At 44.2% G+C, this 117578-nt stretch overlaps 15 protein-coding genes across 41 annotated transcripts; 10 read left to right on the top strand and 5 right to left on the bottom strand.

Moving 5' to 3' along the window:
- Positions 1-1593: 1593 nt before the first annotated feature.
- LOC139609819 (uncharacterized) lies at positions 1594-3955 on the bottom strand. 4 transcript variants are annotated; one of them, XM_071464802.1, is made up of 4 exons: positions 3527-3955; positions 2926-2990; positions 2709-2821; positions 1594-2524 (listed from the first exon to the last, which is right to left on the bottom strand). In XM_071464802.1, exons 1-4 carry the CDS (start codon positions 3549-3551, stop codon positions 1807-1809), a joined length of 921 nt encoding a protein of 306 aa, XP_071320903.1. In that variant the 5' UTR covers positions 3552-3955; the 3' UTR covers positions 1594-1806. The 4 variants fall into 4 exon arrangements, with proteins under 4 accessions (XP_071320903.1, XP_071320906.1, XP_071320905.1 ...); XM_071464805.1 differs by lacking the exon at positions 3527-3955 and adding an exon at positions 3186-3343 and having other exon boundaries at positions 1596-2524; XM_071464804.1 differs by lacking the exon at positions 3527-3955 and adding an exon at positions 3213-3339 and having other exon boundaries at positions 1596-2524.
- A 3552-nt stretch (positions 3956-7507) lies between these two features.
- Positions 7508-16542, top strand: abcb6a (ATP binding cassette subfamily B member 6 (LAN blood group) a). 4 transcript variants are annotated; one of them, XM_071464286.1, is made up of 20 exons: positions 7508-7644; positions 8313-8836; positions 9856-9996; positions 10104-10293; positions 10848-10940; positions 11106-11298; positions 11499-11620; positions 11739-11848; positions 11935-12000; positions 12413-12538; positions 12681-12757; positions 12936-12999; positions 13084-13169; positions 13295-13352; positions 13435-13539; positions 14140-14314; positions 14417-14529; positions 14724-14818; positions 14945-15013; positions 15113-16542. In XM_071464286.1, exons 2-20 carry the CDS (start codon positions 8321-8323, stop codon positions 15270-15272), a joined length of 2559 nt encoding a protein of 852 aa, XP_071320387.1. In that variant the 5' UTR covers positions 7508-7644; positions 8313-8320; the 3' UTR covers positions 15273-16542. The 4 variants fall into 4 exon arrangements, with proteins under 4 accessions (XP_071320387.1, XP_071320389.1, XP_071320388.1 ...); XM_071464288.1 differs by having other exon boundaries at positions 7538-7648; XM_071464287.1 differs by having other exon boundaries at positions 7549-7805.
- Positions 16543-16748: 206 nt separating this feature from the next.
- On the top strand, positions 16749-21139 carry cnppd1 (cyclin Pas1/PHO80 domain containing 1). Its single transcript, XM_071464289.1, has 8 exons — positions 16749-16982; positions 17473-17575; positions 17832-17913; positions 18041-18161; positions 18330-18458; positions 18552-18613; positions 18744-18861; positions 19041-21139. The coding sequence occupies exons 1-8, from the start codon at positions 16920-16922 to the stop codon at positions 19668-19670; spliced, it is 1308 nt and encodes a 435-aa protein (XP_071320390.1). The 5' UTR covers positions 16749-16919; the 3' UTR covers positions 19671-21139.
- A 142-nt stretch (positions 21140-21281) lies between these two features.
- Positions 21282-24808, top strand: prkag3a (protein kinase, AMP-activated, gamma 3a non-catalytic subunit). Of its 6 annotated transcripts, none has more exons than XM_071464296.1 (13): positions 21282-21779; positions 21925-21964; positions 22124-22224; positions 22347-22428; positions 22512-22570; positions 22882-22927; positions 23048-23102; positions 23205-23331; positions 23436-23601; positions 23695-23732; positions 23864-24010; positions 24101-24302; positions 24578-24808. In XM_071464296.1, exons 1-12 carry the CDS (start codon positions 21762-21764, stop codon positions 24215-24217), a joined length of 996 nt encoding a protein of 331 aa, XP_071320397.1. In that variant the 5' UTR covers positions 21282-21761; the 3' UTR covers positions 24218-24302; positions 24578-24808. The 6 variants fall into 6 exon arrangements, with proteins under 6 accessions (XP_071320397.1, XP_071320393.1, XP_071320391.1 ...); XM_071464295.1 differs by having other exon boundaries at positions 21414-21779; positions 22882-22942; XM_071464292.1 differs by having other exon boundaries at positions 22882-23102; positions 24101-24194.
- An 818-nt stretch (positions 24809-25626) lies between these two features.
- retreg2 (reticulophagy regulator family member 2) lies at positions 25627-32495 on the top strand. Its single transcript, XM_071464085.1, has 9 exons — positions 25627-25952; positions 26507-26610; positions 26872-26902; positions 27295-27424; positions 27743-27827; positions 28103-28240; positions 28570-28658; positions 29036-29171; positions 29462-32495. Exons 1-9 carry the CDS (start codon positions 25699-25701, stop codon positions 30259-30261), a joined length of 1767 nt encoding a protein of 588 aa, XP_071320186.1. The 5' UTR covers positions 25627-25698; the 3' UTR covers positions 30262-32495.
- mdh1b (malate dehydrogenase 1B, NAD (soluble)) lies at positions 31930-35250 on the bottom strand. Of its 4 annotated transcripts, none has more exons than XM_071464090.1 (10): positions 35162-35250; positions 34968-35080; positions 34758-34892; positions 34528-34670; positions 34254-34422; positions 33819-34176; positions 33590-33731; positions 33032-33207; positions 32747-32846; positions 31930-32614 (listed from the first exon to the last, which is right to left on the bottom strand). In XM_071464090.1, exons 1-10 carry the CDS (start codon positions 35181-35183, stop codon positions 32575-32577), a joined length of 1398 nt encoding a protein of 465 aa, XP_071320191.1. In that variant the 5' UTR covers positions 35184-35250; the 3' UTR covers positions 31930-32574. The 4 variants fall into 4 exon arrangements, with proteins under 4 accessions (XP_071320191.1, XP_071320187.1, XP_071320189.1 ...); XM_071464086.1 differs by having other exon boundaries at positions 32743-32882; positions 35162-35249; XM_071464088.1 differs by having other exon boundaries at positions 32747-32882; positions 35162-35249.
- A 162-nt stretch (positions 35251-35412) lies between these two features.
- On the top strand, positions 35413-41351 carry fastkd2 (FAST kinase domains 2). Of its 4 annotated transcripts, none has more exons than XM_071464084.1 (12): positions 35413-35606; positions 35935-36588; positions 36691-36794; positions 36906-37014; positions 37113-37236; positions 37454-37593; positions 37826-37998; positions 38144-38307; positions 38483-38653; positions 38864-38960; positions 40303-40417; positions 40826-41351. In XM_071464084.1, the coding sequence occupies exons 2-12, from the start codon at positions 35959-35961 to the stop codon at positions 40946-40948; spliced, it is 1950 nt and encodes a 649-aa protein (XP_071320185.1). In that variant the 5' UTR covers positions 35413-35606; positions 35935-35958; the 3' UTR covers positions 40949-41351. The 4 variants fall into 4 exon arrangements, with proteins under 4 accessions (XP_071320185.1, XP_071320184.1, XP_071320182.1 ...); XM_071464083.1 differs by having other exon boundaries at positions 35414-35606; positions 35938-36588; positions 38420-38653; XM_071464081.1 differs by having other exon boundaries at positions 35414-35606; positions 38420-38653.
- Positions 41352-42052: 701 nt separating this feature from the next.
- On the bottom strand, positions 42053-45072 carry LOC139609465 (T-cell-specific surface glycoprotein CD28). The gene is made up of 4 exons (XM_071464091.1): positions 44741-45072; positions 43286-43609; positions 43063-43193; positions 42053-42399 (listed from the first exon to the last, which is right to left on the bottom strand). Exons 1-4 carry the CDS (start codon positions 44823-44825, stop codon positions 42286-42288), a joined length of 654 nt encoding a protein of 217 aa, XP_071320192.1. The 5' UTR covers positions 44826-45072; the 3' UTR covers positions 42053-42285.
- Positions 45073-46748: 1676 nt separating this feature from the next.
- Positions 46749-85342, top strand: raph1b (Ras association (RalGDS/AF-6) and pleckstrin homology domains 1b). Of its 6 annotated transcripts, none has more exons than XM_071464167.1 (18): positions 46750-47033; positions 58335-58418; positions 69219-69338; positions 69745-69850; positions 69989-70183; positions 70384-70811; positions 71578-71664; positions 72256-72330; positions 76092-76169; positions 77559-77718; positions 78082-78203; positions 78550-78615; positions 78713-78856; positions 79389-79499; positions 79939-80037; positions 80142-80262; positions 80479-80615; positions 80705-85342. In XM_071464167.1, exons 3-18 carry the CDS (start codon positions 69219-69221, stop codon positions 83276-83278), a joined length of 4623 nt encoding a protein of 1540 aa, XP_071320268.1. In that variant the 5' UTR covers positions 46750-47033; positions 58335-58418; the 3' UTR covers positions 83279-85342. The 6 variants fall into 6 exon arrangements, with proteins under 6 accessions (XP_071320269.1, XP_071320268.1, XP_071320273.1 ...); XM_071464169.1 differs by having other exon boundaries at positions 46751-47033; positions 80708-85342; XM_071464168.1 differs by lacking the exon at positions 58335-58418 and having other exon boundaries at positions 46749-47033.
- A 344-nt stretch (positions 85343-85686) lies between these two features.
- On the bottom strand, positions 85687-87570 carry spp2 (secreted phosphoprotein 2). 2 transcript variants are annotated; one of them, XM_071464191.1, is made up of 6 exons: positions 87410-87570; positions 87199-87326; positions 86986-87108; positions 86348-86455; positions 86058-86106; positions 85687-85916 (listed from the first exon to the last, which is right to left on the bottom strand). In XM_071464191.1, exons 1-6 carry the CDS (start codon positions 87492-87494, stop codon positions 85912-85914), a joined length of 498 nt encoding a protein of 165 aa, XP_071320292.1. In that variant the 5' UTR covers positions 87495-87570; the 3' UTR covers positions 85687-85911. The 2 variants fall into 2 exon arrangements, with proteins under 2 accessions (XP_071320292.1, XP_071320291.1); XM_071464190.1 differs by having other exon boundaries at positions 85687-85881.
- Positions 87571-88908: 1338 nt separating this feature from the next.
- Positions 88909-92586, bottom strand: alg11 (ALG11 alpha-1,2-mannosyltransferase). Its single transcript, XM_071464185.1, has 5 exons — positions 92300-92586; positions 91536-91757; positions 90911-91282; positions 90050-90615; positions 88909-89950 (listed from the first exon to the last, which is right to left on the bottom strand). The coding sequence occupies exons 1-5, from the start codon at positions 92344-92346 to the stop codon at positions 89667-89669; spliced, it is 1491 nt and encodes a 496-aa protein (XP_071320286.1). The 5' UTR covers positions 92347-92586; the 3' UTR covers positions 88909-89666.
- A 92-nt stretch (positions 92587-92678) lies between these two features.
- cpb2 (carboxypeptidase B2 (plasma)) lies at positions 92679-96151 on the top strand. Its single transcript, XM_071464186.1, has 11 exons — positions 92679-92828; positions 93140-93215; positions 93307-93431; positions 93531-93639; positions 93731-93832; positions 93951-94055; positions 94161-94271; positions 94376-94481; positions 94817-95019; positions 95336-95420; positions 95498-96151. The coding sequence occupies exons 1-11, from the start codon at positions 92749-92751 to the stop codon at positions 95710-95712; spliced, it is 1317 nt and encodes a 438-aa protein (XP_071320287.1). The 5' UTR covers positions 92679-92748; the 3' UTR covers positions 95713-96151.
- Positions 96152-96803: 652 nt separating this feature from the next.
- zc3h13 (zinc finger CCCH-type containing 13) lies at positions 96804-108209 on the top strand. 2 transcript variants are annotated; one of them, XM_071464166.1, is made up of 20 exons: positions 96804-96989; positions 97689-97862; positions 98135-98238; positions 98403-98517; positions 98780-98891; positions 99031-99197; positions 99360-99508; positions 99680-99880; positions 99982-100149; positions 100364-100707; positions 100886-101380; positions 101530-101778; positions 101914-102436; positions 102727-102839; positions 103364-104614; positions 104719-105405; positions 105493-105636; positions 105868-106068; positions 106319-106482; positions 106618-108209. In XM_071464166.1, exons 2-20 carry the CDS (start codon positions 97698-97700, stop codon positions 106816-106818), a joined length of 5553 nt encoding a protein of 1850 aa, XP_071320267.1. In that variant the 5' UTR covers positions 96804-96989; positions 97689-97697; the 3' UTR covers positions 106819-108209. The 2 variants fall into 2 exon arrangements, with proteins under 2 accessions (XP_071320267.1, XP_071320266.1); XM_071464165.1 differs by having other exon boundaries at positions 102727-102923.
- A 797-nt stretch (positions 108210-109006) lies between these two features.
- On the top strand, positions 109007-111368 carry rpl31 (ribosomal protein L31). The gene is made up of 5 exons (XM_071464192.1): positions 109007-109136; positions 109663-109766; positions 110061-110186; positions 111097-111209; positions 111297-111368. The coding sequence occupies exons 2-5, from the start codon at positions 109663-109665 to the stop codon at positions 111326-111328; spliced, it is 375 nt and encodes a 124-aa protein (XP_071320293.1). The 5' UTR covers positions 109007-109136; the 3' UTR covers positions 111329-111368.
- Positions 111369-112076: 708 nt separating this feature from the next.
- On the top strand, positions 112077-115685 carry chst10 (carbohydrate sulfotransferase 10). Of its 3 annotated transcripts, none has more exons than XM_071464188.1 (6): positions 112077-112205; positions 112619-112755; positions 112838-112944; positions 113079-113325; positions 113486-113591; positions 113921-114497. In XM_071464188.1, exons 2-6 carry the CDS (start codon positions 112650-112652, stop codon positions 114471-114473), a joined length of 1119 nt encoding a protein of 372 aa, XP_071320289.1. In that variant the 5' UTR covers positions 112077-112205; positions 112619-112649; the 3' UTR covers positions 114474-114497. The 3 variants fall into 3 exon arrangements, with proteins under 3 accessions (XP_071320289.1, XP_071320290.1, XP_071320288.1); XM_071464189.1 differs by having other exon boundaries at positions 112091-112195; positions 112612-112755; positions 113079-113304; positions 113921-115685; XM_071464187.1 differs by having other exon boundaries at positions 112196-112331; positions 112612-112755.
- The last annotated feature ends 1893 nt before the right edge of the window (positions 115686-117578 follow it).

Raw genomic sequence — 117578 nt, 5'->3', positions numbered from 1 at the left:
TCCTACCTATCGGCCTAGTTGCGTGACAGCGTCTGGCGTTGGAAGGGCAGCCTTTGACACAAAACACACACACCACCACTGGCATTGTGATGTGTCTGAGAACATCAGTTCTTCATCAGCGAGAAGATGCTTCCAGTATTCCCACGACCCCCAGCCAAATAAATAACCCGCCCCCGCTTGACACCAGTGAGAGTCCTTGTCTCCAGATGCTCTGCCTGCCTTGCATCTCCCCGCAAGGCCTCCTCTTCCCCTTCCTCCCCTCCCTTCCCCTTCCATAACCACACTACAGCCTGCAGGAGGGCAACACTACCTGCATACAATCAGCACATGCATGTACTGTACACACACACACACACACAGACCAACACATGGCCGTGATGGATGGCCTTCCCCTCTCAGTAATGCACAAAAGCATTATCTGTCACCCTCTAGCCCAGAGGAAAGAGATGCTCCTTTAAAACTGACTCTGCTCCCTGGCAGCGTCTCCGTGTGCAAGCCACGAGGAAGTCAGAGAGGCTGCGGGAGCTACCCATGCAGGAAGGTGCCCCCTCCTCATCTTCATCTGTCTTAGGTGGGAGATCGTTTGAGGGGAAGCGCTTCCATTTCAGTTAATACTTCTCATACTCTAGTATTCAAAGTCGTTCAGGATAAATCATGCTAAGTGTGCATTTCTGTCACACTGAAGGGGCTTTGTGCATGTTGGGAAAGATAGATTTAGAATAATTTTTGCACATCCTGCATGTTTCCTAACTTCACCATGTTTTCATGCATATGCATATATGTTTCAACTGAACATGGTCCAGTGTTGTGTTAGCTCCTGTATAGTGTGTGTGTGTGTGTGTGTGTGTGTCTGCCTGACTGGTCTTGTTTCTTGTTTAACTGCTCCTCCTGCCCGATCAGTGGCACCTGACAGAGCGGCAACAGGCCCCTCCTCCAGGTTATGCTGTGCAGTGTTTGAAGATGCAACAAGCATATCACCTGAAAAGAGGACATCATAATGTAGTTTGGGGTAAGTTAGTAATCATTAACACAACTTTTAAATCTGATGGATGGCTTCTTGTCACCATGCTTTGTTTGGTTAGAGGGGGAGGCAGTTGCTGTTTTGAGCCACTCGAAATTAAGTGCAAAGCTTGTGCTTTTGTTGAGCTTTGTCGCTAGATTTCCTCTTTTTTTGAGCTTGTGAATTCCTTTTAGAGATGATTTAGAGGCTGGTAAACCACCGAGTTGTTCAGAAGACATGTTTTTTTGTTGTTTATAGCTGTTTGTGGCAAGTCAGTTGTGAGTTTTTGGGTAGCTGGAGTGTGGTTAAATGCTACTTTGTCCGGCAGAGGTAGGTAGATTTTCCAAAGGCTGTACTCAGGTAGAAATGCTGTTACTTTACCAAGTAGAAGTAAAATTAGATTGACTTGGATTATGAAAATATCGACTGAAATAATCTGACAACCTCATTTAAAACCGCATTTGCAAGAGAAAGAGAAGAGCATGTTTAAATGATAGTGCTCATTGCAAAGAGTGAAAATGGGAATGGTGGAAAACTTGTCTGGTTTCATCGCATATGATGAGCCATAATGATGAGGATGACCTTATTCCTCAGCTTCGTCTTTCACAGTTCAACCTGGCCTCAATATATCGTCTTAAGTAGATTTGTAGTAGTTGACCAATTCATGTCTACAATTGACCCTTTTTTACACCTTTAGAGGATTTAAATTTACCTTTAACCATTAAAATATGAGCCATATTTTAGCTTTCACACTTTTTATTCACGAATATATTTGGAGACGAGAAAATAAAACAAGCAAATAAAACTCATATATCATCATCACCAAGAGAAGGAAAAACAATAAGAGATAAATCAGGGTATTTCTTTTCTGCAAGGTCTGGAATTTCAGCAGGTGGAGGACTTGGAGGTAGAGGAACCTCATGAGCCATCACACTGAGAGGCTGGGACCTCAAAGAGGGCTCTTCATCATCCAGAGAAGGAAACCTAATGTTTGTCAAATCTGGATACCTCTTCTCATTTACAGGTGGAGGAGTTGGAGGTAGAGAAACTTCATGAGGTGACAGTTTAGGAGACTTGGACATCAAACAGGCTACTTCATCATCCAGAGAAGGAAACGCAATGTTTTTCAAATCTGGGTACTTCTTCTCGTCAGTGTGCCCCACGTCCAACACACCGTCAACAGGTGGAGGACTCGGTGGCAGTGGAATATCAGCCAGCATGCACAGGGGCATCAAATCTGGGTGCTTCTTCTCATTTAAGTGGTTCACGTGATGTGCAGCATCAGCAGGTGGAGGGCTCGGAGGCAGTGGAACCTCACAAGCCATCACACTGAGAGGCTGGGCCACTTCATCATCCAGAGAAGGAAACCCAGTGTTTTCCAGATCTGAGGACCTCTTCTCCTGAGTTTCTCCCTCGGCCAACACAGTGTCAGCGGGTGGAGGACTCGGAGGCAGTGGAACCTCCTCTGCAGTAAAGAACGCACTGTAGTAGTATTCCCTCGGTGGAGGTGTTGTAGTGCACACTCTGCAACAATAGGTGTCAGCAGTTGATTTTGGCGGTTTGATATGACTCACTATTAGACTGACCATTCAATGCTTTTTCAATGTAATTGAAATTAAATGTAATAATGTTAAGTCCCAGCACAATAAAACACCTTATATATTTTAACTTATATTTGAAGTTATTTGAAGTCAAGTGCGAGACTTACCTGTCACCTTTGTCATAAGGAGCTGCACTACAGTGCATCTTACTGACATGTGAGCCATAGGTTCTTTGCAGTTGTGGGGGCTCTACACAACAGTTAATATAATGGCTGTTTACCTAAGAAAAGGGTCATATTATTGTTAGTTCATTAAGAGCATCAATTAAGAGCATTGTCAAATGCATAATTTAAAAAAACTGAGATGGATAAAATAGTAATTTACCATAATCTGGGCCTTTTTTTGGCGTTGGTCAGACCCAAGGTCCATGGTGGATTTGGTTTGACAGTCTGTGTAACATTACAGGAGGTCAGAAAAGTAACAGTTTTAAACTCCTCAAACTACAATGTTAAAACATTTATGTAGATATGTACAGTCCATATGAATTACCTTGTAGATATCAGATATCAATTAAGTCTTAGCAAAGGTTTCACATCTTATGTGAATCTTAAGATCTTAACATCTTAAGATCTGCCAAGCCTTACTGTGACAACTTTTTGTGTAGCTCTGACCTCGCAGCAATGTTCTTCAAATACTTCTTGGTTTTGTAAAAATGATTAATGCTGTCAATGAAGTTTGCGAGAGTTGTTGTGTCTGTTCGGGCTGCAATATTGGAATAACCTCTATGATATAGCCCACTGGAACAACCTCAGGACTTCCAGAATGAACTGCACTCCAGAATGCAGTGATGTTCTGTTTTCATTATGTTTTGTTTCAGTTTTCATGTTGAAGTTTATCTGGTTTTATCCCTAAAATTACTCATCCTGTGTCTAACTCCTTGTGATATAGATATAAAACAGCTCCTGTCTACAGTAGCGTACATTACCTCTTGTTAGTGGGGCTGAGTCCATGATCTTTAGATGTATCCAACAAGCATTTGTATTTATTTCTCACTCATTGAGAGCAGCAATTCAGTTTACTAGTTTTTATCTACAGGCCCATGATGTCCAGCAGCAGTCATGGCTGTGATGGAGCCACTGCAGTTCACTCTTGAGTTGTTGATTTTGGCAGAAGTTGTATCAAAGTATGTGAAGGTCAAACACATCAACCTCATGACATTTGCAGCCGGCCGTTGGACGGCACATGGAGCTCACTTAGCTTCTGCTTATTTTTATATGGCTGCAGTTTATAAGTGGCTTTTTCTGCATTACTGTTGAACTGCCTTGAATATTTGTGACATTGTTTTTTAAGGCAGGGCTTTTTTTTTTTTTTATAAATCTCTAAATTAAGGGGATTAAACTGTGAAACTATTTTGCATCAAGTCTATGAGTTTACACAAAGTGTCCTTCTCACAGGAATGTTCCAACATCTACATTCATCTTCACACCTCAACTAGTTCATTTTTATTCCTTGTAGGAGTTGGGTGCAGGAGAAAGGTGCTGTGGTTACCAATCCATAAAGCACAGATTTGTTCTGTATGGATACACTATGGTCTGGTGCAGCAGATCAACCACCCTAAGGTGCTTGCTTTCAAGTTCATATTTCTTTTTAGAAGAAGAATACCCTTCTTCTGAAGAATACACAATAACCCACCTTTATTCATTGATGTACTGTTAACCTGCATATCACTTGACTCAGGTGTTGCCATGGTGTGGGGCTGCCCCTAGTGGTCAAAGCACAGTATTGTAAGATATTTATATTTATTGCTCTTGTTCAAGGTGTGTGTGTTTCCATGTGTCATGTCCAGAAGAAACATGCTGCTAGTTTTCCAGCCCATGGTGCCGAAAGTGTGTAGATTAGGTTAGTTTGGAGCCCTGCAACCTCTCAAACAATTCCTCCCTGCTTCAGCCTATCTGCTTCTGTATCTGTGACAGATTCAACCACACACTGACGACAATGGGCAGTCAGTCTGGTTTCTCTATCCTGTGTTATCTTGCACACACACAGACACACACTCTCTCACTCCCTCTCTTCTCCGTCTCTCCCCCTTCACTCTCACCTCACCTTCTGGCTTCCAAGCCTCGCTCTCCCCTTTGCCTCACTATCTTACTACATAGAGGAGTGTGGTGAGGGTGCAGTTCAGCAGCAGTGGAGGGAACCCCTTTGTGTTTGTCAAGAGCAGTTTGACAGCAGATCTTATCCCCTGCGCTGTTCTCTTCGCAGCAGGAAAAAGTGGCTGAACTACTCTCAGTGGGCTGCCAGGGTCAGACAGTTCAAGCTCAAACTCAGAGATACAATGTCAAGCTCAGCAGGCCAAGTGGAAAGTCTTTCCATGTGGAAAGCTCTTTCAAACATCTCTTAGGCCGGAGATGATCGACCGTGTGCTGAGAAGCTGGTCACCTGTTTAAACGGCTTGGGTTACATTCTCGTTCTTTATTATCCCTTCACATAATGAATGTGGGTTTGCGTGTACCCTAACTCAGCACAAAAACTGTAGGTGGTCCATTCACTCAAGTACCACAATGATGAAACAGGTTGAAAACCACCGCAGTGGAGCAGCAGAAGAGTCTAGACCACATGTCTAAAACATGAACTTGGTGCACATTTCCCTTCAGGAGATTCTGTTTGTGTTTTAACCGTGGGTTGCTTCCGGCAGATAAGCTCGTCTCTTCGAAAAAATTACAATAGCGGTGAGGGTGAAGCTGTGGCATGAATACAGATGTCAAAATCATTCGACATATGCCTGTATGTAACGTCGCATCATTCTTTCATATATCTAAATAACACAAGAGCTACCTTGATTTATCCTCACCGAAAAATATGATTAAATGTTGCAGCCGTGTTGCATCCTGGATGTGAATGTCCCTCTGAAAATGTGGCTTATTAGTCTCTATTTGGAAGGGAAATGGAAGCTGCAGTGCTGTTTGCAAAGGTAGATGCTCGCAAGCCTATAGTCTCTACATGGACAGCCTGTCTGCACCCTTGGTTCCCATCCTACCACACAATAAATCATGGGTGATTTGTGAGTATTAAAGGTAGCAAAGGTCATCTGCCAGTGAGCTTGTGGTAAGAACTGAATTCACAAAGCCCAATCCTTCAGTGAATGTTACATTCAACAGAACCCAAAGCCATATTGATCGCCCTTAGTACTAATGAGATTGGACGTAGCATTCCTAATACCACCAATATTCTTTTCTCACTAAATCAACGGATTAGATTGGCATACACATCCATCTTATCCCCGCCTGTTGCCGTCCATATGTGTCAGGCAGCTTCAACTGAACAAAGACCTATAAAGGAGAACGAGAGAAAAGGTGGATTGAATACATGAAAAGACACACCTAAAGCACTTAAAGGGCTCCAGCAGAGTCTGTACGCTGAGGTAGAGACACCCACAAAAGGGGAGAGAGATGAGGGTTGTGATGGACAGGCCATCACATCCACTGGGGGACAAAAGAGCGGGGTGACAAGCAGCCAATGGACAGACGGTCCATTTCCACTCGCACAAAAGAACCAGGGAGATGAAGCAGATTAGCAGCTCTTTATGCCCATTGTGAAGGCTCTAAATGATAAGATTTACCCCTTTTTCCATCTCAGCCTGTGTCCCATGTGTGTGCATGTGCGTGTGTGTGTAAGCTCACACAAGACATCACAAGCTCTTTTGCTCCGTCTTTTCTTTGTTTCTTTCACACACTCCATCAGGATGTACTTCCCCCTTTTTTCTTCTTTCACCTGCAGGTACATATCCACACATACACTTCTTCTGAAGAGTCTTTTCTTTATCCTCATTCGAAGGACAGATGCGACAGCTGGCTTTTGAGTCACTTCCCTTCTTTCTACTAAACCCTGAATTTACAGTTTGATGGGAAAAGCTCTAAACTTAAATCCCCCCATCACTGAAAGACGATGTTCTTTTTATGTCCCTTTGATTTGAAAATTACTCTTTTCAGTGGAAGAGGCACACATGGGTTATGTTGCTATAATGTCATTAATCACTCATTCACTAGCCTTAATATAGCAGTAAAATGGTACCCTGCTAGCAGTTAATAACATGCCAGGCATTGTTATTATATTCTATCACCTGGATTATTTTTTTCCTCACCACCTGTGTTTATGGTCATTGGGGGTTTTATGAACTATTGTTCAAGCCTGATGCTGTTGTTTTGTGGTTTCCTCTGGTTATACCTTTGTATTTAGTGCCATCTACTGATCATCTTCTGGCATTGCAGGCTTGTATGGGTCCAGATTTGATTCAAAGATTTCATACAAACAGTTGTATAGAATCTCTAATTTATATGACATTGGAGGTGTCATTCATAAATGTAGCAGTGCTTATGTTTGGTTAATGATGTACATGTCATTTAAAGTGACAATGAGTGAGACAGGTAACAGAAAGTGAATTGAACATTACCATTACATTACTGTTTATTAATTGCATTTAGTCTCCAGTCCTGTAATATAACCAGTTAGTACAATGCTAATGATGCACTTGTAATTTACTCGAGTATTTCCATTTTATGTTACTTTCAAGAAAATATCCTTTTATCCTCTCTTTTCCTCATTCATTTGCCATATATGGCTACAATTTACCTTTCAGAATAAAAGCCTAATCAAAAGCATCTGATCAGAAATTAAATTATGAAGCATTTTTACTGTTAATGCATCAGTAAAGATATTCAAATATGAGATGACTCATTATATTCAGTACATTTTGCTGGTAATTACTTCTGAATGCAGAACTTTTTGTTGTAATGTCGTATTTTCATACTGCGCTATTGCTACTCTATCTTAACTATAAAATCTTAATACTTTTCCCACCACTGTTAATTTCCTCTTTATATTTAGGTCTATTCGGCTTAGACACATAGGTTAGATTGTGTCCATGTTGCTCTCTTTCTGCCTCCATAACTCAGTTTCCGGTGTCACCCTCCAGGCGGCGCTGACGCTCAGGCCGTGCAGTCGAACACTGTTGCGTAAAACGTCGATTGCCGAGTCATGGATTAGCTGTTGTTTAACAGGAGCTACAAGGACAAGCGCTTCAGCAGCATGAGCACAGACGCCTAAGTGTGTATGGCTTTTACTTTACTAGCCAGTCGCGGTGTAAACTGTTGTTTGTGTTAAAGCTGGTAATAGCCGGCCAAGCTATCTAGCAACTAATAGCTCTTATTAGCTTACTTGCTAGCTTCTCTGGAGTAACCTCTGTATCTGACAAGTGGAGTGTTCAGGTACGGGTGAAGTTGCCCGGCAAAAATACGGTAATGATACAACGAACAATAGCGTGTTATTTTATGTCTATAGCCTCTGTAATATATATATGTTAACAGTGTTACATTTCCTTTGCTTGTTATCCAGTGTTGTTCAATGTGCATGATGTTGGAGCGGGTATACACTTAATTTGTCATTCGCATTAAGTGCTTTTGCCCACCATATTTGACACACTTTCTGGTAATGGGTCGTATGGTGGTCATTTATAACCAGCAACTAAAGCAGGTGCAATAGTGAACCATGACTCAGCTCCTAAATGTCATTTAAGTTCACAGCCAAATATAACAGAGCCAAGCAGACAGCCAAGTGTGTGTAAGGTGTGAAAGAGGGGGGACTCTTGTTTTGTTTGTATGATATTTTAAGTTATAAGCCTCTGTTTCAAGCCTTCTGGGCCTTTAAGCTGTTTAGTCTTTCACTTAATCAGTGGTTGTTTTGCATCTCTAATGAAATCATTTGTCTCTCCCTAGCTGCAGCCATGGTGTTTATGCAAAGCTACTGCGAAGCCAATTCCTCCATCTCCCACACCTGGGTGGATGAAGGCATCTCCCCTTGCTTCTACTTCACGCTGGTTCCCACCATCCTGCTCACCATCGCCTTCTTTCTCGGCACCATTCACTGCATATGCTACCAGAAATATGGCACGACAATGGAACCCAAGTTCATCCCACGCTCCCGCCTCTACGGTTTCCAGCAGGCCATCTCCGTCCTTCTCCTCGTCCAGTTTCTGAGTGGGATAGTGTGGCGCGCTGCCAGTGGAGGAGAGCTCCCAGGCTATGTGGTGCTGTATGGCTGCTTCTCTGCGCTGGGCTGGGTCTGGGGCATAGCCCTGCTCAGGGTGGAGAGACGTAGGGTCCTGCTTATGGACCGGACGAGGGGGCACAGCACGGTCCTCCTGCTGTTCTGGGCTGTGGCTTTCTCAGCTGAGAACTTGGCCTTCATCTCCTGGTATAGTCCTCACTGGTGGTGGGGGCTGGAGAACAATGAACAGCAGGTGAGAGAAGATCAGTTTTTTTTTAGCTGTCATTTTCAAAACAAAATAAGTCAGACTCAAGAATGTAGGGCATGTTGTGGTGTCTCTGGTTTAAGACTATTTTCAGGCAGGGTTTGGCCAAGATATTGTTTACTACATACTGCATTCAGATCCTCTGATATGCTTTACTGTACCAGCATGCAACTTGTGTATAGCAGTTTATCTCCATTCCTATCTATTCAGGGTTAAGTTGAATTAACTTAGTTTCTTTAATGTCGAGCAAAGAATGTGCTGATGGCACCTGTTTTTTATTCTGCATAATGATAAAACTCCTCTCACTGTCCTCTCTGTTAGTATTTTATGATATCAACAATATGTGCCTTAATAGTCAAGCAGGCCAAAGGGTAGTTATTTATTAAAGTTAGGTGTGTCTTATGAGTCACTCCACTCAAAACTATGCAGCCTGTCATGTTGCAGGTGAAACAAAGCACCCACCCTGCCACCAAGGCATGACAAGGTTGCATGCAAAAAGTGAAAACACTAGAAGAAATGAGCACAAGACTAGAGGTTTTTTTGCTGAGTCACTGCCAGGTCGTAGTTTCAGATCCTTATTGCTGCAGTGTTATCCAATCAAATCATGAGGGAAAATCTTGCCCCTCCCACACTGTGTCAGTTGCAGGAGGTTCAACTTTGTGTTTGTAAGCATGACTTGACATTTGCTCACTTTTGACTTTTAAAGGGTTCTTTTATATGATCTGCCCTTCATTTAAAGTGTTGCTCGTAAAATGCAGTAGTACTCCTCAGACTGTTTATTCTGTTGTCTCCGCCTTTGTAAGAGTAACCTAAGATAAATATTAGTATAACTGATAACAGTAACTTACATGATCACACAGCAATGTAAGTTACTCACAGGCTTAGAGGACGCAGCAAATGCAGTTATGAAGTTCTTAATTCTCTCATGCACAACTGTCTTATGACCATTGAATTGTGCGATGTGGTATCCATATTGATCTGTTTTAAATTGTCTATGAACCCCTCAGGTGCAGTTTGCCCTGTGGCTAATACGCTACATTGGTACCGGGCTGCTTTTCTTCATTGGTCTCAAAGCTCCAGGGTTGCCACGGAGACCATACATGCTTCTGATAAATGAAGATGAGCGGGATGTAGAGAACAGTGGACAGGTAGTGACAAACAAACGGCACTTCCAAACACGCTTCTGGTTGAACTCACTTTATTAAAACCTGTGGCAGCTGTGTTTGGTGCTTTATGTTTTTTTTCTCTATCTCAGAGCCTGTTGGGCAGAACAGAAGAGAACCAGTCCACCTGGCAGGGTTTCAGAAAGAAGGTCCGTCTGCTTGTTCCCTACATGTGGCCCCGAGGCAACGTGTTCCTCCAGCTGCTGGTCGTCTTCTGTTTAGGGCTGCTAGGAGTAGAGAGGGCTATTAATGTCTTTGTACCCATTTTCTACAAGAATATAGGTGAGTGAAATACATTTTTTTATCTTGCCCAGAAGAGTTCATTTATTTCAGAGCTGCTTCTCAAGTTAAATGTTTCTGGGAGTCCTTTAAAAAGAGTGCTTGCTCTCAATTGACTTCCCTGTATAAATAAAGGTTTGAGTGAATTCAATGAATGAATAAAATGACCTGTTTCTGCCTGAGCCAAACTAATGGTGTTTTTTATTTATTCACTTTGAAACTCCGGCCTGAAAAGCCTCAGGAGCCATGTAAAAACATGCCAAAATATGATGTTGAATATACACCCAGTGGCTTGTTGACAGACTCATCAACATCACTGTTCCTCAGGATGTTTGATGCGATGAAATTGAGACAACTTTCTCCTGATATCTTTGAGCTTCCAGAGGGCCAGAGATAGGAATATAAAATATATAATATGAAATACTCTGGTGTCAAAGAACGCCTTCAGAATTTTACTTGCCATGTTTATCATTTTGTTTATCTCCTTGTCTTTGAGGCAAATACTGGATCTTGTGGCTTTTTTCTAATTTACCTTTATGTCTTTGTCCCTCTCTCAGTGAATGATCTGACTGGTGGCAGCAGCTGGCACACTGTGGCCACCACAGTGTGTATTTATGTCCTGCTTAAGTTTCTGCAGGGTGGAGGGGCAGGTAAGACTGGATGGATAATGTAGTGAGTCCTCTCTGTAGTGTCACTGAAAGGTATACAAATGCTCCCAAAGTGATACTGCACAGTGATTCTCTGCCTCAAATCACACGTCACACGAGTAGTAAGGTTTGTCAGTCACTGTCGCCCGTATCCTTGCCTCCTCGCAGGTGCCTCAGGGTTTGTCAGCAACATGCGCTCCTTCCTGTGGATCCGTGTGCAGCAGTTCACCAACCGTGTGGTTCAGGTGCGTCTGTTTGCGCATTTGCACTCCCTCTCCCTGCGCTGGCACCTGGGCCGCAAAACCGGCGATGTGCTGAGAAGCATCGACCGCGGCACATCCTCCATTAACAGCTTGCTCAGGTAAGAGGGCACAGGAAGCAACGCAGGATTATAAATATTGAAAAAAATGGTTGAAATAATGTGCAAACTAAAATAGCTTCTGTCTGGAAATTTTAGATATGTGTGGGAGGACCACTTTTTCTTGGACCCATGTTTTCTCATTTTATTCTCCTGTTTAAATTGATAAAGAAAATTAATTCAGCTGTCCCTTTTTTCCACAGCTACATAGTCTTCAGCATCTTCCCAACTATTGCTGACATTGTCATCTCTATCATCTATTTCATCACATATTTCAATGCCTGGTTTGGCCTCATCATCTTCATCTGCATGGCCCTGTACCTCAGTAAGTAGCACACGCTGAACCATAGGTGTCCAATGTGGTTAATGATAAACACAAAACATTCAGTTGAGTTGAACATAATACCAAATAAAACATTCAAACACTCCTGTGTATCCACCAGCTTTGACCATCATCATCACTGAATGGAGGACCAAGTTCAGACGAGACATGAATCAGCAGGACAACAATGCCAAGTCCAAGGCCGTGGACTCCCTGTTAAACTTTGAGACGGTACGTCAAACCTTTTGTCGTCCAGCTGCCTTTGTTTCATTGAGACGTTAAAATAATTCCAGATTAAATTTTGTCTGCTTTTATAGGTGAAATACTACAATGCAGAGAACTATGAGGTCAGCCGGTTTGAGGATACCATCTTAAAATATCAGGTAAGTCAGAGTTATCATAAATGAATAACAATTAAGTACAAGTAATTAACCTAAAAGTGCCCTCAACTTCCTGTCCTAACTTCAGTTTAGCAGAATATTAAACACTGTTTAAACACATTGCTGTGCTCAGTTGGACAGAAGTCAAATAAACCTCGAAATCCAGGATGAAGGAAATAAAATTATCCTTAGTAGGTTTAGTTTCAAAGCAAAGAAAAGAAGAAAAAGACAAATGTCAGTGACCTGCATCAAGTAGATCATGAAGACATGAACAGAGATTAATTCAACAGCATGGTATCTGCATTTACACAAGGAGCAGTGATTTCAGTTGTTGTATATATCCAACATTAAAATCCAGCCTTTATCCAGCCCATCCAGGCCTGTATCTGATGGTTCTTGTCTCCTCCTGCTGTAGGTGTCAGAGTGGAAGACCCAGGCGTCCTTGGCCTTCCTCAACCAAACTCAGAATGGGATCATCGGAGCAGGGTTGCTGGCCGGCTCCCTGCTCTGTGCCTACTTTGTTACTGAAGGAAAGTTTCAGGTACCGCTCATACTGTACATTCTACTATATTCTCTGTCTCTACTCGAACCAGCCCTTGTAAACTGAATACTTTTTAAGATGTTGTCTCAAAATAGGTTAAAATGTATTGTGTGTATCCATGAAAAAAATCTTGTCCTCCAAGGTTGGAGATTTTGTTCTCTTCGGCACCTACATCATCCAGCTCTACACCCCCCTCAACTGGTTTGGAACCTACTACAGGTAAGAAGAGGCACAGTAAGGACACATCTGCATTAAAGGCTCTTAATTGTCTTTCAGTAAGAATTTGAGAATGAATGGAAATCACTGCTGAATGAACAGTTCTTCAAATGTATACTTTGGCCTGAATTGTATGATTTTGTTTCAACACAATCACTTCTTCTTCTTTTTTTTGCTGCAGAATGATCCAGAATTCTTTCATTGACATGGAGAACATGTTCAAACTTTTTGAAGAGGAGGAAGAGGTACATGTGAAACTGACACGTCTGTGTTTTCCCTTTCAGTCCTGTAATATGATCAGCTTTTTTAAAAAATGTTTCCCTCTGCAGGTGAAAGATGAAGTAAATGCAGGGAACCTCCTCTACAAACTGGGAAGGGTGGAGTTTGAGAATGTTTACTTCAGCTACACAAATGGGTTGGTTAACATTTGTTTGGTAAAACTTGATAATGTGTCAAGTTGTTAACTGTGTGTGAGCCAAACTATGGATACAAATTAGAGTTTTACAAGACTAAGTACTTACATTTTTAACTGTTTTACAGCAAGGAGATTCTCAAGGACGTTTCCTTCACTGTACTGCCAGGACAAACAGTCGCCCTGGTAAGTCTGAGGAAGGGATTCCAGTCTTCTTTTTATGCTGTGTTAAGATCGTATCATCATTATTTTCTGCTAATCTCCCCAGGTTGGACCGTCAGGGTCTGGGAAGAGCACCATCATTCGACTGCTCTTCCGTTTCTATAACGTTCAGGGAGGCTGCATTCTCATTGATGGCCAAGATATATCAAAAGTGAGTGTTTGGCACCAGAGTGAACAGATGCAAGTAGCTGAGTATGCAGTAAAAGAACACAGCTAAATATTTATTAGCACAGTGTTTGTATATAACATTAACATATGTAAAACAGCACAATCAAAGGCATTATCTGTGCAGTAAATATTACCTTTGTGTAGCTTATGATGTTTGTAACTGAACTCTTTGGTAGGTTAAGCAACAATATGAACTATGGCCACAGAAATTACATTCAAGTTGAGACAGTGCCTCCACGAAATCCATTAATTAGATGTAATATTTGAAGCTTCACAATGTGAGCACACATCAGTGACACAGGATGACTCATTATAGTGCCACCAGAGCAAAACAGCAAGTTCCTTTATGCATTAGAAGCCACTGTACATCACTTTATGTGCAAATGAAGTCATGAAAGTGCTATAAGCATAAATTAGCCCCTGGTTATTTTGCTCTTGAGTTTACCAAGAGCAATGAAAGCACAAGTTACAAGTTATTATTATTATTACAAGTTGCCCTTTATTAGAGCTGTGTGCAACCGTGTGTGTTTACACAGGCACACTGCGGACTAGTAATTACTTTGCTGTCACTGTCTTTCCTCAGGTGAAGCAGACATCTCTGCGAGCTCATATCGGTGTGGTTCCCCAGGACACTGTGCTTTTCAACGACAACATCCGAGATAATATTCGCTATGGTCGCATCACTGCTAGTGACCAGGAGGTAGAGGAGGCTGCTATAGCTGCTGATATCCATGATAAAATCATGGCCTTCCCTGAAGGTAAGTTTTTGTTAATCTTTTGTTTTAAGTGATGCTTCAAGTATATTTTGGTTTATCTAAGAGTAGAACAACTGTAACTGTACCTGATTTGTTCCCTGGCAGGTTATGATACGCAGGTGGGTGAAAGAGGGCTGAAGCTGAGTGGAGGGGAGAAGCAGAGGGTGGCCATTGCCAGGACTATCCTCAAAGCACCTCAGATCATCCTGTTGGATGAGGTGAGACCACAAAAAGGAGCAACAAACTCTGAGTTGACAAGCAGATGGAAACTGAACCAGTTGCTGCTCGGCTTTTACTTAAATGAAGGAGCTTTCAGACATGCATTGCATAACTTGTTTCACTGTTATTCAACATTGTTTGGCTAAAGCTAAGCTGTTTTTATAGAGTTTTAACAGATAGTGTCTCTCTGCAGGCCACATCTGCGCTGGACACACAAACAGAACGCAACATCCAGGCCTCTCTGGCTAAAGTCTGTGCCAATCGTACAACAATTGTTGTAGCTCACAGGTAAAAGATCCATGTTTTATTGTGCTTTTTCTCCTGTAAGTGTGTTCCTGTGTGTAAAAAAAAAAAAAAAAAATCAGTACTTTTATCTGATGAGTTGTGTGGATCCCTTTTTTTTCCATATAAAAGGTTGTCTACCATCATCGGAGCAGACCAGATTCTTGTGATAAATGATGGCCGGATAGCTGAGCGGGGACGGTAAGTGTGCCTTATTGATCTGTCATTCTGAATGACATACTGACAACCTCAGTTCCTCACTGAGCTGTACGTGACTCACCTTCTTCCTCTCCATCCAAGACATGAGGAATTGCTACAAAAGGGAGGCATGTATGCGGACATGTGGATGAACCAACAGCAGGCCCAGGACTCAGATTCCTCATCAGACACAGAAGCCAAAGATCGCAAGTCTGAGAAACTGCAGCCACCATCCACCTCTTCAGACCACCACAGCCACTGAATGTATTTTTTTTTGTTGTGTTTTAAGCGAGAACTCTACATTTTAAATCCAGTTTTGTTTGTTTTTTTATTTGTAAAAAGTTGATAGATTATTTTAATGTGATGGAATGCTGAAATAGATGACAGTGTTATTTATTTGTAGACTTTACCAACTGAATGTGCAATGGCAGGGGGGGGAAGGTGCCTTAACAAAACTGAGGAGGCAGAAAAACAGTGGAAGTGTTCAAGTGTATCAAAAGACATTTGTTTTTAAACCCCAAGGTATTAGTTGGGATTATGCCGAAAGTTTTGTAGGAACAGGAGAAAAAAAGTCAAATTATTACCACATAATTTAAAAAAAAAACAGATGTAGATACTTATTTCAAACCATAATAAGTTTATTGCAAGGTTAAAGAATTAATAGTAATGCATGTTATATTGTGACTCCATCAGGTGGCACCCTCAGTGTTAGTCTCATCTTATTTTGAGGATATTTTTATTTTTAGAAGCACTCCCACCACCTATTTAATATTTGTCTTTTGTTTTTTTATATCAAACTTTTGCTGGTTTGTGCTGTCTAAGTTATGTAAAGATACAAAAGGGAGAGTTATAGGAAAGATGGGAGGAAAAACACTAGTCAATTATATGTCGATGACAGTTGGTCAGTAAACAAGCCGTCAGGGATTTTATTCAGCTTTGTTTTATTTTTTGAAGTTTGTGGTAGTTGATTTCTGACCTCTGCTGTTATTTAAAGTGATATATATTTTTTTTATGTGTAAGCCTCTGTGTACTTTTGATCACTAAGATAAAGTGCGACGTTGTTGATCAGCTGCATCATTGTGTTGTTTAAATTTGGATTAATGATTACACAAGAAGTTAAGGTAAAATCTGGTATATATATTTTTTTTCTGACTGGCTCATTTGCATATAAAATTGTACAATCCATGCCTGTCTGTTGCATTTGATGACAATAGACATTTCTCATGCCAGTCATTTTGACCTGGTATAAGATGTAATGGAGCAAAGTTATCAGGTACATCTATGCTTACGTTGTATTAACAAGTCAAAATATCTGGCATGAAAAAGATAGACCATCAAACTCAATGGCCAATGAGCAATAAAACCCACTACAGTTCTCACTTAATGTAATATATGAGTACATACAATCATATACAGTATTTCACAATATGATTTGGTGTTCTACATCTACCTCATAAAGGTATTGTTCATAATTATTGCGTTTTGTAGTTCAGTTTTGTGTTGTACTTATGAATAATAAAAGGTTTGGGGGGTTTTTTTGCATTTCTGTGTAAAATCATAAGACATTCAAACATGATCCAAGGTTTGGCAGGGTGCCAGCATGTGAGACAAGTTATCAATAAAAAAAAAAAAAAGTAAACCTACACAGATAACATACATACATCATAACTATAATGCATCCTTTGGCCAGTAGGAGCTCTGAACTGTTGTGTAACTGCTCCACAGTGCGCCCCCGCCCAGTCTCAGCATCTGTGTCTGTCTGGAAAGAGCCAAGCTGCCGGAGGCTCCAGTCGTCACTGGCTGTCCCCGGTCAGGGCGTGTAGCTAGCTGAGCAGGCGGGGGCCAGGCCGAGCCGAGCCGAGCGGTCGTCTTTATTTCAATATCGACTAATGTTTAATCGGTAGAAGATATGGATTTCGACGCTTTATTCAACGAAAAGACATTTCAGTTTTCGGACTTCCAGGAGTTCACGGTACGTTGTCGAGTTGCGCTGGGTCAGCAAACTGCGGAAGCGGTGGCTCGGCGCATTAGCTAGCGTTAGCCGACGTTTATGACAGCGAGATTAGTTATCGCAGTGTGGCTGTTTAACGACTAAGAAAGTTGGTTGTGTCGCCATGCTAAATGACTTTGACTAATATTAAATCATTTGTTTGTTTAAAAATCGAAAGGGCTAGCTCCTGTAGCTAACGCTGTTAGTTAGATGCAATTACTTTACGCTCACTTTCTGTTGACCAGCTATGGGCCTAGCATTAGCTTAGCTAATGTCCTGTACAGTTGTTTTAAACGAATGTGCTGGTTCACTCATTTGTAAATTTGCATGTAAATAAAATGAGTGCAGAGCATATTGCGTTGTTTGCAAAAAAAAAAAGGTTAAGATCTGCTTTTCAACCTAACTTGGCTGATTTAACCTAGTTCCCCAAAACCGCAGCTGGAGTAACGCAGCTCATGTTACTGTTTTACAGTTTCTGCCTGGACACCAGAAGTTGACTGAACGAGTGAGAAAGCGACTGTACTATGGCCTGGACAAAGATGTTTCTTTAGACGCCCTCTCATGCCCTGTTACAGGTGAGTTGAATATTAGCTTTTAAACTTTGCTAGCACAAACAGCTGAGCTCCTCTCTGACGCACCAGCATCAGAAATGCACTTCTTTTTTTTTCTGACTTGCACAGAAAGGGGGAAGGGGAATTTTTGTGTTTGTAAAACTTTTTTTGGTAGAGGTTCAAAGTTGACATACATGAACATAAGTAATGTTTATATTCAAACCAATAGTTGCAACCATAGGAGAGTCCACTTTGATCTTTTTACTTTCTGCTTTTCCAGATATTGCTGTCGAAATCTTCCAGAAGTCTGCCCCAAGCCCGATACGAAAGCTCCAGAAGAAGTATGCAGCCCATGTTGCCAGGTTTGTACTGTGTATTGTTTATACATGTATACGTGTTTACATTTCAGCATAGCCTGTGCAATGTAGCAGGAACTAAACACAGCACTTCCATTTCTGCTTTCAAGCTAATTTGTTTTTTTTGCTTCAGGGAGGCTTGCATCTCTCCATGTGCCATGATGCTGGCTCTAGTTTACATAGAAAGGCTCCGACATAGAAACCCTGAATACCTCCAAAAGATCTCCTCCTCTGACCTGTTCCTGATCTCTATGGTATGTGTTTCAAGTTCTGAAGTCGTTCTGAATGTGTCAGTGTTAATAATAACATGTTCGCTGCTCTTTTCAGAACGGGGTTTTGTTATACTGCTGTTTTCTGCAATTAATGAACTGAGTAAAAAGATATTGCATTGACAAAAGCACCGATCTCTCACTGTGAATTAGATGGTTGCCAGCAAGTACCTGTATGACGAAGGAGAGGAAGAAGAAGTTTTCAACGATGAGTGGGGAGCAGCTGGGAAGCTGGATGTCCAAACTGTCAATAACCTGGAGATGAACTTCTTGAATGCCATTGTAAGTGGCGGCGTGTGCGTCCGCATGTAGTGTTTTCCTGCATAAGTCTATGGTTCAAGTTCTTTGTCCCAACCAATGTGTCATCTCTTTTAGGAGTGGAGCCTCTTCACAGAGCCAAATGACTTCTTCGATATACTAAGTCATCTGGAAACCAAGTAGGTCGTCCACTTCACCACTGAAATACAGTTTTTAAGTGTAAAAAGCCATTTTTTTCAGTGTTGTAGAACACTTTGTGCCACCAGTTTGTGAAAGGGAAATTTCTGACTCTGGCCTCTGTGTCCTCAGCATTGCAGAGCGGCAGGGGATGAAACGCGGCTGGTTCACCTACACTGACCTCTGCGTGTTGCTAGAGCAATCAGCATGGAGTCAAGCCCTCACAGCCATCTACCAGCACTTTACTAAGGTGAGAGGGGGATTTGATTTGAAGGCAGCTGCGAGGATATTTATGTGTGGGTGACATCTCATGATGGGAACCTCAGGCACATTTTTAAAAATGTCCTTTTGTTTTTGCCCTTCATTTATAACTTCAGTCAAAACAGTGCGGGGGATTGATCCTAAGCTTTGATCTCATTTCATTTTCAGGTATCATGTATGCTCGGCTTGGTCTATCTGACCAGTGTGGCTGGCCTCATTGCCACCAGCGCTGTACTGCACCAGCTCAGTCTCTCCAGGGGTGGCCAGTCCCCACTTGGACCTGCAGCAGAGACTAGCCCAACCCACCTTCCTACCTCCAACCTAAACCCAGAAGCTCCTGCAGCAGCCCAGCACCCCCCCTGTTGCGTTCTGGCCAACAAGAGTCTGAATCGTCAGACGAATGCACTGGGAATAGGCCACATACAAAGTCCCCCATCGGCCTCCTCACAGACATCAGTATTGTGTCTCTGGGGCTCCCTCCTTGCCTCAATGGGTCACATACATCCTGAATCAAAGTCTGAGATGGAAGCACCTCAAACCTGGTCTGCTGCCTCCTTCCTCTGTCCTGGTTGTCTTGCAGCCCTCCCTCCTCCTCAGTGTGGGCTTAAAAACACCTCAGCACCCTTCATTCGTGGTTCCCCTGATAACCATCTGCACCATGCACCGGGGCCGGCCTCTAGCCTGCTTGGAGCCACTGAACCAAGTCTGAACTCTGGCCTGGGGGTGTTTCCCCCTGTGCAGCTGGGACCCTGCCATCCACAGTCAATGAAAGCCCAAGCTCTGCTCATGCCCGGCTAGAGACCTGCAAACGCCACTGCTGTCAGCCTGTTTATTAGACTCTGGAAATCAAACCAGCATCGTTTTCATGGCTCATCAACTGCTTTAAGTCATGTTCTGTTTCTTTTTTCCAGATCTAGAATACAGGTATTAAGACGAGTAATTAGGCACATGTCAGAGGGAGAGTTTGATAGCACAGGGTGAAGGTTCACTACTGCACTTATAGTTCACTACTGCAGAATAAATTTGCCATGAGTGAAATGCCATAGTTTTCAGTTAACGCTCTGCAGCTTGTTTTTACTGCAGACAAGGAATTTGAGGATAATTTTATGTTTTTCTTGGCTTCAACCAAACTGTTTCCAACCCACATCTATCGTCGTTTGGAAGTTCAGACCTGTTAGATGGCGATGTAGGTTCTTTGTGATTGGTTTGTTTTGAGTTAATGAAAGTGTGTGGAGGTTACACAGCATATCTGAAAGGGGAAAGTATTACAGTAAGTTCTTTTTTTCTTTTTTGATAGGGCGTTGCGAAAAGAAGGGACAAAGTCAGTTTACTTTGTATACTAAATTTTGGCTTATCTAGATGTGCTTGGTGTTACCATATCTTTGTCATGTGTGCATACAGGTTAACACCAGACATTGGTCATACACAAGCTGCAAGCACTGATTTTGTACAAAAGATTTGTTTTTTGTAGAGTTGCGAAACAAAATTGTCTCCTGTCCTTGTCAAAGAAAAGAAAGAGACACTTTGAACACACTGTGTCTTTACACCTTAGTGGAACCGTCGCTCCTCACACAGTGATCAGTAACATCATCTCCTCTTATTCTGGTCATTTACATCTATTTTTTTTTTTTTTTTTCCCGTCTCTTGTTCGTTCTATAGTAATAATATTCACCAAAATTTTATGTTGGATGTCACATAACCATGAAGATATTTTCCTACAACAGGGTAATGTTGAGCCAAATATAAGAGATTAAATCTACAAGTGTCTCATTCTCTAAGGGGAAGAAGGTCTGTATAAAAAAAAAAAAAGATGGGAGCCTGGGGTTCTTACTCAGTTTCTAGTTGGTTTCGGGTTGGTGTTTTTGAAGTGAACATTTTAGTACAACATGTAACATGTTAAAGGGTAACAGCAGTTTTCTTTTCTTTTTTTTATTTTGTTGATGTGGTCTGGAATTTGCACATCTGGCTCCATTTGAATGGCAACAGGATATTTCACTCCATGATCACCACATTGTGAAGCTCATCTTTTAAACACCAGAGACTTGATTATTTTTATGCACACAGTTACACATGGGTCCCCAGGACGTTTACTTTGTAATTGAACCTTTTAACAAGTTGCTCTTAGCATTTGAATTTGATACACTTTGAATCACAAAGTCCTTTAATTTTGTAAATGCTGTAAAATGCAAACATTGTTAAAAAAAAAAAAAAATCTGTAGAAAAAAGGACAATAGCTAATAAAGAATGCATTTCTTTGTGGCATTTAATTATCGTCTGTGTCGTTAACGGTGTGAAGTCCACTGTCACAAGTTGACAGCCAACAGTACACTTTATATGATTGGACTCAGAGGTCTTTACTGTATGCAGCCTTGACATTTACTCTACATAGACTGAGAGTTTGTTCTGCTTTATTTCTGACATAGCAGGTGAACTTGTACCCTCCTTAAAGGCCTTGAAAAATCGATAGATTGATTGATAGATTCTTTATTTTTCCCCAAGGGGAAATTCAAATCATCTGAGCCATATTAGAAAAAAAAATAATTTAACTTGTGCTAGAAATGCTCTATCTTGCATTTGCTCCACCCCTCTGCAGCCTATAAATACTGGCATATTAATGTTATTTGAAATGGCCATAAGCACAGATTAAGAATGCATCTTTTAGAATAAGATTGCATGATTCACAGAGACGGGAAACAAGTGTCCCTCCCCCCCTGGGCCAGCCAGCTTCTTTCCCCCTCCCCTGCACCCCTGGCCAAACACATACCACTGGAGAGCTCCTAATATAGACCCAACTGCTTTGTAGGAAAGGGTAAAGAACTGAGCGGAGCCACCAGCAGTCTTGAGTTTGCTGCTTTGAAAACAACTTTTTCATGGACACACAACAGAGTTATGGAGCCTCCTTCACAGGTAGAATGTCACTTTGGAATAAATATAAGAGAGGGAAACGTGTCTGTGAAGTTAAAGCTATTATTGGAACCAAGGAAATGAGTAGCCTTGTGGATTTCAAGCTATTCTGACAGTGTCATGTGGAGTTTTGATCGCTCTGTTGCAGGTGTCATTCCCAGAAAAGAAGAAGGAAATAGAGAAACGAGGTAACGGCTATGCATGTGTCTTTGGATCTCTGCAAATGTGTGTATGTGGATTTGTAGGTTTTTGCGCACACATGCAATAACAGGGCGTGAACATATCAATCTCTATATCTGCTCTCTACTCAGACAATGTGAGCTGTTAATCTATATGATTCCCTCTAGAGGCTGACGCCACAGTCTACATGAATTTCATGAAGAGTCACTGCTGCTATGAAGCCATTCCAACCAGCTCTAAGCTGGTCATATTTGATACCACACTACAAGTAAGACTGCAGCTGTGCAACCGCAGCATAGACTAGCTCATATGTCCAGCACTGAAACGTGAAGAGGCTTTGGTTGTTTGCTTGAGAATCTCACTCCCAAGCTGTGAATTTATCTTACTTAGGTGAAAAAGGCCTTTTTTGCACTGGTGGCAAATGGCTTGAGGGCTGCACCTCTGTGGGACAGCAAGTTGCAGAGATTTGTGGGTAAGACTTAGTCGTTGTATTCGTATTAACTATTAGTTGCTGTAAATTATAATAATGGGAACATAAATCCCTTTCTGTCGCAGGTATGCTGACTATTACAGATTTCATCAACATCCTCCATTGCTATTACAAGTCTCCTATGGTGAGCATGACTACACCACACTTTAAAGTCATACACACTCAGTTGAGTTTCATTTTTCGTGCACTTCGTTTCCCGCTATTTTTTTATTATTTGACACCACATCTCCATATCATAAGCCGCAGACAGTCATAAATGAAGGTTACGTAATAAGCATGGTTGGAATATTTGAGACACGAGCTCCGAAATGTTGGCAGCACAGCACGATGCGTATCTCCCACACTTGACAGAGGGTTTTTGCAGTGTTCGATTTGACCTGTCCTCAACCTAGAGTTAAATGACTCATTACTTGACATTGTGGTTTCTCTCTAAAGGTTCAGATGTATGAGCTGGAGAGCCACAAGATTGAGACGTGGAGAGGTGATTCATTGCAAAGTAAATATGCAACACGGATCAATGGTATTATCTCTGTGCACACATCTCAGCGAATTTCCATTAGTGCTCTCTCTTCTTCTTCTTCTTCTTCTTCTTCTTCTTCAGATGTCTATTTACAGTATTCCAATCACTTCCTCATTAGTATTTCTCCAGAGGCCAGGTGAGTGCACATAACACACTTAGGTTTCACTCTGATACTATTTTAGCTCTAAACCCTGCCGGGTAATAAATTCCTGTTGTCTCCTCTACTCTGTCCTCTCAGCCTCTTTGATGCCATCTATTCCTTACTCAAGTATAAGATCCACAGGCTACCCGTCATCGACCCAGCGTCTGGAAATGTCCTGCATATCCTCACCCACAAAAGAATCCTCAAGTTCCTCCATATATTTGTGAGCAAGCTTTAATTCAGATATTAAATGTGGGGTGTTTTTGTTATAATCTTGCCATGTAAAAAGAAAAGGTTTCTCCTCCTGTGCTGTTTGGATGTTTCCAGGGGAAAAAAGTCCCCAAGCCCGCGTTCACTCGGAAGCAGATCCAGGAGCTCGGGATTGGAACTTTCAGGAACATTGCCACTGTTCAGCAGACAGCATCACTTTATGATGCCCTCTCCATATTTGTGGAGAGGCGGGTGTCTGCACTGCCGGTGGTGGACAGACAAGGTATCGTCTTTGAGCATTTTAAGATTATATATCACAGAGCCGTATTTATTACCACCGATGAATATTACAGCATCCAACAATATGTTTTCTCAGGCAAAGTGGTGGCGCTCTACTCCAGATTTGATGTGATTGTAAGTCCCACACAGTAATGTTATGTCCCGTGCTGTTTTTGGTTTAACGATCGCCAATGATGAAGTGCCCTGTGCAGCATTATTTGCTGACATATGCTCAGAAACTGGGGTGTGTGCTTTCTCCTCGGCAGAATCTAGCAGCCCAGAAGACTTACAACAATCTGGACATGACTATGCAGGAAGCCATTCGCAGGCGCACGTGCTTTGCTGAGGGAGTAATCAAGTGCTATCCTGATGAAACCCTAGAGACTATTATAGACCGCATTGTCAAGGCTGAGGTAGGTCTGTTCTTCGAAAGGATTTTGGTCTAATTGGATTTCTTATAAAATCCTATCAGATCAGAGAAATACATTCCCTCTTTATTCCAGGTCCATCGGCTGGTCCTGGTGGACAGGGCAGATGTGGTGAAGGGCATCATCTCTCTGTCTGACCTGCTGCAGGCCATGGTCTTAACCCCTGCAGGTATTGACGCCCTTTTGTCCTAACACAGAGGGGCAGAGGGGCAGAGGGGGTCCCCTTCACTCCTTTACCGCCTGTGTAGACATGAGTCCTGGCCATGTACCCAGGCAGGTAGGCTCTGGAGCCTCTCTCCCACCTCCCAACAACCGCCTGCCACCCTGTTGTCTGGTTACCCAGCACTCAGAAGCTTTGCCCCCCTCCCCCCCTCCCGCTGAGAAAACCCGCTGCTGCTTTCACATTAGCTCCACTGTTATGTGCTTTCACTTACACAACCCCAGCTGTGTGACTGATGCTTTGCAAGCAACGATCACCTGCATTTTCTGAGGATTCTCGTGACGGTTGCTGAGTGGAGTGACAGTACAGTAGCTTTTGTTTATGTCTTTCAGAAATCGCCACAAAATGAGAGCTCACAAGAGGAGGAAAAAATCCTGCCTGCGCTTTTGTTTACATTATGATCTGTGTTAAAATCAAGTAACAATAATGGACAGTTAGCTGACCTTAATATTGTGACGAATCTCTGTAGGTCTCCAGCACCATATTGGCTGCATTTGATCAAATTGATCAATATATGTTTACTCAATACAATAAATTTCTGTATTAAACATTTGTATCAGAAATTGCTGGTGTGTGGTTTTTTTTCCAATGTACATGTGGAGAAATACAATATGTGGAATAGGGCTGAAATTGCTGAAACTGTTCTTATATAGGACAGTTTACAAAATAAAACTAATAATAGGAACTATGCAGATATATGATATATAAAGAGCACACATTCATTACTGAAGGGTGTCACCTTTATGCAACCTCACTGCAGCAGCATCTCTAACCACACGGTGGTACGCTTGGGCTTTAGGCTTTCACCCCATCCTCCCTATACAGTAAACAAGGAAACACGTCACTATATTTTTTTCTCATCCGTGACGGGCCTTGTGATCCGTCCGCCCATCTGTGTAATTGGTACATCAAGTTGTCAGTAATTATCAAGCATAAGGCCGGAAATCAATAGTGTCTTCAAAGTAAATTAAGCTTAGGTTGTATTAAATATGAAACCTGTAAAAAGAAAAATTTATAGCTTTTATATGAGTGTTTAAACTTTGAATATGAACATGTTTTGTAACCTGCCTCTATTTAATTAACCTGGAATATATGCAAACCATTATGCTATAAAATAACCTTTTGATGAAACATTTTTGCCTTTCACATTCATATTGGTGCTCTGTGAACTTCTTGGTTCATATGCAATAACAATTGTGTTTGTTTGCGTTTCAGTAGTCGTTTTATAACTATGATTCAAATTTTCAAAACTTGCATTTTCATTCACCAAGTAAATTTTCTCCATTCATCATTCTCGCTTTGTGCTCGCTGCTACGTAGCCGAGCTGTTTTTTTTATTTTTTATTTTGAAGGTCACAACCGGAAGCTTTAATTTTTGAGGTCTGTGAAACTTGACGCTGATATTTCCGTACACCCCGTGATCTCCAAAACAACATAACAAAGTGGGGGAAAACATGGCGAGCGGAGAGGAGGCCAGAAGACGCCCCTCGGTAACCTCCTCTTCGGTCGGCCTGGAGGCTCTGTTCCCCGCCGGGACATCGGAGCACGTCTGCGGGGACGGAAACCCGGAGCTTGTCCGCCTGCGGGAGCGTCTTCAGGGTTGGCTATCGCAGTATGAGACCCTGCTGCTGTGGGTGCAGAGGCTGCTGGTCTGGGAGAGGCCGTTGTACAGCATCTCTGTCGCCTTGACACTCAACACATTATTCTGGTAACCGCAACTGGGTTCAATCACGCCTGTCGCCTCTCTGACAAGTCGATAAGGCTGCATTGAAGTTCATCGTTAGCTAGCTGGCTAACGTCAGCGCGGATATAACGAGTGAATGTCAAGACAAGTTAGCTAATCCCATGTCTTTAGCCTAATGCTAACGCATCCTGCAAGCCAGTTTAAACTTAATTGTGAACACGGATATTTGGGCGTCATTCATTAAACAGTATCAGGAAATGCATACATGCGCTGACGAAATAGAAAAGCGGTGTTATTTTGAGTAGTTACACCTGTTAGCTTTTGTTAAGCTTAATCCTAACAAACACTCATGTCATGCTGAGTGGCCCAGGCCCTGTTAACCAGCTGTCAGTGACAGCTTACTACTTTCTCCTGTCTCATATTATACAAGGCCAACGAAAAGAGGTACTGTGTAAATGTATTTATGAAGTCTAATGTGTAAAATTAGCTTACTGGCATTATAAGTGTGTTTATGATACTTGTATGTCAGTGTGTTGAACATAAGCCAAATGTTAGGCTGTTTATATGTGTCTCCACAGGCTCCTGTCCTCCACCTCCCTGCGGCCCCTGTTCCTACTGAGTGTGTCCCTGCTGGGACTGATGCTACTGGAGAGATGGAAGCCCAAGTTGCCTGTCATCACTAGTAAGCCCACGCCTTTATGTCATTTTAATCTGGTCCTCAAGTTGTATCACTTATTACCTAAGGAAATATTCACTGTGGTAAAATACATATATTTTTAACATGCCAATACTCACAAGCGCAAACCTTTGAACATTTGTGAAAGATCGTGTTCACCCTTCGAGGTTCTGTGGTAATCTTGAAAAAAATGCTTTTTATCTGCCTAACACAGTACACGTTTTGCTCATGATCTCCTGCTAATTGCGTGTTTTTCCTCTATGGCAGTTCAACATGCAGAGGCTGAACCTGTACAAAGGTGTGTAGTGTGTGTACCTGACAAACGCAGTACCTATAATAGTTTTTTCTGACGTTGCTCATGTGTCGCCTGAATATAATCCAAAATAAGAGCTTTTGTTAAATTGCAACACTGTGAACTCTGTCTTCATGTTTGACATTTTCCTCACGTGTGACATCATATCACTGTAGCTAATTTTAGGCTACCAGTCTAGTTTTGTCTGTTGTGTTTGTAGTCATCTGTGTGTGTCTCCCTCCCTCCACTGTCATAACATGAACATGGAATCCTACCCTACCTCTCTGAGCCATTGAAGTACAACCTCAAGCACTTTAAGTATAGATTTTTGTTCTTTACAAGTGTTGATTTTGCCACCCTCTCCCTGTGTTTGTGTGTGTATTCTTGTTTGCATACAGTGAAACGATGAGCGGGGAGCAGCGTCTGCTCAGCATTCCTGAGCTCAGCCACCACCTGGCTGAGAGCTACCTGACCTGCTGTCTGTACCTGCAGGAGATGCTGCAGTACAAACGACAGAACCACGGCAAGGTACAGACTGTTAAAAAAAAAAAAAACCGCATCTCATTCCTCACTGTCTTGAGTCATTGACAGAGAGACAGAGCTGCATGTGAAAGCAAACATTGCCAACAGTATAGCTGAAAAACCCTTTAAGTTTTGGGAATCCTCAAGGCGTGATACTAACTGCTGGTGCTGCATTTGCAAGAATTCATTTCTCCTCCATCGTACACAAACGCGTAAACACACCACACACCTACAGCGATGACACTTTCTCACTTCCTCCTCTTGTATCCCTTGCAGCCCTGAAGGCGTGGTAGCCTAATTTCTCTCTTTTGTTCTGTTTCTCAGTTCTGTGTGATGATGTGCAGCGGCTGCTTTGTACTTGCTATGGTTGGACATTATGTACCAGGAATCATGATCTCCTATATTATAGGTGAGTCTCTTCGTGCTTAAGTGCCACAAAGAGTACTGTTTTACTAAGCCCTTAATTTGCATGTTTATTTAATAGGTCATGCTTTTGTTTTAATATCCTGTAATGTTGTATCTCTTCATCATCCATGGATCAGATAACTGGTTTCTTATTACAAAATCTGCCATTTTACATAATATAAACCCTGTGTCGATTTGCAGCATCTGGTTTTGATACTTGTGAAGAGTAGAGACCGTATTTTAAAATTGTGAGTGTTTTTTTTCTGTGCGCCTGCTCAGTCCTGAGCGTGCTGCTGTGGCCGCTGGTGGTGTACCACGAGCTGATCCAGAGGATGTACACGGGCTTGGAGCCAATCCTGATGAAACTGGACTACAGCATGAAGGGAGATACTGAACACCGCAAGCACGACAAGAGGAGTGAGTGCTGCTGTGAACCTCTGCAGATCACCTTTCTTTTTCCTCAGACTGAACCTCAGACACAAACCACTGCAAACACTGAAAGAATAATAGCCATTGTAACACCACCTGTTACATAACTGTGTAAATGGGACCGTGCCGGCTTTCAAGGAAGTGTGATTACAAGTTTCTCTGCTTGCATTCGTTCCTCGATCCCATATCTCTCATACAGGATTTCACGCTCGCTATCTTGTAGCTCATGTTAAGATGTGGTACAAAAGTGAGTGCCATTCCTTTTCTTTTTTTTTTTAAACAATTTCTTTTAGTCATAAGTGTGTTTTCTTTAACAGAGGTGAAGAAGGAGTTGGAGGAGGGTGACGAGCCGAGAGCCGAAACAGAGAGTGAGAGCGAGGAGGAGCTGTCTTGTTTTGCCCCAACGGTACAGACGCACACCTGTAAACACGACCCATGTTACAGAGCCACATAGAGTAGACTTATGAGAGAGTGAGGATGGGCTTTTGTTTTTAGAAGGAGATCTGAAGTATTGTGTAATAAATGTATATTTCAAGTATGACCACATTCCATTTGTGCAACTGTAGGACAGCCATAGTTTATTGATGTCTGGTATTCAGTCATTATGCTGTGTCCGTGGAATGAATTAAGAGCCAGTGTAATAATATCCATGTAAACTGTTGTAATGATGAACTCTTGATGATAAAGTCTGTTTTATATTCACCCTGAATATGTGAAGAAAGATGATGTTGCCTTCGTGTTTTAGCAGTGATGTGATTATAACACTGTGGTTTTCTTGCTTAGGTGGACGTGAAGACTACAGCTCTGGCGATGGCCATCACAGACTCAGAGTTGTCAGATGAGGAGGCATCCATCTTGGAGAGTGGAGGGTTCTCAGTGTCCAGAGCCACCACTCCTCAACTCACTGACGTCTCGGAAGGTAAAGGATCGCTCACATCAGTGACACGCTTCAGTTTATACCGAGTTTTCCTTTGGAGGAAGGTCAAAGGTTTGGGTCAGTTCAGCCCTGGGGCTAGTGGTTATTTATCTTTATCTTTGATTCAGTGGAGGTCATGGAAGTTCTGCTGATGTGAGCTCACTGTGTTGTGCAGCCACAGTAATCAAACCAGTCTGCCAGCTGAAAACTGTGCAGTTTTTGTTTTCAGTGTTCTTAATTACATGGCTTACATTACATTAATTTTTTGGTGTCTTGTCTCTTCCTGGACCCAGATTTGGACCAGCAGAGTTTACACAGCGACCCAGAGGAGTCCTACCTTCGGGATCTCCCTGAGTTCCCTTCAGTCGAGGAGTTCCCGTCCATCGAGCACAACCTGCTCCACTTTCCTCTGCAAGGTCCCAGCCAGGTTGGCGGAGCCCAGGCTGGTGCTCAGTCAGAGGGAGAACCACTGAGCCCTGCCAGCCTCCTTATCCAGCACCTAGCGTCCCCGCTCCACTTTGTGAACACACACTTCAACGGACACGGACGACCACCAGGGGGTGAGGAGGGCTTGTTTCCTGTGCCAGGCGCAGGGGAGGAAGCAAGGAGGCAGGGAGGAGAGGAGAAGGAAGCAGCAGTAACCCAGGGTGCACAGCGGTCCTTGGAGGCCCTGAGCGAGGAGATAGTGAGCACGGCCATTTCCACTGTGGTGCAGAACACTCTGTCAGCCCTGCTGCGCTCTAGCGAGGCCAGCGAGGACCCCTCACTGGCTGAGTTCCTTCCCACTGAAACCCCACCGGGCGCTCTGGAGACCTCCACCCAACCCACCGACACCACTGCTAACACTACAGTCACTACAAGAGGGGCGCTGGGTGCTGATGAGGAACTGGATGAGGCCATTACGCCAGAAAGCGGCGCTGGCACGGAAATGCCTGACGACACACTAGTTCCGACTGAGGAAGAGGACTTTGAGCTTCTGGACCAAAGTGAACTGGAGCAGGTGGACGAGGGGCTGGACCTCAGCTCTGACAGACAGCTGGTGGAAGGAGCTCCAGACACACCTCCGTCTCCTCAACATCAACCACAGTCATAGCTTCCCTGTTGCCTCCCCCCTGCCCCCACCTCCGACTGTTTTGTTTTTATTTGTATGTTAGAACTACATTATATCCATACATACTGCTATAAAACATTTATCAGAGAGTTTAACGCTGTTGGTTGTTGATAGTGTGGCAGACGGTTGAGATTACTCGGTCCATTCTGTTTTCATGTTCTCATATTACAGGGTCTGTTCAGCCTTGGTGCCTGAGTTGTTTCTAGTCCAGGACCATCACGTGATCGGGATCACCAGCTACTATCACATGGCATTCATGACATAGGTTTGATCTCTACGCTTAAATACAAGAACAAGAGCAGAAATCATCAATAATGCATTTACAGTAGAGTTTGTTGTGTTGATACGCTGAGGGTATCATGCAAAGTGAGCGCCGGCTCAAGGCAGAGCTCGGGTTAATAGTTATAGAGAAATCATTATTGCCAGGGGCTGCTTAGCATTCTTTTGGATGGTTTATCTAGCATTGAAATTTGCTTGGTAATTTAGCAAGCAAATTTCTCAACACTGTTCAAGTTCAGTCTCACGTCACAATAATAATGCCTCTATTTTCTACCTTGGCTAAGAGCTGAACCCTTCCACCTTGTTTTCGTTCAGAAGCAGATGTTTATCTAGATGGCGCTATGAAGAGTTGGAATGTTGGATTATATAACTATTAATATATACGATAAATTATTTAATTTAATTGTCAGTTGATGAAACTTTATCGATGAGCTGAGAGGGAGTCTGAAAGTAAATTGTATCCCCTCAGATGCCCATAATGATTGTATGATAAGCCTTTTATTGATGGCACCATGAACGTCCAGGTTTAAAAAATAGTTCCTTATTCCCAGAGTTGGATTTAGTCAAACAAAAGTATTATCTTTCACTTTATCCGCACCTCTCTACAGTTTTGACAGTAGCATTCAGTCATTAGTGGTATTTCACTTGTTGCCTGGAAATGGAAACTTAATCTTTGACATTGTTGGATGTTGACCAGTAGTAGATCTTTACCCATACACATAAGTGACTTTGATGTGGCAAGATAAAAGAATAGTCCCTGAATTTCCTCTGTGTGATTGATGCCTCGTTTTATTTTATAGTTGTGAATACAATTTAATTTCATACATCCACATTGTAATCGATCCAGATGCAATTGAATTTACTCTCGATCTACATCTTCGTTGACAAACACAGGCTTCTTGTTAGATAGTCCGATCTATACCTGACTATTTGTACATGTATAGTCATCACTGGGATGTGTATTTTTACCAAATAACCTCCTTTGTGCCACGACAAGTCCATGCATGCCATAAATCACGCATGTATTAACCATAATCAATATTTGAGGTCAATTTTCAAAAGAATGTTACTTTACCAGAGCAGATTTTTTCTTTTTTCTTTTTTTGAAGAGACATAATACTTCAATTATTCCCCATGTATCTGGCCGCTGCTGGGGAGAATTGTCGACATGTCAAAAAGAAATCTAGCACTATAATCGACTGAATGAAGAGGCCCGTTTTTGCTTTCGTAAACCACTCAGCATCCAAATCTCAGGGGTGGGTTGTACAAATTGATTATAACAGACTATGTGTCCATTTCCCGACTTGTCGTAGTGCATTGTATTTGTACTAACCTTTCCTTTTTTTTCAGTCAATGCCTCCTTGTGTATAGTGTAGAAATGCTAAAAAGGAACGTGTATATTCTGCATGTAAAAAACAGCACTCTGTTCAAGTTTTCCTTGTCAACTGACAAAGTACTGCACAATTTGTGAGCTAAAAAAAAAAAAAAGTCAATTTGAATGTTTCAGGTTAAAAGAGCCCATTAAGTTCAGTTTGTTTGATATTTAATTATCAACGAGGGGAAGACAAGTTTTGATGTGTCCTCATTTGTAAAAGACTACCCAACTGTAAATGGGTGGCAAGTGATAACATCAGATTTAGAGGATATTAACAGACTAGTTTGTGTATGGTTGTAGTGTGTTTTATGCTTAAAATATGGCTTCTTGAACTATATAAAAAAGGCACTTACTGAACTGTACAATTTTAAAAAAAAAGGAATATATTTTCTAATTTCTCCTTTTTCCATAAAGTACTCAGTTTGATCTTTTACATCTAAAAATATAACAGCTATGGATGAGTTTCACAAAGCGGAAAAGATTTATTGTCATTAAACTGGTAAAATGAAACCTGCAACTCCACATGTGAAACTAAGAGAATAAAAGAACAAACTGAAACAAACTTTATCTGGATTATTTCCTTTGAACATCTACTTCTAACCTGCGTTTTTAGTCTGTGAAATATCAACTCTCTTCCTTCTTCATAACAATCGTGCAATTTCCTGATGCAAGTTCTTTCTCCTGGAAAAGAAAAACAACTCCATTAGTAATCAAGAAGCATTATAGTATGTTTATGTGCTAATAACACATTGTACATATAAGAATGCATGTTGTGCAGAATTACTCAGTAATTGTGTAACTTAACATACCTGCCTGAGTTCATGAGCAGAAAGCCGAAGTCTGTCCTTCAGCTCATCACCAACAGTCACATCGAACAGCACGGACCATTTACCATCCTTGAAGGTAACTGGAACTGAGAGGACAATGCCATCTGGGAGATTATAGTAGCCTGCAAGTAGCCAAAAATGATCCCATTTCAACGGTGGCTAGATCAGTCAATATTAGAGCACAAATATGGATTTGAAGTAAAACTGCATTCCAGCCCTTGCCAATGTCTGAGGTCATTTTGTCACGCGTTGTGCTTGGCTGTGTTTCTACCTGGGCATAGTACACCCAGAGAGAAGATCTTATCTGGAGTACAAGTGCCATTCCAAGCCTTTAGGGTGGTGAGGATCCCATTGGCAGCTGACATGGCAGCTGCTTGGCAGGTCTTTGAAGCCACAGCTGCACGCTGACAACGCACCAAGTCTTGAAAGTCTGTCTCCAACCATTTCCTGGAAGGAAAAAGGAGATTATTGGCGTTTTGGCATATCCCAGCTCAGGATGTTTTTAGAGCATGCTGTATCTGGGCCATATTGTGCAATCAACACTGGCATTGACTGAAGTCACAGCAGGGTATGGCTTGGCAGGCAGTTTTGTAATTTGATGGTAGATCTGTGCCAGACGTCATCATATTATGGTTTTTTTTTAACTTGCCAAAAAGCAAGTTCATTGGAGTTAACCAATACAGTGAATGCAGTAAGGTATATAAAATAAGTTAAATAACATTAATCTAGTGTTAAACACACTAAAAATAATCTGTCACTATTGATCTCAAGCACTGTTGCATATTAATACTTACAACTTATATAAAATCTTTTTGTTTTTGTAACAAACCTGTCATAGAAAATCTTGAAGAGTGACTGGGAAAAGAAAGCCGGTCCTTTGATTGCCCCATCATAGTTGAAAACCTTTGCCCTCTGCAGGTCAATGCAGAAACTACCACTGATGTTCCCCCACACGATGACATCTGTAATATCTAGAGTAGAAGAAGAAGAATGGGAAATTGTCACTGAATGCAATGAGATGCATTGGAGGGATGGGTCAAATGATTTACAGAAACTACCTGACGCCTTAACTTTAAGCTTCTTTGCGATTATAGCCCTGGCTTCATTCTCCAGTTGAGTTGCCGTGGTGACAAATTGGTTGCTGTCAATGGAGCGGGCATTGTCCACAAGAAGCGAGCACCTCAGGTTGACAAATGAGTCACCGGACACGATCACCTTCACCTCCTTTTTGGCCCTTGTGTCAATCAGCTGTCCATACTCTCTGTAGCGGTCTGAGATTTCCTTTACTTTCCTCCCACTCTCCTTTTCTTGCTCACTCCCATTCTCTGTATTTCTCTCATCAGACCAGCACTCATCCAGCATGAGGATGACATCCGCCTCTCGGAAGGCTTGCTCCAGATCTGTGTGAATGCTCACCTGTGAATAAATAGTTACGTGGCTTTATTTTCCTTGCGTATGATTAAAAAGGAAAATTTATAAAAAAAGGCCTATACCTGATGGAGCAGAGGGAGTGCAAGGTCCTCCGTCTCCATCCTTAGCCCCTGCAATCCCTCCTCACCCCCCTCCAGGTCCAATAGGTGGAGGCTGATTGCAGTGGGGTGGGGGAACACTTCAGCAGAGAGCAGATTGGGGATCAGGAAGTGGCAAGTAGGACTGAGAGCACTGGAACAGTATGGGAAAATGTACACATAATCCGTCAGCTGAGAAACATTTCCACAAGTGTCTAATTTCTTTTTCTTTGGTTTTGAGTTTTTCAGACGAACCTACCTGCTGATCCATATGTGAAGGGGTTTGATAAGACTGGCACGGTGCTGCTCCTCCACAATAAGGTTCATCTTGGTCTCCAGATTCTCTGCTGCAACACTCAGCATTATATCTGTAGGCATGTCTGATGTGACGCTGTAGTAGTCCTGCACAACCAGCGAAGAAAGAACTGGCAGGTTTGGAAGTTTGAGCTTGGAAGTGACATTAATTAAGAAAACCTAATTTACGCCTACCTGACAATGCTCAAGGAAATCACTGAAGCCCCCTAAGAGCATCCCCTTGCCCCCTTGATCCACCAGTTCCCTCCAAACCAAAGGAGACTTGTCGTGCTTCCAGCCATTTCTTTTGCAGGTGGCGTCCAGCCATCCCTGCCAAATGAATAATTAACACGAAGAATATACTCATGGTTTATACATTAATGACATCTAAAGAAGAAAACTCACCTTCCATTCATCTGGAAGGATGGAGATCTTATGGGCCCTTAAGTTTGGCAGAGACCGCTGGAGAGCGTCTGCCAAAAGTTCCGCTTTGGCAAAATGGGGGCAGTCTGTTTTACCTGCAGAGAGTGAAACTATATAAATAAGAAATTTTCTACACAGTTAATCTCTGAAAGTTCAAACCTAAAATCAAACTTTACCAGCAAGCACAAATTTTGCCATTCTATGAGGGTAGCGTTGGTTGCTAGGAAACCGTAGATGTTGCGCTTATTTGAGTCCGGGTCGGAAACACAACAGGAAATATCAAGACGTGTTATAAAAAAGGGTCAAAGACTGGCTTTGTTAACAATGCGCATAAATAATATACACCTGATGCTTTATATTAACGATAAAAATTATTTATTATATTTCTTATATTATTAGTTTGAAAGTCCATGGTGCGCTACGTTGACAGGGGGAACAGATATGGCAACGCACACAGCACGAACAAGCGTGTTGTGAGTGTGAACTGACCGGATGGGTCTAGTTTTACTCTACTGCAGCCACATTTCTCATCACTAAACCACTTTTTCGGTGAAATGTTACCTGGTGCAGCAAACGCCATGTGTTCCTTTGACACAGTCATTTGTATGTTAGAGAAATAAGGTAGGCAGCATCACTTAGCTAACCTTAGCTAATGTAACTAGCCAGTTGAAGGAGGCGGTCTGTTGACCTTGTTGACATCGTAGTAACGGTACTTTATAATGTACTATAATTTATACGTACGACCTAACTGCATAATGTAACTGTCTGTGCGGTTGAGAATGTAAAGTTGAAACAGTCAGAGAGGCATTAAGGCTAACTGAGTAATAGTTGCTCGTGTTTGACTACATATGCACAATTTTCTAATTAACGTTGTGGCTTGGACCTTAGATAGAAGCTACTTGCTCCACTGCTGCAATAAATTTGCATTCTTCCATTTTCACCCATTTAGCAGCTTTTAAGTTGTTCCAGAGCAATGTCTATCCGGGTGACAGAGGGGGTCATGAGGTGGGCCCTTCGCCTCTGCAGCCGCAGGTCTCCATGGACTCAGCGCAGTTTACTGATGACAGCATCGATCCGAAATACATCTTTCCCCAGTCAGTTAGCACACGTTTGGGGCAAAAGGCAAATCCAGCCATGGCGGGCTAGGAGTCTTGTCAGTTCAGTGAGGTCCTATTCAAAGGGGAGTATTCGCAGTGAGGATTTGGAAGAGAAGGAGATTCCCTCTTCTCCACTGGCAGATTTGCCTGCTGAGACCACCTCAGGAAAGATACAGACGCACTCCCCTTTCAGGGACAAACTGATGCGCTGTGTCTCCCCATCGGACGTGTTAGACCTCACCTGTCAATACGCACCCACAGTTCGACAGATCAGCAACTGCCTGACCCACATGTGGTCCATCGCTAAGAGGATGTCAGAGGAGCAGTGGCGCTATGAGATGCAGCTTATGTTTGAGCATCCTGCGTTCGACAGGCTACTGCAATTAGCCATGAAGAGTGTGGCCCACATGCACAATGAGGACGTGGCTTACTCTCTCCTGAGCATGGTCAGTCTGGGTGTGCCTCAACGTAGCCGTGTGGTCCAGGTTTTCCTCCGAACCTGCCAGGTAGGCAGTCAGAGATTGTCGATCAGCAAGCAAAGGTGTTTTCTTAACAGCACTATTTTTGTATTGTTGCTTATCTGAATGTGCTCTCTTGTCCGCTAACAGGAGAAACTAAATGACTTTGATGAGAAGAGCTTGTCCATCTTGGCCTCCTGTCTGGAACACATGGAGAGCAGCCCCAGTGTCAGTACGCTTAAGGAGGGCATGAGGTACAGCTCGTCAAATAATCATCAGACAAAACTGAGGCCTTTCTTCTAATTCCAAATTTGCCAGTTTCTTTTTCAGATTTATTTATATTCTCTGTTGTGGCTGTGTCCTAGGCTGGTAGTTGAGGCCCGTCTTCCCAGGATCAAGAAAGTTATGGCTCTCCAGACCATGATGCGTATGCTGGGGAGGGATGCCCCGCTGGATCTCAAAAGGAAACTAGAGGTCAGTTTATGAGTCTTGGTTTTGACCATATTTGGTATTCTTACCTGTAGCTGAATCGATCCCATTTTGACATTTGTGTTGTGCACATATTCCTTCAGCAAAAGGCTTTAACAATGACAGACCAGTTCAGCATTCCCAACGCCCAGTACATGATCACCACTATGGCCACAATGGGCTTCTACTCCAGACCACTGCTGGATGTCTGTAGTAAGAAGATCACAGGTAAAATATTTTTCCACAAGAAAATACAGTTAAATAATTAATAATTAAAATGAAATACATGGATTTCATATGGGATATAATATGGTCACAAATTGCCAGCATGAACATTGGGAACATTATCAACTGTAGCGCTGATGAGAAGACTATTATTTGGACTATTATTTCAAGGTCTTACCAATGGTGCTGTCTCTCTTTCCACATCTGTCCTCTCTGGTAGAAAACCTCAATGGAATCCCCTTCAACAGATTGCTTTCGGTGCTGCACTCATGCAAGGAGCTGCACTACAGGGATTTAGATCTGCTCACTGGCCTTTCAGACTATGTCACCTCCATGTTAGACATATGGACCAACAAACAGGTTCTGCAACAGACCCCTTATTGTGAAATTTTACATATGAGGTTTGTCCTCCGTAATCTATTTTATACACAAAAGACTTAAGTGTTCTTTCATGCCTACAATCACATAATAAGAGTATGAATTATATATTTTTTACAAGGAAGCTAGATCTTGTATATGATATTTGCCCGTCTTGTATCTTTGCTGTTTAGATTTTAATCTTCACTCTTAGACTTCCCTTCTTTCTGTTCAGGTGCTCCTCTTCCTGTCTGTGTTTGAGAGCCTCGTCTTCTGCCCTACACCTTTGATGGAGGCATATGCTGAGAGGGTGATCTCCAGCCCAGACGCCCTGACACTTAAAGACCTCCTCTGTGTCCTGAAGGTTTACTCCTCTCTGAACTACGATCTGCAGCACCGCAGACAACAGTAGGTCACTCAACATGTCTCCTTTTTTTTAAAATTTTGCCTGCTAATGTTACTCATTGCTTTATTTAAGTGATTTACTTTCAATTTACGTGACTATATCTTGCAAGGTTTGATGTCTGTGTTGGGTTTCATCTTGCTGTTCCAGGTTTCTGGATAGTCTCAGCCAGGCTCTAGACTCCTATCTGCCTAAGATGTCTGGACCTGCCCTTTTAAAGTCTGTTTTTCATCTGTGTCTACTGGGCCACTTCCCCTCTGCACCACTGGAGCAACTCTTGCAGAGTAGTACGGTGGAGCAGTTGAACAGTACACGTAAGACACTGAGCTCTCTCTCACACACACACACAGTTGTCTTTATTCTTTATTTCCTTTGCACTTGGATTTTTGAATTTCATCCAGCTCAACTTCTTGTGTTTCTCCTCAGCATCAAGATTTCTCCCGAAACAGGAGAAAATGTTTCAGACAGTAGATTTGTGTCTCCGTCTAGACCGTCCTCCTCTCCCTCGTCCCCTGACTGTCCCCCAGTCTGTCTTGGGAGACCCCGCACCCTCCAGTCCATCAGCCAACCAGTGGATCCTACAGAGCCTGCAGAGTGTGTTGAGGGACCGGGCAGACACACTGCTGGAGGAAATGGTGATGGTGGAGAACTACTTTATAGGTGAAGAGCATATTTGTGATATAGTGCCACAAGTGAAGATAATTGGGCTCATTATTTTGATAATTGCACTAAAATGCATTGAATGTGTCTGCGTTTTGCTCTGTCACTGAAGCTGTGCATCTGTTTGCTTTACAAAATGGCAACAGAAAACAATTTCATCAAGTTGTGAAACCGTGATGTGAGCAAACAGCTTTGTGTGTCGCCTCTCAGATGGTGTGATAACCAAACCTCTGCCAAACCAAACCTGTGTGACTGAAGCGAGCAGCCGTGAAGGAGGAGAGCTGCCTCCAGCAGAGAGCAGTCAAAGGTAAGATATCAGCATCAGCATGCAGTCGATAACATCACCAGAGTTGACGTTTGAGCACATCTGTAGTTGTATTTTACATGCACTTTTTTTTTTTTTCTTTTTTCTAATTTAATGTGCTCGTGTCATGTTTGGTGACGTCCGATTGCTGTGACGGTAGGTGGAGCGGATGCTGCGGGGGTTTTGTTCTGGCAATATCGGGCACTGACGCATTACGTGACCACAAACATCAAAGCTGATTCCAAAACTGGACAGAATATCTAAATTTCAAATGAACTCAGGGCTCTAAAAGCAGCGCTGCCTGTAACTTACATTTAACACCACAGTAATTGCAGCTTTTAAGTCCCATTTATGACAAATTTAAGGGTTTGAGTGAGAACATCAAGAACAACGTACTTACTTTGAGTGAACAATATGGTTTTAAACAACTTAAGAGTTGTTTAGAAACTCTGTGTTTTAAAAAAAAAAAAAGAACTTTGCAAAAATCTGAAACTAGTTTTAAAAAGTTTATCAAACTCTAAACAACCTTTATGAACAACATTTGAAATAGTTTGGATATAACTGTTTACCATTTTAATTTCAATGTACAGAAACCTTCCTCTTGGTTTCTTTTTAGTTTTATTTTTATTCTTTTTATTTTGTTCAACTCTCCACAGTAAGTCTCTCCAGCAGTCTTTTCATTTCTTTTATTTCTTTTATTTGTAAGGGGGCACGTAGAATATTAAACATAAATGTCACCAATTGAGGTATTGTGCTAAAGTTAGATTAAAGCAAATTTTCATGCACAGTCCCTCGGCAGGTCACAATTGAAACATGAACACAATGGCAGAACAGCGCTGAACAAACCAGACGAACAAGACAAAACTCATTGACTCATCTCTCTTATCTTATGTCTTTCTCACTGATTTTCTTTATTTTTTTAAATCTGGATTTTGTTAGTTGTTCTGTTTTAAATCAGTCATCCAGTGTTTGATCCGAATGATCAGTTTTTGAGGTATGTAATTTGTTGTTCGTATCACACAAAGCCTCTTCTGATCTTCCATCATTATGCATAAAAAATACCTTTTTTTAGAGATTAATTAAAATGAAAATACAGAACCAGACAAAAACCTAATGGAATCTGAAACTATAATCTCTCTGAGTAGAGATCTGTAATTAAGTATGTGTGAAAGGAGTCAGAAAGACAAACTGAAGCCACCATCTTCTGTCTGTTTCTCAGGTTTCAGTTTTTTGTCCTCCAGTGATGTTCTTCTAACCAAACCTCCACTTTCATCCTGTCATGCTGGTACCTAAATTCAAATTTTGACCTTTTTAAAGCTGACAAACCCTTTTCTTTATCTCATAGAACTGCAGTAATTTGTGCACCACTCTCTGGCTTTTGCTACGGTACATCCAATCCCCGCGGCCCGTTAGCAGTCAAGATTCGCCATCTGAAGATCTTGGGATATCACCCTGTCCTGGTGAGACTCGAGACTGTGACATGATCACAGTTTGATTTTTTTTATTTTTTCCTCTTCTTTTTGTAAGGATTTAGTAGCTGCTGACACTGTGCTATACCAATTTTTCTACATTTAGCTTTTTTTTCATATTCTGAAGTTGTTGAGCACTAAAATTCTCACATCTGAAAGGAAGTAGAAATTACACTTGTATAACCACAAACCTTCCATCAGCCACATGGTCCTTTCAGATATGAGTGTTAACACTTCAGCGGGCAAAATAGCAGCTGGAATGAACTATGCGCTAATTTGCTTTGGTATGTATTTCTAAATAGTGTGTTCCTCCATGAGAATGAGCTCGCTGACATTTACTTGAATGCTGCATCTCAGTGACAGTGAGGCTTACACCGGGTCTCACTTCATGTTTTCCAGGTAAGAGAGAGGGAGCTGCGGTCTGTCCCTGAGGAAAAGAGGACAGAGTTTCTTAAGGGTAAGATTTTTCCAGAAGACCACAGATCAGACACACGACCTGAAACTGATCAACTACAATGTTGAAGACAGATGTCAGCGGTAAATGGATGCGGTGATCATGAACACACGTCTCATTGCTTTGTAAACAGAAACAAATAAATCTAATGAAGTGTATAAAATCAATGTGGTCCCGTGAAAACTCGATTTTGAAACCAGTTCTCATCCACATGAAGGGCTGCTCATCCTTCTGTGCAAATACTGTTTGGGTTTTTTGTGTTCGCCGTGATCATCTAGAGCTTCTGCAAGATTTAAGAAGCCACATCCTGATGAAGGCAAACAACTGACATGTTTAATTTTTTTTAGGCGCCAATAAAACCTGTACGAGAGCAACTTTGACAGTCTTTATTCGCAATTTTAGAGGAAAGCCCTGCATTTTTTTCTTTGGGTGTGCACTCATTTCCCTGCTTAATAAAAGAGTCTTTCTTCACTGGAGGATTATCTGTGTGGGGTGGGGAAAGGAAAAAAAATCTTTTAACATAAAAAAGGTTTGTCTTTAATCATCTGTCCCAAAACGACTCAAAAAGCTTATAGAAACAGTATGTTAATCTTGCTGATGCTTGTGGTAGTAGATGAGTAAAACCGTGCAGCTAAATGAAACCAATAAAAGCCGTATGTGCCTTGCAGTAGCTGCACAGAAACTGCAAGGTGAGCAAGGTAAAGGTGGAGTCCCTTTGAAGCAGCCACATCTGCAGAAAGAACGAGGAGGGAAAAACAGTAGATGGGGGAAGACAGGAAACGATGCAGATTGTTATTGTTTGAAGTGTTTGCCTCTCCTCCTCTGATTCTCATCAACATAACAGAACTTCAGCTTCACAGAAATACGAGCATGCAAACTGGAAAAAGAAGTGTAATATGATGTCAGTGGTATTTTGATTTTTGACACCATGGGTTGCGGAGGCATATGATTGCCTTTTTTTTTTTTTTTTGAAAGAGTGATCTCTGACCCACATGATAACACAGAGATTTACAAGTTGAATGAACCATCTGTGGTTAAATACCCTCATTCAGATACCACCTTCTGTTTCGACCACAGAGATAGGGGTTCCAACGAGAGATGTGTGCGTAAAAGGTAGAGACAGTGAGGGAGTAAAACAGGAAACAAGCAAAACCAAAACTGTTGGGTATGTCTTTTTTTTTTTTTTTTTTTTTATTGTTTTATACAACCACAACTGTAAAGGGAAGTGCTACTTTTGCTGTGTAGACACAAAACAATAGCTACATGAACTTAAAACGAATTCTCACAAAACCTCCTCTCACAATAATGTTCTCTCCGGGGTGAGCTCCTTGCAAGGACGTCCCGTCTGTTCATATCTAAGTTAGTGGGTATAGATGTGCAAATGGTGAAGATGGTGCATGAGAAATCAGAAGTGTCGAGGTATAGGATTCTGAACTCCTTTCTTCTTCCTGCGATCCCTCGTCGCTCTGGGTTTGGTGTTCATGTAATCACTCTGGGAGTCCGTCTTCCTCAGCTTGACCTGGAGAGACACACAAGGGGCGGATTGAGCAGCGGCATTACTGCGTGTCCGTGCAGGACTGAGGTTCATAATGTAGCACGTACAGTAGGTCCTCTCAATTTTTGCAATTTTCTAAAGGCTGATGCCAGCAGGCCAAGAAAAATTCAATAAATGCAACAATTTCCCAGAACAGAATTGAATTCCTTTGGGAGGTGAGAAAGCTTTTAGAGGACTGTCTTAGACCATCTTAGTGGAAAACTGCCATTTTAAATAAAAAAATAAAAAAAAAAAAAAAGTCAAAATATCCGAATGAGTTTTACAGTTTTGCAGGCATCTTTCAATCCTCTGCCACATCATTATTTAGGAGTGGTTGTGGCCCACATTTGGCGCCAGCAGTAAGAGCCAAAATGTTACAGACTGCATTTGCACAAACCATTACATTAGTGCCTCTTTTTTAGCACCACACATCTACTCTATTCTCCAGCTGTAAAAAAAAAAAAAAAAAAGATTAAATTTCACATTTGTAATTGCACAAACCCTCTTAAACATTATCCAGTGTGTCAAAGGATGGGTCTTTTTTTCCCTATGTCTAAAGTGTTTGCTAGTTTTGTTGCTGTTGCTGTGCCATTTTAAAATATCTCCTCTGTGCATTCCTCAGTTGCGTGTGTTTGAGGAATATCTCACCCAGATGGCAATGGCGACGATGGTAGCGGTTATGCTGTAGATGCCGAGAAATGCAACCACCAGAATCCAAACCCAGACAAATCCATGGCTTGGATTTTCACTTGTGTTGCTGCTTTCATCGCAAACTTGTCCTGGAAGAAGCAGATTCAGGGAGCATTCAGTGTACTTTACTGTATGCACACACATTTAGAGACACGCGCTTGGTCCTCTTAGGAATATTTACCTTCTACAAGTACCTGGACCCTCAAAGTATTTTGTATTATTTTAAAGGGCGGAGGGAGTATGACTGTGCTGTCACACCAGTAGGTTCCATGGAGTCTGCTGTTCGCCCTGGTGAAGATGAAACTGACGGATTTATGTTGTTTGTCCTCGCACAGTTCCACGCCCTCCCGGCTGTGTGATGAAGAACAATCCAGTGTGTTGTTTTCAATGCGGCATGAAACGTTGGAGATCACTTGATGGTCCTTGATGAGGTGAAACATCATCTTTGTAGCAGTCACATTCGGGCACAGCACATGCAGGGGCCTGCAGAAAGTTTTCACCTTCTCTGGAGAGAAAGACGTGACAATTATTCAGGGTGCAATTTTATTCGGATTTCCCGATTGTAGGTGTCTCTTACACACTGTATAATATCAGATCTCTGGCTTAAAAACGCATTGAAAAACTGAAATAAAAACCAATCCTCTAAGCAGAGAGTCAGAGTAGCACAGTGTTGTGTTTGTTGTTGCAGTAAACCGTGTCAGGATGCTTGTGCCTTTGCTGTAACTAACACCAAACACCTTTGTAAAGGAAACGTTTTTTTTGGTTTTTTTTACAGCTACATCTCCTATAGAGATTGATTTACTTGCATTTAATTCCCCTAACTGAAATTAAGGCTTTGAAACTCGTCATTTCACAGCAACTTCACCCCCACACGGAATTTGTTCAGTAACAATCTAAGCACATTTAGCCATCCTCACATTTCACATTTCACCTGAAAAAAAAACAAAAAAAACAGAAATTTGCCATGTGAGTGGTATTCTTGACTCAGCCACTGACTGACTCAAGTTTGCTACACTCAAAGTTGCGGTGTGGGTGATGTGGGGTTAGGTGCTGCATGTAGTGGTGTTGAAATAAATGCTTTCTGCACTGCGTTTTAACAGCAGCTGTCCTAAAGTTGTATGTAAGTATGTTATTTGATATTACTTCGTTGACTCTGGTTCCCATTTAAATGTGGAAATACATGTATTCAGCCGGCATTATGAGCCTGTGAGGGTCAGCTAAGGTACTGATCAACAGGTAAACAATCAAGAAGTGACAATATATCCAATGTAAACTTTAGAGGAACGCTTTCATGTTCATGTTTTATGTGCCTAAACCTAACCAGAGAGATACCACTTCTGTAGTTTATCTATCTAAATACACTGATACACACACGCACAAAGAATCAGGGTGAAAACCTCAATGTTTACAAAGGAAACCAAACAGTCCTACTGTAACCACGTCTGCACAGTGAAGTCTCTTGTTCGACAGAAATTACTGTTTACTTTTAAGTTAGTCGCTTAGTTGCATTTTAGATGTAATTTCTAGCAAACTATAAGTATTTCTAGAAACAATTACACCCTGGATACTAATCACTATGAGCACAAGGATGACTTTAAAGTGGAGTAGACGTGATGCAGTCAAGTCTGTAACTTACCGTTGCAGGAGCATGTGCTCTCAGACTGAGTGGTACGAGATAACTTGCAGCCCAGGAGGATGAGGAACATCCAGCAAACACTCATCTTGATCTTTTGCACCGTGAGTGTGAACTTGCCTCCAGCACAATAATGTCCTCGAGGCTCTCCCTCATCACCTAAAAACTAGAAGCTCCTCCAGCAAACGACACTGAGCGTGTGCCGCAGAGGAACCTGATCCGTTACTCCGATATCATCAGCCCCGGTTCCATGCATGCGTTTCTTTGACTGTTACACATCATATCCTCCTTGTGTTTGATTGAAGCACTCCCACGGTGCAGTGCTGACTGAGCCTCACACACACTCTCTTGAAGGAAAACATCCTGTGACAGAAAACGCCTCCTCTTCTGAAGTTTCCGCACTCTCCCAGAGTTTGTGACCTTTTGATTCCTTAAGTGTTGGTACAGTAAGACGATGGTCATGTCTTCGCTTAGGCCGCAAGGTCATTGCTGGACAGTTCTGTTTCTGTCCCTGTTCATTTTTCTTATTCTGGGGCCTGTTTTTACATGTTGGTGTAGAATCTTGTTCTGTCTTAACTACCACAGGGCTGTAATAGTTATTGTGAAGCAAATTTGTACAGTAAAACAATATGGAATTGTCTAAACATATACTCATTTCATATTATATGCATAATATGCTTCATATTTGATGTGATTAAAGCTCCTGGTCACATGTAACTTCCCTGTAAATACCTTCATCAGAATTTTAATAAAGCATTTTCATTTGACAATAAAGAGGTTTGTCAAAATGTGCATTTTCTGCTGTGTAGCTGTACGTGTTTAAGCAGTATGAGAAGATGACTTTTGGAGCCACAGCCGGGGGAGGAGTGAGTGACCCAAAGTGCAATGACCCAGTGTACCATGTGGCAAAGTTTACTGAACACAAGGACAAGTGCCAGCCAGATATCGGACTGGTTTGAACTCACATTTGTGCGGCTGCCAAAGTGTCACTATCTCACTAGGAAACAAAGTCAGTCTGAAAAAGAAACTGCTACTGTTGTGACACTTGCGGAGAGAAAACACAGTGATTGTGCTGTGCAGCAATAGCAGCTAGTAGAGAAGGTTCCTCCCTAACACAGCAGAGCAAATCTAGAGTCTTCAACACGGTCACAAAGGTGAAGGTGCAATGGGTTTCTTTATCCACCAGATGGCAACAAAGCATTTTATTTTGATCAGCCTGTTGATAACAGTTTATGACTATTACAATACTGTAAAATAGCCACAATCTTATGTTAATTACACTTTTCTTCAGCGCCTCCTTGTTTCATGCAGGTTTCAGAGCAGGGATTAGGAAATACTACAGATTCATTGTGAAGTTGGAGGGTTTACAGCGTTTCCAAAAATGTTGTCTGTAATTGTACCCCTGGAAATGGATGAGGGGGATTGACGGGTTAGTAATGCCATGTGCCCATATGGATAACGCACAATAATCTCCTAATCTGGAACATGTCCCTTTTGTCTGGTGGTGGTGGTGGTGGGGGGGGGGCACCCTGTGTGGTTTAATGGCTCCTTAACTTTTTTTTCTTATCCAATTATTATTATTATTATGTTGAGTTGGAGGGATGATGATGCTGCGTTCACTTTTCCTCCAAGAATCGTATATTTTCGAATTTACAGTCTTTAAGATATCTTTTTTTTTTTCAATCAGGTGGTTTTGAGAAGGACCCTGACTCAACAGTGTATAAAATCTGTTCTAAGTTAGAAAGCACATAACGCTGAATGACTTTGCATTTAAGCGGCGGGATGAAGAGATGGAGGCGATTACGTAATTTTAGTTTCCATCAATTAATCAGCAGAGAATCGCTTTAAAAAAATTAAAAAAAAAAAAAAAATGTGTCAGCTGGTCAACTCGGACAACGCCGCAATCCATCTCTTCCCCGAGTCGCAACTGCTCCTTTGCTAGGTCATTCCTCCTCTCCGTGTTCAAGCCTTGGTATAAGATATTCCCCACGGCCCGTGAAGGCAGCGCCGGATCCTGGGCTGGACAGGAAACGACGGAGACGCGCAGCGTGTCTCCTCATCAGCTCCGGGAGAGAAGAATGGGAAAGGGAACAGGGTCTTGTATGTAGACGAGGCAGCGTGTGAAAACATGAGGGCCACCGGCGGTTTTTGACCACTTACCTTTTTAAAGATCATTTCACATATCATAAAAGGAGTTTGCTTCTTGTTCCCCTGAGGACGGGGATATTTGCTCCCATTGGACACCACAGGGGAGGAGAGGAGAGGAGAGGAGCCTCTTTGTGAATCCCATTTGACTGTAAGTGGGGTTTTTTTTTCTTTACTATTCCGGCATGTTTTTATTCCCTCACGCCTTTTCGGTCTTTCTAGAATAAACATACTCCCGGGCTGAAAATGTCAATCATAGGGAGATGTCAGATTATTGTGCCACACACTGGCAGCCCGGGCTGGATGGTGGAGAGTGCTTCTTACAGACAAGGGCCACCAAACAGGGGTGTGTGTGTATGTTGTTGCTTGTTAGAAAAAGTGTTTAGGCTGTTTGAATGGGGGGGTTGAATGCCTGAATGCCCCCCCCCCCCCTCCCTATATGCGGCCATTGAACAATCCCTTTCTTGGAGAGAAAGGGTGTGCAGCGTTTGGGCCGACTGGGAAAAGAGCCGCAGCTTCTGTGGGAGTGACATTTGAACATGAGCCCATTGTTGTGATGTATTTATTAGTTTTTATTAGCAAAGCCCGGCCTTGTGACTCTGCTGTGGCCTGGCTGGGGCTGTTTTCAACCTCATCCTCCTCCTCTGCATCCAGCAGAGGGGATATGTGCAGTCTCCACCCTGTTCAGCGGGAGGAGGCGATGGGCTTCTGGTAATGGCCGATGCCTTTGTCGCGGTGGTGTTTATATCCTGCTGGCGCACTCATGAAATACCTTGTTTTGTGTCTTGGAAAACACGCAAGATAAGTGGTAATAGATGGTAGAGAGCCTGGGTTCAGCTCATTATTAGCCGCCTCCCCTCACAAGCAGTTCATCAGCACTGTTTTAATCCCCTTTGTTGGATGAGGCCGCCGGCAGCAGATTGGATAACAGGCAGCCAGTTTGACCAGTGGCTGTCCCCAATCTAATGCCAGCATCCACCTCAGCTAGTAGTGATTACTGTAAAAAACATGCATTTGTTCAGAAGCCTGGTGGAAAAGTTAAACACTTAATACTGTGCTGCTGCTGCTGCTGCTTCACTGGCAGAAATAACCAGAGCCTCCCAAACAAGCAGCTGATTGTAAATGACTTGAACAAGCTTCTCCCCTGGGGTCATGCTATGTTTCTCCCTCTCTGCTTGGAGCCTCAGACTTTTCAGACATTGGCACTGGAAAGATAATGACCATTCACTGACCGTGGAGGTGGTGGTGGGGGGGGTTCAAAGGTCATCTGAAGAGGAGCTGCACGCCATGCCACTGTCTGACTACCATACAGACCCAGGAAACATTCCCTGTGTGTGTGTGTGTGTGTGTGTTATTTTTTTCACCACCAGTGCCAGACAAGGACAGATATTTAGCTGTGTCTCTTCACTTCAAGGCTGAAGGCAGCAAAACAAACAAAAAGTGCTGAAAAGGAGCCACTAAGAAGCCACTTTGCCCTGCCTTTATTCCCCCCACAGTGGCATTATAATAGACCGTCTGTGTCCTCAAGGCACGCTTGATTTGCATCCACAAAGGACTAGACTCGAAGCACATTATTCTGGGCATTGAGACAGTGCAGCAACAATGCAACCCATTCGCTTACAGTGCAGTTAATGGGTTGAAAATAACTACTGGCCTTCTGGTTGCTCCCCCTCAGCCAGATGCAGGAAAAAAAGCAGGAGTTTGGAGTCAGATTTCACTTTCTGTTTCGTCAGAGACAAAGAAGAGGACAGAAAATGTATGATGCCCAAAGCACATGTGGAAACCCCAGCGCTGTGTTGTTTGTGTTCCTTTTGGGCATTGTCGTGCTGTGGCTCTGTTTCCTGTGCTGTGTCCAATTATTCGTGCGTTTCTTAAGAGCTTAGTTATCAGCTGGTTATTTGACGTGAGGATTTGAAAAAATCTGCCCTGTTTTTGATGTTAGAGGCAACTTATTTTAGGCCTGTGGCCGAACTCCAACAGGTTGTAGCAATTTTGCACAATTTTCAGCAAGTGCCTGTTTTATTTCAAATGTGTAACCAACCTTAAAAACAATGTTTTGTAAAAGGCACTGATGCAAACAACTTAAAAAATAAAAAAAAAAGAAGCAATGAACATAAAGACAAACATAATCCAGCACCTTGTGTAATAGGATCATACAAGACATTTACTCAGTAGGTTGAATTATCCTGAAGTCACTGCTTTCAGCTCAGTCATGGATTAAATTTCTCGCCACAGAAGTAAAACACATGTTGGAACAGAGTGTGTCATCTCACTGCCCCCATTCAAAAGCACATGTAAGGAATTTATCACTGTCAGCTTTCTCTCTCAAGGCTTGTTGGAAAGAGAACCCAAGGAGATAGGGGATATATTTTTGGGGAGAAGAAACGGCTCAAAATACATAACCAGAAACATGGTTTTCTCATTCGTCCACTCTGTCTTCTTTTGCCAAAAGAGGTTGGCAAAAAAAAAACCCTTCTGCTCTCCTCCTTCCAGCCCTCTGCCTCATTTTATCCTTTTTTTGTACACTTGACTTCCTTGATTAGATGAGAAAAACAGTTGTCAAAGAAATTTTGGTCTTGAGGAATGATCCCCAGAGACTGTGTGCGTTAGAGAAGAGAGATTTGAAAAGCTATTCTTGGTTTGTGTGTGTGTGTGTGTGTGTTAGCATCTCCTGCGAGCTGGTGTGTCCGTCTGTCAGCATTTTTACGGGCTCTGCTGTGCGAGTTGCAAGGGCTATGTCTGACCTCGGCCCATCCATCCACCCATGTCCATGGGCATAATAAGATTAAACTGCACAAAAGCTCCAAAGATGAGAGGCTGGGGGCGGCGGCGGCGGTGGTGGTTGGTGTAAGGTAACCCAGGTTGTCTTACAGCCGTGGGTGTAGGTGGGTAAAGCGAGAGCAAGGGGGAGGATGGCACTTCAAACGCAGCCTTCAACACACACTGACGGAGAGCCGGAGGGGAGAAGGAAACCTGATATTTCCTCCCTGATAGGAGGCACCTTGGCCTGGGTTGGCTTCAGGGACTGGAGAATGTAAATGCCACCAGCTGCAGCAGGGCTCAGCTCCATGTTGCCAGACAAGATGCCATGCTATGGGTGTGTGTGTGAGTGAAGGCAAGAGAGAAAGTGGCTATGTGTCATTCCACTTGGGTGTGTCCCTCCTCTTGTCACCGACACGTGGTCCCGGCCTGTATAGCGCCTTGTTCTGGTAACATTTTGCTGACCTTTGGTGGCAGCTGCCCCTGCCATTTGGAAACAAAGACAAATGGCTAACCAGCCCGCCTGTGGCCTCTGAAACCTCCACTTCTCCAGATAGCGGGCTGCTCTTCCTGTTGGCCTTTTCATGCACACGTAGAAACTTACATCAGTGCCCTCTGTGACAGGAAATCAATTGTTTGGGATCCACTTGCAGCCCTTTCTTATGCGATGATTGATTTGTGTTCTACGACAAGGTGGAAGCTGCGCATGCTTTCACTTTGTTTCGGTAATAAACACGCACCCCTGTGAAGGTGGCACTGAACCGATGTATGGGCAGGGAGGCATCTACTCTGTGGCTGCACTGCTGATTGGAGTAGGCAGAAGGAGGGCATCCTCCTCTCCTTTCAGGGCAATACATGATCTGGGTCCTCGTTCAGCAGGTGCACTCAAGCGCACAGATGCACACACACACACACACACACACACACACACACCCTGCTATATAAAGACAAGTAAAGATACAAACGGCGAGGATTGACCTACCATCGGATCTTCTAACTGTGCCATTGGGTGAACGCTTTCTCCTGCAGTGCTTCGCAGTGTGACGAGCGTCTGCATTTTTAGCACGGGTCAGTCCTGGTGGGATTTAGACTCTTAAAGGAAAAGTCCACTGTTATTTTTTACGATGAATTGTTGTAATGTTCCTTTTAACAGCCTCGTCTACCTTCCTACATTTCCCAGTTTTCCTTTCAGCAAGCACCAGAGGTTGGGTCTGCACCTGTTGCAGCCAGCTGTGAGGTAGAAGAGCGGGTGAGAGTTTCAGAGTAGAGAAAAACTGATAATTGCAGCCCCAATTACTCTTGCTGCAGCTGCATTGCATTCTGGTCTATTGAGCCCACTGCCTTTAAAGAAACTGATACCTGTCCTTCTTTTATGATGGATTTCTCCCTGTATGAGTAGAGGGTAGGCACCTGTAGAAAAAAATGTGGGTCCTTACTCTTTGAATCAGATAGAAACTAAAACTGGATGTTATCCGCTCTTGTTTTGAAGGGCAGATTTGTCCCTCACAGATGTCACCGATATGGTATCGCTCCACCTGTCCGTCACTCTTTATCTCCACACCACATTTTACCTGACCTGCTATGATACATATCCAACCTGTTGTAGTGTTTGTTCATTAATTGTCCCTTTCGCCTGCTCCCTCTTCCACTGTACAGTTTGTTTAAGCAGCTCAGGCGGCCATTAATCAGTGTGACTTTGACAAAGGCAGCTGGCTGATTCTCACTGCTGGGCTGTTGGTGAGGACCCCCCCCCCCCATCCCTCCTCCCCTCCCTCCTCCTCTACTGTATTATAGTTGGTCTGTTTCATTCACTGTTGTCAGGGGTCTTTGTTAACCTCACAGTGCACAGGACAGGAAACAGGGAGGGGGTGTTGTGGAGCACACTGTCATGACTGTTGCTCTCTGTCACGCAGTCGGCATGATCAACACCTGTGACTGCCACAAACCCCCCCCCCCCCCGAGGCCCTTTCTGAGCACCGAACTTTTAAGTTAAGTTGCACACAGTTGGGCAATCACCCTGAAACCTATCCCGACATCCAAGGTCGAGAAATGGGGAATCTCATCCCAGTGGGAATTCTCAGCTCGAATTCCAGCGGTCGCATCGGGTATCAGTGAGGTGAGCGGAGGAGGTGATTTATGGCATCACGTTTCTCTCTCTGTGTAATCCACAGCAAAGTCCCAGTTGAACATTCACCACAACAGTCACGGGACGGGTTGATGGATGGGACGGCCTGTCTGTGTGGATGGGCAGCCCGGTCCATGGATAATGGCTCTTTGACATGGAGACAGAGCATGGAAAGCTTAAGCCAAGCAGGAGTGCTTCAGAGAGAGAGAGAGAGAAAGAGAGAGAGAGATATAAGAGCACACAAAGTGCTAAGTCAGAGGAAACATTCATGCGCTGTCTTGGCTGGTGTAGCTGCTGTATAGGAAATATGCAGTATTGACCCAGGGTGATGTATGATCTGTCCTGGGTAAGAATTACATATGGAAGGAGAGGGCGGATTTATTTCCTACTCTCCTTATTGCTTTCACATGCGCTATCTTGCGTCCTTGATTGAATTCAATTAAATGGGCGGTTCTCTGTTGCTTTGTAGCCTGGGATCAACACCAGCGCCCGCGGTTCCTCTGTCCTCTCTGTTCTGATCAGAGGTCAGCCGGTTCTCATGAAGCCATAACAGCAGTGTGCGTTTCTGTGTGTTTATACGTGTGTGTGCAGGGTTGATGGTGTTTGTTTGCCTTTTTTTTTTGCAGTTTGAGAGAAAGACACACACACATGCACGCAGATAGAAGCAAATGAAACTGTGCTGTTTCCCCTCGCCCCACTGTGAAATGCCTGCCTCTTGGCCTTAAATGTTTAGATGACCCCTGTTTAGACGAGTTTATGCTTATACAGTTGTCTAACCATCGACCTCCGGGTTACATTCCATTTAATCCACTTTTGTGTACCACCAACAATAGTGGCATTATAAGACTACCAGATAAAGACGGTGATTACAGCGTTCCTCCCTGGTGTCTCCTTGGGGAGGTTGGCATCATATTGTGTTGGGGGGTGTCATGTTTGTGTGTGTGGTTAAAAAAGCAGTGGCATATGTCTGAATCATTGGAACAAACAAATATCCTGGCACGCACGGAAAATAGATTCCAGACCCGAGTGTGCACTGGGTTTTAAGTTGTCATCCTCTTGAACTGCAGGATTCTCTTACACTACATGCATCATATTCAGGGCCAAAACAGGCTAACCTCTGCATTATTTAAACGTTCCAGCTGTTTCAAGTGTTCCTGTGTTCATTTCAAGCCACGAACTAGCAGTACAGCAAAAACTAGGGCTGAAAAAGTCTTGTTTTGCCATTAAATATGCACTGCAGCCTACTTTTTCCCCCCCTCAGATCTTTAACTACTCCCTCACCCATAATCATGAAAGTTACCCCAGCTCAAGTAGCTACACCATCCAGGCTGTACTTCAGCGTGTGGTGAAACCTCAAGGAAGGGGAAACAAGAGGGGGGGGGGTGGAAACCAGCCTGCCCTTGTCACATCGCCTGCTCACTGCATCCCGAGCCAAGAGCCACAAGGTTCACCGCACATCGCAGTGTCACCGGTGACTCTGCAGCTGAGCTGGCTGCCGAGAGGGCTTTGGGAAGTGGAAGAACACCTGTGAGGAAGAGGGTGAAGAATGTGAAATGGTGAGAGGAAAGAAGTGTCAGAGAGACGGGTTTATGAGAACCAATAAAATGTTGTTTCAGGGCAGCTGATGTCATGAGAAATACAACGGGCCTGGAAACACTGAAGTCATTCTTCGTTTTTTCCTCACGTCCTCCTGCCAGTGTCTGCAAGTCCCACTTTTTCACAACACTTGGCTTCGAGCTAGTGCTCTGAATTTACTGTAGAGACTGATGTTGCCAGGATGCTCCGTTTTTTCTTTCTTTTTACATCAGGGTTCATTCGGGACGCTGAAGGAATGTAGGCGTTTCTGACAGTAACTGCGCTGACCTACAGCGAAGAGAAGAATCCGAGCGAGAGCGGCCATGCTTGCCGTCGCAGAAGTGGATTGACACATTTTTGCGAGAGATTCCCTTGTCAGTGGCTCAAACCTGCAGGCTTGATCTCACAAAATAGCGCTCTGTGGGTGTGTGTGTGTGTGGGTTTTTGTGGCTGCCTCTTGCCAAATCTCATTGACTAATACCCTAGCAGCTCTCCAAGTGAGCCCGAGCTGCCATTGACTTGGCTGAGTAGCCTGCTAATCTCTCTCTGCTCCGCTGATCTTCACTCTCCAGCGATTCCTGATTATTTCGGCCCATGTGCCACACAGGCAACTCAGCGAGTGAATCAAGATCTTTGGCACTGTGACCAACTTCCAGGCTGCTGCCGGGGAGGGTCACTAGAGTGTTTGTGGTCAGTGAGCTTGACCCCATGACCCCTCACTGCTGGTGGAGAGCGAAACAGTGTGAATGAGAAGTACAATTTCTGTCCGTAAGCTGATCAGCTTTGAGCAAGCCGTGCTAATGAGTGGGTTTCAGAGCTGAACGCTCTCGTTTCTCTCGCAGTTAAATGAAAACAGTCGGCAAAGGCGTCGACACAAAGGGCTGTTTTGATCCAACACCAAGAGGAACAGGTCCAAATGTAGACTAACACAAGAGGCATTTGGTCACGTAACCTTGTATATGTGTGTTACATTACCCATAAACCCCACTGGCAGCTAGCCAGCCAGCGGGACCTCCATCAGACCCCACCGGCCATCGTGGGAACATTCCTGACGCAGCATTATTCCATAATTCCCACCATGTGTGGTTTTTCCAGAGCCGAGTGCTCACTGCAGGGGCCGTGGAGAATCCCACTGAGGAGAGGAGATCAGCTCCTGGTAATCGCAACCAGACTTGAGTGGGAATAGCAGGAGTGGTTTGTAAATGATAGAGGACGGTCAGTTCAGTGACACCTGGAGTACAGGCTCACTTCTCATGTTTTTGGTTCTGTCGTGTGACCTGAAGGACTTTGGAGTCAGATGGCTTTGAGTACAGTCAGTAAAATGAAGTACTCACATGGGCGGTTGTGTTAATAGTACACATGGATGAATCACTTCAACTCCAGGATTCAGGATTCACAGCTGGCCATTTAATTTAAGTTTGTGTGTGTGTCATCATGGCGTAATGTGGCTCTAGACACACCCACAATAGCAGGAACTACCATAGCTGTGGTTTTGAGGACGGCGGCAGGTGTTTCTATGTCTGTCTGATTTCGTCACTGTGATGAAATCACAACCTGCAAGTTACAGTCACGAACCTTTACAGGTGTGTAGTTGAGATCAAAACAAAGGTTTGTTTGGAGATGGTGTGGTCATGATTACTCAGTAGCTATTACTACATTATTGCATTAGCACTGACTGCTCCTGGGTCAGAGCGTCACCATGTCAACAAGTGATTTTGTAATGACCTACGAGAGAGGTCAGGCCGTCCACTGTGCAAGAATAGCTTCTCTGCGTTCCACTTGACTTGACTTGAATACACTGATCAATACTAATGCACCTTCCCAGTGAGGATGGGCTTTGTAGTGAACCATCAGTCAGCTGACTGTGCCCTTACAAGAACGCTCAGGGTCACTGCTAAAGGCCTCGTCCCGCTCTGAAACCACATTACGATGCTGTTTGTGATCAATAACTCTCCCTGGTTGCAGCCGTCGTTATTACAGATGAGCGGTGAATTAGGGTGTGAATCTGTCCTGTGTCGTGAATCACAGTGAGGTCACTGCCAGATTATCGCACCGAGTTGTCTTTGCCGCACAGCACTGTTAATTATCACAGTTTCCAGATGCTATCTGGTCATGCAACAGGAGAATGACAGGAATGCATCATTCGTCATTAGCCTGTGGCCTCTGTCGCGTCACTGTGTTTCTGCTTTTTCCTGCAGGTTATGGTTACAGTACACCACCCTGCAAGATTATGTAAATAGATGAGTTGATTTAACTGTAGATTGTATAGCAAGACCATTGTTTGTAATGTTATTGTATTTGATTTTATTCTACTTTAAGTTTTTCCCATTATTTTATCAAGATAGTTCATCTTCCTAACTGTGGCACAAGTTCAAAATGACACATTTGGGAATTAGTGGTTGAAAAATACTGGAAGTTTCCTTTTAATGTTTGAGGAGTGTGACGAAACCTAAAAACAAAAAGTCCAGTTCTACAACCTGAGTCTTATTTTGATCATCCCTGTTATTATTTATGTTAGTTATGTAATTAAAGAATGACTGGGCTCGTCTGACCAAGTGCCAACACGCATCCTGTATATCAGAGTGGCCATCATTATTTCTGAATCAAATATATATATCTCTGTGTTATGAAACAGGAAATGCGATTTTTTTTTTTTTTTTTTGTCTGGTGTTGACGATTCCTTTCTTATTACAAATGCTGCTGGTGTGATGACAGCAATCATTTAAAATAAAGCTTTTTCTGATGGTGTTTGCTGGAAGTAAAATAATAATAATAAAAAGCCAAATAGAGCGAAAAAATAACATCATTGAAGATCAGTATGAGTGTATCACCTTCTCTTTGAATGGGGTTGACACAGATGCCTGAGGGGAATAATATGCACTGATCTGCCTGTTTTAATGTGGTTGTGTCATGAGCAGCACAGACCCTGTGTGGTTTGTGTGTCATTTTCTGCCTTTCTTTAATGTTTGGAACAAGTCTGTTATGTGGTCTTGTAAAACCCATATTACAGTGTGTGTCTATATATATATATGGGTAGTGCTGCAGATTATCATACAGTATAACATGCACTGTACAAATGTATCGTGTGTTTAGCTCTGCCTGATTCCTGCGCACTCGTTCGCCGGGCTTCCCCTTCAACAATCCTGCCTTTCTTTTCCTGCTGTGACATCATCATCACCCCTGCTCACTCAGTGCCCTGCCCTCCTTCCCACTTCCTGCCCCGACAGGAAATGAGCCACCCCAAAGGTTTGCCGGGGTGGGGGTGGGGGGGGGGGGGGGGGGGGGGGGGGGGGGGGGGGGGGGGCAGTGCTGGAGGACAATGACACACCTGTGTCCACAACATAGGTCCCTGTGTTTTCCCCTTGGTCTGTTGTTGAAGTGGGGCACCAATCTAGGCCACATTAAAAAAAAAAAAAAAGTCTGTTGAGACAGGGCACCTTTTTGGGCAGTTGTGTGTTGGTTTTTTTTTATAGCGCCCACGGAGTCGCCTCAGCTTTCAGTCACAAGGGAAGATGTTGCACCCAGGGCTGCACCGCAATGTGCTGGCTCCATCAACACAGACATGCTTTACTTGTCATACCCATGCAAGCTTGTGGGCCAGCGCCGTAATGATGCTGCAGATAAAAATCAGAAAAGTCTGAAATCGTCTGATTTCCTCTCCTTCCTTGTCCAACCGCTGATGAGACGTCGGCCATGTTTATCTGTGCACGCGTCGCAGGCCTGTCTTTGTTGTCGGGGGTCGGAGCAGCTGCCCGCCGGCTTCTGCGCTGTTGTGACTGGAGCAACTGTTCCCTGCAGCTGCACAGGCCCATGTGTCACTGCCACACCTGCTCTGTGGCCTTGTGTTGACTGAGTGATATCACACATTAACTGTGTGCAAGTTACACCAGAGACATGGTGAGAGGAGGAGGAGGAGGGCGGGGTGACCTGCAATTCAAACAGGCAGTTGTGTTTTAAACACACATGTATGGATGAACCGCACAGCCCAAACCTGCTTTCTCCCTGTTACAAGAAGTGTGTTTGCTGTGAAAACACACACACACACACACACACACACACACACACACACACACACACACACACACACACACACACACACACACAGCTGAACAACAGTTGGTGTGTAGAAGTTCGAAGGAACAGCTGAGGCCAGCGGGAATAGCTTCCTGGTAGTTAGCCACAACATCAGCTGCCTGCCTCTCTCACTCACACACACACAAAATAAATACACACCATGACCAAATCATAGCACTGATAATTTCCAGCTAACTCAGCATGTTGTAACCCGATGAACCTAAATTATATTTTATGATTCAGCTTCCAGGTTCTTCGGATAAAACAAGGTTAGCCTGTGTGAGTCAGCGCTGATGTGAATGAGCTGAGGTGTTTCGCATTGGTCAGCGTCGGTGAGACCTGTGAGTCACGGTTAATACACTAGTAAGAGTTTTGCTTTGAGTTTCTGCTCTGACTCACGCTGTGAAATGATTACCCTGTGGTGGTTGCCATGCTCATGCGTGCGTCTGTGTGTCTGAAAGGCTTCGCAGTCAAATAAAGAAGAAGACCTCTGCAGCTCATATGTCACATTCTTAATCTCGCAGTAATAAGAGAGAGAGAAGAGAGAGTTTATAATGAAGGGGGGGGGCTGCGCTTGATTGCTTCCAGAGCTGTGCGATAAGTGTCTTTCTGGCCGTGCGTGTCGTTTCTGTCTGTGCTTAGTTAAGTCTCTCGCTCAAGCACCCTCCATAGTTAATCCTCTGCATTCTTGTGACAGTAAAATCAGTCTGCTCTCCTGCTGCTGCTGCTGGAGGATACCAATTCTCTGGTTTCTCCTGCAGTGCGGTGGGAGCGAACACTCGATCCCTAAGTTTGGGATTTCACTGACTAATGGTTGAGGCGACCAAAGCCCAGGTTGTGTTTTGCTGCCACAGCCACAAAAATGAACACCGAATCATAGCTGATTGATTTTATTCTTCCTCTCCGTCTTGTTTCCAGGGGATAAAAGCCCAGTCACGGAGTGGAGCGGTGGTTTCGCTTGACCTTTAACCTCAATAGGAAGGAGAGAAAGCCACTTCAGAGGTAAGAGTTCCTGTAAACCGGAGTGAGTAAATGGTGCCATTGCTGCTTTCTGTGGGTAATAAATTCTGAGCAGAGGAAGAAGGAAAGACGGTGTTGACGTAAGCGTCTCTAAACTCAGGCTTCCTTGCACAAATTGGTATATTTTGACACCAGCTGCCACTGTAGCAAACCCGCCAGGGAGGTTATATTTAAGGTGGTCTCAAAATGCCGGTTTTATTGCAGCGCCCTTGACATGCATGTCGGAGGAATCATGTGCTCAAACCAGCTATCATCTATCATCACGCCGCTTTAAATTTTTCACTAAGAGGAATCCCCACTTGACAGTGCGGATCCATCATGTGATTGTTGTTTGTTGTTAGAGGAGATAATTTCAGAGCTGGTAGAGAGGGAGGCTGCCCCCCCCCCCCCCCAAACACCAAATCCTCAGTCAGAAGGCCTTGTAAATTAAAGCCAAATGAAAGAGGAGTCAAAGCTCAAGGGATCTCGTCAAGGGAGAGTCTCCCTCACCGAAGGAGATAATTCCTGACTAAAGTGGAACCATGTGAGGGCGAACCATGGCTGTGGTGTGTAGCAAAGAGATGCTCCTCTATCACAGATCGGCGTTGAATTTGCAACCCACAGCCTCAAAAGTTTCCACTCATATTTGTACAAGAGTTGCTGACTCTCCCTTTTTTTTTTTTTTTTTCCCAGAAATGAAGTAATTACATAACGTACTTTTTCAGATCAATTACCCACATGGCAGGAAATCTGTTTTTAGAGCGCCGTCTTGGCTGTGTGATGCTGGTTTCTAAAAAGAAAGCACACATGATGAAACACTTCAGCACCTAGATTTTTTTTTTCCTGCCTTTTCAACAACCTCAGTCACTTTCGGATTTGATACCAAGAATTTTATTCTCGACTCATAATTGAGCACAACTGAGAACACAAGACCCTGAACGTAACACAGCTGATTTATAAACAGAAGCAAAGCTCAAACAGCAGGAATAAATTCAGTGTCCTTATTGAGGTTATAAAGATTAAAAACCTTTTGGGAAATGGTGAGAACTGACAAGCTGGATTATTTTGATTCTGGAAAACAAGCATGTGATGGATGAAAAGTCCAGCAGGGAGGAAGTGGAAAGAAGCTGGGTTTTAAACCAGCAGTAGTGGAGCACCCCCCCCCCCCCCCCCCCCCCCCCGACTCAAAACAGTTTCAGGAAGTAGGGCTGCTGATGTGTCACAGGTTTCTACAGGTTTATAGCTGTGTGCTGGCGGGTGACTGTGTGTGTGTGTCAGTGTCATGTGTTTTTAAGGGGAGGTTGTCATGTGGGGGGGGGGGGGTGCTCACACACTCAGCTGTCAATATTATTCAACATGGACATCACGCATGCAAGGCCACGGTTAACGTGTCATCGTTCTGGGATATGGTTGTCACGGCAACGGTTTCATTCATGAACTGTGCAGCTTTAAAACAGACCGTCCTTGAAATGATCTCCCCCGCTGTTCTTGAAAAAAAAAAAATACAGATTGAAACCACGCAGACCTTTGGGAGATGGTGTGTGTGTGTGTGTGTGTGTGTGTGTGTGTGTGTGTGTGTGTGTGTGTGTGTCTGTCTGTGTGTCTGTCTGTGTGTGTGCGTGCAACAGGAATGCTCGAGGTGGCATGGCAGGAAACAGACTGGCACTTTTTTTTTTGTGTCTGTCTGATGAGACGCACACAAACACACCCTTGAACATTAGCTTCATTTTTTTTTTTTTTTTTTTACAGCAGCAGCCAATCAGTGGTCAGCTGCAGGGGTTAGGAGGCGAAGGGCGGAGCGAGGGGGGGAGATGGGAAACGTAGTAAGCGAACAGAGGGAGGGACATGCCCGGCTGCTAGTGGCGTGGGCGCAGATGCATGTGTGCTTCTTCTTGCCTTCAGGTTCAACACGTCGCACATGGCTGGCTTGTTGCAGCAGGAATGTGTTGTTCACACAGGGGTCATCCATGCGTGCGTGCGTGCGTGCGTGCGTGCGTGCGTGCGTGCGTGCGTGCGTGTGTGTGTGTGTGTGTGTGTGTTTGGGCATGTGTTGCTGGTGCAGTGTGTTATACCTACTGTGCTTTGTACTCCCGAACAGGTGGTAGAGGCAAACCTCCTGTTCTGCTTGACTGGGCGAACAACACATGAAAAAACTCTATCTGCTGGGCCCATAGTGATTTTATTTATCTACAGCAGATGAGGAGAGTGAAGGTGAAAGATGTTTTTAAAAGATGAACACTTATTAAGTGTCACTGATACTGAAGAATACTACCATTTAGCAAAATAAATTACAGCAGGTTTTTTTTTTTATCGTAGAGCTGCACATTTATACCTAAACAGACACAAAACAAGGGCTCGAATTACTGAGCAAAAAATTCCACACAGCTAAAACAAGAGCTGAAGATTTACTTCACAGCTTTTCAGCTCTTTTTCCTCCTTGTTTTTTTCCAGAGCAGAACAGTGGGTCTCTCATCTGTTTTAAGCAGTGCCTGTTTTTAATCTCTAGGTCTTTTCAACAGTCGGCCTCTGTTGTCTGCTGCTGCAGTGCTGCATCATGTTTTAAAGAGAGAGAGAGAGAGAGAGAGAGGGGGCCCACTGCAGCATACCACCTGAGCCCCTGTGTGGGTGTGTATATATACACGTCTGTGTGGATGTAACCTGATCTCCTGAGGGCAGGGACAAGACTATTGATTTCACATTTGGACCGCTGCCCCGCAGGGAAGCTGACACATCCACTGTCTGTTTGTGGGCCAGTGTTACTGCCATGCTAATTTGTAGCATGTAGACCACCTCTTTTATTTTTTATTTTTTCTTTTATCACTGTAACATGAAATATTGGGAAATGATGGAAATCCCTGCAGACGTCAGCAGAGCGCTCTGTGGTTACATGAATGGGCAGATGCGCCCCCCCCCCCGTGGAAACATCACTTCAATATGTCATTTATTACTGAGGATCTCGACCAAGCTCGCACTGAAGCCTTGTGATGGCTGCATGTCTGTCTGCGGCGCCCGTCAGCGTGTAGATGTGCATGTGTGTTACCATGGCAATGCCTGTTAGATAGATGCAGGGCAGCTGAAGTAGAAGCAGTTCTCACACCTACCCGCCCACCAGTGTGACCATGCATTTTCACACTGCCTCTCTTCCCTGGTCTCAGTTTCTCCTGCTCCAACTCCCCCCTCCCCACCCCAAACTCCCTCTCCATCTGTCTGCCTCTGACATCCTCCTCATCTTTCTCCTCTCTCTGTCCCCCATCTCTCTTCTCTGCCCCTCCTTCCTAATTGGCTGTATAAGCCAGAGTGGCTCACTGTGTCACGCTCTGCTTGAGTGAGCTCGCATGTGTTTGTGGGTCCATATGTGCGTGTGTGTGTGTGTTTGGGGTGCAAGTTCCTCCTCTGCGTGCAGGCTGTTTGTCGCGCTTGACTAATGACACTAGAGCTGTTGTTTTTGCCATCAGGCCCTCCCCTTTATTCACAACCTAATAGCCGGCACCCTCCCTCCATTATTCTACCTATCCATCATTCCCTCCATCAGCCCCCCCCCTCACTTCCTCCCTGCACGGTTACCCATCTCATCTCTCTTCCCAAATCAGTCCTTCCCCTTAATGCTCCCTGCTCTGTGTTGAGTTTTGCTTTGGGTTTGAATTCTGCAGGACACAATTGTGCATTTTTATATTTCAGCTACCTGCTGTGTGCAAAGGAGTCGGCTACATTAAAATGATATATATATTTTCAACAATTGTATTCAGGAGAATATGAAAAAATAAAGGAAAAAACTCCTTTTAATTGGAGCAGCTTAGATCACATGTTCACGGTTGTGGTGTAAAAGTTTGCAGAAGATAGTGTAGCTGTAGCTGCACATCCTGGAGTGTTGTGCTGACTAACCTCCACACAGTAGCGCCGACAGCAGTGTTACTTTCATTTTGAGGCTGTGCTTGCTGCTACTATAACATGTGAGCAGTGTCAGTATTGGTAATATCATGATATGCTGATATTTTTTTTTATCACAGAAGAAAAATACGTATTTGTTAACAAGGCGCACTAAGAGGGTATGACTTTTATTTTGAAGGAGGACCGGCTTCTTGATGTAGCCTCCTTAGGCAACATGGCTGACAACAACTTTTCCCTGAATGACAGTGTTAGCGGCATCTACTGATGTTTTGACACTTGTTGTAACTAGAAGGTACTCGCTGCTTTTTCTATGCGCAAAGAAAATCAAAAGCACATACATTCAAACAGTGATACAGTATATTTCTACCTTGTAGCAGCCAATCTGTTCGTTTCAAAGTGTTTCTAAGTCGATTGTCATGAACTCTTAAGTTGGAAGGCTGAGAGAAAAGTAGAAGAGCTCATTGATGGAAAAAGTGCAATGAAACATCAGCGTCAAGTGTCTGCATGTAGCTCTGTTACCAAAAAGCACACAAGCATTTCTTGTTGTTGTGTGTCCCCGTCCCAGATTTGAACCTGTGATCATCTTGTCACAAGCTTGTTGCTCTAACCTTTAAAGCTGCACCCACCCTGCATGTCTCAGTCTCATTCAGAGCATTATGTCATTTCTAGCGTCCGATGTCATTGGCCACTACTGGCCAGTTGAGGCCGACGAGCTGACCGCACCCTGCCGGACTTTGGATGGTGTCCGACCGGCTGCTCCCTTCTTCAAAGAGTTCTTTCACTGGCCTCAGCTCATAGCCGGTTTCCTCTTTTCCACTTTTAACTCGCATGTGTCCATGTGACACCGTGACTTTGGTTTGTGCTCTCTTGTGGTGTGACGTCTTGTAAATGAAGGGAGTTGACCTGGAAAGAAAAAAAAAAAAAGAAAAAAGGGAGAGTCAAGGGAAGAAAGGAGGGATGGGAACGGAAATGAGCAAACAGACTGCGCTGAAAACACAAGTCTAGAAATAACTGTTATTACACACTCACATTTACAGTGAGATTGTATCTGTTTTCTCTCTGTGAGGCATTGAAACCAAACATCTGAGAGCAGCAATAAAGGGTTTGTTCGTCCCTGACAGACGCCGTCTCCTCACTGTCTAACCATAAACGAGATCACGCTCTGAAGTGTATATTGGCTTCAGTGTGACACAGGATGTCATTATGATATCTTGACACTTTGCATTTTATCGTGTGTTTCATAGCTTGATTATTCTAGGCTGTGATGACAATCAGACGCATGTATGTGTAAGAGGTGATTCACGGTCTGTCAGGGGAAAAAAAAAAAAAAGCACCAGATAAGAGGCTGAGATGAGAGGAAGAGACGAAGGAAGGGAGAGAAGATCTTTCTGTACATCTTTGTTTTACGAAGACATGATATAACTGGGGTGTGCCTTGTAGTTTCCCTCTGTGTGTGTGTGTGTGATGTAAATTGAAAATGACCCTTCAAACATGCATAATCACCCCACACCTTCTCAAAAATGGAGCCCCTGCACCGTCCCCTCTTGCTCCGGAGTCGGTCAGCTGTGTTTAGAGTACGGGGGCCTCGCGTTGAAGCCAGGCTGTGTTTGCTGTTCCTAGCCATGGGTATGCTAAATGTTTTACTTGTTCCCTCCGTTTGAGCTTTGTCTGCATCTGCCCCCCCGACTCTCGTGTCACTGTGAACATTTGCGTCCCACTAAACTCTCAAGAATTCCCGCTCTGTACTTGCAGCCATGGCGCTGTATACGTGCCTCACAAGAGTTCACTGAGTTTCTATAATCGCCCCCCCAGCCCAGTCGTTTCCCGTCTGTTTGGTCTAAAGTTTGGCTTACTTTGTTGTGATGATGTTAAGGGTATTTTTAGAAGAGAGGTGTCACATTTGCATCAATTTTTTTTTTTTTTTTCTTAAAAAGATGATTCGAGAGAAGAGGGAAAGAGCTGTGAGGAGAAGGTGGCTTTGGAGGTTTGTGTGTCATTTTGTTTCCAAGGTGGAAAGGATGAAAGTCAAAGGACTGATGCCCAGTTTTCATTAGTTCTCGTTGCAACATTATAAAACACACACACACACACACAGTTTGGGTAGGTATTTGGTCCAAAAATAATCTATTTAGAGGTACTTGATGGAAACATCCACTCAGTGAGCAGCAGGGGTATCTGGCCATAGTCGTGTTTACACAGCAAAGGTCATATTCCACCTCCCAGCCTTTATATTTCCTGTGTGATTGAATTGTGAAAGGATTTATTTGTGACAAAACGTTTTGTGCAATTCAACATTTGAATATCAACTGGGAACAGACAGAAATTGACAGTGGAGGGCTGTTTTCCTTTTTCTCTTGTTTTTTTTTTTTTTTTAGATTGTCTGGATTCAGTTTGTTTTTTTTGTTTGTTTGTTCTCATAAAAAGTAATAAAGTTCAGGCCAGCAAAGAGAAAAGAGCATCATCTCCAGAAACCATGAGAAGTGCTCTTTTGCTGTGGACTGATGTGTAATGTCTTGGGGAAACACGTTGAATGGAGGTGATACAGTGTGAATTATGACTGGTCCACTAACCCATCACTGTGATACCGACGAGACAGTGAGTGAGTGAGTTACAGTTCTCCTCTCATCCGCTGAATCATAAAACTTGTAGTTGTCCACCCCAGATGCAGTTTAATGTGAACCGAATGAACAACAAGACTCTGTTCTGTCATGCAAACTGAATTAAGAAGGAGGCAGCCATGGAGGCCTAATCTGGCCTATGATGTCATGCTGCTCTCTCCCGTCCTCTTTGTCACACCCAATCACTTGTGCAAGTTTCTCTCTCTCTCTCTCTCTCTGGCAACTTAAAACATTTTTTTTTTTTATCTCTTCCCCTCTTTCTTGTTCTCATGTCAGTCTCAAGAAGGAAACAAGGTTGAAAGTCCTCCCCTTGTGTTCTCATGCGTTTCCTCTGGATGATCCGGTTTTCTCCCACCCAAAAAAGATTTACATGTCAGGAACATGCCGGCCGTTACCCCTCACCCAAGACACTGGAACTGGAGCTGCTCCTAGATATTCAGGAGAGATCAAATGCAGAGGACGTGTTTCCCCGAAGGGATTTATATTGTATGATTAAACTTTTAGCAACCTGAAGTGTGTCTGCAGTTTGGAGCAGCTACCTTTTGTTTGTCACATCTGGTGTGAAAATAGGCCTCAGGCAGCATCAATCATGTGATGACAAGCAAGTCAGCGAGTTCACTTTTCAGCCAGAGCAGCACTGTTTTCTTGCCTCGAATGAAGTTTCTTCTTGATTAACCTACTTCCTATGATACACAGCCGCGTCTGCTGTGATCCGTTCGCATGATTCAGGCCTGGCGCATCTGTAGCAGCAGACAGAAACCTACAGCCTCATTTTGATCGATATTCAGCGACTTAACATCTCGTCTTCACACCGCTCTCTTTTCCAAGCCTCTTGACATTCTCTGATATGAACGACTTAGTCTAAAGATAGACGTGTTCTCCTCCTCCTCCTCCTCCACCTCTTCATCCTCCTCAGCACCGGATGCGTTCTGTGCTTTCCGTAAGATTTAGAGAGTTCCGTTTTCCCAGAACACACTTTTCATCTTCCCTTAGCCGGCACTGCAGCATCAGCGGGATCTGCAAGTGTTTACATGGTACAAAAAAAAAAAAAAAAAAAGGCTGCAGAGGGAGACTCCACTGTGAAGACCTTTGACCTCTAACCTCTCACCCCATAGACCACTGAGCCACCCAGCAGCCACAAGAGACAGATGAGTGCTGGTCATGCTCAGACAAGAGAGCGGGACCTTGCAGGATCAGGAGGGGGGAAAAGGCCAAGGCTGGTGTTTGGTTTGCAATGATGCCTGTAGGAGTGCACTTTCTCACACACACAAACACACACACACACTCCGAAAGCTTGCTCCAAACCCTGTATCTCTCCCAGGTCATGCTCCATAAGCTTGAAAGCAGGGCCTCAGGTGGTAATTCACTTAAACCTGCAGCAGCATCAGCTATTGAGGCTGTGATTCCATTAAAGCGACGGCAGCAGAGCTATTTTCAAAGTGCTGCTTGGTCTTGCACGTGCATCGCTCTTTTTTTTTTTCTGTCTCTGTTTTGATTCTTATTCTTCCTGAAGTTAGGGCTGAAAATGCACCTACAGCAGATGTGCATATCTGGGTGTATCTAACTGCAAACGAATGGCTGCAGGCTGGTTGCTGTTTAAACACAGCCGTGAAGTCTCCCGCGCTGCCACTCATTTGTTGCTCGTGTATTTACAGACGCGAGCGCCTCGGAGCATCGGCGAACACAATGCAAGCTCATTTGATTTTGGTCATTTCCTCTTTCCCATCGGCCTCCATCCAGCTATGATGTCATGCCTTACAGCAAGAACACTCATACTGGGAAACCCCCGAATAGATAGAGTATAGACCAGAGGGCCCCATATGGAGCCACATTTGAGGGAAGGCGAGTAGACAAATGGTTGTTTAAGTTCTTTGGTGGAAGTATGGTACTATGTAATTTGAATGAGGCCATGCTTTTTGTAATTTCTATGGTAAACCACTGGGTCATCCTCAAGGACGCAGCCGGTGAGGGTAAGGGTGGAGGGGGTCTGATCCACTCTCATCACCCTGAACTCCTCCTTCCACCCCCACCCCCACCCCCACGTCCCCTCCTGTCCCCAATAAGTGGCACGGACAAAACCGAAGGACAGCTGGAGTTTCCTGCCCAGAACCAGGCCATTAGGGAAATCAGGAATTCTGCACATCCTGGTCATTTCCTGTTCCAACAATGATGTGTGGATATCATTTCACACACACACACACACACACACACACACACACACACACACACACACACACACACACACTTGGTTAAATTGTTTTTGTTTACATACTTCAACTCTATCTTTCTCTACAAGATGACAAGTCTGCGTTCCTCATGTGTTTGATATGCGTTCCAAAGCAGGAAAGCATCCATCATCAACACTATAACACACACACACACACACACACACACACACAGTGGTGGCAGCTTTGACTTGTAATTTCATCTGTAGAGACACAGAGGCTGGGATGGGAGGCTGAGGGAGTATATTTGTACATGCAGCACATACAGTGACTTGAAGGAGCAGAGCACGTGTGCTGTCAGGAATGTGACCGCTTATAATCAACTGTGTGTGTGTGTGTGTGTGTGTGTGTGTGTGCGATTTTCAGTGGTGCTGCTATCATATTCCTGTTTTTCTTTACCAAACACCTGCCTGTTTTATCGCCTCTCACCTACTGCCCGTTTTATTACCTGCTTTTATCACCTCCTAACAACAGAGCATGACTGTCGGATTGCTTCTCAAGTATTCAGTGTAACCATAAAGGCTTTGACACACAAACACACACACACACACACACACACACACACACACACACACACACACACATACATGTTAAGCCATATGGGCACATTGTGCGACATCAAAAGAACAGGGGTCGTCGGAGGGGTTAATCCTGGTTTGGTACAGTCTCAACTAGTGACTGACACCACGCAGTGTGAATAACAGGAGGGCATGACACCCCCTGTAAACATCAATGGGATTACCCGGGAGTATTCCATCTGACTGGACTGTATTGGGGGGCACTGGACTGTACCAAAACAGGGGCTCTCTTTAGGGGGGGGGGTATGTTGTCAAATTGAACCGTCTCATTTAGTTTGACTATCTTTTGTTGAACGATGTAATGATTTTTGCTCGGGCTGGCGGCTGACCAGGTGCGGCTCCTCCCGCGCTTCACCCCGCTTTCCTCCAGTTTGACGCACATATCTCCAGACTGGACGGAATCCTTTCTCCAAGCACACTGGCATGTGTGGGTGTTTATTCATTCCCCAGGTTGGGAAATATCAGATTGTCTAAACAGTGTGACTGCCCACCTGACCTAGAAATGAAATGAAGAAACAGGGAGGGAGGGGCGTTTTCATATGTTACATATTATAGAATGGGGTCATTTTTGCTCTGTTCCTGGTTCAGCCCATACAAGTCTAATCTGTTAAATCATGTATCCTCATGTTTTTATTCACTGTTTTAGTCTAAAGTGTCACGTGTGTTCAGGCCACTTCGTCTTAACTGAATGTTATTTCTGTTATCATGTGTATAAATGTGTTATAGGTTGGTTATAAGATTTTTTTTTTCTCTGAATGTTAGATTTGATATTTCTACCCATATGAAATTTAGTAGAAAGGATGAGTATTGAGAAGCTTTTAAGAGAAGCGACTGTAACTTGTTCTGTTGCTTTACTAGATATGAGCTGCTGGAACTGAGTCAACCAGGCACACCACTGAGTTTAGTTTTTTTTTTTTTTTTTTTATGCAGTTACACCCTTTTCCTCTCTGTCCAGTAGAGGGGGCTCTTTCATCACCTTTGACAGAACAGCTGGGCTCGTACTCACTCACACTGGCCCATATAGCCACTAATACCACCTGCTAATGTTGCTCAGAGTGGATTGATTGATGCGTCCCCTGTGTTATGGTGATCTACTGCACTCACTACGTCAGCGTAGGCAATGCTGGTGGGTGCCCTGCGCCCTCTTCCTTCCCCCTGCCATCCCTTTCTTTTTGGATCCTTAGCTGGATGCAGAGATGTTGGGTGTGTCAGTGGTGAGCAGCACACTAGACACTACAGGGCATTCCACCGATCAGACTGCACAGGGTGCCCGCTAGGGGTCCGTGAGCGGTTGTCATGGTAACAGGCAGTGAGGTTGGCATGAGCTGAAGATATTTTTTTTTTTCCTTCCTTTAGATCACTCCTGCTATGTGGGTGTGATCTGATAGTGTGTGAATTTGTGTACATGTGTGGAATCATCTGACAATTTGTCGTTTGCTTTCCTTTGTGTGTTTGCGTCTACATTTGTGTGTGTGTGTGTTTGTGTGTGTGTAGATGGAGCAGGTGTCAGATGATGAGTTGGACCATGGGGCAGAGGAGGACAGCGATAAGGAGGACCAGGACCTGGACAAGATGTTTGGAGCCTGGCTGGGAGAGCTGGACAAGCTCACACAGGTTAACATACACACACATACACACACACACACACACACACACTTGTGTGTGATGGATACAGATACAGACTCACACAGGTAGAAAAGCACAGAGAATGGAAGGGGCTGTATCCATAGCAACCTTAACACTGCTAATCCTGTCTCCCTATACTGTATCCTAGCAACTCCCCTCCCACCACCACTTTGTATTGTGTATTTGTGCAGGTCTGCATGAGTGTGTGTGTGAGACTAGCAGGCAGACATGGTTGCTTAGATCCTGTGCTTCGACTGTAATGTCAGAATGTGTGTAGTTTTCTGCATATGTGCACCTCAAATATTTCTTCTGTGTGTGTGTGTGTGTGTGTGTGTGTGTGTGTGTGTGTGTGTGTGTGTGTGTGTGTGTGTTTGTGTGTGTGCACGCTCTGCAGAGTCTGGATGATGGCAGGCCACAGAAAGCATTGCAGAAGCCTCCTCTCAGACAGGAAACAAACATGGCCAACTTCTCCTACCGCTTCTCTATGTATAACATAAACGGTGAGACCTCATTCACAATATGAAAATAATAACGCTGATCAGAAAAGAGTAAGAAGAAGTGATTAATCACACCCCTCCCCCTCTACCCTCCCCTGCTCTCTGCTCTCCCTGTATCCTTTATCTTTTCCTCCCTCACAGAGGCGTTGAACCAGGGAGACACCGTGGACCTCGATGCCCTGATGGCCGACCTGTGCTCCATCGAACAGGAGCTCAATACCATTTCCAGACCAAACTCCACGTCTCGTGGCCAGAGCAAGGGCCAGCAGAGGGCCCCTGGAGGGCGCAGTGCTAGTACCAAGCACACAGGCACCAGTGGAGGGGGAAGCAGCGGAGGTAGTCCCTGAACAATAATAAAGCCGTCAGCTTCACTTGCTGTGTGACACAAAGCAAAATGGTTTATTTCCTAACAACCTAACCTAATTTATATATTCATATATTGATGTTTAAAAATGCTCCATGTAGCAGCTGGGATGTGTGATCAATGCAGTCCTCCTCCATCTGAGCTGTGTTGTAATTTTGAACTCCCCCAACAGGAAGCACCAGCAGCAGCACCCGGGCGTCACCAGCCAACACAGTACGAGGCGGCAGCGTCCACGCCCGCCCCGCGGCCTCCAACATCTCCCTGGATGACATCACCTCTCAGCTGGAGAAGGCCTCTCTCAGCATGGATGAAGCGGCTCGTCAGACGTCCTCCTCTTCCTCCTCCTCCTCCTCTTCTTTCTCCTCCACCACGCTCCGGCGGCCCTCGTCGGGGTCGTCCAGCGGCGGGCAGCACCGCAGGACGGGCTCAGTGGGCGCGGTCAGCGAGCAGGAAGCTCCGTCCCAGCGGTCCAGTGTAAATTCAGCATGTGCCTCAGCGTCCAGCATGGACTCCCTGGACATTGATAAAGTGATGACGGGCGGAGAGGCGGAGGGCCAGAGCAGCCCGAGCACACAAGGACAGAATCAGACCAGCACTGAGGTATGACCCACACTGAAGTACACACAAACACTGAAAAACACACACCAAGCAGTTAGACGGAGTATATCAGCTGATAAGAAAGTGTGTGTGTGTGGGAGCCACAGTCTGGAAGACGTGTATGTTTCCATGTGCATTGGTAAGTGAAATCTGTGTTAATAAGGTTTGGGGTCGATTCAGTTTCTGTCAAGACACAGAGGACACACACTGTACCACACTGACTAACAACAAAGACGTCTTTTGGATCTCTAAGAAAAACCAAATTTGCTGAATTGACCTCAATCCAGCTGTGATCCTGCATGTTTAACCACACAGCATGACGTCCGGAAGAAAGTGCATGCCTGAAGCACACTGAGAGCCGATCCACAGTACGGCCCGTGTATTGTGGATTGGGTGGTGTTTTAACGACAGCATTGTAATCGCCTGTTAGTCTCCTAAGTGTGACTTGGATTACAATGTTAACATCTACTGTCTCTGAATTTCTTTGTTCACTCACCAAGCCTCTTGGCTCGCTAACAAAAGCAAAAATATTCCCTGAAGTATGTTTGTTTAACTTGTTTCAATGGACTGAAGCTAATATACTGTACATAAACCGATAAGTATGTTTATGTGACTTGGGAGGAGAGGGATGTATGATCTGTTAACACAGTATCTACAGCACGACCCCTGACCCCTCTGCATGTGCTTATATTATTTGTGTTTGCATCCTTTCCTATATCTGTGCTCTCTGTCCGCACACACCTTGCCTGCACCTCCCGATTTTTCCCAGCATGTCACACTGCGACGGGCCAACGGTAAGCCAGCCAGACGGCAGCTTGACTTCACCTCACAAGAGGGTGAAGTGGATCGGGCCACTGTAAGTGCATGTGTGCGAGCTTGCATGTGTGCGTGCATGCGTAGAGGCATTTGACCATAGAAGGCTGCGCGGTTGACCATTTAGAGAGTGTGGTCAGATGCTGAAATTTGTATTAATGATGATGCAAGTTACAACGGAATTTGCTGAATAATTGACATTTTAGTTTGAGTGTGCAGCCTTTGGTTTGTGTGTAATGCATGCACATGTAACCATAAGCATAAAAGCGTGTATGGATTGTGTGTGTATGTGTGTGTGAAAGTAGTTGTAGACTCCGGGTTTTGCAGCCAGCCAGAATGCACAGCATTACTACCTGTTCACACGCTCCAAGTCTGTTGCAGTCATGTGCATATCTGCAGTTCTTGTCACAATCATTGCTTCTTTACCCACAGCTGCAGCTAACGACAACCACAACTGCTGAGCGCTCCATTTATGGAGCCTTCTCTCGCTTCCACGCTTCTCTTAGACCAAAAAAAGATCAAAACACCTGCGATTAATAAGCCTCCAAGAATCATCTGGCACTGACTTCTCTATATTTTGTCTGTTCCTCTGCTCTCTCTTTTTTTTTTATCTCCCCTCCTCTCTTCACCCAAGCACTCCTATCTGGACCGAGAAACCTCACTCATTCTGAAAAGCATAGCTGGAAAGCCTTCTCACCTCCTGACCAAGGTGACCGCCTCATACACTCGCTTCTCTGTTTGTTTTTTTTTCTTTCTTTCTTTGCTCGTGTGTGTACACTGCTTCTGTCCTCTGCTTTGCATGTTTTTAAGTGGAAAAAATCCATCTTGATGATCTGCTTGAAGTCAGACCCATTTATTAACTTGCTAAAATAAAAAATTTTAAAAAAGGCATCAAAGCCAACACGGAGATGTTTTTGGAGAAGCACTCTTACCCTCAGGCCTTTTCTCTGAGGGCTGTCAAACATTACTGTTTACTGGTGTGGCAAAAATAAACTATAAGACCACATCACAGGTAATTAAAATTCACATATCTAAAGGCTTTGGAGTATCAGAATGGATTCTTCCTCCTCATTATTTCCCATGCTTATAGACTGAATACACTTGATTTATTTTTTCCTACATGGCATCCGCTGACATGTAGCCTTCTGACTGTAGGTCTCTATTTTCATTTATTTTTTTAAAATCTCTTTCCCCTTGATGCTGGTTTTTGATTTGCACTGTCCTCATTAAGAACAGAAATATGATTTCATGTCATTAGAGCTGCAATGATTAGTTGTTGAATTGGCTACAATCTTGATAATCGATTAATTGTAATAATAAATAGTCATAATCATCAGTCAAAAGGTCAAACCAGCCTCCTCCAGTGTGAGGATTTGCTGCTTTTGCCTGTTTTGTCAGATTTTGTCAAGTTTACAAACAGTAGTTTCTCAAATTAAGCTTCTCTGACATTATATAGATTAATCAATTAATTGATAATTAATCATTAGTTGCAGCCCTGTGTGTTATCTCAGAGTTGTGTGTGTGTGTGTGTGTGTGTGTGTACCATGCTTGAATTTGTATTGAATTGGGCAATGTCTATTTGGTGCTGCAGGTTTCCATTAAAGGGAATTTAATACATTTGCTTTGCTGTTCCACACGTTAAAACTAAACACATGCTCGTACAAACACAAGACAATGAAATGCACAAAGATGTAGTGAGAGGAGCCTGAAAACAGTGGAGTTTTTATACAGTGTATTGTGTTGGTCCTCTGAAGTTCCCCCTCACATTATTTTACTATAAACCTCTTGGCAGCCGTCAGGTTTCCCAGCAAGTGTATTAGTTGCAGCCCTTGGCTCCCATGCAAAGCTTATGCCGATCAGATGTGTGCAGATTTGTGGTTTAAAGTTGGCCGCCGCTGATTGTGATTTATCCTACGATCGCTGCGCAGCACGTAGCCAAGTGTGCGCCGAGGGATTCCAAGAGAGGCAGGCGCTGAAGTCCAGAGCTCCCAGAATCCTGTTGAGATTTAATAATCCAAGAGCTTTCGCTGAATATGAGACAAACCACAAATGATTGTAATCTTAGATCATATAAGGGTCTTGAAAACTCCAGGGAAAGACTTCACAACAAAAGCCATCTCCAGACCTCCATTAGCAGTCGTTGATTTCTTTCTGAAACCTTTTCAGTTATTTGAATATAATAGATGTGAAGCTGGCGGACTCCCGCAGCAACATCCCCACAATTCATCTGCCCTCAAAATTTTCAGGCAACATCTTGCCATGGCAGTTTCCCTTTGTATTACAAAACAATGGAATTAATTCAGTGTTTCAAGGCTATTGGTTTCTGGCATCCGAGCTCTCAGTCCGTCCGTGTATTCAGAAAGCATTGAGTAGTTTGAAAAAAGGGGGAGAGGATAGACAGCCCGCGGCGTACAGCAGGCTGTGAGGGAGTTTGTGTGTTAGTGTTACAGTGAGAGGGCGAGCGGCGATCGCCTCAACTCTCTCTCTCTCTCTCTCCCCTCGCTCGCAAATCAGAATACTGAATGAGCGCGGGATGTTTGGGAACAAGCAAGGGGGGAGAGAGTGGAAGACATCAAAGGGAGACAGAGCCAAGAATTTTTTTTTTTTTTTTTTTTTTTCCAAGGCAAGGCAGAAGAGCCTTTTAAAACTGGCTCTGGTGTGGCTGAGTGTGGAAGTGGAAGGGAGAAGCTGTGGCTGTGGAATAGGAATCGGACTGACGTCTGATAGAAGAACAGGGTGTAAAGGGAATAATGGAGGGGCTGCGCTGACATTTCTTGGGGCTAAACCTACAGTGTGACTCGGATTGACTCTGAACTGTAATCCGCACAACCCCCATGACCTCTGTTTCTCACACACGCAGGCTCACACACTTGGCTTGCTAAAAGCCCATCACTGTGTGTTGGCCAAACACAGTGTTGGCTTCTATTGCATTAATGTGTTTGTGCTCTGGAGCTGGTCATGTGTAAAAGGTAGTCTGGGTCAAGGAGGAGGGCTGGGGAGGGGGGGGTTTCTTGAGATAAGAGGCTTGGGGAACGGTTGTTAGCCCCCATCACCCCCTCACACGCACACACACACACGCCTGTATGTACACACACAGCTTCAAATATTCAGCACCTCAGCTTCTCATTCACCCGAAATCCACTCTCCGCCCTTGTCGCTGTAGTTTAGCTCTGGGGCCAGTGTCAGTCACGGTCTGCCCCCCCTCTCCCAGCGCCCTTGTCCTGAGTGGCTAAAGGGTAGAGGGTCTTGCAAATGGGGCGTGCCAATTGGCTGACCCGTCATTCTACTATTTTTGTGGGGATTATGCTCTATCAATTGGGCACGCTCCCAAACCTCTGCATCTGTTCTAGAGAGAGAGAGAGAGAGAGAGAGGGGAAGAGAATGATAGAGAGGGGGGAAAGAGAGAGAGAGAGAGAGAGGGGAGGAAGCAGGAAGAGAGGGTGGAGGGCGGGGAGGGGCATCATCCTCCGTACTGTCTCACTTTGGGTTTTTAGTCAAGTTGCGCTCCTCTCAGGGCGCACATGTCTGCGTGCCAGTGAACCTGCGCTGTCACAGAGCCGCTGCTCGGCACAGCCTGGGCTAGCTTGACCACTGTCGCCTGTGAGGGATGGAGGATGCGGATGCGAGGCTGAATTACTTCTCCTGAGGATCACGGTGGAATAACTTCTTCTACAGCAGCAGCTTTAGGTGGCGAATTGAAAAAAAAAAAAAAGTATTTTTCGCTTCAATGTAAAAACCGCTGAGAACGAACCTGTTTTCATCCTTCTCCATCAATCATGGACACGTCTGGATATCTTCTGAATATTTTTCCCCCTTTTTTAATATGATCTTCTCAGGAGATCGTTGTATCTATGAGTGGAGGGCATAGACGCTTTTCTGGACTGATCCTACACTCATTCGCAGCCTCTCGCCCTTCGGGGGATCTCCTACCATTGTTTCCCTTCTGCTGTACAGCCAGATCAAAGGGAGCCGCTGCATGAATCCAATATGGAACCGTAGACGGCGAACGGAGCGCCATATTTGAGGGGACACACCAGACCAGTGTCACAATAGCAGCGATTCAGCATCACATTGTTCATTTATGTCTGGTCGCATATTCGCACATAAGTGATTGAACACACCCACTTCACACACACGTGGACGCAAACACAACCTGCAGAATGGAGGTGATGGCATCCTGTTGGAGGGGGCAGGTAAGCGACCCGAGGGAAAATTAGATTTGCTCAAGACACCACGCGCCACCATGCCCGAGGCTTGTGCTTTTAAACGCTTGAGAAGGCTGCTTACTATTTAATGAAGTTGTGTGTGCAGGATGTTTCACTCCTGCCACAGGAATGATGAAAGACATGTGTGAAGAGGGTGAGGCAAGGCTATGAAATCAAAAACCGGTTTTTGGTTTTTTGGTTGTTTTTTTTTTAAAGTTGGTGTGAATGACAGCTGTACTAACGGTGTTCCTGTGTGTCCATCCAGGAGGAGCAAGCTGCCAAACTGAAGGCAGAGAAGATCCGAGTCGCTCTGGAAAAAATCAAGGAGGCACAGGTCAAGAAGGTGGGATCACCTCTTTCCTTTGTGTGCACACACACTCTCACGTCACTGACTCAGTTTCTCTTTTGTAAAAAGCCATTCTGACTCGTATAATAATTGCTGTCTTGTCATTTTCGCTGCACACTGCATTTCTTTGTGAACTTCATTCACAGCGAGGCGATGAAGCGCAGAGAAAATAGGTCATTGCAGTGTTTGATTGTGTGTGTGTGTGTGTGTGTGTGTGTGTCTGCTGGGGAGGGAGCAAGGAATCAGACACAGGCTTCAGAAAAAGATGCAGTGTATGTGTGTGTGTGTGTGTGTTGTGAGACAATGCAGACACATTTTGCATAAGAGATCTTATTTACCCCACCCAACCAAACAAGTGCTGGTTTTCGGTGAACAACTGGGGCGCCTTGCTCCATTGACAGCCGTGTCTCCGCTGGGAAGTCGGTATGGGGCTCCACAGGCAGGCCATTTTTACCAGTGTTTCCGCCAGTGAATGAACTGTCTCAGTGAATGAGAGCGCTGCCATTTAGCAAAATGATGTCCTTTTTTTTTTTTTTTACATGCAATGAATAGCTGAGGCCTGATAGTGTTTCAACAAACAAGGCTAGACTTCACCCTGCCAAGTGAATGGTACATGACAAGATAAAGAGTGCTGGTACAGCTGGGGCTCAGCGCTGGTGAATGCTGTGATGTGCTTAATGATTAGTGCTGCGCTTGTCAGCATTTTATGTAACCACCAATTTACTATGTTTTGGATTCATAACAACAAGGCAGTTTTATAGGATTGTTGTTTATTCTTTTCTTCTGCCACACTCGGGGTTTTTAGGGGTTTCTCCTGTGAGAAATGTAGGTCAGACTCCCCATGTCTGAGTCTCACAGCTCTCCCAGTACTCTTATTTGTCCTTGTCTGTATTCGGTCAACAGCACCCACATACTGATTGGATATCTGGGTCCCAGTGGGCGGGGACAAACATGAGGTCAAGGAATTTCGGGCTTTATTTGATTTCACACCAGGATATGTCTTATATAGGCTGTGATTGTGTGAGCCTGGATTTGGCACATGTGTGTTTGTCACGTTCAGCTTAGTTTAAGCTTGCTTGTTATGGAGGACTTTAGTTTGCCTGTGGATGCAAAGCCTTGGCTAGATTACTGGATTTTTGTAGCTGTATATGCGACATTGTGACTCTAGTGACCCATAAATAGTTAAAAGAATTTGAAACAAGCTTTACAAACACCCACCCCCCCAGTACATTGACACTACCTATTCCAACCCAGGGTCTGAATTTGCGGTACACTATTACTGCAAAGATGTTAAGACATTAAAATATATTCACATAAAATATTGATCTCTTTTCCATTAACGTGTAGCATCAAGTTGACCAACATTCTCCCAATCCTCTTCCTCAGCTGGTGATCAGGGTCCACATGTCGGACGAGAGCTCCAAGACCATGATGGTGGATGAGCGGCAGACAGTCAGGCAGGTGCTGGACAGCCTGCTGGATAAGTCGCACTGTGGCTACAGCCCTGACTGGTCTCTTGTGGAAACCATCACTGAGCTACAGATGGGTAAGATAGGAGCTGCAGATAAGTTTCCACCACCCCTGAGTCAACTAAACATTGTTTATGGTTCAGTTCAGTCTGCACAGTTAGAATGTGGAGATTTTGCACAAAGCATGAGAGCAGTGTAAACAATGTAGGTGACAAACATGAACTGTATGATAATTACGGGCAGTCTAAATTGTCACTGTTTGTGGCTTCACGCTATCTGCGAGGCTTACAGTTAAAGGTTGTGCCCCACCCAAAAATCCCCGGCGGGAGGAAATTAAGTGCACATTTGCAGGTCAGCAAGAAAACTGCATATCTTGCATCTCATCTTCTCACTGCTCCTTCTTCTCTCCTCTCCCCAACCCTCTCCTCTCTTTCTCTCAGAGCGTATTTTTGAGGATCATGAGAACTTGGTGGAGAATCTGTTGAACTGGACCCGGGACAGCCACAACAAGCTCATGTTCATTGAGCGCATCGAGAAATATGCTCTTTTCAAGAACCCTCAGGTGATGGTCCATTACACTTCCACACACACACACACACACAGAGCAGAGTGAAGGCGGGTCATCTTCTCAATACCCTCTGTAGTTGCCTCTGCATTCAGCACGTAAATGCTGAAAGCATATGCTATACACACAAACACATTGTTTATGCATGCTCAGCGACTGCGCAGCCCAGAGAGCCGGGGAGTGAACAAGGGAGTGTGTTTGTGTAGGAGAGTTGGAAGTAGGTCAAAGCTCTAAAGCGAGTAAAGGTGAATAATTTATTTAACATAAGACGAGGTGAGCCGCTCCTCTCCTCCTCCTCTCCCTGTCCTCTAGTCACTTCACTGTTCTTCTCAATCATTTCCAGAACTACTTGTTGGGGCGGAAGGAGATGTCAGAAATGGCTGACAGGAACAAAGAGGCTCTATTAGAGGTGAGTATTTGCAACCGACAGGCTTTCTCCATTTCTACTGAACAGGAGGATTAATCATGAGCTAAACTTTCATTTTCGTGTGCGTGTCCTTCTTCAGGAGTGTTTCTGTGGCGGCTCGGTGTCTGTGCCGGAGATCGAAGGTATCCTGTGGCTGAAGGAGGATGGGAAGAAGTCGTGGAAGAAGCGTTACTTCCTCCTCAGGGCTTCAGGGATCTACTACGTCCCAAAGGGCAAAGCCAAGGTCAGTGAGACTTGAGATCATACACTGCAGGCACGCGGCCGTGCTGCTCAGACAGAAGGAAGATGGAAAACAGAGATGTGGGTTGGGGTTATGAGAACCCGTTTCACTCAGTCTGCTCTGTGGTATTTCCTGTTTTTGCCCTGATCACTTTGAGCGCAACTGAAACCGAAGATTTACTGTACACATGTGCTCTATTTTTAGCATCATCATCCCCTGGAGTCATTTTGAGACTGTAACACTTTTTGCACAGTCTTCAAAGACACCACATCGACTTTCAGTGGCTGCATTACTGGAGGCCAATACTGTTTATCATTGTGTTGCTGTGTGTAAATCCTGCAATCTTGTCTGAGCTAAAATGTAGACTGAGTCCCACAATAAATCATTTTTCCAGCATTGAATAAAGATTTGCACATTAAAGTTGGATCTGAAAAAACATGCACACAAATCTTGGACTACAGTGTGACATAGGTCCTTTTGTGATCAACCAGTGTATCAACACATCCTCTTGCCTCCTGTGTCTCCCTCCCTGCAGGCGTCCAGAGATCTTGTGTGTTTCCTGCAGCTGGACCATGTTAACGTGTATTACGGCCAGGACTACCGCAGCAAATACAAGGCTCCGACTGACTACTGCCTGGCCCTGAAGGTGAGCCGAGATTAGTGTGTTGTGACCATATTAACGTAAAGATCTCTTATCATCTGTACAATAACGTATTTAATAAGGAACCATGCAGAATACTGTGCAGAGTCTTAGTGGATGGTGCAGGTTTTCATACAGTGATGGAAAATGGTGATGAAGAAATTTGTTGTTTGCCATAATAATAAAAATATAAATAAAAAATAACGGCAGATAAACATAGACAGTGACATGCATCTAGAAAATACCACCTCCAATAGCTTCCAATCAAGTCAAATCGATTAGTTTAATTGTATTATTATTGATATTTGATGAGTAGGAAGTGGATCAAGTGTTTTGTGTCATTAATTATCACATATAATCTTTTCATTATGAAAAAGATGTTGTTTTCCACTGGACACTGGGAGCAGTTGAGGATATTCAAATGCATATTTAATTCTTTTTGCAGCATCCACAAATCCAGAAGAAGTCACAGTACATCAAGTATCTGTGCTGCGATGATGTCAGGACCCTGCACCAATGGGTGAATGGGATTCGAATCGCCAAGGTAGGTCGAAACAAAAAAGAATAATTGTTCTCTAGCACCGCTATCTTAATTAATGTTACCTCATTGTGTTATTTTGCCTTGTCTCTGTGTGTGTTTGTGTGTAGTATGGAAAGCAGCTATATGTGAACTACCAGGAAGCCATGAAGAGGACAGAGGCGGCCTATGATTGGTCCTCTCTCTCTACCTCCAGCATCCGATCAGGCTCCAGCTCTGCCAGCATACCCGGTTAGTTCATCGTTTAATCACCATTTTAATAGATTTCGGAACGTCATTTTTGACATTTTTAACGTTTTGATGGCTGTAGTTGATGGATAACCTTCTTAATATTTTTGTTTTAACCTTATCCCTGATCCTTTTCATACTTTTCATGCATCATACTTTCACTATATTAAGAATATACCTCTTTCAGAAAGGCTTACTGTCATTTGTGTTTGCTTCCAGAGTCCCAGTCTAATCATTCAGGCCATTCAGACAGTGGTGTGGACACAGGCTCCTCTCATGGCCGGTCCCAGAGTGTGGTGAGCTCCATCTTCTCTGAGGCCTGGAAGAGAGGCACCCAGATCGAGGAAAACTCCAAGGTACAGCTTCCTGTCAAAGACTTTTTTGTTGCATGGGTTTAAGAAAATTTCTCATCACTTCACTGAGCTAACACACAGTGTGTTTCTAGCAGATGAGAATGGAGGCATCCAGAGGGGCCACCCTGCCGCACGCCTCCCACAGTCACCGGCATCACAGCCAGCATTCAGTGGACCATCCAGCCCTGACACCACCTCCTCAGCCTCAGCCTCAGCCCCAACAGCAGCACCCACCGCAGCCTCAGCACCCACCGGTGCAACCCCAGACACCGACCCAGCCACAACACCAGCACCTGCCTCCCCAGCCTCAGTCTCCTCAACAGGCCCCGCAGCCCCCGCCCCAGTCGCCTCAGCGCCCTCAGCAGCCGCCACAGTCTCCGCAGCAGCAGCAGCCACCGCCGCCACAGACCATCAGCAGCTACAACCACATGCCCCCACAGCAGCAGCAGCAGCAGCAGCAGCCGGCTCCCCCACCCCCACCTCCTCCTCCTCCACCGCCTCCTCCCCCTCCTCCACCCCCGGTTCAAATGGTGTCGCACCACTTCCCGGCTCCCACCATGTACAAGTACAGCACCATCACCAGGCTGCAGAACCAAAAGCCCTTCCAGGCCGCCAATCACCACAAGCTGCCCAGTCACCTCCACGCCACAGCTCAGCAGGTCCTACCCCCAGGTCCGACACCGCCCGCGCCCGTCAAACCCAATGTGAATCACATTGCGGCAAGGACTAATGTCCCACCTCCCCCTCCGCCTCCTCCTCCCCCTCCACCGTCCATGCCGACCCCTGGGTCAGCCATGGCTGTGTTGAAGCTGGGCCCTCCCAGCCCTGCCACCCTGGCTCCCTTCATTCCTCCGCCCCCAGCACCTCCACCTGCTCTGCTTGCACCACAGACCAACGGAGTAGCATTTCCTCCTCCGCCTCCTCCCCCTCCACCCCCGCCTGCACCAGCTCCCATGAGCCAGCCCGTTTACCCCAACGGGCTGAAGCAGGCCCTGAAGGAGAGGTTTCCCAGCCCGCCACGGGACCTCCTGCCTCCAAATGGAGACCTTGAGGATTCCCCACCGCCTGCTCCTGCCCCACCACCCCCACCTCCTCCACCTCCACCCCCGCCACCACCTCCTCCTCCTCCCCAGCAGTTCCCAGTGCCGGCCCAGTTTCCACCCCCTCCTGCGCCACCACCAGCACCACCCAAAACCTTCACCCCAGGCTTCGTCCCTCATACTGCCCCCAAGCCCGTGTCACCTGTCGCACCGTTCCCCCCTGCCCCACCCCCTGCTGCCTTAGGGGGCCCGACCCCACCACCACCACCACCCCCACCTCCACCTGCACCCCTCAAGAAGCAGTTCAGCCTCCAAGCAGGCCACACCTCCAGCCACCCCCCTCCGACTCTGCCCAAGCAGCACAGCCTGTCGAAACCACCCACTTCCACCGGAGCCCCTCCCACCATGTCTCTGGTGAAACAGCTAGCAAGTCAGTTTCCAGGAGCTTCATCCCAAGTAGCCAATCACATAGAGAGCCCCAAAGCCCCCCTCTCCCCACCTGCGGTCAAGACCAAACCAAAATGGCAGCCTGGGGGTGGCCAGCAGCTACAGTCTCCAGAGTTCCCTCCTCCCCCTCCAGATAGCAACGCTGGCTTCCCTGCTCCACCTGCTCCACCTGCTCCACCTCCTCCTCCGCCACCTCCCCCAGCACCTGTCACAGGCCCGACTCCACCTCCTCCTCCCCTTCCTCCTGGAAACCTGGGCTCCCCCCTGAGGAGATCGCCCTCTGGCTCCTTCAATTTGGGAGGCAAGAAACCTCCTCCCACCCCCCAGAGGAACTCCAGCATCAAGGCCAACGCCTCCGCCTCTTATGAGGAATCCAGGAGGAACTTACTCAGCAAGTTTGCTCCGCAGGGCAACACCTCTCCTTCCTCGTCATGTCCCGCCTCCTCCTCTACTGGCTCCCCCTCCAAGGACCACTCAGCTGGACCCCCTGCTCCCCCCAAACCAGGCAAGCTCAACCTGGCCAACCTGCCCTTGGCGCTCCAGTCCAAAGTGAGCCAGGCGAAGCAGTCCGGTGGAGACTTCCCCTCCCCACCACCTGAGTGCTCCTACTTCCCACCTCCTCCCCCAGCCTCAGAGCTCTTCCCCCCTCCTCCGCCTCCTGGAGGTGACGCCCATAGTGGAGGACCTCCAAGGGTAGCCGTGGTCAACCCCCAGCCCCAGGCTCCCCCTCCTCCACCACCTGTCTCCCTTGTCAGCAACTCAACATGGGGAAAGAGCTCACTGAAAAAGACTCCTCCACCTACACTAGCACGACGTAGTAACACCACCCCGGAGCCCCCTCCGCTCTCGCCACCTCCACCCACCTCCCCAAAGGGCAGCTCAGGCCAGCCCAATTTCCTGGAGGATCTCAACCGGACACTGAAGCGAAAGTCGGTGGGTCGACAGGGTTCTCTCAACTCCGCGGGCCTCTCTGGGAAGCTGGACCCTGCGGGGACCATGGATGACATGGCGCTGCCTCCGCCGCCCCCGGAGCTGCTCCTGGACCAAGGAAAGCAAAGCAACGGAGGAAACGGTGGCTACATGTCCGGAAACATCTCAGGCTATGCAACGCTACGACGAGGACCCCCACCTGCACCACCCAAACGGGGGGACGCCACCAAACTTACTGGAGAGTGTTGAACTTGGAGATGGGGGACGCGATGAAGATGGATGAATAGACAATGAAAGAGTTTATGGACGTGAACTGGGAGCAAATTCCCGGATTCCTTCTCTCCTCTTGGGATCACAATGATAAATAGATGACTGTGTATATACTAAAACCCAAACCAGACCGTGATCAATTAGTGTTTGCTAATTATTGCATTTTTTGAACATGCTTGCCGCTCTGGATCAGTGGGGTTTACAATACTGGGACAATTAAGACTGGAGCAGGTAAGTTTGAGGTTTCAGAAAAGTAAGATGCTCTTAACTTTCTGCAATTCTCTAAACTCTCTGGAACATATTCTCTTGCCCGCTATGGTAAACCCCACCCGTCTGGCACACCAAGCAGATTTAAATAAACACTAATAAGAATTGTGCAAATATTACTGGATCCAGGTCTGAGCCAAACCATGTATCCGCTTCTTCGCCATAAGTTTGTGCCACGTACTGGAGACGACAAAAAAAAAGAAAAAAAGAGGAAACAAAAACTCATCAGGATCTTTCTGCTTTGATACTGCATGGACCTCATGTTACAACGAGCTGTAAAACATGAAGCTGTTCTGGTGTGAGTGCATGTGTGAGAGAGAGAGAGAGAGAGAGAGAGAGAGACTGAGACTATATGCATACATGCATCGCGTGCATGCATGTATGCATGATTATATGGTGGCGAAGTAGTGAAGCATTAGGAAAGGCCTTTGTGGAGCGGTTTGCTTTTATATGAAATTATTTAATGATCGAAAAATGGAAGGATTTTTTTTACAAGTCTGTCTTTTAATAGCTGGTCAACAAAGTCTAGAGAGGATCCAAACAATAGGGCACAATGGAATGTATATGGACTCACACACATGGAGGTGACGATTCAGTAGAACACAAACGCTCAACGGCAACAGCTCGAACTTTAAAATGTTTTGTCTCAAACATTTCTAGACTGTTTCACCACTTGGCAAATGCAAATCAGAAGGAAGCCTTATTCCCAAAGTCTTGCACAGAGGTCAAAGCAGAAAAGGAGATTTCTTCCAAAGGCTCGGCAGAGTCTGGACTGTGCAACCGGAGAGAAACTATACTTTTAATTTAATGCAAACTTATAATGGACTTGTGTAAAATGGAGATGGAGGCCTGTGGTGGTGTATCTTCGTGGACAGTGTGAGTTCCCTGTGCGTTGGCTTGATTTTTTTTTTTTTTTGGACCTTATCCTTCAGTTTGTATCTGTACAGTTGCAGCTGCTACTCCGTTACTGTGGGTCCCCACCGCCTTCTTAAATCACATGGCATCACAATCCAGGAAGTAGGAAGTACAGTTTGGATTCAGCCGTGTGAAGTGTGCTCATCTTGTCCACACAAGGTCCCCCCCCCCCCCCCCCCGTTTGGAAAAAGATACATGTGTCAAGTTAATGTACAGAGCATTAAATCACGTAGTCAATAACAAATGATCCAAGTGGCATTAGACTGAATGTTGCTTTCAACTTTGTGTGTCTATCGTATCTTGTTTCTTCATGGTGCCATGACTGCTTCAGCCCTTAGTGCACAGGGACTAAGGTGATCTCTTGATTTTTGTATCTAGAGAGTGGATCACGAAAAGGGTTTTCATGTCTAGCAGCAATGCCTTCATTTTAAGGGTGCTAGCGCCGGTCCTTCAAGGAACTCAACTCTCAACATGTCCTCGCGTTTGCCGGGATGACACATCATCAAAGTTTCACACCATTTAAACCGGTTTGAAGTTGGCTTTCGTGTGGAAATGTGTGCTGTGGAATTGGTTTTTACATGATCCAGCTCAGAGGAGATGATGGTTGGCGAACATGCTACTCTTTTGTCCTACTCCAGCCACAAGCCCGTGTGATTGCCACTTGAAGGCAGTGTACCATTTCCTATAACTGAATATCATCATCCGTAAGAGGACAGTTTGCTACAGTACAGTATGTAAGTTATTGACGTGCTGATGTGAACACGTGGGGCCAAATGAAATGAAGAAAAATGTTTGCAGATAAGGTAAACGTGTCCTCTTGCATATAAACTGCAAATCACCAATATAAATGTTGAAACCAGACGTCAACGTGTCTCAGAGTCCTCATTTGTTCTAGTGATCTGATCTGATAAGGTGGAGCTGGGAGGATTTATACCAGTAATTTACATGAGCACCGTCATCATCACAGTTCAGGTGCAGAGGGTTGAAATGGATCTCACACTCCCTCTAGTGGTTTTATTCTGCCCTACACTTAATTTTTTTAGCACACATTTTGGAGCCTCTTGTAACCAAATAGAAAAAGTTAAATTATGGGGATTTATTGATTAATTTATTGAATTATAAAGATGTTTTTCTTATGCAGTTCATTAATCACTTGTAATCTAACTTAATAAATATCAGGGGAGGAAAAAAAAGGAAACAAAGGATTATATGCAAATTCCATTTTTAATAATTCAAGTTTGTTCTCTGATCAGCACCAAAATGTTTCCAGAGTGAGTCGAGCCTTTACACCAGGAAGTTGCTGAAAGTGTCTCCCCTGGGCTTCACCTCCACTGTCTGGCTGTGGAGGGAGCGAGCAGACTGGGCGGGTGGAGGCGGAGATGGTGCAGAAGGAGCCGGGACTGTTGAAAAGATACCGGTTCTCTGGTCAGTTACACTGGTGAATACATACAGAAATACTGAAGGTCAGCTCAATGAATATTTGAAAAACCAGTATCATAATCTTTATGTCTTTAAGTCCCAGTTTAGTCTGAAGCTGTTGAGAAATCACAAGTTAAAAACACCAGTTAATACTGACCTCTGTTCACAGATGGGATATTGAATTGGTGTCTCCCTCTTGAGAATATCTGTGGAGTCAAAGGCAAAACTTTATTCACATGTTCTCCTGTATTTAGTTCAGACATCTATTATATTGATGCCTTAATTGATTGGAAATCTTAACCTTCGTAAACAAATAAGAAAAGCTATCAAATATGGAAAAATGGAAAATGAGCTTGGGGAAAAATGGAGGAAAAAATGATAAAGACACAAATGCATTCCCCCGCCCCCTTCTCCCTCCTCTTTTGGGCTTCCTCCCCGTATCCTCACCTCCTCACTGGACTCTGAGCTGGAGCTGTCATCACGGCCACATGTGAGAGACACTACCTGGGTTGAGGTGGCGGTCATTCTCACCCGACTGGAGCAGGAGAGGGAGGGCTGGAACGAGAGGAGGGTGGTGTTTTTAATGTTCTGTTTAATGCGAATATCTCATTAAGTGATCAGGAGTCACTGTCCCACTGCGTCATGGCAGAACAGATTTGATCAACAAATTCTGTCCCGGTACATTTATACCAATGTAAACGATCAGTCTGTCCACATGTGTCCTACCTGAGAGACGTTAGGCCTTCACTGTGGTAGAGTGAAACATTTAACATCCAACACTTCATACCAGCTTTCTACTGATAATTGGTAGTTTGGTGCAGAGCAGTAAAGGACTATACAAGTGCTTTTATATGTTTTACTTCAGTGGTTTGAAGCCAGTTGTTTAGTGAACCTTTAAAACAAAGGAATGTCTGATCAGGATCCAGAGCCCCAGGTTGGGAACTGGTATAACTTCAGGTATTAATGCCACTTCAGGTGAGCACTTCTTTTTCTCTGCTTTTTGCTCCATGTCATATTCTCTTGCAATTGCAGACACATGGCATTCATTCAGGTCTTTTGACCCCAGATGCGGTTGAATGTCTCACCACAAAGAAGCCGGGTCTGAAGGCACACGTCTGCGGGTCGCTCCTGGAAGTCTTGGCACACTCTGTCTCTTTAATGCTGAATGTCATCAGCATGTCAACGGTGTTCAGGCCCAAAGGAACAACCTGGCACACGTGATATTTGTCAGGATCCCATAAACTACACAACTAAATTAAACACTTTGAACAGACCAACAGGCAGTTGTGCAGACTCACCCTTTTCACAGAGCCTCGGGTCACCCGGTAAAGATAGTTGACGGCATACACAGAGTTGACCTCTGTCAGAGCTGCTTCCAGGCCCCTGTTTGACATAGACTCCAGCTCTGAGTTGTACACTGGGGCGCCTGCAGGAACACGGACGGGACAAACGGTCACTGTAGTCACTGCATCTCCTTTTAAAAATGATCGGTGCAGGAAGGCCACTCACCTGAGCATCCCAGAAGCTGCAGCAGGGCCAAGAGAGGGATGTAGGACTTCATCTTGACTAGCACCAAAGTGTTGCAGTGCTTCATTGACCTCCCTCTAAATAGCTCAACTTTTGTCCTAAAACCTCTTCGCTCCGCCTCTCGCCCCCAATAACCCCTTAAAAAAAAAAAAAAAAAAAAGCTCCCTCCAAATAATGTCTGTTCCACTTCCTTCACATGATATCTCTTACTTAACCTTTGCTCAGCACTATTGATCCCAGGGCAATGAGCCAAATTACATGACTATGATAAGAAATCAGATTCTCATTCAGATCCTGTTTGATAAACTCTCAAAACTTGTCTGATGCAGATGTCGAAGGCTCTGAAAACTTTCTCTTATCAGATTCTTTAAAATCCCCTCCTTCATGAACACGCCGTTTGCAGCTTGGGTTATTTCACAAGACAGGCTGATGATGTCATGTACTCCCCTGCACAGATCCAGACTGAATCAGGGTCTGATGAAAGTTGGTGGGTTGTTTTTGTTTGCTGTTAAACACACATCCGTTCAAACCAACCCGCACAGTCCCGGTGACGCAGAGATTTCAACTAAAAAAAAAACTAAACCAATAAACAGAACTTAAAGATCTTAATCTCTGACTGTGGTTTATGAAGTTTACAGGGGCTTTGATATGTGACTTTTATTGATCGGTTCAATTCAGTCCAGTCAGTAGCTTCTTAAAAGCACGTTAGCCCATTAAAAAATAATGGTTTAATGAGTTTAACGTGCACACAGGCAGCACAGATGTAAATCAAAAAATGAAATGTGTCCAAAAAAATTTAAAAAATAAAATAAAATTTTACACTTTTAGGGCATAGGAGGGGCTCCATATTTAATAAAAGGATTATATCAGTATAAAAGGCTGTATATCAGTACAGTAATATACCTCATAAGATAAATAAAAAGCACTCTTTTTTTCTAACAGAGTTAAAGTAGTTTACAGTTTATGTAGGTGGAGTGTACAGTAAATTATCTGTAATTTACAACTACAATTTAGACAAAGTGTCCAGACAAACTGAAAATACAGTTTACTGTATATATTACTGAGTGAAACCATAAGTATCTTAATATCAGCTCTAAGAGTGAAGCCCCCTCTACCATCTCTGTTTAAAATGAGGACATAATGACCTTACCCGGCTTGTTGGAGGCCACTGCAGCCACCAACGCTCAGAACAACCAGCCGTACATGAAGTAACAAGAATGGGAGAAATGTTTTTCCATGAAGCTGTTCTGTTCTTTGTCCCAGATCTGCTGATCTGGTTTTGGTCTCCCTCCTGTGGACAGATCAGTGACCTCTCTCTGCCACAGCTCGTGTCAACATCAGGTCAGTTTGAATCATCTGCCAAATCAAATGGAGCAGAATACAAAAAGTTCTTGGGTGTAACTTTTTATCCTCTACTCCAGATTACAGTTTATTTACAAGCACAGTGAGGGATTTAAACAGTTACGTGAACACAACAACCATTTACTCCCATCATATCTTTATTACATTCATCATCAATATCAAAAATACTTCACATTTTAGGAATGTAGAGATTTATAGCTCTTGTAAACAATTTTTTCCTATTATATTTTTCAGAACCCTATTTGACTGTCTAAGAGACTCATTTGTTCCCCATTTTTTTCACCATATTAAATAATATACTCTCTTTGTAATCTCTTTAACAAAAGTGTAACTGCTGACAAAGGAACATCTCCTGTAAAAAAAAAAAAATTAAAAAAAAAAAATACACCGAGAAGAATAACCGCCAGGTCACAGGATAATGTAGTATTTACAAATGCAACTCTAATAGAACCACAGGCTATAGCTGGATCATTTGTATTCATCTTAAAAATACATTTATTTGATACAGGGCTTTAATTTGAATGATTTATATCCTTGATTTCAGTTTGTTAAAAGGAAAAAAAAGCATGTTTGTGGTAATAATATATTTTTTGGGAGTTTGTGAGCTTTCCATTTTTCTGAATCTGATTCATGCTGCCTCTTTTCTGTTTTCAGGACAAATCCTGACACTCTGTGCTTTGATTGCTCAGCCAACAACTGTGTTCACAATCTCAGCGTGTGTTCTGGCCACTTCAAACAACCCTCTGTGTGAGCATGTGAGTCATCTCTGCGTCGGTTCTGATCGGATTTTGTCAACGCTCCTACAGTGTAAATGCAGCCCTCGGTGCATCAAAGTAAACTATACAAATACAGACACATCGAGAAAGGAGCCCTCTTCTCATCGTTCCAGTGTTCCCATCAGAGGCTCCATAGCGGCGAGGAAGCATGCTTCAAACTCCTGATCTGAGAAGCGAGCCACCGACTGACGGGCGTTGCGTCGGAGCTGTAGCCGGGTGGCGGACGGCAGAGCCAGGATCCTCTCTATCGCTTCGGCGTAACTGTCCTCGTCATCAGCCAGGAAGCCTGTCTGGCCCCCCTCGAAAGGAACCACGATGTCCAGCTTGGGGCCACCAGACTTGTGGGCCAGAATGACCTTCCCTGCTGCCATACACTCCACAACACCTAGATGGGATAAAAAAAAAAAAAGAAAAAAAAGAATGAAGATTCACTTTTTGTTATCTTAAAAGAAAACACAGACATAACCTCCGTTAGAGAAGTTACCTATTCCAAAGTGTTCGTTCCACATTGTGTGCAGTCCGACGGTGGCTTCCCCCATCTCTCTCTTCAGCTCCTCAAAGGGTACGTTCAGTTTAAACTCCACCTTGTCACCGACACCCAGCTCCTGGCACAGCCCCCTCAGCATGAGCACCCTATCCTCATCCTCCTGGTTCCTGCATCCACCGATCAGAACCAGCTTCAGCGCCTCCCTGCCCCCAGCGCCCGCCCTCCCCCTGTCCAACACCTTCTTGAAAGCTCTGATCTGCAGCCGGTGATCCTTCTCGGGCCTGAACTGCCCGATGGAAACGATGGAGTGGCACTTCCTGTCCCCGTCATCTTCCAGCGGGATGTCCAGGAAGGCACTGACGTCGCAGGGCGGGTAGACCACACTGGTGCGGTTTGGAGCGCGCCACAGCGACAGGATATGGTCGAGGGTCCAGGAGGAGTTGACCATGATGAGGTCGCTGCAGGAGCCGGCCATGCCGTAGAGCAGGGCGAACAGGCAGTAGTAGACCACCTTGAAGGCACTTAGGAACAGACTGTTGGAGACGTAGTCTGGGTTGTTGAACCTAGGACATAAACAGTTTATAACATTAATAGTTTATGTAATTCAAAGGGAGAAGGACAGGCCTGTGCAGGAGCGGCTGCAGTTACTTCTTGTCACCAGTAGAGGACAATAAAGGTCTTTTTTTTAATGCCCCTTTGATTGTATGCATATAAGAGAATGTAACATTGTGTAGTATTTTGATTAATGCTTGTGATTAAACAAAATAGCACATAATTGTATTAAAATAAAAGCCTGTATGTGCTTTACAACACAGCTATTATGACACAGTTTGCTTTGGTAAAGACGTGCTGATTTACCTGGGGTTCCTCTCTCTCACTACAGACAGCATGTCAGTGCTGATGGTGGGATAGTGAACGTAACTCCCCACGCTACACCCTCCAAAGTAACGGAACAGGGGCAGAGTGAAGGCGTAGCCCATGGAGTCAATGTAAATGTCCGGGACGAACTCCGTCAGCGCCTCCCATCCCAGAAAAATGGAGCCCACACTCTGTCCCAGCAGGGTGAAGTGAGGAAACAAGCCGGGCTCCACAAGCAGCCGGTGCCTCAGGAACACAAAGTGAACCGGCCGGGGGAGCACGATGTTGAAACGACGGCGCGCTCCCTCCAGAATGTGCTGCCCCGTCACACCCAGGTCCCCTGTGTACACCACAAAGTTGATGTCTGCGTACCTGTGTAGATGTGGGTTAAATAAAGCAAGATTTCACATAAGCAGAAGGCGTTTTGATGTATAACCCATACACATTATTTTAACCGTCCTGGTAACTAATTTTCCCCCTGCACCCAGTTCTGATTCTGCTAGTTCACTCTTTATATTTGGCAACACACACAGCTGTCATCATCTATTAAAAAATGTTAATAAATAATAACATTTTGGAAGATTCAAAATCAATAACTAGTAAGTACACAAGTGCAGCTGTTCACCTGTTCTGCAGTGCCCTGATGGCACACCAGAGCACCCTCTCCCCCCCACCACCAGCATTACAGTAGGGGTGGAAGAAGGCCACCGTGGGACGGCCGTCCCTCGCCCTCCGAGCGTTCCTGTTGCTCTGCAGCCAGAGACGCACCGCCAGCACCAGCAGGACCAGGACAGCGATCAGCAGCACACACAGGAAGACCAGGGGCAGCAGCAACTTCCACAGCAACCTGAAGCACAGAAATACAACTCGATGAGTTATGGGTGACAACACATGAGCAAACAAACTTCATTTATATGGTGTTTTACAGGATGAAGAAAACTAAAGATGTTAAATGAAGAGGAAGCTTAAGAAAAAAAAGGATGTTTTTTCATAAATGTGCACTTGTGTGGCTTTTCTGAGACTTTGCAGAAGGCTGATCCAGAGTCAGATTTAAGTGACTACTCAAACACTCTAAAGGTAAATGACTGTGGTTTGGGTGTAACTAAGCTGTAGTAGCGTTATAAGGATGCTGTGGTGACATAGATGTGTACATAATGTATGGACTAAACTCATAATAAACTTAAATCTATTAATATTACAAGCTGTATTCCGTGGTGCTTCCTATTTTGGGAGGAAAACTCGGCTTTAGCTAAATGTTTAGCATTTTTTGGTCTTGTTAATGGAGAAAATGAAAATGAAACAAGCTAACTCATTAGCTTTCAAAATTAACCATCTACATCTGTTTCCCTTCGTTTAAATACTGAGGTTGAATAGTAAAACGGGCTTTACCTTGTTAATTCACACAAACAGTGGACCAGCTGATCGTGGCCCGACATCTTGACAACAGAAATTTAACAACACATAACCTTTCAACTTGTCTCTTTCTTCTTCGGCGGTTTTCCCGCTGTTGTTTGCATTTATGTGGCGCCACCCAGCGGCGAGGAGGCTGAACCGCAGCGCCTTTTTTTTTTTTTTTTTTTTTCCCAGCTTCCAGAGCCCAGCTGTGAAGGTCGGGCTGCATTTATTCAGATGTTTATAGGTCATACAAATAGTTTAAATGGAGGGTGTTGAAAATAAAGCATGCAGCAGTTTGCTAAGCTGCTTCCTCTCAGCCATGTTGGCTGATCTATGCCCTCGTCTTTCAAAAAAAAGTAAAGTTTAACTTCTAAATAAACACTGTGGTAATCGATAGTGTCTCCCTGCCCCTACGCTTTGAACAAACCCCTGTCATTTCTGGTATGAACCCTGACATCATGAAGACTCTTTTGGTTTTGTGTATTTTAGTGAATCTGGAAAAAGGACACGGCACAGAAACACGGTAAGTTGATTTTGTGTTTTGTTTTTTTTGTTTGTTTGTGTCTTCTTCAAGGAAATTAACAGTGTTTCCAAAGAAAAAAGAGCTGTGACACACTTATGCAAACACACATCCTTATACCATGTATGTTGTGGTTCATCCACAAATGTGATGACTTTTTTTAAAGCTGACACAATTTCAGCAACATTTGGGAAAAGTGAACACCTCACTGTTGAATTCTGGTGCTGTAAAGAAAACAGGCGTTGTGATATATTTGTTTACGGTCTACGGGAAGGGACTCTATTTAACTGACGCCTTGTTGTCTTTTTACCCAGCGACCAAGTTCTATCAATCACCCCAAAAACACAGGAACAAGTGGACATCTTGAAGAATGTGTCCACCCAATATGAGGTAAAAAAAAATGTTCTTTTTTAACCACTGATTGATTCCCTCTGAGTTTCTTCTCCACTGTGAATCACTATACTGTATCTTTTCCTCACAGACGGCCTTATGGCAGCCTGTTTCACATCAGTACATCAAAGAAGAGACACAAGTCCACCTGTTTGTTCCTGCAAACAGCTCAGAGACCGTCCAGGATCTGCTACAGAAACACGCCATAACTCATGAGTATGTCTCTGAAATGACTCGCTCGCCAAGGATTCAGTGTCATGTCAGCTGTGGAATCTGTTCACAGGTTTTTGTTGCTGGTTTCTGTGACTATTATAGGGTTTTACTGGCCAACGCCAATGAGTTGATTGAAATGCAGATGAAAAACGACTCCACAGACCCGCGAAGCAGCTCAACTTTCTACGAGAGATATCACAGTCTGGAGGATGTGTGCTTTTCATCTTTACTTATCAACAAATTGCACTGAAATGTATTGATGTACTGTACAACTTACATCCAAACCACTGCCTCCATTGTAGATCTATGATTGGATAAACAGGACCACACAGGACAACCCCAGCACGGTCAAAGCCATTCTCATTGGCTCCTCATATGAAAAGCGACCACTGTATGTTCTAAAGGTACAGACACCCAACAGCAAATAAACTATAATGATGGTAAAGATGATTGTTTTTACACTAACACTTTAAATTAGGTCCGACACACACCTCAGATCAACGTTTGACCTCTCCTCTTCAGTTGTCTCTAAATAACAGACCAAATAAGAAAGCAGTATGGATCGACTGTGGGATCCACGCCAGGGAGTGGATTTCTCCTGCTTTCTGCTTATGGTTTGTACAACATGTGAGTACATTTGATCTAGTCGTTTGGGTTTGGAAATGTCATTGAGTAGCATTTTTTGTTCGTTTTCTATCAGATCAGTTCCACTAAAATCACTTTCTCTCACAGTCTTTGTCATTTTACAATCAAAACCAAGATATTACCAACATACTGGACAACATGGATGTCTACGTCCTGCCTGTTATGAACCCTGACGGATACAAGTACACATGGACAACAGTAAGAACACATGAAACAGATGTGATATATTGCTAAGTGCTTGAGCAGTTGGAATTTCAACCGGAGTCATGCTTTGTCCCTGACTTTTTTTTTTTTTTTTTCAGAAAAGGATGTGGAGGAAGAACCGCTCCATCAGCAGGAGCAGCAGGAGCAGCAGCAGCAATTGCATCGGAGTCGACCTCAACAGAAACTTTGATGCCAATTGGTGCAGTAAGTCTGTCTCTCATATTGCAGACATCCCCCAACATAAAGCATTTAATGCAGAAATTCAAGACTCTTCACCTTCAAAATTATATCTTTAAGTTCTCATGTCTTTATGATCTTATTTTTTTTCATTATGTGGGCACTAATTTGTAGTTTCCTTTGTTTGGCATTTCCTAACTTAAAAAAAGCTACTTGTGACTACAACAGAAAGTAAATTAGATATAGGAATATCCTGACACACCTAGACACATGGAACTCAGCTTATTGTATGGTTTATTATTTAATCACATATAAGAGTACAATGCACGAGGTAAAGTGTTAAGTGTTAATGTTCGTCCCAGCGGAGGGAGCCTCTCATGAACCCTGCACTGAGATCTACTGTGGTGCGTACCCTGAGTCGGAGCGGGAGACCCAGGCCGTTGCCAACTTCCTGCGTAGTCACAAGGACTCAGTTCAGCTCTACTTCAGCATCCACTCCTACTCTCAGATGCTGCTCTTCCCATACTCCTGCACCTTGGAGGAAGCAGAGAACCACAGCGACCTGGTGAGTGGTTTGGACTGATCAATAATATTCAATTTATCCATTAGTAATATGAGTTTTGGGACAAGTGGGAGTGTTTTACAGTCATAGCTCACATGTTTCCTGGTTTCTTCTGAATGGAGTTTATTGAACACAGAAAGCCTCACATGAGGGATCATGAAGTCCAGAACTATTCATGTAAATGCTTTCCTATCTAAGTAACCAGTCTTTGTGGACTTTATACTGTGGGGTATTGAAGCATATCATGTCAAAGAAGGCATTTGTTTCACTGGTACATAGACAATGAACAATTAAAAGTGCTTTTTTGTGTTTTTACAAGCTTGAGATGGCCCAAGAAGCTGCCCAGAAAATCAGAAGATATTATAGGAACACCTATAAATACGGTGCTGGGGCAAAGACAATATGTAAGTGAGGCTTATTTTTCAAGTGTGTGTGGATCAGTTAGTCTCAAAGTACATGATTGGCATCGTCTTTCCTCCAGACCTGGCTCCCGGTGGTTCTGATGACTGGGCGTACAACCTTGGCATCAAATACTCCTTCACATTTGAGCTCCAGGACCGCGGGCATTATGGCTTCCTCCTTCCACCGTCACACATTTCCAGGGCCTGCAATGAAGGTCTAACTGCTGTTAAGACCATTGCTCTCAAGGTTATAGAGAAAACACAAGCTACGACAGGTTCTCTTCCAACTTCCTAAGCAGTTACGCCTGCCATAAAAGGTTGAAAGGTCAATATGTTAAACCATTTTTATGAATGAAGTCTACATTTTTGTAGTATCCCTAAAAGATCAGCTAGCCTGTAAGAGCAGCAATCACAATACATAATGTGAGGAATATTCTGAATGTCATTCATGATATTTTTTTTGCTATAAGGAGATTTTTTTTGTAGCATTCCTCTAATATATATTATGAATAAGATTATTTTGAGTGTTTGCATATACCATAAACATATGGATATAAGTGGTGCAGAGAATTAGCTGCATTTATTGATCAAGAAGAAACTGTGGACAAAAAAGGGAAGAAATAAACAGTGAAGTTACAGATAAAGTGCCAGTATCTTTCTTCTGTTTTCTATTACAAACTTAGTGCATTTTGCATTGGCGTGCCATACCTGGGTAAAAAAGAAAGAAAACAAAATTTTAAAAAAATGCTGTGTAAATGTTTTCTTTACCCCCATGTACAAACACAAACTGGATTCTGGCTACTTGCGGAATTTTATTTTGTAGGAGTTTCCAGGAAGTGGCATCACCCAATTGTATCCACCCATGCTCATATTCCGATGGGATCTACTTTGGAGAGTGGATTTCTTATGTTTCACAACAATATTAATTGTCACAACAATCGTTATTATAATGTGTACCGGTCAATACCAATGTGAAATATTGTATGCAATATTGTACAGAAACTCTGCAATTACCCTAAAAATAAAATAAATAAATGCATTAAATTACAAACCTGAGTTTTCACTGTCTTCCAATAGTCACTTAAGCAACTATCATTACATTAAATGTATAGATGAGCAACTACAACACATTATGCACAGGTGTGTAAATTGTATACAGTATAATATATATATATATATATTTTAATTTACGACTGTCAAAATAAATCCTAGAGGCAGCTGTGCTACACTGTATACTGATCAATGTTGTTATTAATTACCATTATCAATATTGATAATCATATTAATACAAGTTTTGAAAGAGACAACAGAAAAAAACCTAACAAGAGAAATAAACCAATAAATAAAAGCGCAGAGAGGATATTCGGCGGTCGGCGGTAATGTAACACCGGGGGAGCGCAAACACAAAAACCACAGAAGAAGAACGGGACGTATGATGCGCACCTTCCGCCAATATGAAGGCACCCAGGGCAGTTTCTGCCTTTGATTTTAAAGAATAAGCCTTGTTAATTCTACAAGTGCTGAATCCTCTGACTGGACTAAAGTAGATGCGACGCCGAATTAATATCCTGGGTGAGACGGCTGCTCTCCTGCACATTGTCCGTCAGACACGCTGCTGAAGCTTCAAGGCCCACGCCAAGATAAAACATGAAGTCATTAGCTCTTTGGTTAACTAACTTTAGCATTAGCATTCATTCGCTTGTTTTTTTTTTGTTTGTTTTTTTCCAGCATGCAAAAAATAATTATCGTTAGTCATCAGCCGACTAGATATTGAATATGTATGACTGCAGGACGCTAAAACAATAGCATTGAAGTCGGGTTGCTAGCTGGGAACTTTAGCTAATCTTAAGCTAACAAGCAGGACTCGGTCGCTGGAAGTTAGCGCAGAGCAGCTGCACAGACAACAACAGACCAAGCTATTTGCATGTGTTTATGTTTCCAATGTGCGGCTACGAGTAGGGGAAACTAAAACTGCAGGCAGCCCAGCTTGTGAATTTCAGTCTCACAGGAAAGTTATGAATTAAAAGAAACTTCTTAGTGCTAGGAGCTGTAGCTTTGCACCCGGAATGAATGAAGTGAGAGCTGGTGGTGAAGCATAGTCACACAGCTTGGAGAGATCGGTGGAGTATAGTTTTAGACATGTTGTTTTTAATGCCATTAGTCCATTAACCTTTATAGAAATACTTCTTTAACATTCCTATTTAAGTCTCAGAGTGTATTGGTGCAGATGACTTCCCAGAAACAGTTATTTTAACATTATTATATTTCCAGTCCTGCAGAATGTCCAAGATCAGGCGGAAGGTAACAGTGGAGAATTCAAAAACCATATCTGACAGCAGCAGCAGCAGCACCACGACCAGCAGCACCAGCAACCCCGCCGCCCCCTCCCGCAGGCCCAGTGTGTTCGAAAGACTTGGTCCCAGCACTGGGAGTAATGCTGCTGATGTATGTATTGTCAAGGCTTAAACACTTACACGGATGCCAAATGGGATTTCCAGAATTTTTCAATGCATATGGTATAGCATGTTGTTCACCCTCTGCTGTTATTTCAATGATGTCAAAGATCAGGGTCAACCACAATCCTGTGCCCCTGGAGAGAATATGACAATGACTGTTTTGAGTTTTATTCTGAACCTGTTATCCTCATAGTCTCCCTACTGTGATTTCTGTCTCAGTTTGATTAGTAGTTGTTGTTGTTGTTTGTGTGTCCCTTCCAGAGTCACTGTAGAAATTGGTTGAAGACCGGTAATTGCAGTTACGGCAACACTTGTCGCTACACACATGGAACTCAGCCACGAGGCAAAGGATTTAGCTTTAGTCGGTAAGATGGCCTGGACATACTATTCCCTTTATTTTCTATCACCATGTTTACTGGCTTTTGATTGTTTTCTGAATTATGTCCATCTCAAATCAAATATATAATCTACACAGCTTCACAGCATGTGTATGTTTTTGTGTGTGTGTGTGTACGTCTTAATGGAGCAGGTCAACCGAGAGACCCACAGGTGATCTACGGGAGAGGATGAAGAATAAAAGACAGGATGTTGACCCAGAAAACCTGAAGCGAGACCTTGACGAGCCCACATCCCCCACAGCTAGAGTGAGTCCTCTGCTCCATTTGTCTCTACTTTTTTAAGTAATAATCTGTTGGTGGACGTTTAAATCGGGGCTGATTTTAAAAGTGAAGACTCGGCTCTGGTGCCACTGCTGACTCTGAATCTGAGGCTGATTTTTATTCTGTGAATCAATGAGCTTGGAACTAGAACACATTTAATTTTAACACATATAAAAGAAGAAAATGCAGAGGATGCGAGACAAGATGTAGGTGTCATTCTAACATTAATGTGTGTGTCCATCTACAGCAGAGAGACTCCTCCAGAGGCCGACACAGGGAGAAGGAGGACATAAAAATTACAAAGGAGCGCACCCCAGCCAGTGAAGAAGAACCCACAGAGTGGGAAACCAATCGTGAAGGTACAACAGCTTGTTTTACAATGTTTAGGCTCTTAAGTTTATTTTATGATTTAGTGTGAACTATAGAATATTCTTATGGTGCTTTGCTTTGACTTGACAGATTCCTTTCTTTTCTCACGTTTTTTTGGTTGACTGTCAGATTCGGATATTGGTGACTACGACTACGAGTTATCTCTAGAGATGAAACGCCAGAAGATTCAACGTGAGCTGATGAAACTGGAGCAGGAGAACCTGGAAAAGAGGGAGGAGATTGTCATCAAGAAAGACGAGACCCCCACCAAGACAAGAACAACCTCCTTACCAAAGGTAATAGTAATAGTGAGTGTTGTCATGAGTTGGCTACGCGAACTAGTTTCTATCTTTGTTGTGATTTCCTCCAGGGCAACTCACCGCTCTCGCAGCAGCAGCAGTAGTAGTCTGTACGAGGGATTTGAATTGCCACCTGATCTGTCATTATCTGTCCCTCAGGCCTCCCCGGAGCAGTTAAGCTCGAAAGATTCACCCTCATCCAGGAAGTCCAGTGGCTCCCCAAAACACAAAAGTGGAGCCAAAGGGCTAGGCTCTGGAAAGAAAGAGAAGAAGGCTTCTATATCCTCACCTGTTTCAGAATCAGCCAGGTAGGAGTGAGTGGGTGGCCTTTATGTGTGTTACTTTTGCTAAGGAGGTGAGGTTTTCACTCCTTTTTGTTCTGTTAGTTCCAGGATATCTCAGAAAATATTCAGCAGATTGGTGGAAAGGTTGGTTACTGATGATTGCTATTTGGACCTTTTCCATCTTGTTCCAACCAGGTCTTCAAAAGGGGGCCATAGCAAAAAGAAAGGGCCCCGTACCCCCAGTCCTCCTCCCCCGGTCCCCCTGGACATTCCTGTGATGGGGAAGAAACATAAAGGCAAGCACAAAAACAAGGAGAAGTCTGAGGAGAAGCAGAAGGAAGGGAAAGATAGGGGACGAGATACAGAGAAACACAAAGAGAAGAAGGAAAAACGCAGGTATGGTGTGGACCTGCGAGCAAATTCCTCCTCACTCACCCTTAGTTGTCACCTTCAACTTGTAATCCTCGTTCTGTTGAATATAAACCTGTCGTTTACAGGGACCGATCAGACAGCTCCCACAAAGCCAAGCGGTCAGTGACGTCAGAGGAGCGTTCTGGTAGCGTGTCGTCTCCATCCAGAGGTGTTTCACCCTCAGCCCGGAAGAAATCCACCTCTCCTAAAGCCTCGTCCCATAAAACCTCTGTACTGGCCTCCCCTCCCCGCAGGTTAGCGCACGTAGGCCAGTGAGCAAAACGATGTTCACTTTCCACAGAACTACTGGACATTTCACAACTAAAATATAATGTTTTAATATATTATATATATATATATATATATATATATATATATATATATATATATATATATTTGATAATGAGCCATGTTCATATCAGTATAGTTGAGTGCCTGCAAGGAACTAACTGTCTTTTCTCACCATAGGTCTCCCTCTCCTCCACGCCACCAGCGCACTCCCACTCCTCCCCGCCACCACTCCCCTTCCTCCCACTCTGGCTCCTCCGCCCAGCGGCACTCTCCCTCTCCTCGTCGGCGTCGCTCGTCCTCCCCCACCTACCATCGGAGCAGTGGGGCAGCGGCCTCCGCCTCCTCGCCTCAGAGCTCCAGACGCTCCCGATCACCCCCGGCCTCCCACGACGCCTCCTCACCCCACCGCCGATCTGACAGATCGAGCCCCAGCCGGCACCACTCCAGGGGACGAGAGAGGAGTCGTGGTGAGAGGGACAGGAGTCCGCCCGCCCAGGAGCGCAGACACGAGCGCAGAGATGGTATCTTCACACTCTTCTACTGTATTTGTCTTGTTTCTCTTTGTTTGATACTTTTTACCGCATGGTGCAGTGAGCCTCTGTGAGCAAGAGGGTGAGATCAATACAGCATCTAAAATGTCTTGTAAGCTTTTTTAGAATTAAAATAATCCATTCATTTCACTTGTCTCTTTTCAAACAGATAGCCGCAGCAAGCGAGAGAAAGACAGTGTCCGTGACGACCGGGATTATGACACTGAACAGGTCTCATCACGAGACGCTCGCGACGACAGGGAGACCAGAGAGGCTCGTGAGCGCCGGGAAGCTCGCGAGCGAGGAAGGGAAACAACCAGAGACTCTCGCGACCACCGAGACAACAGGGACATAAAAGACTCCAGAGACAGTAGGACGGAGACCCGGTCCAGTCGAGAGTCCCTGGAGCGTCGGGATCGCGAACGGGAACGAGAGAGGGACCGGGAGAAGGAGAGGGAGAAGGAAAGAGAGCGAGAGAAGGAGCGAGAGAGGGAGAGGACTGACGCCCACCGGAAGGAGGAAATGTCTCAGGACGACAGGAGTTACGGGAGAGGTCATGGTCGTGAAGAAGGAGGGAGAGCTGACGCAAGGACGGAGAACAGGACAGACAGAGCTGAGAGGAACGGACGAGGGAGAGGACGTGCTAACGAAACATCTGATAAAGGCAAGAACTGACATTACATTTAGCTTCAGTTTAACTTGTAGTCAGGAGACAAACTTGCACTCAGGGTGATGCTTACAGTATACTGCTGTACTTCTGTTTATGTATCTATCTCCTTCATCCATAACATTCTCCTTTTCACCGTCTGTCAGGCTCAAACAGAAACTCCCGTGGTTCCCTACTGGAAAGCACCCATGACAGCTGGGAGTCACGCAGCAGTGCGGTGCGCGAGCGGAGCGTGGAGAGGAGCACAGATCGCAGCGCTACCGAAAGAAGCTCCGAGAGGGGTTCAGACCGAGATCGCTATGAGGGGGACAGAAGAGGAGAGCAGGCCCGGGACTCCTCCTATGACAGGAGAGGAGGGCACGGAGAGCGGGATCGCAGAGACAACCGAGACAGAGGTGAGCATTTGGTTTTGCTTTATTTTAAGCCTGTGTAAACTATGATGCTCATACAGCTCATCAAAAACCACGTAGAGCGTTTTTTTTTAAATGATTTTTATTTTAAATGTGTTTTCTAACTTTCTGTTTTCCCAGATCCAAGAGCAGCTTCGCCAAACAGACACCAGGGGCGATCAGAGGATTCTGAGAGGGAGGAGAGGCGGGAGGAGCGCAGGACAGACAGGCTGGAGGAGAGACGGGATGACCGGACCCGCGACCGGGAACGAGAGAGAGACAGGGAGAGGGAGAGGGAGCGGGAGAGAGAGAAGGAGAAGGACAGGGAGCGAGAGAGGGAGCGGGAGAGGGAGAAGGAGCGAGAGAAGGAAAGGGAGGCTGCGGAGAGGGAGCGGGCCAGGGAGAGGGAGCGGGAGCGGGAACGAGAGAGGGAGAGGGAGAGGGAGCGCGAGAGGGAGCGTGAGAGAGAAAGGGAGCGCGAGGAGCGGGAGAGGGAGAGGGAGAGGAAGGAGCGAGAACGGGAGAGGGAGAGGGAGCAGCGGGAGCGAGAGAGGCAGCGGGAATGGGAGGAGAGAGAGCGAGGAAGGGAGGAGAGGCGGGAAAGGAGAGAGGAAACCAGGGAAGACCGGTCTGTTCGAGAAACCCGGGATGATCGCAAGACAAGGTGTCTATCATTTCTAGAATGAACAACACAGTCGTTCCTCTTGACTAAATTTCATTTGTTTCAATTTGACCTGACACTTAAATATTTGTTCTGTTTCTGAGCAAAAATACTTTGAATGCTTGTCCGTCGTACACTTTTCTGTGCATTATATTGCGTCTTTTGTGAGGTTTTTTGTGTGGTGTGTGTGTGTTTTTCAGCATAATTTATAATAAGGTTCACTCAAAAATAGAATTATTATTTATTATTTATTATTGAGCTACAGAAATAATTCTCCTCTTCTCTCCCTTTAGTCGTAAGAGGCCCAGGGTGGAGAGCAGCCCAAGCCCACGTTCCTCGCCTAAACGACTAACACGGGACCACAGTCCGGCAGACAGCGACGGCTACAACAGTGCAGAGGACAAAAGTGAGCGCCCGATTGGCCGAGGGCAGGCCAAGCTCCACCCACAGCCCCTCCTCCCCAGCCCAGTGTGTCCGCCTCCATCTGACAGTAGGAAAAATCTTTTTGAAAGGACACACTCCTGTTTAATGGGGGATGCACCTCTCATATAATGCGCACCCTGGAATGCCCTCTATTTAAAGTTTTATTTTTCTTTGGTAAAACTCATTGAAATGTTTTTCCTACGTGTCTTTTCATTTCACATGTTCAAGTATTGGCTGTCTCCTGCATTGCCAAGTAAATATCAGTGGGAACAGACAGGCACCAAAGTCGAATCATACTTTAAAACAAAATACTCTAAACTAAACTGCACTTTCTTGTCATTGCAAATTAAAGTCGCACCTTTACTTAGTTGAGTTTTAACAATTATTCTAGGACTTGACTGGTAGCTCATAGATGGTACCTAGAGGTAGGCTGTTGTAAAAAGCTTCTATTTGACTGGTTTAAAAGGACTGAGTGTAGTTATGTGACACTTTGATGTGCATGTACAGGTAGCGACAAGCATCGTCTGCTGAGCCAGGTGGTGCGGCCCCAGGAGCCCTTGCTGCGTTCTCCGCCGAGGGCTGCTCCATCTGATGACAAGCTCAGTCACTGGAAGGAAGAGGAGCGCAGAGGAGCCGGGGACAAAAGGGAAGCACGCAGCCGCCACGAGGACCTAGAGCCGCGCGGGGAACGTAGCAGGGGAGGCGAAAGACGAGGAGACCACCTCTCAGACACTCCGACTGACTCCCGGAGCAGAGGCAGAGACCAGCGCGAATCCACGCCACCTCCTCCCCCGTCAGCTCTCACCACTGGCAGCGACGACAGAGACACTGCTGGCTCCCAGTCCCACGAGGAGGGCAAGAAGAAGACAAAGTCACAGAGGAAGGGGTTGAAGAAAGGTCGCAAAGATGAGGAGATTATCGGCAGCAACAGCCTGGCTGCTGTAGGGGACCGTTTCAACCTTGAGCCCCCGACCAGTGCTTCTGCAGATGGACCTCCACCCTTGCACTCTCCCAGGAAAGTAGCCAAGAAGAAGGCACTCGACCGAAAGAGGAAACGGTCACGAGGAGGAGAATCTGATATATCTGAGGAGGATACTTCAGCCCACCAGCCCCACAGTAAGAGGAAGAGAGGTCCCCGGACCCCACCGCCCTCGATGAGGCCTGATCACCGCGGTAGTGGAGGCAACACAGAGCCGTCTCCCCTGTCCAAAATGGACAACTTCAGTGACTGGTCAGATGAGGAGGTTACGGACCGAGGAGGACCACTGGAAACACATGCTCCCTTAGCTCCTGCTGAGCCTCTTAGGAGAGGTGGTGGTCCCAGGGTGGGCAGGGACAGGGAGAGGTGCAACCCCCCACCCATTGCCCCCCTGCTCTCCCAGGATCCTCCGATGCTGCTGCAGACTCTGACTCCACAGCCCCTCATGTCCCAGCCGCTGCTCCGCAAGCCTCCCCCAGAGCAGACGCGCAGCAGCAGCATGGGCAGCAACCAGAGCCGCACATCATCCAGACGCCTGCGATCACCCTCCAACGAGTCAGCCCACCGAGACGACCTCCAGGGTCAGCGATCCCGCCGGGGAAGGCTGCAGGGCACCAACTCTCGCGACCGGGAACGAGAGCGAGAAAGAGAGCGAGAGAGGGAAAGAGAGAGAGAGCGGGAGCGAGAGAGGCCGGTTGGAAACGACCCTCCTGGGGCCGAGAGGAAATCTCGCATTGACCAGTTGAGGAGAGGAGAGCCCAGCCGCAGCACCTCATCAGGTAAGTACACACTCACACACACATCTCTGAATTATAAATAAGTACTCCCATTTGGCACAATGAAATCTCTTACCTTACTCATACCTGTCTGTGTTGTCTTACAGACCGGCAGGATTCTCGCAGCCACAGCTCCAGACGCAGCTCTCCCGACTCTGAGAGGCAGACCAGGTCCAGGTCCCGCGCCGGCTCCTATGACAGTCGCGAACGGGAGAGAGACAGGGAGCCGTTTGAGCGGGAACGGGAACGAGACCGAAAGGATCTCCGGCCTCAGCAGCAGCAACAGCAGCAGCAGCCCCTGCTCCTCCAACAGCCCCTCCAACAACAAAGAGACTGGGAGCCCGAACCCAGAGACTGGCCTAGCAGGGGACGAGAGCCGCTGCTAATGCGTCCCGGCCGCGAACCTCTCCTGAGGGAGCGGGACATCAGGGACAGAGAACGCTTACTCCCTGAAGGACTCCTCCAGCAGCAGGAACGGGAGCGGGAAAGAGAGCGGGAGAGGGAGCGTGAGCGAGACAGTAGAGGTGAGAGAGGTGGCGACCGAGAGAGGGAGAGGATGATGATGCTGGACCTTTCGCCCCACGGGGACCCCAGGGCTCCAGTGCGAGGGGACCTGAGGGGAGAAATGAGAGGAGACCTGCGAGGGGACATGATGAGGCAGGACAGGAGCGACTATGAGCCTCTGCTGCCAAGAGAAGCCTTCAGCCCTCCAGAGCCTGAGAAAGCGACCAACAGTCACCACCTCATGGGAGAGCAGCGGGAACGCGAGCTGGAGAAGGCGGACAGCATCGACGGTAAGAAACTTAAAGCAGTTTTACGTCACTTTGTCAAATTTTTTTTCACAGTCGGTTTAAAGGAATCTGTATTCACTCTGTTCTCAGGAGACGATGATGGTAAAGAAGACGACAGCCAGTCGGTCGCATCTGTCGGAGAGGAGTACGAACCAATCAGTGATGACGAGCTGGATGAAATTCTGGCTGATAGCCAGAAAAAAGAGGATCAGCAGGAAGATGAAAAAATTACAGGTACAAAGAATATCCACGTGTGAATTAATTTGTCATACATAATTTTGGTAAATTATATTTGCTTCTGCTTTAGGGATTGGTTTCAAATTTAAAGGTGTGAATTTACTGGGAAGCATTGCTCCCTGAAATCCATCAGCTGTATCGTTAAACACTTATACACATATTTATATTTTTATACAATAGATCTGATGTACCTTGTAAAATTAAACCCTTAATGCTACATCCCGGCAGGACCTCTGGATGTGATCGATGTGGATTGGTCCAGCCTGATGCCCAAACAGAAGCAGGAACCCCGGGCAGCAGGAGCAGCATTGCTCCGGTTCACCCCAGGGGCTGTGCTTCTCAGAGCTGGCATCTCCAAGCGACTTGCTGGGCCTGAGCTCCTGGAGCAAGTCAGAGAGGTGTGCAAGTCTGAGCTGGACGACCCTAAAGGTGAGTCATCAAACTATAAAATCATGTAATTTGCACTTCACTTTTAACATGATGAGATTTTGAGAACTTTTATTTTGTTTTAATATCAATGTGTATCCTTTTTGCTTTCCTTAAACATGGTTAAATTTAAATTTTGATTAGAGCAAATTAGGCATTTTGAACACGGTTTATAATGGGAATAGCAGCCATTACTCCACAGATTTTGTATGATCCATCCATCTAACACTCACTTTCACTTCCATCTTGCCAGATGCTGACAAGCTGTTTGAGCACGACCTTGGGGCTCTAAACATGGCGGCACTGAACAGGCGGGTGGAGAGGGCAGGTTTACTGACCAACCTTGGGCCCTGCTGCAAGGCCCTGTGTGCCCGCAGGGACTTTGCCATCCGCCGGCAATTGTTAAAAAATGACAAGGTAGATGTCATGCAGTCACTGACTGATATGAATTTCACATAGACCCTCTATGTGTTGATCTTAGGTATATTCTCAAAAGCTTAGAGTTGTTCGAAGAAATGTGTTTAAATCTCTCAATGTTATTTCCTTCCTCAGGGCCTAACAAAGCAGTACCCCACTACACCAGTAGTAGACAACGAGCTTCTGCAGATGAGTATGCGTCTCTTCAGAAGGACCATGGCTGGCCAGGCTTCAGTCCCAGAACGGTCCGACAGCGGGTCGGCACCAGCAGCCGAAGTTGCTGCAGCTGGCAGTAGTAAGCTCAGCACAGCACAGCCTGAGGTGTGTGTGTCCTGAAGGAAATGGGCTTAATGAGTAAAAGACATGCAAGGCTTCTAAGCCTTCACTTCTTCTAGCCCCTAACTCTCTCTCTCTCTCTCTCTTTCCAATCTCATTACATACATAGCCTTTTTAGACATGAGAGGAAATAAAGAAAAAACAGCAAAATTGTGAATTTCTCAGTTATGCGTTACATGTTTTGGATGTTCTGCAAATGCTGTGCCATAGACTACTGGACATTCTAGCCTATGGAGGTGTGTAATGAACCATGTATGAGAAACATAAAACACCTAAAATTACTTCATGTTTTTTTGTGCATTACAGTGTTTTAGAGCAGCCTTTTAACTGTATGTTTCACCTGTCTAACCAAGTTCAAATGACTTTTTTTGTTTTCATATATTGTGCATTGGTTACTACAACTGTGCATTAAAAATGTTAGATGTTGATTTTTGTAACGGGTCTTTTGCTTTGTACGAAGTGACTGTCCAGCCTTCAAATAATGTCTTACTTGATTGTTGTTGTTACTGTATTTGTTGACATCATATCACAGAATATCTGCAGTACAAATCTATAGCATTTGCTGCAGAGAAGTTAACGACCAGCAACACTGAAACTGAAACATCCTGCCGGGACTTGAATGAACGTTTCTCATGAATGAGCACTGCCAAACTATTCCTTGACTGAATGTAAGTTGTTAGAACTGTTAGTCTGTGGACACATTATTGCTTTTTGCTTGATGTATTTCTTTTTGAATAGTTTGGCAATGTCTCCCTGAAATGAACTGAAGTGAGTGCAGAGAACACTATAGACTGCAAAACACCAGATCTTCAACACTGCCATGTGGAACTCTCCTTATCCATCCAAAAAGGAGCCAAAATGCTCCCGATAGGAAAAGACCCTAGTATGCTTAGGTTAAAAAAAAAAAAAAGACTGAAGATAATTCATTTGAACATCTTGTTTTTGTGTCTCAGTGGTTGACCATCCAGAGTCAAAATAAAAAGACTTGTACAGGTGGATAAACTGAAGCTCTGGGATGTGGTTGTATCAACACTTGAAAATATCAGGTTGTGCATGCTGTGAGTGCTGGGACAGATATTCAATGGACAAACCATCGCCAGTGTTGCACTAAACAGCTTAACAAAATAAGAATGGAAAAAAGGCTGTTAACTTAGAGACCTGGATTCAACATGACACTTCCTCCCGGCCATGCAACTGTGACTTGAAATCTCATTGACATTACAGACATGGAAAGACTGGGCTCTGATGAGGCCCATCATCTTAAAGTCTATGATGGTGGAAGACACTTTGGTTACATGTTTCTTCTCCAAGCTGTGCAAGTAATGATATCTCATTTAACGCTGTATTTTATTTTATTTTTTTTACTGTAAAATAAATGTAGAATAACATTTTTCAATTGTAATGACATTTTGCCTGATAAGAACAACTGGGGATCTCATGGAATTCAAACATAGTACGAGTTTTAAAGATTAAATTAATATGAGAGCTATGACAACAGCCAGTAGATGCAGACGTTTGCATTTTGAGGTAAGTGCTGAAGTTGACATATAATCACAAAAGATTCTTTTACCTTCATGAATAAGTCTTTTAAGAGTCCTACAGAGGAAGTGCTACATCTAGGATCTTAAGCAAAAATTATTAATTTTTGACACTTCAGTTTTACTTTCTCATTCAGGAAATAACAGCTTATAATTAAGGTGAATATTTTTGTGATTTTATATCAGTGTTTGATGAAAAACTAAGGCATTTGTCTCATATCTGGTTATAGATCTTCATAATCCTAACAAAAGACAACTATTATATTGTGAATGCCTAAATGCCTCATGTTCTGTCTCAAACAGGTTTCAAAGCCTTGTACAATGAATGAATGAATGAATTTTTGGAAATTATTACTGCATACTACACTATATATGTTCCTGGCAAAACAAACTGACATTAACTGAGCAGTCTTACAACATAAATACTCCCCGTATAATGGACCGTCCATGCCTTTTCTAAATAGTCAGATCATGCAAAACATTTCTTGTTGTCCTAATTGTTTCAAGATTTTTAAAAGGGTACAAATATTTGTAAGATTCTGTTTGATAATCGATATTCGTAAGTGTTTTTAATTTAGCCTACTATTTCTTTTTTTTCAGATCGCGCACAACACAATTATTAATATAGGTATTTTTTTTAAAAACGCGATATCAAACTAGGAACCTTGTACTTGTACATTTGTTGTTGACTGGCATCAAATAAAACGGACCAGTTTCCTTTACCCACAATTCCCGGGTTTTGGTCCGTCCTTCCGACTTCCGCCTCAACTACGAGCCGATGTGAGTATTTTCCCCGGAATTTATATTTCTACAATCTAACACCATCCTGCGATATTAATGCTGCAATTGAACACATATCCCATCTAAATAAACATATTAGTGCTGTATCGTGTTTTAAATGAGGTTTTTGAGGTGGATGAACATCTTAAAAGAGGATTAAAGGCGACGAATGGTAGCGCCCGGATTGACTGAACCGGAGTGGCTCCAAAATGCCGTTGTGGCTGTTTTGTGGTCGTCCTGTCTGCACTAGAAATCCTGTTATATTGGTTTACTTCTAACATAAAGCACTGGTATTTGTCTGAACTGCTGTTTGCCTTTTAGTTTTAACCTTTATCCCGCGGTTAGTATTAACGGTACAGCAGCTTTTTTTCTGTAGTAAGATGGTGTCAGGTTGAAGTTTGCAGAAACGCACTCTCGTCCAAACAGCTAAACAGATGTTTTTTTTTTAAGTGTGTTGGTGTAGCGAGTATTTCAGATCCTGAATGGTTCACATGCTGGAACAATAACGCCAGTTTGTTGTTTACAGATGGCCCCCACCAAGAAAGGAGAGAAAAAGAAGGGGCGTTCAGCCATCAATGAGGTTGTGACCAGAGAGTACACCATCAATGTCCACAAGCGCATCCATGGAGTGTGAGTACGGCAAAGACATATGAGGCTAAATGCAAAGCTGTCAGTTAAGATACTTTTTGTTGCTCCTTCCCACTTAGATTTCTTCCAAAACACCTTACATTATGATGCAGACACATGGCACATCCCAGTTCAGCATCTTGAGATTGTTAATCCAGAGTATTAAGATACGATGAAATGACAGAAGTAAAAACTTTCATGTGTACAACTGATGGAAGAGATGGTGGTGGTGTTGTTTTTGATAAATGACTAAATTAAGTGTCGAGAACGGAAGTGATTAATGCTGTTTTCTCGCAGGGGGTTCAAGAAGAGGGCCCCCCGCGCCATCAAGGAGATCCGCAAGTTCGCCATGAAGGAGATGGGAACTCCTGACGTGCGCATTGACACTCGCCTCAACAAGGCTGTGTGGAGCAAGGGCGTCAGGTGAGATGATATGCTGTTAATTCTCGTATCTGAGCAAAAACACGCTGCCAGCTTTTAATCAAAACAAAGTGACGTCTGCCCACAAGTATAAACCTACTTTCATTGCACACTGTACTTTGTGCAACAGGGTTTGTACGGGGAATCTTAATAGTAATCATTTTTCTATTTCTATACAATGTAAGCTGTAGTTGAAAATATGCAAATAAATCCTATCTTCTTAAAGTGTGACTGGGTTATATCTGTTTCTGCCACATGAAGCTCCAGTGTGTGGTCTAAGAAATTCTGTTTTCAGATTTTACAACACACAACAGACAAGAAATAGTCAAACAACAAAACAAAAAACTGTGTGTTTAGACTTTTTCATTGTGCCACTGTTTGATTTTTATCTGCTTTTTTGACAGTCAGGGGCAAATACAATGCACAAAAAACATTTTGTGATGAAAGAGGCATTATATAAATGTTGAAATTACTCAGCCTTCTGTCAGTTCTGACATTAAGTTGCTGTAATTGATGAAGACAGGCCTATTGAAAATTGAATGTTGTGCTAATTGAATATATGACTGGAAGATTTAGTGGCAAATTGTTGGCTTTGCCATCAAGGAGAAGTCACTGTTCTCAGATCACTCTGCATGAATTGGAAAGTCTGTTGTCAGTGTTTTAGGTTTTTTTCTTTATTTATTTATTTTTTTATTTTTTTATTTACCCTGATGTGCTCAGCATCTGAATCTGAGTTTAGTACACAAGGTGGGGCACAATCTGGCTCACTGTTGAGGTTACAACATCATGTTAGGTGTTCCAGTTTTTTACACTGACAAATGTTTTGACCCCTCAAACCCTGGCACATCTGCTGGCCAGTGTTGGAGTTGCGGCCACATGTTGTGGAGATGTTAACTTTTGCGTTGTTGTGCAGGAACGTGCCGTACAGGATACGCGTACGGCTGTCCAGGAAGCGTAACGAGGACGAGGACTCCCCCAACAAACTGTACACCCTGGTCACATACGTTCCTGTCACCACATGCAAAGGTAAACATGCCGTTCACAGACTTCATTAAAACAATGATGCAATAAAGACATTTAATTTACCCCCCTCTCTCTTTTTTCCCCCAACAGGTCTGCAGACAGTTAATGTTGATGAAAACTAAATTTGTCCCCTCTGCGAGTGGAATAAATGACATAAAAGGAGCTCTTGTCTTGTGTCTTTATTTCTGCTTTGTACTCAACTGAATGTTTAATTTGGGATGTGTCTTAAATTTGGATTTATGGTTATATTATAAATGTTATTTGACAGAGGGCAGAGAGATGCTATCCTATGTTCAACCTAGTTTATAGTAACACAATTACTAAAAGGACCATAATTCAACTGTTTCAGGGGTTCAGCCACTGTCTTTTTCTTTTTCTCTTTTTTTTTTTTTTTTTTTTAAACAAAATGGACATTGACTTTTATATCTTTGTGAACAATAATTGGCCTGAAGGACTGGTATTATGGAATCCTAATGGCCCTATGGAGTAAAATGTTTTTTTCTCTAGAGGTCAGAGATGGAAAGTGAACGGTTATGTCAAAGATTAGAAAATTAGTGCTTTAAAGCAGTGCAGCCCACATATATATATATATATATATATACAACTGTCTGAGGTATACATAGTAAATTTCAAATATTCTGTCTTAAATGGGTTTTATTTGAGCGTAGGTATTTCATCCATATGTCTGGAAAATGGTTTCACTCCAGTAAAATCACCATGTCTGCAGTCTTGTGTTTTTTCTCAGCACGGAGCAGATTTATTTCCCTGTCGATGGCATGTTAAGATGAAATGGGCAGATAAAAACCGGGCTGGGGAGATGCTCTGCAGCATGTGTCGCCACCAGGCCGCCACCAGAGGGAGCTACTCGTTTCGTTAGTCGGATGTTGCGAGGCTCAGGGTCGCAGCAGGCTAGACGCTATGGCATCGTCCAGCATTTTCCCCAGAGTTTCTGCGGCTGGGAAGTTGCTGTAACTCAAAAAAAAAAGGAGGTAAGACCCAGTGGCGCTTTTGTGCCACGTCGGTTTTGACGCACTGAAGGGAGCTCACCGAGAAAGACTTTGGCGCGGTTCAAGCCGTCTGCTCCGCGTCTGTTGGCTGTCTGGGAGGGACAGGTGTGGCTAGCTGGTAGGCTAACTAGTTAGCTTCATTAAACACAGTCAACGGTAGCTGCTGTATTTGAATAAGCTAGTGCCAGTCGCTGGTAGCTAACAATAACAAGCTAACTCAAAGCATAACATTAGCTTTTGGCTATACGCAATAACCGTTTAGTAGCTTAGCACAAGTGTCCTCCCAGCTAACTCGTTTAAGTTGACACGCAGACAATGTTAGGTCCTAGCTGAGCTTTAACGTTGGATGATTTGATGTTTAAACCAACAAGTGACTAGACAGGTCCGGCTGTGTCCAGGTGGCAGCGCCGCTCAGTGTTTCCATGGCCGTCGGCTGATGTGCGGAGCGATGCGGCACCACTGGCTGCTCCTTGGGGCTTGCGGCTGGGTGCTGCTCATCCTCATGTTTGTCAGCAAGTTCATCAGCTTCAGAGCTGTAGATGGTAAGATGTTATTCCTCATGTGGATTACTACGGGTTGGCACATTATAGGGGTTAAAAAATGTCTCTAATATGTCGTTTTCAGACTATGGAGAGAGAGTTGGTCAGAGTTGGACAGTGCCAGGCGCCAAGGTGGTGAAACCTTTCCCTGTTTCCAGCCCAGAGAAACCTGTTCCAAAGCCATCAGATCAGGTGACTTATCAGATCAGCTGATTACTAATTGATCTGTAATTTAAAACAAAGCAGCAAACATTTTTCTCTGCATTAATACCATGATATTAAAAACAAGGTTCTGATCACAATAGTGTTTTGTGTGTGTGTCTCAGCCCTCAGCACCACCTTCAGTGGCAGATTGGCAGCCGGTCGCTGACAAGCGAATCGAGCTGCTCTCAACTGTATGTAAGAACAGCAGCCTCAGGAATTTGACTCATGTCTCCATCAGCAAGTTTGTCCTGGACCGCATCTTCGTCTGCGACAAGCACAAGATCTTATTCTGCCAGACGCCTAAAGTGGGCAACACACAATGGAAGAAGGTCCTCATTGTGCTCAACGGTAAGAGCGGACTGGATGAAGGTAATAACAATTCACATGTCTACTAAAATGATAAGCACCAGCTGTACACAAATGGGTAAAGCATGACAGTAATGTCCTAAGAATTAAATGACACTTCATGACTTGAGGTCTGTTTGTTTCATTTGCTAATTAAATTAATGTTTTATGTTGCTGTTGGCAGGAGCGTTCTCCACTGTGGAGGAGATCCCAGAAAACCTCGTTCATGACCATGAGAAAAACGGCCTGCCCCGCCTCTCATCACTGACGCCGCAGGAAATAACTCACAGGTTAGTTTAGAGTTACTGTGATAAATGTGGACTTGTCTGGGACAGGAAGTGGTATCTGCTTGTCATTAAAGTGGATGTCCTCAAAACCAGTGTCTTCTTCTATGAGACTGATTTGGCACAATTTAAAGGGCTCTGAAATTGCTGAATTTTAGCCACCCAGTTGCTGATAGAGCGTCATCTTTTAGCTTAGTTGAGGCTGTAATTTGATCCCTTGTGAGGTCAAGAAGAGTGCAGAAGTGCCTGTTGTATTCTGTGACAATTCAACCTGTAAAGAAGAAGTTCGTCCCCTACAACTTTTACTCCTGAATCCTTGTTTTCCTCCTCAACAGATTAAGCACCTACTTTAAGTTTTTCATTGTGAGAGATCCCTTTGAGCGCCTGATTTCTGCTTTCAAGGACAAGTTTGTGAAGAACCCACGCTTTGAGCCTTGGTACAAGCATGACATCGCTCCAGCTATCATCCGTAAGTACCGCAAGAGCCACCGTGACAGCAACCTCGCCGCCTCCGGCCTGCACTTTGAGGACTTTGTCCGTTACTTGGGCGATGCAGAAGGCCGCCGGCGCATGGACCGACAGTTTGGTGAGCACATCATTCACTGGGTGACGTATGCGGAGTTGTGCGCACCCTGTGAAATAAACTACAGCGTGGTTGGCCACCACGAGACACTGGAGCAAGATGCCCCCCACATCCTCAAAGCAGCGGGCATCGACCGGCTGGTGTCGTACCCCGCCATTCCTCCAGGCATCACCCGCTACAACAGGACCAAGGTGGAGCGCTACTTCTCAGGCATCAGCAAGCGAGACATCAGGCGTCTCTACGCACGTTACCAGGGTGACTTCCACCTGTTTGGTTACCCAAGCCCAGACTTTCTACTGAACTAAAACGATTAACACTGACTAAAAGACATGTTTGGTTTACTGAGACAGGGGTGTACCTGAGAGGCTTGTATGCAGTAGATCGCACACTGTAAAGTCTGTGTTCTCATTTTAGCCACTTTTGTTGGGAAAACTGACTGGTTGTTGCGAAGTTGACTATATTTGCAATCACTGAAAAAGTGCTGCCTATATTTACCAGTGCTGTTATGGAGACAGGAGCCGTAACTCACAAGCGCGCTGTCAGAAAACCTACGGTGTCATGATGCAGCGAGGTAGAGAAAGAAAGCGTTGCTGCAAAAGATGGGATGTGAGTACACGCTCAGCGATAACAGCTGCAGAGTTTATCGCTTTGTGTGGAAAAAGGTCAATAGAAAGATCAGATACAGGTACAGGTCAAGTGGAGAACATGTTTACTATCTTATATTTAATGTTTATGACTGAACTATGTGTCAGAAAGGTGTACTCTAACGCTAGGGATACAGGCCTGTTACCCTGTAATGTAGCTATTATATTGCACTGTATGGATCACCGGTTTCAATGATTCGTCCTGTCAACGAAAGCTATGAGTAACGCCATGCGTTTTGACATGTTGTGTCAACCGTGTCTTTTCTGTACTTCTTGCTAGCATGCTAGACATACACGAAGATAAGTCTGTATCAGGGATACAAGGAGAGTTAACAGCGAGAAAATGACGGACTGATTTGATATTTTGCCGACCATTGATGTTTTTATGAGCTACAAATCAGTATTAACGTTTTTTTGGTTTTTTTTTTGGTTTTTTTTACCATTGATTTTTGCTCCATGCAAGGTGTGGTAATGTCTTGTACTCTTTAAATGTCATGAAACAACATCAAAATGGTCAGAAAAACTACCTTTCACACTGAAACAAAGACCTCCCTGATCCACACTGTAGCCATTGTTCTGGTTGCTCTGCCTTGTTGACTCGTTTATTCAGCTGTTACCGGCACTGGGACGTTGAAGGAAAGTTGGCACTGGATTTTAAAGATAATTTTTCTATCAGAAATGTACTGTGTAAATGTTCTTAACATGACTTGCAACTCAACATTTGTATTACATGTTGCTATTTATAATAATATTAACTTTGCTGACTAGTGGCACAAAAAGCGACAGCAACCGCCTGGTGACCTTTTGGACAGGTGGTTGTGATACAAGGACAACACTAGTTAGTAATAAAGTTCCATGTGAAATAAAAGAAAACGTGCACATTTTTTTCTTTTTTGTGTGTATTGCAACATGTTTTTCCTTAATTCTGGTTGAACAAATTATTTATATTGTTCGATTTCTTGAGTTTTCCTGGATGTTCACTCACCTTAATGTTCATTTGCTGCAATAATATCAAATATCCACAAGGTGGCCCTAAACCATTGAAAATTTGACTGCTCGGTTCTCACAAACCCTGTTGAACCCTTTGACTAAATGTCACCACACAGGTCTTTTGGGTTGAATATGGGAATAAGGGCAAAACAATGACTTCATAGCCTCGTGTTAACAGCAAACAGTCCAAACCAGTGGAGAGGGATTTACATTATCAGTGTGATCCGTACAAGCTTACCTCATGGCAGATGGATTTAAGTTGATTTACGGAGCTTAAGCCTTAGTTAAGTGTCTTAAGTATAACCTTGAGTGTTAAGGCTATCTGTGTGAGTGTGTCTCCCCACTGCCAGGTCACTTCTCATGTTGCCTGACTGGTTTGTCCTGCCATGTCATTTGAATGTGGAGTTGACGTTTGTTTAACCAACAGATTAGCTGTGTCTGTTTGAACTTTTCGTTGCGGAGTTGTGATAAATAACCGGAATGGTGCAGCTGAACATTTTTCTCTCTCTCAGCGGACCTACTGGTCTTCATATTAACACAGTCCGGTGTTGTTATTAAAGATCTACTACTATAGTGTATACTCTACTACATAGCTACATACCTTTGGACACACTGCTGAGATGGCCTTTTAAGAACTCAGTATCCTGTATATTGATTTGCCATGATGGGAAGCTGAGGGTGCAACTCTGACTGAAGACAGGCTGCCTGCTTGAACTGAGATCCAACAAGTTCATGTTATTATTATTACTATGTAATCTCCATTGGAAATCCTCACAGAGAGTGAACCTGCAAACCAATGCTCCAAACCATCACCAACAAATACTCAAATGAAACACATGTTGTGATTAAATATTATTTAGCAACAAGAGGGGTTACTTTGTGGAACCACCCCTTTTAAAAGCCAGTGTTATACATTTGGCCTCAGTAATGATGAAATTAATGAGGGGTATTTGCTCCAGTGTCTGGTGGTGTGTAACATACATAACATCACCCCTGTGATTGCTCACTTGCCACACCCATGATTACCAATATTGACACTGAAGCCTCACATGCGCATGTCCGTGAGGATGCTGTGTGATGGGGGGGGGGGGGGGGGGGGTCCTCTCCTGTCTGCCTCCATTTATCTCACCTGCCTTGCCGCATGTGTGTGAATTGTATAGGAGCGAATTTGCAGGCAGATGCTAAGAGTGTGAAGTCGGTGAGGAATAATGCATTGAAGCATTTTTTTTTTTAAATCTCCGTGTCCATGCTTGATAATGTTGAGGCCCAGCCCTTTTCTTTCTGTGTGAAGCCGACCGGCTTCCTGTGTTTGTGCGGTTCTCAATCAAAGCCGCGTCAAGCTAGACAGAAGCAGGCAGGATGAAAACGGAAATAATCAGATTTGACTGTCAACATAAAATGAAATTGGACTTGTGTGTGTTTAGAATAACAAAACAGCTTGGGAACTTCATGATGGCATTTCTGCCAGGAGAGCAACTTGATATGGATTATATGAGCTTTTAAGAACTATATCAAAATTTTTATGTGAAGCATTCATAAAAATCAGCTCTATTGAGCAGTGCCTGAACTGAACAAATTATCTTGTTAATGTAAGTGGTGGAAAGTAACTGTATTTAGTAATCTAAGTAATGTACCCACATATTTAAGTTTTGTATTTAAATACAGTGTTGAAGTTTTTGTAGTCCTCATTTCATTATACTTTCTTCTTTTATGCTGTACTTACAAATTCAGATTTTTTAATACTAGCTATAATCAGCAAATTAATTATGATGCACA

This window comes from Trachinotus anak, unplaced genomic scaffold (genome assembly GCF_046630095.1).
Source record: "Trachinotus anak isolate AG129_WGS33_773 ecotype Australia unplaced genomic scaffold, CSIRO_AGI_Tana_v1 ptg000026l, whole genome shotgun sequence".
NCBI classification, from domain to species: domain Eukaryota; kingdom Metazoa; phylum Chordata; class Actinopteri; order Carangiformes; family Carangidae; genus Trachinotus; species Trachinotus anak.
The sequence above is the reverse complement of the archived record's forward strand: the minus strand, read 5'-3'. Positions and strand labels throughout refer to the sequence as shown.

What these genes read in the sequence shown, in the direction of transcription:
- retreg2 (XM_071464085.1), top strand. Translation starts at nt 25,699, where the DNA reads ATGGCGAGCGGAGAGGAGGCCAGAAGACGCCCCTCGGTAACCTCCTCT. An exon ending in TGTCTTGTTTTGCCCCAACG is followed by an intron (nt 28,659 to 29,035) that starts GTACAGACGCAC and finishes TTTCTTGCTTAG; the next exon opens with GTGGACGTGAAGACTACAGC. An exon ending in ACTCACTGACGTCTCGGAAG is followed by an intron (nt 29,172 to 29,461) that starts GTAAAGGATCGC and finishes TCCTGGACCCAG; the next exon opens with ATTTGGACCAGCAGAGTTTA.
- prkag3a (XM_071464290.1), top strand. An exon ending in CAAGTTGCAGAGATTTGTGG is followed by an intron (nt 22,429 to 22,511) that starts GTAAGACTTAGT and finishes TTTCTGTCGCAG; the next exon opens with GTATGCTGACTATTACAGAT. An exon ending in ACTCCAGATTTGATGTGATT is followed by an intron (nt 23,733 to 23,863) that starts GTAAGTCCCACA and finishes TCTCCTCGGCAG; the next exon opens with AATCTAGCAGCCCAGAAGAC.
- spp2 (XM_071464190.1), bottom strand. Translation starts at nt 87,494, where the DNA reads ATGAAGCACTGCAACACTTTGGTGCTAGTCAAGATGAAGTCCTACATC. An exon ending in TCAGACCCGGCTTCTTTGTG is followed by an intron (nt 86,456 to 86,985) that starts GTGAGACATTCA and finishes CTCTCGTTCCAG; the next exon opens with CCCTCCCTCTCCTGCTCCAG. An exon ending in TATCCCATCTGTGAACAGAG is followed by an intron (nt 85,882 to 86,057) that starts GTCAGTATTAAC and finishes TCTTTTCAACAG; the next exon opens with TCCCGGCTCCTTCTGCACCA.
- cnppd1 (XM_071464289.1), top strand. Translation starts at nt 16,920, where the DNA reads ATGGATTTCGACGCTTTATTCAACGAAAAGACATTTCAGTTTTCGGAC. An exon ending in TATGCAGCCCATGTTGCCAG is followed by an intron (nt 17,914 to 18,040) that starts GTTTGTACTGTG and finishes TTTTTGCTTCAG; the next exon opens with GGAGGCTTGCATCTCTCCAT. An exon ending in ACCTGTTCCTGATCTCTATG is followed by an intron (nt 18,162 to 18,329) that starts GTATGTGTTTCA and finishes ACTGTGAATTAG; the next exon opens with ATGGTTGCCAGCAAGTACCT.
- zc3h13 (XM_071464165.1), top strand. Translation starts at nt 97,698, where the DNA reads ATGTCCAAGATCAGGCGGAAGGTAACAGTGGAGAATTCAAAAACCATA. An exon ending in CAGCCGCAGCACCTCATCAG is followed by an intron (nt 104,615 to 104,718) that starts GTAAGTACACAC and finishes GTTGTCTTACAG; the next exon opens with ACCGGCAGGATTCTCGCAGC. An exon ending in AATTGTTAAAAAATGACAAG is followed by an intron (nt 106,483 to 106,617) that starts GTAGATGTCATG and finishes TTCCTTCCTCAG; the next exon opens with GGCCTAACAAAGCAGTACCC.
- alg11 (XM_071464185.1), bottom strand. Translation starts at nt 92,346, where the DNA reads ATGTCGGGCCACGATCAGCTGGTCCACTGTTTGTGTGAATTAACAAG. An exon ending in TGTTTGTGTGAATTAACAAG is followed by an intron (nt 91,758 to 92,299) that starts GTAAAGCCCGTT and finishes TCTGTGCTTCAG; the next exon opens with GTTGCTGTGGAAGTTGCTGC. An exon ending in GTGAGAGAGAGGAACCCCAG is followed by an intron (nt 90,616 to 90,910) that starts GTAAATCAGCAC and finishes TTTATGTCCTAG; the next exon opens with GTTCAACAACCCAGACTACG.
- abcb6a (XM_071464286.1), top strand. Translation starts at nt 8,321, where the DNA reads ATGGTGTTTATGCAAAGCTACTGCGAAGCCAATTCCTCCATCTCCCAC. An exon ending in CCCTGTTAAACTTTGAGACG is followed by an intron (nt 11,849 to 11,934) that starts GTACGTCAAACC and finishes CTGCTTTTATAG; the next exon opens with GTGAAATACTACAATGCAGA. An exon ending in TACTTCAGCTACACAAATGG is followed by an intron (nt 13,170 to 13,294) that starts GTTGGTTAACAT and finishes ACTGTTTTACAG; the next exon opens with CAAGGAGATTCTCAAGGACG.
- chst10 (XM_071464188.1), top strand. Translation starts at nt 112,650, where the DNA reads ATGTGCGGAGCGATGCGGCACCACTGGCTGCTCCTTGGGGCTTGCGGC. An exon ending in CAGCTTCAGAGCTGTAGATG is followed by an intron (nt 112,756 to 112,837) that starts GTAAGATGTTAT and finishes TGTCGTTTTCAG; the next exon opens with ACTATGGAGAGAGAGTTGGT. An exon ending in TAAGAGCGGACTGGATGAAG is followed by an intron (nt 113,326 to 113,485) that starts GTAATAACAATT and finishes TGCTGTTGGCAG; the next exon opens with GAGCGTTCTCCACTGTGGAG.
- fastkd2 (XM_071464083.1), top strand. Translation starts at nt 35,959, where the DNA reads ATGTCTATCCGGGTGACAGAGGGGGTCATGAGGTGGGCCCTTCGCCTC. An exon ending in CTGCAGCACCGCAGACAACA is followed by an intron (nt 37,999 to 38,143) that starts GTAGGTCACTCA and finishes TTGCTGTTCCAG; the next exon opens with GTTTCTGGATAGTCTCAGCC. An exon ending in GGTGGAGAACTACTTTATAG is followed by an intron (nt 38,654 to 38,863) that starts GTGAAGAGCATA and finishes GTCGCCTCTCAG; the next exon opens with ATGGTGTGATAACCAAACCT.
- mdh1b (XM_071464086.1), bottom strand. Translation starts at nt 35,183, where the DNA reads ATGGCAAAATTTGTGCTTGCTG. An exon ending in TCTGGGTGTACTATGCCCAG is followed by an intron (nt 32,883 to 33,031) that starts GTAGAAACACAG and finishes GGCTACTTGCAG; the next exon opens with GCTACTATAATCTCCCAGAT. An exon ending in CTGCTCATGAACTCAGGCAG is followed by an intron (nt 32,615 to 32,742) that starts GTATGTTAAGTT and finishes TTTCTTTTCCAG; the next exon opens with GAGAAAGAACTTGCATCAGG.
- cpb2 (XM_071464186.1), top strand. Translation starts at nt 92,749, where the DNA reads ATGAACCCTGACATCATGAAGACTCTTTTGGTTTTGTGTATTTTAGTG. An exon ending in GGACACGGCACAGAAACACG is followed by an intron (nt 92,829 to 93,139) that starts GTAAGTTGATTT and finishes CTTTTTACCCAG; the next exon opens with CGACCAAGTTCTATCAATCA. An exon ending in CAGAGAACCACAGCGACCTG is followed by an intron (nt 95,020 to 95,335) that starts GTGAGTGGTTTG and finishes TGTTTTTACAAG; the next exon opens with CTTGAGATGGCCCAAGAAGC.
- LOC139609819 (XM_071464802.1), bottom strand. Translation starts at nt 3,551, where the DNA reads ATGGACTCAGCCCCACTAACAAGAG. An exon ending in AAAAAAAGGCCCAGATTATG is followed by an intron (nt 2,822 to 2,925) that starts GTAAATTACTAT and finishes CCCTTTTCTTAG; the next exon opens with GTAAACAGCCATTATATTAA. An exon ending in CCTTATGACAAAGGTGACAG is followed by an intron (nt 2,525 to 2,708) that starts GTAAGTCTCGCA and finishes CTATTGTTGCAG; the next exon opens with AGTGTGCACTACAACACCTC.
- raph1b (XM_071464168.1), top strand. Translation starts at nt 69,219, where the DNA reads ATGGAGCAGGTGTCAGATGATGAGTTGGACCATGGGGCAGAGGAGGAC. An exon ending in ATGGGATTCGAATCGCCAAG is followed by an intron (nt 80,038 to 80,141) that starts GTAGGTCGAAAC and finishes GTTTGTGTGTAG; the next exon opens with TATGGAAAGCAGCTATATGT. An exon ending in CAGCTCTGCCAGCATACCCG is followed by an intron (nt 80,263 to 80,478) that starts GTTAGTTCATCG and finishes GTTTGCTTCCAG; the next exon opens with AGTCCCAGTCTAATCATTCA.
- rpl31 (XM_071464192.1), top strand. Translation starts at nt 109,663, where the DNA reads ATGGCCCCCACCAAGAAAGGAGAGAAAAAGAAGGGGCGTTCAGCCATC. An exon ending in CACAAGCGCATCCATGGAGT is followed by an intron (nt 109,767 to 110,060) that starts GTGAGTACGGCA and finishes GTTTTCTCGCAG; the next exon opens with GGGGTTCAAGAAGAGGGCCC. An exon ending in TCCTGTCACCACATGCAAAG is followed by an intron (nt 111,210 to 111,296) that starts GTAAACATGCCG and finishes TTCCCCCAACAG; the next exon opens with GTCTGCAGACAGTTAATGTT.
- LOC139609465 (XM_071464091.1), bottom strand. Translation starts at nt 44,825, where the DNA reads ATGAGTGTTTGCTGGATGTTCCTCATCCTCCTGGGCTGCAAGTTATCT. An exon ending in GAGCACATGCTCCTGCAACG is followed by an intron (nt 43,610 to 44,740) that starts GTAAGTTACAGA and finishes CTTTCTCTCCAG; the next exon opens with AGAAGGTGAAAACTTTCTGC. An exon ending in TCGTCGCCATTGCCATCTGG is followed by an intron (nt 42,400 to 43,062) that starts GTGAGATATTCC and finishes GTGTCTCTCCAG; the next exon opens with GTCAAGCTGAGGAAGACGGA.